Consider the following 144179-nt stretch of genomic DNA (forward strand, 5'->3'; position numbering starts at 1 on the left):
AGTACAAATTTTAACTCATTAATATGGGCCGCCAAATATAGTGTCATTTGGCGGCGCATAATTTTCGGTTTCAGATTGTGTTGAAATTCCTAAGATCGCCCTAAAAGTGAACAATGAGCAAGACTCCCTGAAGTGTCGTGCCATTAGAGTTCGTCAAGATGACGAAAATGATATTTTATTGATTTTAATGTTCTTTTTAACCGTTTTGAATTTCTATCATATTATTATTGTTGTTAAAGCATGACTTAGCATGGTATAAATAGTTTTAAGGCCTATTATTTCTATCACATTGTAATTATGTATAACGCATATAATTTTGAAACTAATATCACTTCACTAAGTATAAATTTTAAATCATTAATATACGCCGCCAAATATAGTATCATTTGGTGGCACATGATTTTCGGTTACAAATTGTGCTGAAATTCCTAAGATCACACTAAAAGAGAACAAGGAACAAGACTCCTTGAAGGTGTCGTGCCATTAGAGTTCGTGTAGATGGCGAAAATGATATTTTATTCATTTTAATGTTCTTTTTAAACATTTTGAATTTCTATCATATTATTATTTTTGTCAAGCATGACTTAGCATGATATAAATAGTTTTTAGGCCTATTATTTCTCTCACATCATAATTATGTATTACGCATATAATTTTGAAACTAATGTCACTTCACTAAGTAAAAATTTAAACTCATTAATATGCACCGCCAAATATAGTATTATTTGGCAGCGCATGATTTTCTGTTTCAGATTGTGGTGAAATTCCTAAGATCACCCCAAAAAAGAACATAGAGCAAGCCTCCCTGAAGGTGTCTTGCCATTAGCGCTCGTCTAGATGACGAAAATGATATTTTATTCATTTTAAAACATTTTGAATCTATCATATTATTACTTTTGTTAAAACATGACTTAGCATGGTATAAATAGTTTTAAGGCCTATTATTTCTCTCACATTGTATTTATGTATACGAATATAATTTTGAAACTAATATCACTTCTTTAAGTACAAATTTTAACTCAATAATATGCGCCGCCAAATGTAGTATCATTTGGCGGCACATGATCTTTAGTTTCAAATTGTGTTGAAATTCCTAAGATTATTCTAAAAGAGAATGTAACAACCCGACTGTTTCCTAAACTTTTCCGTTAAATACTTAAAGACCGTTAGTTAAATTCTATGAATTTATATGCCAGAACTTTTTCTTAGAAAATACTATTTTTAATATGTGCTACATATTACATGATTCCATACTTTGGTTTAGAAGTATGCGAGAAACTTAGAAAACTCAAGAAAAACATACGGTTAGTGAAAACCGGAAAATCGTCTTTAAGACAACGAAACGATTGATAATTTACTTTTAATAATTATTTTATATAATTATTATGCGTTAAAGATACTTTTAAATTATTAGAAGTTTTATAAATTTAAAACGCGTAGAATTAGCTAAAACTCTCGGTTAACGTTCCAGCTTTCGGTTTCGGTTAACGACGCTTAGCAACGAAATTAATAATTATTAATTAAAATAACTATTCTATATGATTTAATAAAATTAGAATTCTTTCATGATTAATAAATTTAATTTAACTTAAAATCCGAAAGAATTAAGGTTTAATGATTCGGTTCGCATTTTCGGTTAACGGCACTAAACGAAATTTCATGGAAATAACATTACTATGCTATTAGTTATTAATAAATATTATTTTAAATATTTATTGGAAGCTATTAATATATTAAGGATTTGTATTCTTAAATTTTGTACGAGTTATTCCTGCAGACTGGTAGAAATCGTTATCGCGTACCGTTAAAATCACCGGGACTTGCAGAGTTGCGTGTAATCTTCTAGTGGCCAATATAGGAGAAAACAAACTTCCTAGAGTCCCCATTTTGGCTCCCAAAACCATCAACCACCCTTAGGGGGTGTTGTGTAACTTTTCATTAATCAAATATTAGGTTTAGTGTGTAATATTCACAAGCTACTTCCCAAAGATTTTATCTGCTCTCTATCCCTCTCCCTCACATCGACATCTCAGCCCCCAAACCCCTAACCCTAGTCGACATCTTCAAGCTTCAAGAACTCCTTCGACTGTTGCTTGCTCACTTAATTGCTTACGTATTCGCGATCCTCTCTTCAAGCTCTACGCATCTATATCGCTAATTTCTTGATCTAGGGTATAATTTTTCAAACCCTAATCTTTAATCTCTGATTTTTGTATGTATTATATAGTGTATTCATGTCTAGTGCTCAATTGAATACGATTAGAGTTGTCGTTAGTCGTTAATTTGCTCGATTGTTGTCGTTGCTATGAATCACGAATTTGTATATTATTAATATGATTAAATTGGTTTATAAACTGATCTTTTATTGCATTTAGATGAATAGAGCTCAAAAAATTAATAAGTTTGGACTTTGATTTCACATGATTTCGTTATCGTATACTCAAGATATGCTAGATTGAAGTTTTGATTAGGTTTTGCTTGTATTACGAATTTTTTGGATTATGTGCTTTGTGAATTAGCTATTGAATTGTGTACAATTGTAATCCTTGTGAAAAATCATGCATTTTGGACTTAAGATTTGCGTCAAAAGCTTTTGTAATGCTCTCGGTGTGTCAAAACAAAGATTCGTGCTTTATAGTGTGCTGAAATTGTTTTCGAATGCAAACGAAATGACCTAGAGTGAACTAGAAATTTATTGACTTTGAACTTCTGGAATATGATATTTTATATGTTCCTAAGTATATTTCATTTGCATGCTAACTTCTGAAAACGTGATTTGCCATGAGTTATAAGCTTGACCAAATGATGTGTCTGTTTGTTGACTAAAACTGAATGGTCTGTAAAGATAGGCTGATTTGTACAAATTGGCTAAATGAATGTCTTTGATTATTTTATCACTGAAACTTTGGGGTGTTTTGAGTCATCTCCAATTGTCCGTTCTTCAAAAGCTATTTTCAATATTATATGAGAAATGTTTTAAAACTGTTGCGCATGCTGAAACTGATTTGATAAACTGTAACTACACCCTTTCTGAAACCTGACTTGTAGACATCGTATGAGGGCCATGTTAGACTTTTTAAAATTTATTTTGAGTCTAGTTGTGATCTGGAGTTTTTCATGTTTTCATGAATTATGTGCTAAGAGTTGTACTCGTTGTTTCTATGATGTGCGTATTTTCAAGGACATGCGATAAACTGCAAACGTGCAAATTGTTGAACTATGAACCGTAACATGTTACTTAACTTAGAAATGACATGTTGACCATGATTGCATGACCTACTGAGATGTTTGACTTTAGTTGACCACTTTGACCGAATTGACTTTTGGTTTGACTTTGGTTGACTTGCTTGGACTAGTTGACTTTTATTTTTTATTGAGTTAGTCTGAGCACTAGGACTATGCGTACACTATGAGTTGACATAGTGTGACCTATGTATTTACTTAAGATGACCTATTTGACTAGGTTGCATTTATCGGTCATGCTTGTCCGACTACTGTACGGTTTTACTAAGAGTTTTTTCAGTGCTTTGCTAAGGTGAGTCTACAGTCCCTACTACATTTTACATTAATGAGATAACATGCTTTTTACAAATGTTTTACATATTAGGCACAAGTAACTTAAACGATATACATATGAGTTCAGATCAAAAATCCCTTAGCTTGATTACATTAATTACTTTATGTAAGCTCGACTTATAGGGACGGTACCGTTAGGTTTGACAAATCTCGCCTCAACGTACGGGGTGCTTATTTTGTTGTAACTTGTACACTTGATCAGTGTATGCTTAGAAAGGGTAAAAGGAAGACGTGTAGCGCTTTAGCTATCCGCAGGGTTAAAGCCTTATAATCAAGTGCTCATGATAAATGTATACTTTTACGATCCTTTATTTCAGAAATCTCGCGGCCTAACTTACGATGAATGATGCGTAAACTTGATGTTTAAGAACTAGAAACTAGACATGGTAATGTCTACAAGAATTTGAAACAAAAACTTTTTGATGTCACACACAGTTGAAACATGACATCGCCGATTACCAACAGTTTAACACTTGACATTTGCTGTATGCAAACTTTCGACATTAAACCTTGGTGGTTTAAACTGATAAATGTTTACTGATTTCTGAATACTGATTTTCGGATACCAATTATTGATAAACGATTTTGAGAACTGATTTTCAACAAATGATTTTTGAAAACTGTTTTATGAAACATACGATGAACTAATTTCTTAATTCTGTAGATTCACTCAACTTTATGTTGACCCGTTTTGCATGTTTTATCTCAGGTATTAGTTGCTTTCGCTGTAGAACATTGCTGTTACGTAGAAGTCAAGACGAGCACTGGGACCAGAGTTAACATTCTGTTAATGGATTTTGACGGGGTGTTATAGTTGGTATCAGAGCTTTAGCTATAGGGAACTAGGATGCATTAGTGTGTCTAACCGTAGGACGCATTAGTGGGTCTAGTCTATAGTCATGTACTTAGAACGACTATTATACGCTATGCTTACACTGTTTACTGTACTATGCTACACGTAGCGCTACATATTATATCACATGCATATACACATATATACCCATATGATATGGACTTGGACTAAATACTATATCACGAATCGCATACGTACACACGACGTGAGACTTAATTGAATTAAGTTGACTATGCTATCTTGAACTTATGGAGTAATGTCGAATGGAAATATGAGATAGCGTAATGTAATGACCGAGATTACATTACGGTAACTCATATAGAAGTTTCGACATCGCAAAATAAGGAATTGGAAGCGATTCAAGTAGGTTACTTGGATTAATACAGTCAGAACATAAACCGTATAATCTCAAATATGAGTAGAAATTTACATTATGCATATTAATTGTTATTATAACCTATAAGGAGCGTGAAATCATGTCACAACTCATCACAACTCGACACAGTCCATCACCACCGATCACTACTCGGCACTACAAAGACACTGCTTAGACATACTTGTCATCTCATACCACTACTCCTTACTGTTTATCGTTGCTAACTACTACTCAAAGCAGCCCCTTACTGCTGGCCACGATAGATCACTACTCCTTACTAATTGTCATTACCAGTCACTACTTAGTGCTACCCATTACTGCTTACCACTACTGAGTACTACTCATCACTACTAGCACCTCCACCATTTACTACTAGCTACTATGCATAACGACTCATTTCTGATATATCTTTAGAGGATGAATTCCTTGTAACAGCCTACGCAATCCGTAGTAGATATTGTTTACTTGACGTCCGACTTGCCTATCATTCAGCCACCCGCGGCTTCATGATTTTTCTATCCAATAAGTGTAACAACCCAAACCAATAACCAACCGAATACGCGAAACAAATTTTTTTTTTTATCAGTAGAGTGCGCCACGCGCACCCCTTGGGGTGCGCAGCGCGCACAGGCCCACATTCAGTTCTGTCCGGTTTTGTCAATTTTCAATTAAAGATCTCCCACTTCCTGACATATTTAGACGAAACGCTTTTCACAACATTTTATAATGGTTAAAACTCACACGATTCAATAATAAAATGAGTTTTACAAAACGGGGCCCACATCGGCCGTTTTACGAGTTTCATACAAAAGTTCGAGTTTCGACCACACTAGTTTAAATTCCAAACGACACTAAGAGCATGGTGTTTGGGGTTAAACTACCCACATATCGGTCAAACTCCAAAAGCTATCACATCCAAAAGCGTCCCCTATCAAACAACAAGCGGAAAATCTCTAATCCAACCGTACGCCCTTACCCTTATCAACGCCCGACCCTATAAAAAGATAAACAACTAGAGGGTAAGCAAAGCTTAGTGAATGCAATAATTATACATATACATATATAACTTACTTACTTGCAAACACTTACAACATATCCGCATACATACTAGCAACATAATTAGCATACCTTTATAATGTATAACGCTAAATCCTCGATAACATAAGCTAGTATAACAATATCATATAGTGCAACAACACAATACGTTACAACACAATACATAAGCATTGATGTTCACAACATCCATTAGTATTCGAATCCCAAGGCTAGCTCAACGAATGGTATCGTCAACATCGAACTTAATTCCCATTCGTCCCAATAAATGTGTTATCGTCAACATCGAACTTAAACCCACATATGAGGTATCGTCAACATCGAACTTAAAACCCTCATCGAATTTCACTACAATAGCGGTATGGCTTCGTCAACATCGAACTTTAAATCCATACATGAGGTATCGTCAACATCGAACTTAAACCCTCATCAAAACGTACCAACAATATACTCTAGGATATGGTATCGTCAACATCGAACTTTAACCCATACCCCACAAGCAAATAAATCATATACATACATATATAATTATTCCACTCACCTCAACGATTTGGTGATGATTTTATACTTCCGAATGCTTCAAAGCCGAGTACCTAATACAATAAGTACTCAATCAACAAACAAACTTGTTGGGCTAAACACCAACAATTCACTCAAGCGCATTTAATGACTTAAATGCATTAAATGCCCCATTTTCACCAAAACCACCCCTTAAGGGTCAAGACCATCGTCAATCACCTAAAAGCTAGTGATTAAGGTCTATCAACACTAACTATAACACAATTAGGGTAATTCATACCCATAATCTCAAACTATGTAAATCATTAACCCTTTTGACTCATTTAAAGTCAACACACCCATTTCGGGTCATCCACTAACCCAACTAACACCCATTTACCAATTAGCTAGGTGTGCTAGTAATTAACTAACTAATTAGGACTCATAACATCAATTAACACTTTGAAGCCCTAAGTTAGTTACCATTGAGTCTTCGTGACACCATCTTACCCAAGAACACCCAAAATCAACAAATATGGGTTTTATGTTCTTCATTTACCCAAATCCTAACCCTACACAAAATCAAAGTAAGGAAATCAAGATTAGAGCTTACCACTACAACCCCAACGTAGCTAGTGAGTAGATAAACGACTTTAATACCCGCACTTTGGCCCGAGAACAACTTTTTCCTCTTGGATTTAAGCTTTCTCACTCAAGAAATCACACTCTCTCTCCAAAATTAAAGTGAAAAAGATAAGGTTGTTGAAAATGGAGTGAATGATACCCCAAGATCTGACCTACTGGCCTCCAATACGTCCACAAGTGAAATTACCAAAATGCCCATCAAAATATCTGAATAAAACAACAGAACCCGGCTACAGTGAGGAGTGCGCCAGGCGCACCCCTAAGTGTGCGCTGAGCGCACCCTGCTCAGTTCGCCCTCTGACCTCTGTTTTAATATACAAGGTCACCCACACTTCATGTACCATAATTACACTGATGTACAATTATAATTAGGGTCTTACAACTCTCCCCCACATGAATCGGAGCGCGTCCTCGCGATCCAAGCCGCATGACAAGAGGGAAGATACACTAACACAAACTCTTCGGGCTCCCAAGTAAATTCGGAACCTTTACTACGACGCCATTGAACTTTAAAATTTCTCACTTCTTTATTTCTCAACCTTTTGACCTTCTCATCGAGTATGGCAATCGGCTCCTCAATATATTCTAACTTATTGTTTAGCTCAATCTCGTCTAACGGTACCCAAGATGAATCATCTGTAAGACACTTGCAGAGATGGGAAACATGAAATGTATTATGGATCCCCGCAAGTTCTTCAGGTAATTTCAACCGATACGCGACTTCACCAACATGAGCTAAAACCTTAAATGGCCCAATAAACCGAGGAGCTAACTTTCCCTGTTTTCGAAACCGAATAACACCTTTCCATGGCGAAACCTTAAGCATCACCATGTCACCTTCTTGAAATTCGATCATTCGTCTACGCTTGTCGGCATACGACTTTTGTCTATCTTGAGCCTTTTTCAAATGATCCCGAATCATATCAATCTTGCTATTTGTTTCTAAGACCAAATCGGTACTCCCGATTTCTTTTTGACCAATCTCACCCCAACAAATCGGAGTTCGACACCTTTGCCCATAAAGCATCTCATAAGGTGGCATCCAGATACTAGTATGATAACTATTATTATACGAGAATTCCACCAAAGGTAAATGCTCATCCAAACTACCACCGAAATCAATAATACATGCCCGTAACATATCCTCCAAAGTTTGATTCGTACATTCTGTTTGACCGTCCGTCTGACGATGATACGCCGTGCTCAATTTCAATTGTGTACCCATATCTTCGTGAAACTTTTCCCAAAACCGAGATGTGAAACGGGTATCTCGATCCGAAATAATAGATATAGGAACCCCATGTCGAGCGACTACCTCTTTGATAAACAATTTAGCCAAAGCCTCCGATGATATCGCTTCCCGAATGGGAAGAAACAAGGCACTTTTCGTCAATCGGTCAACTATCACCCAAATCGAATCAGATTGGGTTCTCGCCGTCTTTGGTAATTTTGTAATGAAATCCATGGTAATGTGATCCCATTTCCATTTCGGAATTTCCAACAGTTGTAACTTACCATACGGCTTTTGGTGTTCGGCTTTAACCTGCAAACACGTGACACATTGCTCAACATACTTTACAACATCACGTTTCATACCCGGCCACCAATAATCTTTCCTTAAGTCAAGATACATTTTCGTCGCACCCGGATGAATGGAATACTTTGACTTATGTGCTTCATCAAGTAGCACTCGTCGATAATCCCCCATCTTAGGCACCCACACTCTTCTTTGAAAAGACAACAGACCACGTGAACCCATAGTAATGAATTCCGATTGCCCCACAATTCTTTCCGCATGCTTGTTGTGAACGTAAGCTTCAATTTGAATCACGCCAAGTTTTTCAAGAAAATCGTTAGTAATAATCATACGTAACAATCTCAATCGTAACGCCGGGTGGTGACTCTTTCGACTTAACGCATCCGCGACCACATTCGCCTTACCCGGATGATAAAGTATTTCACAATCATAATCTTTCACCACATCCATCCATCTACGTTGACGATAATTCAAATCTCTTTGATCAAAAAGATGTTTCAAACTCTTGTGATCCGAATAAATCGTACACTTGACACCATACAAGTAATGGCGCCAAATTTTCAACGCATGAACAACCGCCGCCAACTCAAGATCATGAGTCGGATATCTCATTTCGTGTTCCTTTAATTGTCGAGAGGCATAAGCGATGACTTTACCCCTTTGCATTAGAACACACCCGAGCCCATTTAAAGAAGCATCACAATAAACCGTCAAGTCTTCCACACCTTCCGGCAATACTAACACCGGAGCTTGACATAACTTCTCTTTTAACAATTGAAAAGCAATTCCTTGCTCGTTCTCCCAATTAAATCTTGCGTTCTTTCTTGTCAATTTTGTCAATGGAGAAGCGATCTTAGAAAAGTCTTGGATAAACCGACGATAATAACCGACCAATCCGAAAACTTCGGATTTCCGTAGGCGTAGTCGGTCGTCCCCAACTCTTTACCATCTCAATCTTTCCCGGGTCCACTTGAATACCATTTTCGTTCACAATATGGCCAAGGAATTGAACTTCCCTTAACCAAAATTCACATTTGGAGAATTTAGCATACAACTTCTCCTTCCGCAACGTCCTTAACATACTCCGCATATGATGTTCATGTTCCTTCATACTCTTCGAATAGACAAGTATGTCGTCAATGAACACAATTACCGACTTGTCCAACATACGTTGGCACACTCGGTTCATAAGATCCATGAATGCCGCTGGTGCATTCGTAAGACCAAAAGGCATTACCACAAACACAAAATGTCCATAACGCATTCGAAAAGCCGTTTTCTCGATATCTTCCTCACGGACCCGCATTTGGTGATAGCCAGACCGTAGGTCGATTTTGGAGAAATACGTTGCACCTTGGAGTTGGTCAAATAAATCGTCGATCCTAGGTAAAGGATAACGATTCTTGATCGTCACTTTGTTCAACTCCCGATAATCGATGCACATCCGCATGCTACCATCTTTCTTCTTTACGAATAAAACCGGAGCGCCCCATGGCGAAGCACTCGGTCGAATAAAACCCTTCTCAAGCAACTCTTGGGTTTAATTTAACAACTCTTGCATTTCTGTCGGCGCTAAACGATAAGGAGTTTTAGCAATGGGGGTCGCCCCCGGAACCAACTCGATGCGAAATTCAACTTGTCTTTTCGCCGGAACACCCGGTAACTCATCCGGAAAAATGTCTTCAAATTCACTTACCACCGGAATTTCACGAATGGATGGTGGCTCATCTCGAGTATCAACAACATGGGCTAGAAAAGCCATGCCACCACTAACAAGGAAACGACGGGCCCGTGCAAAAGTGCATATCGGCACAAGTCTTCTTCGTTTATCACCGTGAATAATTAACTCTCGCCCACTTGGGGTTTTTACCCGAATAAACTTATCATGGCATGCAATATCGGCTCTATTATGATCGAGCCAATCCATACCAATGACGATATCAAAATCACCCAAAGTCATCGGAATGAGATCGATTTTAAAATTTTCAGCACCAAACACAACATTACAATTTTTACACACATCAACCACTAGCGCCGTCTTGCCATCCGCTATTTCAACTTCTACCGGACGACTTAACTTAACTAGCGGTTTATTTAACTTAGGCACGAATCTTGGAGAAACAAACGATTAATTGGCACCACTATCAAATAGGATTCGTGCCGGATTAGAGTTAACCATGAAAGTACCTGAAACGACTTCGTTGGATTGCTTGGCCTCCTCATTCGTCATCAAATAGTTGCGACCCCTAGCCGTGCCCGCCGCTTTCTCCAACCGTTTAACATGATCAGTGTTCAAGTCGGGGCACTCCGACCTTCGGTGTCCTTCTTTGTTGCAATTAAAACAAGTGAGCTTGTTTGTTGAAGGAGGCTTTGTACAATCCCGAGCCAAATGACCTCGCACTCCACAATTGTAACAAGTAGGGATAAAGTTCCCGAAACCTCCCTTCTTCACACTATTTACACTTTCGGAACCCTTCTTGTTCTTGTTCTTCTTGTTGGAAAAGTTAGAATGACTAGAACCTTCAAACTTTCTTTTAGAAAAAGTGAAATCGCTTTTTCTTGGAACCTCCGCCTCAAAACCCCGAGCCAATTCAAATAACTCTTCAAAAGACTTAGCCGCTCCACGACTAATCTTACCCTTATACTCATCATTCTTGGTACGGTAGAAATCTTTCATCAGCTTGTGATCGTCACCAACATATTCCGGACAAAAACGAGTCTTTGCCAAGAAGGTAGACTTGAGAGTGACCAAGTCCATTGAACCTTGTTGCAAATTGTGCAACTCGTCCTGGATTCTATCAAGATCAGAAGAAGTTCGGTATTCTTGGAAAAATTCCTTCTTAAACTCCTCCCATGTCAAGCTCATGCATTGCTCTTCACCATATAATTTGATTTTATCGTCCCACCACAACTTGCCTTCTTCGCGCAACATGCTAGACCCATACCTCGTCTTCTTCTCGGGAAGACATTCCGCGGTACGGAAAGCTCCCTCGATATCGGAAATCCAACAAGTGCTTTTCAATGGATCCCTCACCCCATTAAACAACGGAGGTTGAGTATCCTTGAAATATTTGTAGTGGAAGTCCCGCCTTCCACCCCCACCATTACCTTCACCCCCTCGCCTCGAGGATAAATATTTCTAACTTCCAAAGCCTCCTCTATTGCGGCTTTCATTCGTTCATTTATCATTTCGGTCACTTGTCCATCAACCGACTCTTGGAAAACCTTTCGAACATCGTCAAGAAAATCCTTCTTTAGCCTTTTAAAGATGGCCTCGACCTTGGTCGTGAGTTCAACGTCCTCACTCGTACTTTCGTCATTGGTGTCGTGTCCATTTCTCATCTTCATTCTATAAAACAAAGTACATTAAGCAACGAAACGAAAAGGACTTAACACATACGTATATACATATACACCGCACTATCCCATCTTGCTCAACAATTGTCGTACATTGCTTGTTTGACATGATTTGAACCCGTAACAATGGTAGCTAATCATTGTTAAGCGAGCACGTCGCATTAACTTGCTAGTACAACGTCTATCTCGCTTGATGTTTGCTAACACAACACAAAACAAATAGCGCAAGGTTAGTTCACATAAACCTAAACACTAATCAACTCCCAGTCTGACCCGTCTCCTACAAGTCCCGCATAAAGTGCGTACACAATAAGTCTAAGTCTAGGCACCTATCTCAAGTCACCTAAATCCCTTAGACCATGCTCTGATACCACTTGTAACAACCCAAACCAATAACCAACCGAATACGCGAAACAAAAATTTTTTTTTTATCAGTAGAGTGCGCCACGCGCACCCCTTGGGGTGCGCGGCGCGCACAGGCCCACATTCAGTTCTGTCCGGTTTTGTCAATTTTCAATTAAAGATCTCCCGACATATTTAGACGAAACGCTTTTCACAACATGTTATAATGGTTAAAACTCACACGATTCAATAATAAAATGAGTTTTACAAAACGGGGCCCACATCGACCGTTTTACGAGTTTCATACAAAAGTTCGAGTTTCGACCACACTAGTTTAAATTCCAAACGACACTAAGAGCATGGTGTTTGGGGTTAAACTACCCACATCTCGGTCAAACTCCAAAAGCTATCACATCCAAAAGCGTCCCCTATCAAACAACAAGCGGAAAATCTCTAATCCAACTGTACACCCTTACCCTTATCAACGCCCGAGCCTATAAAAAGATAAACAACGAGAGGGTAAGCAAAGCTTAGTGAATGCAATAATTATACATATACATATATAACTTACTTACTTGCAAACACTTACAACATATCTGCATACATACTAGCAACATAATTAGCATACCTTTATAATGTATAACGCTAAATCCTCGATAACATATGCTAGTATAACAATATCATATAGTGCAACAACACAATACGTTACAACACAATACATAAGCATTGATGTTCACAACATCCATTAGTATTCGAATCCCAAGGCTAGCTCAACGAATGGTATCATCAACATCAAACTTAATTCCCATTCGTCCCAATAAATGTGGTATCGTCAACATCGAACTTAAACCCACATATGAGGTATCGTCAACATCGAACTTAAAACCCTCATCGAATTTCACTACAATAGCGGTATGGCTTCGTCAACATCGAACTTTAAATCCATACATGAGGTATCGTCAACATCGAACTTAAACCCTCATCAAAACGTACCAACAATATACTCTAGGATATGGTATCGTCAACATCGAACTTTAACCCATACCCCACAAGCAAATAAATCATATACATACATATATAATTATTCCACTCACCTCAACGATTTGGTGATGATTTTATACTTCCGAATGCTTCAAAGCCGAGTACCTAATACAATAAGTACTCAATCAACAAACAAACTTGTTGGGCTAAACACCAACAATTCACTCAAGCGCATTTAATGACTTAAATGCATTAAATGCCCCATTTTCACCAAAACCACCCCTTAAGGGTCAAGACCATCGTCAATCACCTAAAAGCTAGTGATTAAGGTCTATCAACACTAACTATAACACAATTAGGGTAATTCATACCCATAATCTCAAACTATGTAAATCATTAACCCTTTTGACTCATTTAAAGTAAACACACCCATTTCGGGTCATCCACTAACCCAACTAACACCCATTTACCAATTAGCTAGGTGTGCTAGTAATTAACTAACCAATTAGGACTCATAACATCAATTAACACTTTGAAGCCCTAAGTTAGTTACCATTGAGTCTTCGTGACTCCATCTTACCCAAGAACACCCAAAATCAACAAATATGGGTTTTATGTTCTTCATTTACCCAAACCCTAACCCTACACAAAATCAAAGTAAGAAAATCAAGATTAGAGCTTACCACTACAACCCCAACGTAGCTAGTGAGTAGATAAACGACTTTAATACCCGCACTTTGGCCCGAGAACAACTTTTTCCTCTTGGATTTAAGCTTTCTCACTCAAGAAATCACACTCTCTCTCCAAATTAAGTGAAGAAGATAAGGTTGTTGAAAATGGAGTGAATGATACCCCAAGATCTGACCTACTGGCCTCCAATACGTCCACAAGTGAAATTACCAAAATGCCCATCAAAATATCTGAATAAAACAACAGAACCCGGCTACAGTGAGGAGTGCGCCAGGCGCACCCCTAAGTGTGCGCTGAGCGCACCCTGCTCAGTTCACCCTCTGACCTCTGTTTTAATATACAAGGTCACCCACACTTCATGTACCATAATTACACTGATGTACAATTATTATTAGGGTCTTACAATAAGAGTCTACCGAAAGAGGTATTCACACCCTCCCTCATAAAGGGTATTCCGTTCTTCTCCCCCACCGATGTGGGACAAGTCTGATAACTCACCCTACTATCAACATCAATTTCAATGAAGTTCATCACGAGTTTGTTCTTACTCATCAATCATAATGATTATATCCTACTGACACCGGTGCTAATAGAAACTTTATCACAAGAGAATTCTGTCACAACATTTGGAATCCAATATCTGCCTTAGACAACGTGAACTCTATAGAACAATAAAATGGGAAAAAAATGCATCATGGTTGATGTCATTTTAGTTTAAGGAGGTCCAGTTTTAAGGAGGATGATCGTATACTCTCATCGTAAACGTCTCTCACCCGAAACTCACCCCAAACTTTAATCGGTGATTGCTCCTAATCCTTTACAAATTAGAAGCTAAGACACATACCATTAAGCTCATAACATCTTTCCGGACCAAACAGTACTTTTTTCAATGATTGGCGAGCCATTACTATAAAAATCTACTTGAGTGATGTTTGGATTTAAATTATTTTACTCGGACTATCATATTTCTTTTATTTGACCTTGTGGTTGGAATGGACTGGTTATATGATGACGCAACCGAGGCTATTGCAGTCAGAAGGCTATTCGAATTCCTTTTACCGAAGGTGAATCGATGATGGTGTACGGAGAGAAGATCAGTACACTGTTGTGTTACATGAATTGCTCGAAGGTCCAGAAGTACATGAGATAAGGATGTCTTGCAATACTGGCACATGTGACCAAAGTTGAATCAGCAGTTAAGAGACCCAAAGATGTCCCAACCGTTAGAAATTCTCGTTAAGGTCCTTCTGAAGCATCCCGTTCATATCGAATATAAACGTCACGTACTCATTGGTGTCATTGCGAGGTATTGACCTCTATATGTGACATTTTAAAAAAATCTGCATACGTTTTTATGATACAAACCATAATCTTAATTATAACCAAATGCTTAAACAACATAATAATGATTATCGTTTAGCGATAATCTTAGTCTTACAAACTTTACATTTGATAATAACAATACGGTTTCCAATATATTTCACATTACAAATCTTCCGATATGCAGTTTTATTTTTGACACAAATATGCATACTCCAAATCTTGCTTAAATTCGGCATAATGCAGCGGAAGCTTTTATTTATCACCTGAGAATAAACATGCTTAAAACGTCAACATAAAGTTGGTGAGATATAGGTTTAATGCTAGCAGCGTTATAAATGACCACAAGATTTCATATACATAAACGTTTTAATAAAAATATTCTAAGTGGTTGAGCACTTGATAACCATACTTAACATTTAATCAACGTCGCATATTCCTTTTATTATGAAATCTCACTACACTGTACCAAGTGTAGTCACCGAAACGAAGTACTGTGCAACCGTTGAATACTGGTCGTTCAGTCCGGTTGGGGTTGTCAGGCCCGATAGATCTATCAACAGGATTCGCGTTTACAATACCGCATGTAAATAGTAGTTACCAAGTTACAGGGAAGTATGCCAGTGGTACAACTCAACGTAGAATATATATTTTTAATCACTTGTGTCCATAACGTAAATCATAAAATGCATGTATTCTCATCCCAAAATATTTAGAGTTTAAAAGTGGGACTATATACTCACTTTTTCCTTGAAGATATTTAACACGACTTGGTCTCCGATAGATATCACGAACCTAACCATATATATAATATATCAACATATTTTCTTTTCAAATAATCGTTACATATATACTTATAATACTTTTAATATCTATTAGTCCGTAGTTAGCAGTCTGATGTTAGTGGTCCACAATTAGTTGCTCAATAAAATAAATAAAGACCCCGTCGTATTCGTATTGATCGGAATTAATCTCGACCCATGGTACCGTGTTGTCAAATGACGTGTTGCGTACATAAAGTACCGTGTTGTCAAATGACGTGTTGCGTACAATCAGGAGGCCTTATAATTAATCTTCTCGTGTTGTTTACGGGTGGTCCTGAAATATGTAAAATCAAATCATGAGTAAATATATATAAAATATCATGTTAATTAGCCAAGATATGATTAGTTTGGTTTTAGTCAAAATATTTTCGTAGCTAAACTAGCTTCGGATATTCTTCAATACAACTCCGTTTTTGTTGATTCAACTTGCCACTTCCTTGGATCGAGTCATTATTTATGAATATGAACTGTAAATACCTTCGTTTATATTCAAAATCATAGGTTATAGGTCAAACTTGGGTGAATCTTATGAAAGTGATCATTTCCATCATAAAAACAACATCTAGATGATCATTTTTATAAAAATACTTACACTTTGAGTTATATCATGAGATTTTTATATATTAACATATTCATAAGAAATATCATTTTTCGAGAATATAAACTTCCAATTCATAGTTTAAGATGGTTTTTAATTATCCAACCCAAAACAGCCCCCGGTTGCACTCCGACGACGTAGATTCAGTTTTAAAGTGTTCTTTGTAAAAACAAGTTGTATCTTGTTAAGTTAGCATATCATTATGATATATTACAGGTCTTGAAGTGTTTTAAAAGTCAAGTTAGAAGGATCTATTTAGTTTGCGAACAAGTTTGAAATCATTCAAACTATGTTCTTGTTGTTATAATTTATAACCCAAAATACGATAGCTACATGAATATGAATCGAATAAGATTATGAACAAGGTTACTACCTCAAGTTACTTGAATAAAGCTACTGGAAAATATAGGAAATAATCTTGATCCTAAAGAGTGGTGAAGTTGGATTGAAAGGTTGGAAGTAAACTTGTACACGGAAGGTTATCTTGATATGCTCTTGATCAAACTTTCTTATGATGATTAAAGCTTGTTTTTGAGGCTAGATCTTCATGGTTATTTGCTGAGATATTTAAGGTGTTTAAGGCTTATGAAAGTGTGTGTGTTTAGCTAGGAAATGGAAGTATAAAATTGAACTAGAAATGAAATGGGGAAAGGCCATATTTGGCGTGAAATGGGGGGAGACAAAGACAAATTTTTATGTTGTAATCTTGTGTAAATTTCCATACTAGCATCCAATTAAGGTTACCTCTCTTTGAGGGCAGAATATAGGGCTGATTAGAATGTTGATTTGATGTGTATATACCAATAGTAAATACGTATAGAAGCTGGGTATGATACGGGTACATATACCCTAGATATACTTGTAGAAATCTTGAGGAAACGGAACGAGGATTCAAATATAGCTATCTTTTGTAAATATACTTATATTGTTTTATGTATATAAGCCCTTTAAAAGTGATTAAATACATATTTATACGATACTTGTATAAGCATCATAAGTTATAGGTATATATGTCAAAGAACGTTACATATAGTTATCGTTTTGAAAACTTAAGTTAGTAGTCTCAAAGTATACTTATAACTCATTGTTATTAGTACACAATGATATGTTAAACCATCCTTAGATCATGTTAAATATGTATAAATATATATATATATATGTACACAATCGTATAATTATCGTATGTTATATAGTTCGTGATATCATCGGTCAAATTGGACGGTAAAACGTTGTGTAAAATTCTTTTCAAAAACACAAGACTCAACAATTTGGATTGCTTATCATGTTGGTAATGTTTAATTTATGTAAATATTAATCTCATATGTATAAAATGATCGGAAAAATCCGGGTCGTTACAGTACCTACCCGTTAAATAAATTTCGTCCCGAAATTTTAAAGTTGTACCTATTTTGCGTTCTCGGGAAACAAATGTGGGTACTTTTGTTTCATCTGATCCTCTCGTTCCCAAGTAAACTCGGGACCCTTTTAAGCATTCCAATGAACCTTAATGATTGGTATGTTGCTCTGCTTGAGCTGTTCAACTTCACGGTCCATGATTTCGGCTGGTTCTTCTATGAATTGTAGTTTATCGTCGACTTGGATTTCTTCAAGAGGAATGGTGAGGTCTTCCTTTGCAAGACACTTCTTAAGGTTTGAAACGTGAAACATATTATGTACTCAGGCGAGTTGTTGTGGTAACTCAAGTCGATAAGCTACCGGTCCAATGCATTCGATGATCTTGAACGGGCCTACATACCTTGGGTTCAGTTTACCCCTTTTGCCAAAACGTATTACACCTTTCCAAGGTGACACCTTTAGCATAACCATGTCACCGATCTGAAACTCTAATGGTTTCCTTCGGACATCGGCGTAGCTCTTTTGGCGACTACGGGCTGTTTTTAATCTCTCATTGATTTGTACTATCTTCTCAGTAGTTTCGTGTATGATCTCGGGACCAGTTAATCGTAAATCTCTTAATTCATTCCAATAGATAGGAAATCTACACTTCCTTCCATACAGTGCTTCAAATGGTGCTGCTTTAATGCTCGCATGATAACTATTATTATACGAGAATTCTGCTAATGGTAGATATTTATCCCATCCGTTTTCAAAATCGATGACACATGCCCTGATCATGTCTTCAAGAGTCTGAATTGTTCTTTCACTCTGTCCGTCAGTTTGCGGATGATATGCGGTGCTCATATCAAAACGAGTTCCCAGGGCCTCCTGTAGTGATTGCCAGAACTTTGATGTAAATCTACTATCACGATCGGATATAATGGAAATAGGTATTCCATGCCTTGAAACAATTTCCTTTATGTATAATCGTAATAGTTTCTCCATTCTATCCATTTCTTTTATAGGCAAGAAATGTGCAGATTTGGTGAGACGATCAACTATTACCCAAATGGTGTCATAACCCCATGCAGTCTTGGGTAACTTCGTGATAAAATCCATGGTAATACCGTCCCACTTCCATTCTGGGATTTCTGGTTGTTGAAGTAACCCTGACGGCTTCTGGTGTTCTGCTTAGACTTTGGAACAAGTTAAACATTCCCCGACATATGTTGTAACGTCTGTCTTTAAATTAGGCCACCAATAATGCGTCTTAAGATCTTAATACATCTTTCCAACTCCAGGATGTATCGAGTATCTTGTCTTATGTGCCTCGTTTAATATCAACTTCCTTAATCCACCCAACTTTGGTATCCAAATACGTTTTGCAAAATATCGAATTCCGTCTTCCAGTATAACAAGTTGCTTCTCATACTTCTTCATTATTTTATTTCCTATGTTTTCCTTAGTAAGAGCTTCTCGTTGAGCCTCTTTGATTTGTTAGTTGAGATTCATGCGAATTTTTATGTTCGTCGCTCGTACATGAATTGGCTCTCATTCCTTTCTGCTTAGAGCGTCAGCCACTACATTCGCTTTCCCGGGATGATAGCGAATCTCACAATCATAGTCGTTTATCAGCTCGACCCACCTACGTTGCCTCATGTTCAGCTGTTTTTGATCGAAATTATGTTGAAGGCTTTTATGATCGGTAAACACAGTGCATTTAACCCCATATAAGTAGTGTCTCCATATCTTCAATGCAAACACTACTGCTCCCAGTTCTAGATCATGCGTCGTATAATTTCGCTCGTGAATCTTCAATTGTCGGGATGCGTACGCAATAACTTTCTTTCGTTGCATAAGGACGCAACCAAAACCTTGTAGCGAAGCGTCACAATATATCTCAAAATTATCGTTCCCTTCAGGTAACGATAAAATAGGCGCCGTAGTCAACTTCTTCTTCAGTAATTGAAATGCACTCTCCTACTCAGAAGTCCATTCATACTTCTTCCCTTTTTGCGTTAACGTTGTTAATGGTTTAGCTATTCGGGAAAAATCTTGAAGAAACCTTCTATAATAACAGGCTAAACCCAAAAATTGACGTATTTGTGTTGGTGTCTTAGGAGTCTCCCATTTTTCAATGGCCTCAATTTTAGCTGGATCAACCTGAATTCCTTTGTTACTAACAACGTGGCCAAGAAATTGCACTTCTTTCAACCAAAATGCACACTTAGAAAATTTGGCGTATAACTATTCTTTTCTTAACAATTCTAATACCAACCTTAAATGCTGCTCATGCTCTTGCTCATTTTTGGAATAGATAAGAATATCGTCAATGAAAACGATAACAAACTTATCTAGATACGGACTACAAACTCGATTCATGAGGTCCATGAATACAGCTGGCGCATTCGTCAATCCAAACGGCATGACCAAAAATTCGTAATGACCGTAGCGTGTCCGGAAAGCAGTTTTCGGAATATCTTCTTCTTTGACGCGTAGTTGATGATAGCCCGATCTTAGGTCAATTTTCGAATAAAAACATGATCCTTGCAGTTGATCAAATAAGTCGTCAATTCTCGGTAATGGATACCGATTCTTGATAGTTAACTTATTTAATTCACGGTAATCTATACACATTCGGAAGGATCCATCTTTCTTCTTGACAAATAAAATCGGAGCTCCCCACGGTGAAGTGCTCGGTCGAATGAAACCACGGTCCAGTAATTCTTGTAACTAGCTTTGTAACTCTTTCATCTCAGATGGTGCAAGTCTGTATGGAGCACGAGCCACTGGTGCAGCTCCTGGTACTAGATCTATTTGAAATTCTACAGATCTAAATGGAGGTAATTCCGGCAACTCTTCCGGAAAGACTTCAGGAAAATCTTTTGCTACAGGCACGTTGTTGATGCTCTTCTCTTTTTCCTTTGTTTCGACTTTATTAACATGTGCTAAGATAGCATAGCACCCTTTCTTCAAGCACTTTCGGGCTTTCAAACAGCTAATGAGTTTTAGCTTTGAGTTACTCTTCTCTCCATAAATCATTACTGGTGTTTTATCCTTACGAGGAATGCGAATTTCCTTCTTGGCACACACAACTTCAGCTCCTATTTTGGACATCCAGTCCATGCCGACTATTACATCAAAACTTCCTAATTCTACGGGTATCAAATCAATTTTAAATGTTTCTCCGGCTAAATTTATTTTACAATCACGGCAAATTTTATCTGCTTTAATTAGTTTACCATTAGCTAACTCAATCATGTACTTAGCATCTAGAGGTAATGATGAACAATTCAATTTAGCGTAAAAGTCTCTACACATATAACTTCTATCGGCACCAGTATCAAATATAATAGATGCTGATAAGTTATTAATGGTAAACGTACCCGTAACAAGCTCTGCGTCTTCACACGCCTCTCTAGCATTAATAATAAATGCTTTTTCACGTGCAGATCCGTTATTCTTCTCTGGATTCGGGCACTGGCTCTTATAATGACCCTGTTTCCTACACCCATAACAAGTAACAGTGGCCAAGGCAGTTCTATTTGCATTGGTGGCAGGAGTCTTGGTGCCATTTGTATTTGTAACGGGAACCCTACAATCTTCAGTAAGATGACCCCTTCGATTACAATTGTTGCACAACACATTACAATAACCAGAGTAATGTTTGTGGCATCTGTTACATAAAGGATTTCGTCCCTTGTAACCTGAGCTTAAACCACTACCCGCACCTTGCGTGGTTTCTTGTTTCTTGTTGGATTGTTGATGATTACCTTCTCACTTTCTTTTGTTTTTCGATGTCTTGACATCGGTGTTCTTATCCAGAATAATCTGGTCCTTCAACTCGTTTGCCATGGTGATGGCTTCATGAATAGTCTTGGGTTTCGATGCTGTAACATTTGCCTTGACATTTTTAGGCAAACCATCTTTGTACAGTTCTATCTTCTGTTCTTCGGTTGGTACCAATTCGGGACATAGCAAAGCTAATTCCATGAATCACTGATTGTAGTTGGTGAGTTCAGTACCAACAACTTTCAGGCTTCGTAATTCAGCTTTCAACTTCCTAACCTCGTTCCTTGGACAATACTCGTTGATTAGCATTGTTTTGAATTCTTCCCATGGAGTATCATAAGCTACATCTCCTCCTATAGCCTTCACATAGTTTTTCCACCACGTGAGTGCACTATCTTGTAAGGTGCACGATGCATACTTGGTCATGTCCTTCTCAATACAACCACTGATTTTAAACACAGACTCAATCTTTTCGATCCACCGGGTTAAACCGACCGGTCCTTCTGTTCCACTGAATGATGAGGGCTTGCAACCTTGAAAAGTTTTGTAGGTGCATCCCACACAAGGATTTGGGTTAACAGCAGCACCTCTTGCAGCCTCGACCCATAACATTCTGTCGTTCACTCGCTGATTGATAAGTTCCTCGATTTCTTGTTCCGTCATTCGGTTCAATCGCGCCATATTCTTCAATAAGAATAAAAAAAATAATTATTCACATGGAATATTATAGATGTAGTGTGTATTTACAGTACATCGTAGCTTATTAATAATATGAACCAGTTATTATTATAAAAGCCTTTTCTTCTTATTAGCGTTTTATAATTATATCTAGGGTAGTACCTACCCGTTAAAGTTCATACTTAATAGCTTAGTACAGAAATCAATTACTACCACCCAAATAATACTCAACCATGGAAATATGTTGCATTTCACACTTCACTCCTTTACATATGCTTATCTTACATCAAACATCAAGCAAACCACACTAGTAATATTATACAAAACGTTATATGATCTCATGGTTTAAAACAACAGCGCATCATTTAGCCTATATCCCAAAACGTTTGTGTTCGGGGAATTGCTTAACGCTAATCCTAGCTGTCTCCCTACGTTTTGGCTAAGGGGCTGAAGAACTGGATGCCAGGATAGAAATAATAGGAATAGCGGGAATAGGGGTGGAAGTGTCTGGTTGAGTTGGTGCCACAACATCCTCACTAAACTCGGGATTTGGATTTTCCAATTCAGTAGCCTTTCGTTTCTTTCCTCGTTCGAACTTGTCTTTTGTAATTTCCTGTATTTCTTCCTCCTCAGGATCACTTTCCGGTTCCTCTTCAATTGATTCATCCAGAAATTGTGATTCTTCCCCAAAGGTGTCGTTTTCATCATCGGATAGGTTAATGACTGGAACACTATCTGAGGATTCTGGTTCGGAGTCGCTGGATGTGATAACAAGTTCTAAGCCAGACATCTATCACACAACAACTAGCACGTTAGCACCACATAATATTTACATAATAATTTTTAATCAACAAGGATAAGCAATAGTTTTCGAAATCAAACACGGTCAAAGTCCAGACTCACTAATGCATCCTAACAAACTCGATAAGACACACTAATGCAAATTTTCTGGTTCTCTAAGACCAACGCTCTGATACCACCTGAAGCATCCTGTTCATATCGAATATAAACGTCACATAGTCATTGGTGTCATTGCGAGGTATTGACCTCTATATGTGACATTTTAAAAAAATCTGCATACGTTTTTATGATACAAACCATAATCTTTATTATAACCAAAGGCTTAACCAACATAATAATGATTATCGTTTAGCGATAATCTTAGTCTTACAAACTTTACATTTGATAATAACAATACGGTTTCCAATATATCTCACATTACAAATCTTCCGATATGCAGTTTTATTTTTGACACAAATATGCATACTCCAAATCTTGCTTAAATTCGGCATAATGCAGCGGAAGCTTTTATTTATCACCTGAGAATAAACATGCTTAAAACGTCAACATAAAGTTGGTGAGATATAGGTTTAATGCTAGCAGCGTTATAAATATAAACCACAAGATTTCATATACATAAACGTTTTAATAAAAATATTCTAAGTGGTTGAGCACTTGATAACCATACTTAACATTTAATCAACGTCGCATATTCCCTTTATTATGAAATCTCAATACACTGTACCAAGTGTAGTCACCGAAACGAAGTACTGTGCAACCGTTGAATACTGGTCGTCCAGTACGGTTGGGGTTGTCAGGCCCGATAGATCTATCAACAGGATTCGCGTTTACAATACCGCATGTAAATAGTAGTTACCAAGTTACATGGAAGTATGCCAGTGGTAAAACTCAACGTAGAATATATATTTTTAATCACTTGTGTCCATAACGTAAATCATAGAATGCATGTATTCTCATCCCGGAATATTTAGAGTTTAAAAGTGGGACTATATACTCACTTTTGCCTTGAAGATATTTAACACGACTTAGTCTCCGATAAATATCACGAACATAACCATATATATAATATATCAACATATTTTCTTTTCAAATAATCGTTACATATATACTTATAATACTTTTAATATCTATTAGTCCGTAGTTAGCAGTCTGATGTTAGTGGTCCACAATTATTTGCTCAATAAAATAAATAAAGACCCCATCGTATTCGTATTGATCAGAATTAATCTCGACTCATGGTACCGTGTTGTCAAATGACGTGTTGCGTACATAAAGTACCGTGTTGTCAAATGACGTGTTGCGTACAATCATGAGGTCTTATAATTAATCTTCTCGTGTTGTTTACGGGTGGTCCCGAAATATGTAAAATCAAATCATGAGTAAATATATATAAAATATCATGTTAATTAGCCAAGATATGATTAGTTTGGTTTTAGTCAAAATATTTTCGTAGCTAAACTAGCTTCGGATACCCGATTTTGTTTTAGTCGTAGTTTCTTCAATACAACTCCGTTTTTGTTGATTCAACTTGCCACTTCCTTGGATCGAGTCATTATTTATGAATATGAACTGTAAATACCTTGGTTTATATTCGAAATCACAGGTTATAGGTCAAACTTGGGTGAATCTTATGAAAGTGATCATTTCCATCATAAAAACAACATCTAGATGATCATTTTTATAAAAATACTTACACTTTGAGTTATACCATGAGATTTTTATATATTAACATATTCATAAGAAATATCATTTTTCCAGAATATAAACTTCCAATTCATAGTTTAAGATGGTTTTTAATTATCCAACCCAAAACAGCCCCCGGTTGCACTCCGACGACGTAGATTCGGTTTTAAGGTGTTCTTTGTAAAAACAAGTTGTATCTTGTTAAGTTAGCATATCATTATGATATATTACAGGTCTTGAAGTATTTTAAAAGTCAAGTTAGAAGGATCTATTTAGTTTGCGAACAAGTTTGAAATCATTCAAACTATGTTCTTGTTGTTATAATTTATAACCCAAAATAAGATAGCTGTATGAATATGAATTGAATAAGATTATGAACAAGGTTACTACCTCAAGTTACTTGGATAAAGCTACTGGAAAAGATAGGAAATAATCTTGATCCTAAAGAGTGGTGAAGTTGGATTGAAAGGTTGGAAGTAAACTTGTACACGGAAGGTTATCTTGATATGTTCTTGATCAAACTTTCTTATGATGATTAAAGCTTGTTTTTGAGGCTAGATCTTCATGGTTATTTGCTAAGATATTTAAGGTGTTTAAGGCTTATAAAAGTGTGTGTGTTTAGCTAGGAAATGGAAGTAGAAAATTGAACTAGAAATGAAATGGGGAAAGGCCATATATGGCGTGAAATGGGGGGAGACAAAGACAAATTTTTATGTTGTAATCTTGTGTAAATTTCCATACTAGCATCCAGTTAAGGTTACCTCTCTTTGAGGGCAGAATATAGGGCTGATTAGAATGTTGATTTGATGTGTATATACCAATAGTAAATACGTATAGAAGCTGGGTATGATACAGGTACATATACCCTAGATATACTTGTAGAAATCTTGAGGAAACGGAACGATGATTCAAATATAGCTATCTTTTGTAAATTTACTTATATTGTTTTATGTATATAAGCCCTTTAAAAGTGATTAAATACATATTTATACGATACTTGTATAAGCATTATAAGTTATAGGTATATATGTCAAAGAACGTTACATATAGTTATCGTTTTGAAAACTTAAGTTAGTAGTCTCAAAGTATACTTATAACTCATTGTTATTAGTACACAATGATATGTTAAACCATCCTTAGATCATGTTAAATATGTATAAATACATATATGTACACAATCGTATAATTATCGTATGTTATATAGCTCGTGATATCATCGGTCAAATTGGACGGTCAAACGTTGTGTAAAACTCTTTTCAAAAACACAAGACTCAACAATTTGGATTGCTTATCATGTTGGTAATGTTTAATTTATGTAAATATTAATCTCATATGTATAAAACGATCGGAAAAATCCGGGTCGTTACACCTTTCGAGGGAATTACCATGTCCTCCACCGCATAGAGATGTAGAATATCAGATTGACTTAATGCTGGGAGCGACGCCTGTAGCACGTGCACCATAGGGACTTGCACCTTCTGAGTTGCAAGAGTTATCTAGTCAGTTACAAGAGCCCTTAGACAAGGGATTCATTCGACCGAGTTCTTCACCATGGAGAGCACCTGTGCTATTTGTTAGGAAGAAGGATGGATCTATAAGAATTTGTATTGATTACATAGAACTGAATAAGCTGATTATCAAGAATAGATATCTGTTACCGAGAATCGATGATCTATTTAATCAGTTGTAAGGATCTGGATGTTACTCTAAGATGATCTGAGATCAGGTTACCATCAGATAAGAGTAAAGGAGACAGATATACTGAAGACGGCGTTTAGAACACGCTACGGACAACATGAATTTACAGTAATGCCGTTTGGATTGACGAACGCACCAGCAGTGTCCATGTGTCTCATGAACCATGTGTGTAAGCCATATCTTGACATGTTTGTATTGTTTTCATTGATTATATTCTGATATATTCTAAGAACGAGGAAGAACATGAACAACATCTCCGTTTGTTACTTGAGATGCTCAGGAAAGAGCAGTTGTACACGAAGTTTTCGAAGTGTGACTTCTGGCTTCAAGAAGTTCAATTTTTGGGTCATATCATAGGTGTTAATGGTATTCAAGTTGATCCTGCGAAGATAGAAACTGTCAAGAAACGGGAGACGCCTAAGTCGCCAACACAGATTCGACAATTCTTAGGTTTTGCAGGTTATTATAGAAGATTCATTGAGGAATTTTCTACTATTGCCCGATCGTTAACAGCATTAACTCTCAAGGGTAAGAAGTATGAGTGGACTGAGCAACATGAGTCTGCATTTCAGTTGTTAAAGTAGAAATTGATTGCTGCTCCGATTTTGTCTTTGCCCGAAGGGAATGAGGATTTCGTGATTTACTGTGATGCTTCACGACAGGGTTTTGGTTGTGTGTTGATGCAACGGAAGAAAGTGATTGCCTATGGATCACGACAACTGAAGGTACACGAATAGAATTACATGACACACGATTTGGAACTTGGTGCTGTGGTCTTTGCACTGAAGATGTGGAGACACTACTTGTATGGTACTAAGTTTACGATTTTCACCGATCGCAGGAGCTTGCAACATATTTTCGATCAGAAACAGCTCAACATGAGACAGAGACGTTGGGTAGAACTGCTGAACGACTACGATTGTGAGATTCGCTATCATCTTGGCATGGCTAAAGTTGTTGCAGATGCCTTGAATAGGAAAGAGAAGGCTAAACCTCTCCGAGTTAGAGCGTTGAACATGACTTTCCGAACGAACCTTACTTCTCAATTCGCGATGCACAACTTAATAAGTTTATGTGTTGTGAACATATAAACGTATAAGTTTAGATATATATATGTGTGCATGTTATCATTTATATAATAATAAATGTGACTAAATTAATAGTTTGTTATAAGATCATCCTTATATTTACTCTTAACAACTTTGTGTTAAGAGACATGATACTAGCTTTATAAAATCACAAATACATATGATATTCACTTATATTGTGCCACTATGATAATATATATATATATATATGTATATATATATATGTATATATATATATATATATATATATATATATATATATATATATATATATATATATATATATATATATATATATATATATATTTATATTATCACAATAATATTTAGTTTTAAAATCTTATTACACATATATCCTTTGAATATCTATTTTTTTAAAGCAACACAAGAATAATACAATCGGGTCATATAGACAAACTTAGTTTCATGTCAAATTCCTAAACAAACATAAATATTTCCATGTTATTCTTTTCTTTATATATATGTACATGAAACTTATTAGACGCAATTTTATGTGTGTCCATTCAACTAAAAAGTGTTAATTAAATCCAAACATATATTTTCTTGTAACAAATCTAACAAAGATAGCACTTATACATTAGCTTAGTAATATGATCCTTGCAATACTTATATATGTTTATGAAGGAAGCTCGTGAAATAGTTAAATACTTAGAAGACTAACTAGACACATAATGAACCACATATCACAGATTCTAGAATGAAAATGTTAAGAGCGTGCTATTTAGAAACCGTTAAAATGGAGGATAATAGATGAGGATATAGCAGATAGGATTAGTACAAGGAATAATAAGAGAATATCCAAAGCGGAGATCGAAGATCAATGCGGAAAGAAAATCCTAACCCAAAGTCTACCCAAATCTCACAGGCCAACCTTATAAACTACAGTTTCGACCTAAAGCTCGGATACCATTTTGTAACACCCCTAACTTACAGCTCTAAAAATGATATAAAAAGGAACATATAGACAAAAGGGCGTTAACCATCAAAGTCAAACCGTAATCAAAGTCAAAGTTAACCGATATTAAACTACAAGTACTAAAGTTTGAAAAACTCAAAGGCAAATGTGCTAAGTCCACTTCAAGTCTACACTCTTCGCTCCCAACGTCCCTTGATCACCTATCATATAAGAAAGAAAAATGGGATACGACTGAGTCAAAGCCCAGTGAACGAATATAACAAACGAAGTAGCATAGTATGACATGCAAAATTTATTTTAACAAAAGCTTATTTTTAACATAGACTTATTTCAACATAACTTATTTTAAAACAAATCATTTTTCTAAGCAAAGTACGAATATGTATCAATTTATAATACCAAAGATTTCAATATATCAAAGTACGCTACAAAACACAAATTTCATAAAATAATGCACTAAGAGTCAAAACAAATATGTAACAAAGTATCAAAATAAAATCATAGGGTAGCTACTCCACTAATTATTCATATCGGTGACGTTTCGTATGACACTGTGATAAACGTCCACCATCAATACAAAATAGCTAGGATCGATCCATACGCCACTTATCAAGATCAAATAACAAAGAGCTCGTACCAACCACCGGGTAATCAAAAGGAGACGCCATAGATATAACAAAATACACCGCTACAGTCGATGCAACATTATCGGTGTCACAATAATACGCCCACGAGACCTTCATAGATAGGTTACTCTTAGGCACATTTTAATAAAACGTATTAATTGACATAGGATTACAAATTCCAAAAAATTTCACAAATGAGTAAAGGACTTTAAAATATGCTTAATAAGAATTAATAAAATGCGCATAAATATTTTACGCTTGACCAACACTTAAAATGTTATATAAAATAATATGTCATTCTAATTTAAAATCACGTGTCACTCCAACCATTCGGTCTAACATTTATCACGAGTCACTTTACATAATATTTTAGCTCTTTTACAAATTAACTACTTAAACGGAACTTAAAGGGACATGTAAAGCCACATGGAATGAGAGACACTCGATACGAATCACCGTACCACTCGCGACACAAACACACGTTCTTTATCGGACATTTTCGGGACATTTCGGGACTTTTTCGGGCTGAAATAGCAGCAGTTACGGGCTGATTTCAAGGCTGTTTCGGGACAGATTTTGCTTTTTCGAACCAATTTGGTTGAGTATTTCGAGACACGGTTTTTACACAATTTACAAAGACCAAACTATTATGATTCCTCAATTAACAAACATAATTACTAAACTCGTTAGTACATCAAAAATGAGGAAAATCATAACACAATTTATAGACTAACAAATATAAAAAATTTTCAAATAAGCATGTCATACAATAATATTTATACGTGATTCAAACAAAGATTTGAGAGGAGAAAATATACCGAAATGATCCTAGTACCACCTAAAATATCCGTACCTTATCTCGATTAACGAAATTCCAAAGATGAAAGAAAACACCACCAAAAGAACGCGATCACTGAATCAAATCTAACAAATACACAAGTATGAGCACAAAATACATTCTAGTACAGAGTATGTAATATATTTTATTTTATAATTTTATAATACTATATTATATAATATATAGTATGATTTTCATGTGTATAATTAATATAATTTCAAAGATGTACTTGATTAAAATCCCATCATTTTTGTTGTAATTTGACTACCAAAACTATTAAATTTTAAACCAAGTTTGTACATGATTTTTATGCGGTGTGATCCAATTTTTTTAACCAAGTTTGTACATGATTTTTATGTGGTTTGATTCTGATTTTTAAAGCTTATATAATGATAATATAATCGTAGGAATTTTGAACAAAAGATAGAAACATTACCTTAACACTACACCAAAAACTACCTTCTTATTCCACCAAAATGGATCGAACACTTAGGAATTGAAAAGTAATAGTGTGCAGAATTTATTAGGCTAGAAATAGATGAGATAATGAGAGAAAACTTAAGAAATTCCAATGCAAATGTAACCTTAAGTGTGCGGAAAGTTTCATATTAAAAGATCATTAGTTTATACATAAATGGTGATTAAATTTGCAAGTTAATGGGTGACGAATCACTTATTATTAGTAGGTTATAATGATGTGATATCCAAAGGTTTTTTATGCATCTAGACAATATATGATACAAAGTTAATTCTAAATATCTAGTAGTTTAGAGATTTAAACTTATGATAAAAGAATTAAATGTTGAAATATCTATAATCTAATTAAAGTGAATTAGCTTATAAGTACATAGCTTAAGAATTTATTAAACAAGTGACACATAATTAATATTTAGTTATGCTAACTTTATTGTTAAATAATTTTTAGGATAAAGTTAATCATAAACTTATAATACAACTCTTGACTTATAAATAGTTATCCTTTCATAACATACGTTTTAAAAAATTTCAGAGTTATGGTGTTAAATTTTCCGAGATATTACATTCAGACTCGTTATTACCATGTCCATTTATTATAACAATGTTCAGTGTGAATGACATGTGTAGTTAAATATTGTCATGCTAGTTAGAACAATTGCATGACTTATTATTTATGATCTTATGTGCGCACTGTATGTTTAAACACCAACCGAGGTGGCAAGGTTGGAAGCCCACCGAGGCGGCAAGGTAGGTTTTGTGTGAGGTTGATCGTGGTAGCCTGGTCAGATCCTGATGTTACTGTCTGTTCAGTATAGCATAGAAGGACGCATGTGTTTCGTCAGGACGGTTATGCAGTGGATTCAGTAATGCGGACTATCGGTAGATTGTAGCCTGATCAGCTAAGTCGTGTGCTCGTACAAGCCGTTGATCCTCATATGGTCATTTGTGTCTGTTGTATGCTAGATCATGACGTCAGTAGAGTTGGGACCCTTGCATGTTCAGTTTGCTTATGCTTAGTCTGCTAGATAGTATACATTCACTTAGCAGTTGTGCTAATCCCCACATTTACACCCATTGCAGGCTGAGGTACTGCTGGTCAGACAAGTGTTGCAGTTGGGTTAGAAGGCATGTATGACTGAGAGCTTAACTCTGATGTTTTCTTACTTCGTTTTAAAACTGGTTGTGACCAGGGTTTTGTAATGTTTTATGTAACACCGTCTTTGTGTAGCGTTGTAATGTGTGTTAACAATGTTATTTTATAAATTGTGTTCTTGTAAATATTAACCAGGGCTATTTTAGTAATTATCTTTAATTTCGCTGTGAATAAAAAAATCAGGGTGTTACATTAGTGCTAATCTGTCAAAATTGACAAGTCTTTTTTGTGTGTACCCAGCACGTGTGCTGACTAAGAAGACCCATCACAAAAACTTGAGTTGGCTAAGAAGACATAGCACGAAAACCAATTAATACCCAGCACAAAACTTGTGTTGACTAAGGACGTTGCACTAAAAACACTTAGTCAAATATCAAAATTTCGAGTTGACAAAGGCATAAGACTTAGGGTCGGAAAATCAATTTTGTGTCATCACGGTGTACACTTCATACCTTTTTATTCATTTCCATGTGAAGATCAAATCCCTTAGTTATACCAAATTATCAACACAAACTTCATGCAACACATAATATTCAAAGGAACATTTATGAATTGCATTTGTAAAAATGAGTAAATTGGATAGGATTGGTATGTGAAAAATAGTGAAATTATGTACCTATTTCTATTTATAGTTGACAAACTTAGTATTTATTTCCTAACCATCATATGTTTTCAGCAATCATCATGTATATTCACCAATGATTATGTCTTTTCATTTCTATTAGTTATAAAGTCAACCAAATTTTTTAATGGCACCTTTAATTTAAGAAGTCAAGATTAGTGAAATTATGTACATCAACGTTTGGGAGTGTAGAGTTAAAAATGGTCTTATGAACCGGCACACTTTCACTCTTGTCATACAATTTGAAAATAATGCTCATTATAACAAGCTGCAATCATAATGTAACTCAAAAAGAAACTAATTAACCTTGTCATGATCAACTGACACTCATCATATGATCATCATAAATAATCAAGTAGCAATCAAATAGATAGAGTAATAGTGAAAGATCTACTAATATCTTTATCTACCGCGCCATATTTGTTCGTTCAACAACCGCTGATGGTTCAACTGCACTGCAACTTCTACAAGGAGTTATAATCATCATAAGTTTCGCAAACCCTCCATTGTTATTCTCCTTATTACTTCCATGTTTCCCAACTTCATTATTCATTTTCGTTGCTACTTCATTATGCACATGTTTTCTTCCTTTAATATTTCGAGGCTCCAAAACATCTTTCATAGTTACATTACCATGTACTTGTGACGATTGCTGACTCAGCTGCAAATCGAACAAATCAGCAGATTGAGATTGGGATTGCGCGGAGCAGCTAAACTCAAAGTTTATGTCGTTTTCAGAAAGTTTTGTGGTCTTTCGTTTGTGGTGTGGTTTGTTAGATTTGGTTTGTTGGGATTTAGCGTCTTGAATGCAAACTAGACCGGTTAATGATAGTGAATCAGATGAGCTCATATGATCTGTTGCAACATTTGATGAAGGCATCTTGATCACCATAGTTAATTTAGACGATATAATTAATTAATTGGTATATATTATGTGAGGGTTAATTATAAGTGTTGTGTTGTTTGTATTTATAAGCTCAAAATAATGTCATTTTGCACCGGCTAGCTAATTAATACTTAATTTTTGTTTGTTTTATTTACAGCCCAATTTTGTAAATAACCTTGAAAACGTCGAATCTACTTTAAAAGAATTTAAGTAGTGAACTAGTGATGTAATGTATCACGACTGTTGCCATCACTAAAAAAAAGTTTCTTTTTTTTATATTATTATTGACACCTTAGAATGTGAATAATTTGTTTTGTTTTTACGCTTAAAAATGTCACAAAATCTTTTGACATTTAAAAGCGTCAAAAACGAAAACCTAATGATACTTTAAAGTGTTAAAAAGTTAAAAAAAAATTGACACCATATTTTTCACTTCAAATTTTTTACGCCATATGTTTTCACGCTTCCAACTTTGTGACACTTATAAGTGTCACGTCAAGTTATTTATGTGTTAAAGCGTCAAAAATAATCAAAGCGTCGGAAATGTCAAGTTATTTATGGGTTCCTCAATGCATTGGGGAACACGAGTACAATAGTGTTTCAACACTTGGGCGGCTACATTAACAATGGGACGTTGCTTAAGGTATATTTGATGGTGATGCATTTCACCATCACAAGATATATTAGTGTTTGACATTATGTTACAAGAGGTTTTAAGTTTAAACCTCACTAGCATTGCATCTTACAATGGTCAGAGAAATAGTCGGTAACTAATTACGAAGTGAGATAACCCTGTTAAATCACTTACATCTAAGTAAAAATACTCGTACACCTCAGATATACTGGACACGGAAAAAACTCAATCGTTTAACTCGTTACCCGTTTGATGTTGATGTGTTTGTTTGGGTGAGTCTTACAAAGAAGTTTGTGTTGTTTTGTTACCACAAGTATTTGAAGAGAATTTTGTTGATAATTCATTATTTGGTTGGCCCGCAGGCCGTCCTATCACATCATCCTAATACATTGGGATTTTGTTATTTGTGGTCCATGTCAAAATATTGTAGTATTATTAAGTGTAATTAAGAATTAAGGTTATCCATTTTTCATGAGTGATCATTAACTCGTTAATTACAATTATTTAAGTTGGATATGTAAGCTAAAGATATAAGTTAAAATACTATAGAGATTTAGGGGTGTGTGTTTACGTCTTTGGAGACAGCTAAAGATATAAGTTAAAATACTATAGAGATTTAGGGGTGTTTGTTTACGTCTTTGGAGACAGTATATATCGCGTTAACAAAATCCGAGTAAATAGATTAAAGTGTGCGAAAAAAGGCAAAAATGATTGTATGTGTATGTAGTGGCGATTTCAGGATGAGAACTCAATGGGGTCCTGAAATTTTTTTTAGTACTAATTATATTTTAATTTTAATGTTATTTTAGTGGTTATTTACTTTCAAAAATACTACAAGTTCGAAAAATATATTAGGTCCGAGTAGTTAAATATAGTGGTGTCCTATACATTTTAAGAGAAAAACTATAAATTCAAAAAAGATATGGGGTCCTCCACTTAAATTTAGTGGTGTCCTATACAATTTACAGGATATTTTCTACAAATAATTTTTAAACTAGCGGTGTCTCGTGACCCCACGGGACACTATATAAACTCGTCACTGTGTGTATGTTTGTACAATTCTTGGCAACCCTTGTTGACGAAACAAGGATATTGAGGTCTGATCACTGAATGGGTAATATAACAGGATATGATAATGAATGTATGCTTGTTGGCGATTCCCCGAAGGTAGTACGAAGGTATCGTACTTTACGCCATCAAGATACGAAGGTAACTCATTGAGAGTATTGTATGTGAGTAATTATGACTTAGAGTGAATACCTTCTTCCGAGATCATGTTCTCCTCTTTATAGGGTTAGGCAATAGCTCTCTCACCAGCTTTCTAGGTGGATTCAGTCTTCGAGGCGATCTCTGATGAGACAAAGGGGACTTTCCCTTCGGCCGACTGCAACTCATGCTGGCTCAAGAAAGCTACCCTGGAACATTCCTCTTTTGTCAATTGGATGTTAGTGGAAGCGAGTTTAGTCAACCCGCTTACTTCTCTCCTTCAGTCTAGGTAATCTTGTGACTTTAGGAGAAGTCCTTGTCCATTGGTAACCGTGATCTCTTCGTCACCACGTTCCTTCGTTACTATTGCTTCGTATAACGGAAGTGGTTTCGTACCAACTCTGAATATTGGGATTCTACTTTGGTAGCATTCTTCTTTTATCATTTGGGCGCCTTTATTTGAGTTTGAGTGTAACGACCTTGGATTCTCCAACGTTTATTTATTAATAATTATTATTATTAATACTTGTGATTAAACGAATGTATGTTGTTACATTTACATGTTGCCATGATTGCCCGTACTTGACTTTAAATGCCCGAAACGTCTTTGTGACATACGTACATTACACGAATAATATTTTCAAGTATTATTTACATTCATGATTAAGTTTTAATAATCATTTTTGATTAACTAAGGTTATTAGTTGATTACTTGGGCCTTTACTAGTGTTAGTGGACTTTTACTTGAATTATCACTTATTTGGACTTGGGCTCACTTTGATGGACTTAATTAGCCCACCCTACTTCTCATATGGACTTATTTAGCCCATCATCACATGTAAGTATCATTTAGGTTGCAACTAGATGATTTAATTTCAAAGAGAATCTTGTTACTTGTTCTTCCCATGTAAGCACCCATATTATCCAACTTTTATGACACATACATGCAAGAACCAAGTGAGTAATTTTCTTTCCCCTCCCCCTTGTGCTAACCGTCGGCTAGGAAGCTCCAAAGGGAGTGTTTGCTTTCAAATTTTGTTTACTTGTTCACTTGTATCTTCATTCACTCTTCACACACTTCATCTCACTTCAAACTTTTTCTCTCTTTTCTCTCTAAAATTGTAAGTAACAAAACTTAATCTCCTTCCTTTTTCTCTTGCAAAACCGAAACCAAGACACCCTTTATCATCATCATTCTTTGTTGTTTGTTGTTACTTGGTTCATGTTGTTGTTTGTTACTTAATTACTTGTTGTTGTTATTTACTTATTGTTGTTACATACTAATTACTAAGAAGCAAACTTTCTAGTTTGATTCTTCTTTTATCTTGTATTTACAAGAATACTCAAGAACTAACTTACTAGTTATGTTCTACCTTTATTGTTTTAAAAAGAAAGAAAGTTCATGTGTTGTAACTCATATTTGAAGTTCATGTAAGTAAACTTTAAAGTTTACTTTCTAAAGATCAAGACTTAGGCTTGAATCTTTAAAGTATGAACAACCCATGAACTAGTTACTAGTTACTTGCTTACTTAGCTTATTTACTTCATTTACTTGCACTTTAATTTCATGATTTATGTTCTTGTTGGTCAAGTGTTACTAGTTAACATTGATCTCATTAATCTTGAACTAAAAGTTAACTTTAATAGTTCAAGAACATGTAAGTAAGATTTCTTTAATTATAACTTTGTACACTTATGTTAGATCTATACTTTTGAGTCTTGGATCTTCAAGATCAAACTAAGAACTATGTTCTACATCTTAAGATCTTGATTTCATAAGTTCACTTTCAAGTTTGTAACTTATTATTAGTTTTAAAGTTCATGTATGTGTTAGATCTAAGACTTTGATGTAACTTTGGTTCATAAAAACACTTGCAACACTTAAGTGAGTTGTGCTTCATGTCTTAGACTTACACTTGGGTTATGATGGTCAAAACTTGGTGAAAATGATGCAAACACATCAACGAGTTGTACACTTGAAGCTATATGCATCAAGGATGAGAACCATGATAAGCATCGAGTACCAAGAACCACCGGAACCTACTGACCCTACTGTTCTACTATTTTTGTGTCTGACCCGTACGACCTGGGCTACTGTAATTATGATTTTCAGATAGCTCTGTTCGAGTAGATAACTTTTCATATAGGACTCGTCTTAATCCGAGTTACGGTTTAGGATTTATGGCCCTCCGATCGTCACTATGTCCATTTAAAGTTGTGCTGAAAATTCTGACCTACTCGCACTTAGACCGTCGCCACGGTCAAACGAAGACGAGTTTGCTTCTGTAATTTTTACCACACTTAAAGGACTCATATACAGATCCATGGCCACTGGTCTCACCTTATTTCAGTAGGTGTAGAGGCCGTGGTGACTGACCGAACTCATCCTTTGTTTTAAACTACTTTCATAAACGAAACCTACTTTACACCTTTTGTTTGATGATGAATGATGATGACCCTTAAGACCTTATTTACATACTTTTAAACCTATTCGGACGATTTACTGACTTAGTACTATTTGACTTAGGTTGAGGACCCGTTTGGACAACCTTCATTACTTGTTTACTTTCCGAGTCATACTTTACCGCTACTTTATCATTGTGAGTTATAGCATTCCCTTTTTACTTTAACTTATTTTGGGAACTGAGAATGCATGCGGATTTTATGTTTTACATACTAGGCACGAGTACTTAAACTTATATATGTGTGGGTTATACAACGGCATAAACATTCCCTTTAGCTCGGTAACGTTTAGTCATTGGTTTTTGAACCGGTGAACGCGAATCTTAGATATGGATCCATAGGGTTTGACATCCCCACTCGGGCTAGTCGCGCTAGCATTTAACGAGTGTTTAATACTTCGTAAACATACGCACTTGCCAAGTGTACTTTCAGAGGGTATAAATGTTAAGTTAGTTACCAAGTGCCCACGGTTAACATATACTTTATCATACTGTTTTGAAACGCTCTTTGTAGCACTGAAATCTCGTGGCCTACCTTACATACTGTTATACTTAAACTATAGCTCACTAACCTTTGTGTTGACATTTTTAAGCATGTTTTTCTCAGGTGCTTAAGGTTATTTGCTTCCGCTGTCGTGCTAGTCATGCCGTAGACACCCGCTGCTCTAGTGTTATCACCGCATGAACTGTTTATCTTGCATTCAAACTTTAATACTTTTGAACTATGTTTTGTAACGACCTAAGGGTCACATACATTTATTCATGCTTGCTATTCGTAGAAGCATACTGTTGGTGTAAACCTTTTGATGTCGATTATGACGTCATCTTTCTATCGTGAATGCAACTTCTTTTATTACAGCATATAGTACTTAACCTTGTAATGATCCTGTTGTTGATGATTCGTACACGATGGTTTTGTACGGGGCATCACATTTGGTATCAGAGCATTGGTTGTAGGGAATTAGGTTGCATTAGTGAGTCTAAGACCGACCCGATTAGGATTCACTAATAGGACTAATCTATAACTTGCTAGTTTACTTGTTTCCGCTGACTTACTGCATGCTGCTGCTTACTTTTACTGCTATATGCCATATGCTACTACATGATTTCACTACTGTATGATATTACTTGCTTTCGATTGCATGCTACCTCTGTACGATTCATTATTTTTGTCATGCTACTTATTGTTATACATGATTTAAACTATTGGCCTAATACATGCTTGCTTTATGACTTACTGACATGGAAAAATTTATTTTTCCTTGTTCATATGTCGGATATTCCACCTGCTATCGTTTTGGGCAGTTCAGACTCGTCAGCCACCCCACCTGCTGCTGCTGCCGACACACCGATCCCGCTACCCACGAGTGACCCCGGCGCTTCATCTTTCGGGACTAGCAGCCAGGTGCCTACCTCAGTGGATACTTCTAGCGGAGCCCAGGACCTTTCGGAGATTCCAGCTCCATCTGCCCCCGGACCTTCAGGATCACAGCCCCGCTCCGGCGAGATTGTGATTCCCGCGGAGTCCGGGGAAGGTCCTTTCTATAACTGGTATCGCCATTGGTGCCGACGCGCCCCAGATGGATGTCTCATTCCGATCGGACCCGCTCGTTACCAACAGATGATGGCCGCTCAAGGACGGCCAGTTCAGCCACCCGTACAGCCACCACATGATTCGGATGACCCGTCTCCACTGATGCTTCATCCGACGACACCTCCTCAGACGACTCCAGTGATGATGAGGACCCTGCTGATGTACCTATACAGGCACCCTCCACCCCGCCGAAGAAGCGGTACCGTTTTGATAGCACCGTCATTCCAAGGGTGAATGGAGGTCGTGCTTTCACTGACGCATTCGGTCGGTGTCGTAGGGTTATTGCTCGTAAGCGGCTTGTGCCGTACCCTGCCGACCCACAAGTGCGTAAGGCACCCCGTTACGTACTGACTATTTCCGGAGCCGGAACATCTGCACCCCGTTATGTAATGTCTGCACCACCGGCACCACCTGCACCACCAGCACCACCCGCCCCACCAGCTCCCACTATCGAGGAATTGACAAGGGAGGTGGAAACCCTCCGTGCTCGAGTAGCTGAGCTAGAGGACCAGATGTCCCATGTTATGTACATCCTTCACCCACCTTCACCGTAGGGTTTTTGTATTTAGATTTCATTATGTAATCTAGTTGTAGTTTTATGTTTCACTTATGTATTGTACGGACTTATTCAGATGTATGAAACTTATTATTATTAATGGAACTTTGCGTTATTTAATTCTTGCACGATGTTCTATTTACATTACTGTACGATGATTCTGTGATATTTGTACCTAGATGCGTTATTTAATAACATGTGATGTTTTGATCCCATGTTGGTTACTATATACTGTATTATTACTATTTGAATGCTGGATTTTGACTTGAGTCAAAATTTTTGTTTAGAACACCATGGCTAACGGTCGATCCACACCTACTGCTGCTCAAATTGAAGAGATGATCCAAGAACGTGTAGCTGCAGCCATTGCGGAAATGCAACCCCAAGCTCCACCGCCACCGCCACCACCACCGGTTATTCAACCCATTCGAAATGGGTGTACTTACAAGGAATTCCAGAGCTGTAAACCACACAACTTCAGTGGAACTAAAGGACCGGTTGGTCTCGCCAGATGGTTCGAGAAACTTGAATCAGTATTCCGAGTTAGCAACTGTTTGGAGGACAGCAAAACCCAATTTGCTTCTTGCACGCTATCTGACGGCGCGCTCACGTGGTGGAACACAATGGCACATGCACAAGGCATTGATGAGGCGTATGCTACGCCATGGGAAGAATTTAAGTGTGCCATGATTGAGGAGTATTGTCCGAGAACCGAAATCCAAAAGATGGAAATGGAATTCATGCAGTTAAAGGCCGTTGGGAACAACCTTGATGGTTACAACAGGAGATTTTTGGAGTTAGCCCTGATGTGTCCGACAATGGTCACCCCAAAATTCAAGCGAATGGAAAGGTACTTCTGGGGACTCCCTAAGAGCATTAAGGGAAACGTCACCTCGTCCAAGCCACCAAATGTTCCCGAAGCGATGCGCATGGCGCATACTTTAATGAATCAAATAACCATCGATGAACCGGAGAAAACTAAGTCTGAAGCGGGTACTAGTGAGAAGCGCAAATGGGATAACAACAGGGGACGGACCTATGAACAGAACCCGGCAAAATGACATGAGGGTTTTAGGGGAAACAACAACGGTGGAAACCCCAATCCGAACACCAACATGAACCCGAACTACAAGGGAACCCTACCTCAATGCAAGAGGTGTTACAAACACCACACTGGGTATTGCAATGTTGTCTGCGAGAAGTGCCAACGGTCTGGGCATGTTGGAAAAGACTGCAAGGTCACCACTTTGAATGGGAAGCCGAACCCCACAGGGCCAAGGAAGTGTTATGAATGCGGGCAGACAGGCCATTTCAGAAATGCGTGTCCAAATAAGCGAAAAGATGGCGGACCACCCCGCGCTAGAACTTTCAATGTTAATGCAAGGGACGCACGCGAAAACCCCGACTTGGTGACAGGTATTTTCAAAATCAACAATCTTTTAACTTCTGTCTTGTTTGATACTGGTGCGGATAGAAGTTATGTATGTAGACATTTTTGCGATAAGATTAATTGGTCATTAGTCCCGTTAAAAGAGAGTATGCTTATCGAGGTCGCCAATGGAAAACTTGAGAAAGTTGACCATATCAGTCGAGGAGCTATTATCAACATAGCTGGTGCAGATTTCGAAATTGATTTGATACCCATCAAATTGGGAAGTTTTGACGTGATCGTCGGTATGGATTGGTTGAGTAAGATAAGGGACGATATTATCTGTGGAGATAAAGCTCTTCGTATACCACAAGGAGACGGTGAGCCACTGATCATCCACGGAGAGAGATGTACCTCGAAGTTGAACCTCATTAGTTGCGTGAAAGCGCAAAAGATTATGAAGAAGGGACGTCTTGCTGTCCTAGCGCATGTGAAAATAGTAGAAACTGAGGTGAAAAGCGTGAACGACGTTCGAATTGTGAACGAATTTTCCGATGTCTTCCCAGAGGAATTGCCTGGATTGCCGCCGCAGAGAGCAGTAGAGTTTCAAATTGATTTAGTACCAGGAGCTGCACCTGTAGCCCGCACACCTTATAGACTCGCACCTTCCGAGATGCAAGAATTACAGAGTCAACTACAAGAGTTGTTAGATCGAAGATTTATCCAACCAAGTTTCTAGCCTTGGGGCGCACCTGTGTTGTTTGTGAAGAAGAAGGATGGATCCTTCCGTATGTGTATTGACTACCGTGAACTCAACAAATTGACTATCAAGAATCGGTATCCTCTTCCACGAATTGACGATCTTTTTGGTCAACTACAAGGATCGAGTGTCTACTCAAAGATCGATTTGCAATCTGGTTATCACCAGTTGAGGGTGAAGGAAAGTGACGTAATAAAAACTGCATTCAGGACCCGTTATGGTCATTATGAGTTTCTCGTGATGCCATTCGGTTTGACAAATGCACCTGCCGTGTTCATGGATCTCATGAATCGTGTCTGCAAGTCGTACTTGGATAATTCATTATCGTCTTCATAGATGATATCCTCATCTACTCTAAGAGCGAAGAAGAGCATGAGCAACACCTTCGGCTAGTACTTGAACTCTTGAGGCAAGAGCAACTTTACGCCAAATTCTCCAAGTGTGAATTTTGGTTGAAGGAAGTTCAATTTCTGGGTCATGTTGTGAGCGACCAGGGTATCAAAGTTGACCCCGCCAAGATTGAAGCTATCAGCAAGTGGGAGACCCCCACTACTCCGACTCATATTCACCAATTCCTAGGTCTCGCCGGTTACTACCGAAGGTTCATTGAAGGATTTTCTCTGATTGCGCGTCCTTTGACCGCGTTGACTCACAAGGGCAAGAAGTTCATTTGGGAACCCGCACACGAATCAGCATTTCAAACTTTGAAGAAGAAGTTAACCACCGCACCTATCCTATCACTTCCTGAGGGCAGTGACGACTTTGTTGTTTATTGTGATGCATCGAAGAGTGGTTTTGGTTGTGTACTGATGCAACGATCAAAAGTTATTGCCTATGCCTCCCGCTAATTGAAGATTCACGAGCAGAACTACACTACTCACGATCTTGAACTTGGAGCCGTTGTCTTTGCGCTTAAATTGTGGAGACACTATTTGTATGGAACTAAGAGCACTATCTTCACCGATCACAAGAGTCTCTAGCACATCTTTGATCAGAAGCAACTGAATATGAGACAGCGTCAATGGATCGAGACGCTCAACGACTACGATTGTGAACTTCGTTATCATCCTGGTAAGGCCAATGTTGTAGGTGACGCTTTGAGACGAAAGGAGAGGATGGCACCTCTTCGTGTTAGGGCTCTGAACATCACCATTCATTCAAACCTCAACAGCCAGATCAGAGTAGCCCAAGATGAGCCTCTCAAGGAGGAGAATATATCTCACGAACATTTGAACATACTTGTCTCTCGATTCGAGTTTAGGGAGTCTGGACTCCGATGTTATGCCGGAAGAATTTGGGTACCTTATTATGGAGATCTACGGAACCTTATACTTGATGAAGCCCACAAGTCGAGATATTCGATTCATCTCGGAGTGGGCAAGATGTACCACGATCTTAAAGAACAGTATTGGTGGCTGAATCTTAAGAAAGACGTTGCGACTTATGTTGGTAAGTGTTTGACTTGCTCGAAGGTTAAAGCCAAGCATCAGAGACCTTCTGGCTTACTTCAGCAACCGGAAATCCCACAATGGAAGTGGGAAAGGATCACAATGGATTTCATTACTAAGCTACCAAAGACGGTGGGCGGATACGATACTATTTGGGTTATTGTTGACCGCCTTACCAAATCTGCACACTTCCTAGCGATGAAGGAGACGGATACAATGGAGAGACTTGCTCAACTATACATCAAGGAGGTTGTATCTCGTCATGGTGTACCTTTATCGATCATCTTCGATCGCGATCCCCATTTTGCTTCCAGATTTTGGCGTTCTTTGCAAGAAGCCATGGGAACTCGTCTTGACATGAGTACTGCTTATCACCCACAGACCGACGGGCAAAGTGAACGAACGATTCAGACCTTGGAGGACATGTTGCGTGCATGTGTCATTGATTTTGGAAAGGCCTGGGAAAGGCATTTGCCGTTAGCCGAATTCTCGTATAACAACAGTTATCACTCGAGCATTAATGCTGCACCTTTTAAAGCATTGTATGGCCGTAAATGCCGATCTCCTATTTGTTGGGCCGAAGTAGGCGAAAAGCAAATCACTGGACCCAAGGTAGTCCACGAAACCACGGAGAAGATTGCTCAGATTCAAGCTAGACTTAAGACTGCCCGCGATCGTCAAAAGAGTTATGCTGATCTTAAACGTAAGGACTTTGAATTCAACGTTGGTGACCGTGTAATGTTGAAGGTTTCACCTTGGAAGGGTGTGATTCACTTTGGAAAAGGCGGAAAGTTAAACCCGCGATACATTGGTCCATTCAAAATTTTGGAACGTGTTGGACCTGTTGCTTACCGTTTGGATCTACCAGCACAATTGAGCTCAGTTCATCCTACCTTCCACGTGTCAAACTTGAAGAAGTGTCTTGCTGCACTGGAACTTATCATACCACTGGAAGAACTTACAATTGATGACAAACTCCACTTCGTGGAAGAGCCTGTTGAAATTATTGATCGTGAGATCAAAACTTTGAAACGCAACAAGATTCCGATCGTCCGAGTATGATGGAATGCCAAACGAGGACCTGAGTTTACCTGGGAGTGAGAGGATCAAATGATGCGGAAGTATCCTCACCTTTTCCCGACTCCTCCATCTACCTCAGCCTAAATTTCGGGACGAAATTTTCTTTAACAGGTGGGTAATGTAACGACCTTGGATTTTCCAACGTTTATTTATTAATAATTATTATTATTAATACTTGTGATTAAACGAATGTATGTTATTACATTTACATGTTGCCATGATTGCCCGTACTTGACTTTAAATGCCCGAAACGTCTTTGTGACATACGTACATTACACGAATAATATTTTCAAGTATTATTTACATTCATGATTAAGTTTTATTAATCATTTTTGATTAACTAAGGTTATTAGTTGATTACTTGGGCCTTTACTAGTGTTAGTGGACTTTTACTTGAATTATCACTTATTTGGACTTGGGCTCACTTTGATGGACTTAATTAGCCCACCCTACTTCTCATATGGACTTATTTAGCCCATCATCACATGTAAGTATCATTTAGGTTGCAACTAGATGGTTTAATTTCAAAGAGAATCTTGTTACTTGTTCTTCCCATGTAAGCACCCATATTATCCAACTTTTATGACACATACATGCAAGAACCAAGTGTGTAATTTTCTTTCCCCTCCCCCTTATGCTAACCGTCGGCTAGGAAGCTCCAAAGGGAGTGTTTGCTTTCAAATTTTGTTTACTTGTTCACTTGTATCTTCATTCACTCTTCACACACTTCATCTCACTTCAAACTTTTTCCCTCTTTTCTCTCTAAAATTGTAAGTAACAAAACTTAATCTCCTTCCTTTTTCTCTTGTAAAACCGAAACCAAGAAACCCTTTATCATCATCATTCTTTGTTGTTTGTTGTTACTTGGTTCATGTTGTTGTTTGTTACTTAATTACTTGTTGTTGTTACTTACTTATTGTTGTTACATACTAATTACTAAGAAGCAAACTTTCTAGTTTGATTCTTCTTTTATCTTGTATTTACAAGAACACTCAAGAACTAACTTACTAGTTATGTTCTACCTTTATTGTTTTAAAAAGAAAGAAAGTTCATGTGTTGTAACTCATGCTTGAAGTTCATGTAAGTAAACTTTAAAGTTTACTTTCTAAAGATCAAGACTTAGGCTTGAATCTTTAAAGTATGAACAACCCACGAACTAGTTACTAGTTACTTGCTTACTTAGCTTATTTACTTCATTTACTTGCACTTTAATTTCATGATTTATGTTCTTGTTGGTCAAGTGTTACTAGTTAACATTGATCTCATTAATCTTGAACTAAAAGTTAACTTTAATAGTTCAAGAACATGTAAGTAAGATTTCTTTAATTATAACTTTGTACACTTATGTTAGATCTAGACTTTTGAGTCTTGGATCTTCAAGATCAAACTAAGAACTATGTTCTACATCTTAAGATCTTGATTTCATAAGTTCACTTTCAAGTTTGTAACTTATTATTAGTTTTAAAGTTCATGTATGTGTTAGATCTAAGACTTTGATGTAACTTTGGTTCATCAAAACACTTGCAACACTTAAGTGAGTTGCGCTTCATGTCTTAGACTTACACTTGGGTTATGATGGTCAAAACTTGGTGAAAATGATGCAAACACATCAACGAGTTGTACACTTGAAGCTATATGCATCAAGGATGAGAACCATGATAAGCATCGAGCACCAAGAACCACCGGAACCTACTGACCCTAATGTTCTACTATTTATGTGTCTAACCCGTACGACCTGGGCTACTGTAATTATGATTTTCAGATACCTCTGTTCGAGTAGATAACTTTTCATATAGGACTCGTCTTAATCCGAGTTACGGTTTAGGATTTATGGCCCTCCGATCGTCACTATGTCCATTCAACGTTGTGCTGAAAATTCTGACCTACTCGCACTTAGACCGTCGCCACGGTCAAATAAAGACGAGTTTGCTTCTGTAATTTTTACCACACTTAAAGGACTCATAGACAGATCCATGGCCATGGTCTCACCTTATTTCAGTAGGTGTAGAGGCCGTGGTCACTGACCGAACTCAGCCTTTGTTTTAAACTACTTTCATAAACGAAACCTACTTTACACCTTTTGTTTGATGATGAATGATGATGACCCTTAAGACCTTATTTACATACTTTTAAACCTATTCGGACGATTTACTGACTTAGTACTATTTGACTTAGGTTGAGGACCCGTTTGGACAACCTTCATTACTTGCTTACTTTTCGAGTCATACTTTACCGCTACTTTATCATTGTGAGTTATAGCATTCCCTTTTTACTTTAACTTATTTTGGGAACTAAGAATGCATGCGGATTTTATGTTTTACATACTAGGCACGAGTACTTAAACTTATATATGTGTGGGTTATACAACGGCAGAAACATTCCCTTTAGCTCGGTAACGTTTAGTTATTGGTTTTTGAACCGGTGAACGAGAATCTTAGATATGGATCCATAGGGTTTGACATCCCCACTCGGGCTAGTCGCGCTAGTATTTAACGAGTTTTTAATACTTCGTAAACATACGCACTTGCCAAGTGTACTTTCAGGGGGTATAAACGTTAAGTTAGTTACCAAGTGCCCACAGTTAACATATACTTTATCATACTGTTTTGAAACGCTCTTTGTAGCACTGAAATCTCGTGACCTACCTTACATACTGTTATACTTAAACTATAGCTCACCAACCTTTGTGTTGACATTTTTAAGCATGTTTTTCTCAGGTGCTTAAGGTTATTTGCTTCCGCTGTCGTGCTAGTCTTGCCGTAGACACCTGCTGCTCTAGTGTTATCACCGCATGAACTGTTTATCTTGCATTCAAACTTTAATACTTTTGAACTATGTTTTGTAACGACCTAAGGGTCACATACATTTATTCATGCTTGCTATTCGTAGAAGCATACTGTTGGTGTAAAACTTTTAATGTCGATTATGACGTCATCTTTCTATCGTGAATGCAACTTCTTTTATTACAGCATATAGTACTTAACCTTGTAATGATCCTGTTGTTGATGATTCGTACATGATGGTTTTGTACAGGGCATCACATTTGGTATCAGAGCATTGGTTGTAGGGAATTAGGTTGCATTAGTGAGTCTAAGACCGACCCGATTAGGATTCACTAATAGGACTAATCTACAACTTGCTAGTTTACTTATTTTCGCTGACTTACTGCATGCTGCTGCTTACTTTTACTGCTATATGCCATATGCTACTACATGATTTCACTACTGTATGATATTACTTGCTTTCGATTGCATGCTACCTCTGTACGATTCGTTATTATTGCCATGCTACTTATTGTTATACATGATTTAAACTGTTGGCCTAATACATGCTTGCTTTATGACTTACTGACATGGAAAAATTTATTTTTCCTTGTTCAGATGTCGGATATTCCACCTGCTATCATTTTGGGCAGTTTAGACTCGTCAGCCACCCCACCTGCTGCTGCTGCCGACACACCGATCTCGCTGAAATGTCCCGTTCTTATTGATTAAAAACGTTCCATATTAATTGATTTCGTTGCGAGGTTTTGATCTCTATATGAGAAGTTTTTCAAAGACTGCATTCATTTTAAAACAAACCATAACCTTTATTTCATCAATAAAGGTTTAAAAAGCTTTACGTAGATTATCAAATAATGATAATCTAAAATATCCTGTTTACACACGACCATTACATAATGGTTTACAATACAAATATGTTACAACAAAATAAGTTTCTTGAATGCAGTTTTTACACAATATCATACAAGCATGGACTCCAAATCTCGTCCTTATTTAAGTATGCGACAGCAGAAGCTCTTAATAATCACCTGAGAATAAACATGCTTAAAACGTCAACAAAAATGTTGGTGAGTTATAGGTTTAACCTATATATATCAAATCATAATAATAGACCACAAGATTTCATATTTCAATACACATCCCATACATAGAGATAAAAATCATTCATATGGTGAACACCTGGTAACCGACATTAACAAGATGCATATATAAGAATATCCCCATCATTCCGGGACACCCTTCGGATATGATATAAATTTCGAAGTACTAAAGCATCCGGTACTTTGGATGGGGCTTGTTGGGCCCGATAGATCTATCTTTAGGATTCGCGTCAATTAGGGTGTCTGTTCCCTAATTCTTAGATTACCAGACTTAATAACAAGGGGCATATTCGATTTCGATAATTCAACCATAGAATGTAGTTTCACGTACTTGTGTCTATTTTGTAAATCATTTATAAAACCTGCATGTATTCTCATCCCAAAAATATTAGATTTTAAAAGTGGGACTATAACTCACTTTCACAGATTTTTACTTCGTCGGGAAGTAAGACTTGGCCACTGTTGATTCACGAACCTATAACAATATATACATATATATTAAAGTATGTTCAAAATATATTTACAACACTTTTAATATATTTTGATGTTTTAAGTTTATTAAGTCAGCTGTCCTCGTTAGTAACCTATAACTAGTTGTCCACAGTTAGATGTACAGAAATAAATCGATAAATATTAACTTGAATCATTCCACGACCCAGTGTATACGTATCTCAGTATTGATCACAACTCAAACTATATATATTTTGGAATCAACCTCAACCCTGTATAGCTAACTCCAACATTCACATATAGAGTGTCTATGGTTGTTCCGAAATATATATAGATGTGTCGACATGATAGGTCGAAACATTGTATACGTGTCTATGGTATCTCAAGATTACATAATATACAATACAAGTTGATTAAGTTATGGTTGGAATAGATTTGTTACCAATTTTCACGTAGCTAAAATGAGAAAAATTATCCAATCTTGTTTTACCCATAACTTCTTCATTTTAAATCCGTTTTGAGTGAATCAAATTGCTATGGTTTCATATTGAACTCTATTTTATGAATCTAAACAGAAAAGTATAGGTTTATAGTTGGAAAAATAAGTTACAAGTCGTTTTTGTAAAGGTAGTCATTTCAGTCGAAAGAACGACGTCTAGATGACCATTTTAGAAAACATACTTCCACTTTGAGTTTAACCATAATTTTTGGATATAGTTTCATGTTCATAATAAAAATTATTTTCTCAGAATTACAACTTTTAAATCAAAGTTTATCATAGTTTTTAATTAACTAACCCAAAACAGCCCGCGGTGTTACTACGACGGCGTAAATCCGGTTTTACGGTGTTTTTCGTGTTTCCAGGTTTTAAATCATTAAGTTAGCATATCATATAGATATAGAACATGTGTTTAGTTAATTTTAAAAGTCAAGTTAGAAGGATTAACTTTTGTTTGCGAACAAGTTTAGAATTAACTAAACTATGTTCTAGTGATTACGAGTTTAAACCTTCGAATAAGATAGTTTTATATATATGAATCGAATGATGTTATGAACATCATTACTACCTTAAGTTCCTTGGATAAACCTACTGGAAAAGAGAAAAATGGATCTAGCTTCAACGGATCCTTGGATGGCTCGAAGTTCTTGAAGCAGAATCATGACACGAAAACAAGTTCAAGTAAGATCATCACTTGAAATAAGATTGTTATAGTTATAGAAATTGAACCAAAGTTTGAATATGATTATTACCTTGTATTAGAATGATAACCTACTGTAAGAAACAAAGATTTCTTGAGGTTGGATGATCACCTTACAAGATTGGAAGTGAGCTAGCAAACTTGAAAGTATTCTTGATTTTATGTAACTAGAACTTGTAGAATATATGAAGAACACTTAGAACTTGAAGATAGAACTTGAGAGAGATCAATTAGATGAATAAAATTGAAGAATGAAAGTGTTTGTAGGTGTTTTTGGTCGTTGGTGTATGGATTAGATATAAAGGATATGTAATTTTGTTTTCATGTAAATAAGTCATGAATGATTACTCATATTTTTGTAATTTTATGAGATATTTCATGCTAGTTGCCAAATGATGTTTCCCACATGTGTTAGGTGACTCACATGGGCTGCTAAGATCTAATCATTGGAGTGTATATACCAATAGTACATACATCTAAAAGTTGTGTATTGTACGAGTACGAATACGGGTGCATACGAGTAGAATTGTTGATGAAACTGAACGAGGATGTAATTGTAAGCATTTTTGTTAAGTAGAAGTATTTTGATAAGTGTATTGAAGTCTTTCAAAAGTGTATAAATACATATTAAAACACTACATGTATATACATTTTAACTGAGTCGTTAAGTCATCGTTAATCGTTACATGTAAGTGTTGTTTTGAAACCTTTAGGTTAACGATCTTGTTAAATGTTGTTAACCCAATGTTTATAATATCAAATGAGATTTTAAATTATTATATTATCATGATATTATCATGTATGAATATCTCTTAATATGATATATATACATTAAATGTCTTTACAACGATAATCGTTACATATATGTCTCGTTTAAAAATTATTAAGTTAGTAGTCTTGTTTTTACATATGTAGTTCATTGTTAATATACTTAATGATATGTTTACTTATCATAGTATCATGTTAACTATATATATATATATATCCATATATATGTCATCATATAGTTTTTACAAGTTTTAACGTTCGTGAATCACCGGTCAACTTGGGTGGTCAATTGTCTATATGAAACATATTTCAATTAATCAAGTCTTAACAAGTTTGATTGCTTAACATGTTGGAAACATTTAATCATGTAAATATCAATCTCAATTAATATATATAAACATGGAAAAGTTCGGGTCACTACAGTACCTACCCGTTAAATAAATTTCGTCTCGAAATTTTAAGCTGTTGAAGGTGTTGACGAATCTTCTGGAAATAGATGCGGGTATTTCTTCTTCATCTGATCTTCACGCTCCCAGGTGAACTTGGGTCCTCTACGAGCATTCCATCGAACCTTAACAATTGGTATCTTGTTTTGATTAAGTCTTTTAACCTCACGATCCATTATTTCGACGGGTTCTTCGATGAATTGAAGTTTTTCGTTGATTTGGATTTCATCTAACGAAATAGTGAGATCTTCTTTAGCAAAACATTTCTTCAAATTCGAGACGTGGAAAGTGTTATGTACAGCCGTGAGTTGTTGAGGTAACTCAAGTCGGTAAGCTACTGGTCCGACACGATCAATAATCTTGAATGGTCCAATATACCTTGGATTTAATTTCCCTCGTTTACCAAATCGAACAACGCCTTTCCAAGGTGCTACTTTAAGCATGACCATCTCTCCAATTTCAAATTCTATATCTTTTCTTTTAATGTCAGCGTAGCTCTTTTGTCGACTTTGGGCGGTTTTCAATCGTTGTTGAATTTGGATGATCTTCTCGGTAGTTTCTTGTATAATCTCCGGACCCGTAATTTGTCTATCCCCCACTTCACTCCAACAAATCGGAGACCTGCACTTTCTACCATAAAGTGCTTCAAACGGCACCATCTCAATGCTTGAATGGTAGCTGTTGTTGTAGGAAAATTCTGCTAACGGTAGATGTCGATCCCAACTGTTTCCGAAATCAATAACACATGCTCGTAGCATGTCTTCAAGCATTTGTATCGTCCTTTCGCTCTGCCCATCAGTTTGTGGATGATAGGCAGTACTCATGTCTAGACGAGTTCCTAATGCTTGCTGTAATGTCTGCCAGAATCTTGAAATAAATCTGCCATCCCTATCAGAGATAATAGAGATTGGTATTCCATGTCTGGAGATGACTTTCTTCAAATACAGTCGTGCTAACTTCTCCATCTTGTCATCTTCTCTTATTGGCAGGAAATGTGCTGATTTGGTGAGACGATCAACTATTACCCAAATAGTATCAAAACCACTTGCAGTCCTTGGCAATTTAGTGATGAAATCCATGGTAATGTTTTCCCATTTCCATTCCGGGATTTTGGGTTGTTGAAGTAGACCTGATGGTTTCTGATGCTCAGCTTTGACCTTAGAACACGTCAAACATTCTCCTACGTATTTAGCAACATCGGCTTTCATACCCGGCCACCAAAAATGTTTCTTGAGATCCTTGTACATCTTCCCCGTTCCAGGATGTATTGAGTATCTGGTTTTATGAGCTTCTCTAAGTACCATTTCTCTCATATCTCCAAATTTTGGTACCCAAATCCTTTCAGCCCTATACCGGGTTCCGTCTTCCCGAATATTAAGATGCTTCTCCGATCCTTTGGGTATTTCATCCTTTAAATTTCCCTCTTTTAAAACTCCTTGTTGCGCCTCCTTTATTTGAGTAGTAAGGTTATTATGAATCATTATATTCATAGATTTTACTCGAATGGGTTCTCTGTCCTTCCTGCTCAAGGCATCGGCTACCACATTTGCCTTCCCCGGGTGGTAACGAATCTCAAAGTCGTAATCATTCAATAATTCAATCCACCTACGCTGCCTCATATTCAGTTGTTTCTGATTAAATATGTGTTGAAGACTTTTGTGGTCGGTATATATAATACTTTTGACCCCATATAAGTAGTGCCTCCAAGTCTTTAATGCAAAAACAACCGCGCCTAATTCCAAATCATGCGTCGTATAATTTTGTTCATGAATCTTCAATTGTCTAGACGCATAAGCAATCACCTTCGTTCGTTGCATTAATACACAACCGAGACCTTGCTTTGATGCGTCACAATAAATCACAAAATCATCATTCCCTTCAGGCAATGACAATATAGGTGCCGTAGTTAGCTTTTTCTTCAATAACTGAAACGCTTTCTCTTGTTCATCATTCCATTCAAATTTCTTCCCTTTATGCGTTAATGCAGTCAAGGGTTTTGCTATTCTGGAAAAGTCTTGGATGAACCTTCTGTAGTAACCAGCTAGTCCTAAAAACTGGCGTATGTGTTTCGGAGTTTTCGGGGTTTCCCACTTTTCAACAGTTTCTATCTTTGCCGGATCCACCTTAATACCTTCTTTGTTCACTATGTGACCGAGGAATTGAACTTCTTCCAACCAAAATGCACACTTTGAAAACTTAGCGTACAATTCTTCCTTCCTCAATACTTCTAACACCTTTCTCAAATGTTCACCGTGTTCTTGGTCATTCTTTGAGTAAATAAGTATGTCATCAATGAAAACAATGACAAACTTGTCAAGGTATGGTCCACACACTCGGTTCATAAGGTCCATGAACACAGCTGGTGCATTAGTTAAACCAAACGGCATGACCATAAACTCGTAATGACCGTAACGTGTTCTGAAAGCAGTCTTTGGAATATCATCTTCTTTCACCCGCATTTGATGATACCCGGAACGTAAGTCAATCTTTGAATAAACAGACGAGCCTTGTAGTTGATCAAATAAGTCGTCGATTCTTGGTAGTGGGTAGCGGTTCTTGATGGTAAGTTTGTTCAACTCTCGGTAGTCGATACACAACCTGAATGTACCATCTTTCTTCTTGACAAACAAAACAGGAGCTCCCCACGGTGATGTGCTTGGTCGAATGAAACCACGCTCTAAAAGTTCTTGTAATTGGCTTTGCAGTTCTTTCATCTCGCTGGGTGCGAGTCTGTAAGGAGCATGAGCTATTGGTGCAGCTCCTTGTACAAGATCTATTTGAAATTCAACGGATCGATGTGGGGGTAATCCTGGTAATTCTTTCGAAAATACATCAGGAAATTCTTTTGCAATGGGAACATCATTGATGCTCTTTTCTTCAGTTTGTACTTTCTCGACGTGTGCTAGAACAGCATAGCAACCTTTTCTTATTAGTTTTTGTGCCTTCAAATTACTAATAAGATGTAGCTTCGTGTTGCCCTTTTCTCCGTACACCATTAAGGGTTTTCCTTTTTCTCGTATAATGCGAATTGCATTTTTGTAACAAACGATCTCTGCTTTCACTTCTTTCAACCAGTCCATACCGATTATCACATCAAAACTCCCTAACTCTACTGCTATCAAATCAATCTTAAATGTTTCGCTAACCAGTTTAATTTCTCGATTCCGACATATATTATCTGCTGAAATTAATTTACCATTTGCTAATTTGAGTAAAAATTTACTATCCAAAGGCGCCAATGGACAACTTAATTTAGCACAAAAATCTCTACTCATATAGCTTCTATCCGCACCCGAATCAAATAAAACGTAAGCAGATTTATTGTCAATAAGAAACGTACCCGTAACAAGCTCCGGGTCTTCCTGTGCCTCTGCCGCATTAATATTGAAAACTCTTCAGCGGCCTTGTCCATTCGTGTTCTCCTGGTTCGGGCAATTTCTAATAATGTGGCCCGGTTTTCCACATTTATAACAAACTACATTGGCATAATTTGCTCCGACACTACTTGCTCCGCCATTACTCGTTCCGACACCATTTGTTCCTTTCGTTCTGTTAACCCCTAGTCCTTAGACCTCACACTTCGCCGCGCTATGACCATTTCTTTTACACTTGTTGCAAAATTTGGTGCAGAACCCCGAGTGATACTTTTCACACCTTTGGCATAGCTGCTTCTGATTGTTGTTGTTGTTGCGGTTATTATTGTTGTTGGGATGATTGTTGTAGTTGCTGTTGTTGTTGTTGTTGTTGTTGTTGTTGTTGGGCCGTTTGTTGTAGTTACGATTGATGTTGCGATTGTTGGGATAATTGTTGCGATTATTGTTGTAATTGCTGTTGTTGTTGTATTGGTGATTCTTATCACCGTTTTCCTCCCACTTTCTTTTGACTTGCTTCACATTGGCCTCTTCAGCAGTCTGTTCTTTAATTCTTTCTTCAATCTGGTTCACTAGTTTGTGAGCCATTCTACATGCCTGTTGTATGGAGGCGGGCTTGTGTGAACTTATATCTTCTTGGATTCTTTCCGGTAATCCTTTCACAAACGCGTCGATCTTCTCTTCCTCATCTTCGAAAGCTCCCGGACACAATAGGCACAATTCTGTGAATCGTCTTTCGTACGTGGTAATATTAAATCCTTGAGTTCGTAACCCTCTAAGTTCTATCTTGAGCTTATTGACCTCGGTTCTGGGACGGTACTTCTCGTTCATCAAGTGCTTGAATGCTGACCACGGTAGTGCGTACGCATCATCTTGTCCCACTTGCTCTAGATAGGTATTCCACCATGTTAACGCAGAACCTGTGAAGGTATGCGTAGCGTACTTCACTTTATCCTCTTCAGTACACTTACTTATGGCAAACACCGATTCGACCTTCTCGGTCCACCGTTTCAATCCGATCGGTCCTTCGGTTCCATCAAATTCTAAAGGTTTGCAGGAAGTGAATTCTTTGTAGGTGCATCCTACACGATTTCCTGTACTGCTAGATCTAAGGTTATTGTTGGTATGTAGCGCAGCCTGTACTGCGGCTATGTTTGAAGCTAGAAAAGTACGGAATTCCTCTTCATTCATATTCACGGTGTGTCGAGTAGTCGGTGCCATTTCCTTCAAAATAGTCAAATGGAACAAGTTAATCATACAGAATATTAAGAGTAGTTAATAGTATTTCGTAGCATAATATGAACTCATTTATAAAAGCTTTTTCTTCATATTAGCGTTTTATAAGTTTAAATTCGGGTAGTACCTAACCGTTAAGTTCATACTTAGTAGCTAATATACAATTCAACTACTACAATTCTATATGAAAAACTGATTATAATAATATTTCGCGTTCAAACTTTTACACAATATTTTACAAACTTACAATACCGCTTATTTTACATATAGCATGAAATATAACACACAATAAATTTGATACAAGATGGTTGTGAAGATAATTCCAGCTAGTACACAAGTCGTTCAGCAAAGGCAATAAAGACACGTAATTCATACGTCCAGAAACAAGTCATGCATTCTGGTTTTACTAGGATTACTTCCCATCCTTGGTCTTGTGGAACATAACCGTTATGGCCGTTGATAAGACAGCGTGTTGTAACGTCATCAAAGGGACGAGGGTTACGTAATGTCCAACAGTCCCGTAACAATCTAAAAACCTCATTTCTTACCCCAATTACCAACTCCGTCACTTGTGGGAACGTTTTGTTTAATAGTTGTAGCCCGATGTTCTTGTTCTCACTTTGGTGAGAAGCGAACATTACTAATCCGTAAGCGTAACATGCTTCTTTATGTTGCATGTTAGCCGCTTTTTCTAAATCACGAAGTCCAATATTCGGATATATTGAGTAAAAATAATTTCTTAACCCATTGCGTAAAATAGCATTTGGGTTCCCCGCAATATATGCGTCAAAGTAAACACATCGTAACTTATGGATTTCCCAATGTGATATCCCCCATCTTTCGAACGAAAGCCTTTTATAAACCAAGGCATTCTTGGAACGTTCTCCGAATGTCTTACAAACTGATCTCGCCTTAAATAGTTGTGCCGAAGAATTCTGACCGACTCTAGACAAGATTTCATCAATCATGTCTCCGGGTAGGTCTCTTAAAATATTGGGTTGTCTATCCATTTTGTGTTTTTATACTGTAAAATAGACAAGAGTTAGATTCATAAAAAAAATACTTATTAATACAAGCAATTTTTACATATATCATAAAGCATAAGCACACTATAATACATATATTACACCACACGAATACAACTATCTTATTCCGACTCGCTTGTTTCTTCTTCTTCGGTTTTGGTTCGTTTTGCCAAGTTTCTAGGGATATATGATGTTCCCCTAATACGAGCCGTAATTTTCCACATTGGTTTAGAAAAACCTGGTGGTTTAGAGGTTCCTGGGTCATTGTTACAACTTAAGGACTTCGGGGGTTGACGATACATATAAAGTTCATCGGGGTTGGAATTAGATTTCTCTATTTTTATGCTCTTTCCCTTATTATTTTCTTTTGCCTTTTTAAATTCAGTTGGGGTAATTTCTATAACATCATCGGAATTCTCGTCGGAATCCGATTCATCGGAGAATTGGTAATCCTCCCAATATTTTGCTTCCTTGGCGGAAACACCATTGACCATAATTAACCTTGGTCGGTTGGTTGAGGATTTTCTTTTACTTAACCGTTTTATTATTTCCCCCACGGGTTCTATTTCTTCATCTGGTTCCGATTCTTCTTCCGGTTCCGATTCTTCTTCCGGTTCCGACTCTTCTTCCGGTTCATCTTCGGGAACTTGTGAATCAGTTCACGAATCATTCCAATTTACATTTGACTCTTCATTATTATTAGGTGAGTCAATGGGACTTGTTCTAGAGGTAGACATCTATCACATAATATCAAACGCGTTAAGAGATTAATATATCACATAATATTCACATGTTAAAAATATATAGTTTCCAACAAAATTTGTTAAGCAATCATTTTTCAAGTAAACACGGTCGAAGTCCAGACTCACTAATGCATCCTAACAAACTCAATAAGACACACTAATGCAAAATTTTGGTTCTCTAAGACCAACGCTCGGATACCAACTGAAATGTCCCGTTCTTATTGATTAAAAACGTTCCATATTAATTGATTTCGTTGCGAGGTTTTGACCTCTATATGAGAAGTTTTTCAAAGACTGCATTCATTTTAAAACAAACCATAACCTTTATTTCATCAATAAAGGTTTAAAAAGCTTTACGTAGATTATCAAATAATGATAATCTAAAATATCCTGTTTACACACGACCATTACATAATGGTTTACAATACAAATATGTTACAACAAAATAAGTTTCTTGAATGCAGTTTTTACACAATATCATACAAGCATGGACTCCAAATTTCGTCCTTATTTAAGTATGCGACAGCGAAAGCTCTTAATAATCACCTGAGAATAAACACGCTTAAAACGTCAACAAAAATGTTGGTGAGTTATAGGTTTAACCTATATATATCAAATCATAATAATAGACCACAAGATTTCATATTTCAATACACATCCCATACATAGAGATAAAAATCATTCATATGGTGAACACCTGGTAACCGACATTAACAAGATGCATATATAAGAATATCCCCATCATTCCGGGACACCCTTCGGATATGATATAAATTTCGAAGTACTAAAGCATCCGGTACTTTGGATGGGGCTTGTTGGGCCCGATAGATCTACCTTTAGGATTCGCGTCAATTAGGGTGTCTGTTCCCTAATTCTTAGATTACCAGACTTAATAACAAGGGGCATATTCGATTTCGATAATTCAACCATAGAATGTAGTTTCACGTACTTGTGTCTATTTTGTAAATCATTTATAAAACCTGCATGTATTCTCATCCCAAAAATATTAGATTTTAAAAGTGGGACTATAACTCACTTTCACAGATTTTTACTTCGTCGGGAAGTAAGACTTGGCCACTGTTGATTCACGAACCTATAACAATATATACATATATATTAAAGTATGTTCAAAATATATTTACAACACTTTTAATATATTTTGATGTTTTAAGTTTATTAAGTCAGCTGTCCTCGTTAGTAACCTATAACTAGTTGTCCACAGTTAGATGTACAGAAATAAATCGATAAATATTATCTTGAATCAATCCACGACCCAGTGTATACGTATCTCATTATTGATCACAACTCAAACTATATATATTTTGGAATCAACCTCAACCCTGTATAGCTAACTCCAACATTCACATATAGAGTGTCTATGGTTGTTCCGAAATATATATAGATGTGTCGACATGATAGGTCGAAACATTGTATACGTGTCTATGGTATCTCAAGATTACATAATATACAATACAAGTTGATTAAGTTATGGTTGGAATAGATTTGTTACCAATTTTCACGTAGCTAAAATGAGAAAAATTATCCAATCTTGTTTTACCCATAACTTCTTCATTTTAAATCCGTTTTGAGTGAATCAAATTGCTATGATTTCATATTAAACTCTATTTTATGAATCTAAACAGAAAAGTATAGGTTTATAGTCGGAAAAATAAGTTACAAGTCGTTTTTGTAAAGGTAGTCATTTCAGTCGAAAGAACGACGTCTAGATGACCATTTTAGAAAACATACTTCCACTTTGAGTTTAACCATAATTTTTGGATATAGTTTCATGTTCATAATAAAAATCATTTTCTCAGAATTACAACTTTTAAATCAAAGTTTATCATAGTTTTTAATTAACTAACCCAAAACAGCCCGCGGTGTTACTACGACGGCGTAAATCCGGTTTTACGGTGTTTTTCGTGTTTCCAGGTTTTAAATCATTAAGTTAGCATATCATATAGATATAGAACATGTGTTTAGTTAATTTTAAAAGTCAAGTTAGAAGGATTAACTTTTGTTTGCGAACAAGTTTAGAATTAACTAAACTATGTTCTAGTGATTACGAGTTTAAACCTTCGAATAAGATAGTTTTATATATTTGAATTGAATGATGTTATGAACATCATTACTACCTTAAGTTCCTTGGATAAACCTACTGGAAAAGGGAAAAATGGATCTAGCTTCAACGGATCCTTGGATGGCTCGAAGTTCTTGAAGCAGAATCATGACACGAAAACAAGTTCAAGTAAGATCATCACTTGAAATAAGATTGTTATAGTTATAGAAATTGAACCAAAGTTTGAATATGATTATTACCTTGTATTAGAATGATAACCTACTGTAAGAAACAAAGATTTCTTGAGGTTGGATGATCACCTTACAAGATTGGAAGTGAGCTAGCAAACTTGAAAGTATTCTTGATTTTATGTAACTAGAACTTGTAGAATATATGAAGAACACTTAGAACTTGAAGATAGAACTTGAGAGAGATCAATTAGATGAAGAAAATTGAAGAATGAAAGTGTTTGTAGGTGTTTTTGGTCGTTGGTGTATGGATTAGATATAAAGGATATGTAATTTTGTTTTCATGTAAATAAGTCATGAATGATTACTCATATTTTTGTAATTTTATGAGATATTTCATGCTAGTTGCCAAATGATGGTTCCCACATGTGTTAGGTGACTCACATGGGCTGCTAAGAGCTGATCATTGGAGTGTATATACCAATATTACATACATCTAAAAGTTGTGTATTGTACGAGTACGAATACGGGTGCATACGAGTAGAATTGTTGATGAAACTGAACGAGGATGTAATTGTAAGCATTTTTGTTAAGTAGAAGTATTTTGATAAGTGTATTGAAGTCTTTCAAAAGTGTATAAATACATATTAAAACACTACATGTATATACATTTTAACTGAGTCGTTAAGTCATCGTTAATCGTTACATGTAAGTGTTGTTTTGAAACCTTTAGGTTAACGATCTTGTTAAATGTTGTTAACCCAATGTTTATAATATCAAATGAGATTTTAAATTATTATATTATCATGATATTATCATGTATGAATATCTCTTAATATGATATATATACATTAAATGTCTTTACAACGATAATCGTTACATATATGTCTCGTTTAAAAATCATTAAGTTAGTAGTCTTGTTTTTACATATGTAGTTCATTGTTAATATACTTAATGATATGTTTACTTATCATAGTATCATGTTAACTATATATATATCCATATATATGTCATCATATAGTTTTTACAAGTTTTAACGTTCGTGAATCACCGGTCAACTTGGGTGGTCAATTGTCTATATGAAACATATTTCAATTAATCAAGTCTTAACAAGTTTGATTGCTTAACATGTTGGAAACATTTAATCATGTAAATATCAATCTCAATTAATATATATAAACATGGAAAAGTTCGGGTCACTACACTCGCTACCCACGAGTGACCCAGTGGATACTTCTAGCGGAGCCCAGGACCCTCCGGGACTAGCAGCCAGGCGCCTGCCCCAGTGGATACTTCTAGCGGAGCCCAGGACCCTTCGGAGATTCCAGCTCCATCTTCCCCCGGACCTTCAGGATCACAGCCCCGCTCCGGCGAGATTGTGATTCCCGTGGAGTAGGGCTTCGGTCTATTTCTCTTTCATTTTTTCCTTTCTTTTTTCTTTTGCTTCTCTTCATCATCCGATCATCTTCTTTAATTCTCAAAAAGGTATTCCTCCCAACTTGCTATCTTTTTCTGTTATTTTTTCATGGCTAAAGTAGGGCTTCGATCTATTTCTAGTGTTGTGACCCCCAAACGCTGTGAACGCCTCTGTAAAACCCTAGGTCTTAAAGGAGACGACATAATTTTGCCGAAATTCGGAAAGTTCATGTTGGACTTTCCGGCGGATTACATCGGAATGTACACGCAATCATTTACAGAATGCAACCTTAGGATCCCCATTTCATCATTTTTCCTTAGCGTTCTTGATTACGTTAAAGTCCATGTTTCGATTGTTCACCCTCTTGCCATCAAAAAGATCCTGGCTTTTGAATATATGTGCAAAGCATATGGCGGCCAGCCTTCTGTTGACTTATTTCGCTGTTTCTTTCAAACTGGTGATGCTGGGAATTGGGTTACAATTGCCAAGCGTCGTAAAAAGAGGGGTAGTGTGATTGATACTCCCATGTGTTTTGCTTCTTCCATTCCTGATGTAAGGTATTGGAAAATTTCCTTTGTCTATATCAAGAAATCTTTTTTCTTTTCGGACAAATTTCCCAATGCCGTTGATAGCAGGTGGGCCACTGTTCCCAAGCAATATAGTGATCCTATTCCTGAGGATGCTAAAAATGATCCTCTCTACGGTAGGATTTGTCGTCAAGCTATAATACCTTCAACTCTTTCGGATTCCCTCCTTTTTAAGCTCGGCATGGCACCTTCATGGGAAAGAGGAGAAGCTATTCCTGTGTACTTTTGTGGGGAAAGGGGTAGGTTTTGCATGCCCATAGGTCTTATTTTTGTTTGACCCTTTTGTTTTATTTTTCTGACCTTGCTTGCTTTTGTAGAGATGTCGTTACGAAATGTTATCAAGTCCTTTGGGGTGAAACAGATGACTGAAGCTGTCCGTGCTAGCACTGTGGTTAAGGAGCTTGGTTCTCCTTCTTGTTCTGGTTTTATGGAGGTGGACAGTAAACCGGAGAAAGTGGCTGAGTCTAGTGCTCCCAAGGTTCAACACAGCGCTAAGGTTTCTTTGGAGCACGAGCCTATTGATGTTGATGCGGAGCCTGACGTGTCCAAGAGTATTCCTGTTAGGGTGTCTAGGCGTCAGAAGGCTGCCAGGAAAATGAAAGAGGTTGTTTCTGGTTCTCCCTTGAAGAAAGCTAAATTTGCTCTTCGAGATGAAGATACTGATGACGAAGCTCAAGTTGAAGGTTTTGGCGACAATGTTCTCTTGGGTACGCATTTTATTAGTGTTTTTTATTTGAACTATGCTTTGTTCTCAAATATATCTTTGTGTCTCTGTAGGTGATATTCCTGATATCCCTTCTTTGGAAGCTTGTTTCGATGTGTTTGATGAAATGATTCCTTCTGAGTTCGAAGACGCCTTCGTGGATACCTCTAAGCTCATTGATGTTTATACCACTCATTGCTATCGTTCTGCTATTTATAACCACCTCGTCCTGTCCCGTTTGAAGCAGAAATCTGGCGATGTTGTGTGCCTAGAGAAGGAGGTGGAAGAGCTTAGGGATGTCAATGCATCTTCCAAAGAGTCTGTGAAGAAGCTCCAGGAGCAATTTTTATTGAACATATCTTGGGAAGAGGAAGTGAAATCAGCCAAGAGTGAGATTCTGAGCATGCAGGAGAAACAGAAGCTTGATGAAAAGAGGATTGCTGACTTGGAAGAAGAGAACAAGGCTCTCCGTCAGGAAGCGAAAGCGTTGGCAGATCAGAAGAAGAGGTTTGATGGTTTAAAAGCGAATTATTCTGATGTGATTACCCAGGTCATTCCACATGTCTGCAGGCAGGTTATTCGCAACAAAGAGTTGAGCACGTTTGTTAGTGATGTTGTTCTTGCTAGCAAACTTGAGGAGAGGTGTAAATTGTTGACCGAGTTATCCAAACAGGCAAACTTGAGCTTAGCAGCTATCCGGAGTATACCGATTAGGCTTCAGCCCTTGTTGATGATGCATGTGCTCATTTTGCCGATGCTGAGCTCAACTATGTCGCCTCTGTTGCTGCTCACTCTGATGCTAAGCCTGTGGAGCTCCTTGCCTTGGTTGCGGAGCAATGATCTTTGTGGTTGGTTTATTTTATGATCCTCTTTTGCTGTAGTGACCTGTGTGCTAATTACCTTATGTCTAATGTACTTTTATCAGGCCTGCGTGCCTGCTGATTTGGGGCTTTGTTGCCTATAAACAATTTGTATTCAGTATTTTGTGGGTTGTCATGCCCATCTATGTGTCATTACTCTATTTAACTTTTAAGCAGGTTATGCCTTTGGGTTTTTTGGCAGCCTTTCGGTCATCTAGGTGTGACCCTTTAGTGCCGAAATATGTGCACTTATTTCCTTGTAAAATATATTCCCTAATACCTTTTTGTGTATTGCTTGAGTGTAGAGAATACTTTGCAACAGCTTCGACATACCTCTTGGGTTACCTCTGGCATATTGCTAGAGTTTGGCAAGTATTCCTTTTGTGAATATTTTGCAATAGCTTCGGTATACCTCTTGGGTTACCTCTTGCATATTGCTTAAGTTTGACTAGTATTCCTCTTGGGAATACTCTGCAATAGCTTCGGTATCCCTCTGGGATTACCTCTTGCATATTGCTAGAGTTTGGCAAGTATTCCTTTAGGGAATATTTTAAAATAGCTTCGGTATACCTCTTGGGTTACCTCTTGCATATTGCTTAAGTTTGAAAAGTATTCCTCTTGGGAATTCTCTGCAATAGCTTCGGTATACCTCTTGGGTTACCTCTTGCATATTGCAAAAGTTTGACAAATATTCCTCTTGGGAATACTCTGCAACAGCTTCAGTATCCCTCTGGGATTACCTCTTGCATATTGCTAGAGTTTGACATGTATTCCTCTCGGGAATACTCTGCAATAGCTTCGGTATCCCTCTAGGATTACCTCTTGCATATTGCTAGAGTTTGACAAGTATTCCTCTTGGGAATACTCTGCAATAGCTTCGGTATCCCTCTGGGATTACCTCTTGCATTTTGCTAGAGTTTGACAAGTATTCCTCTTGGGAATACTCTGCAATAGCTTCGGTATCCCTCTTGGGTTACCTCTTGCATATTGCTTAAGTATGGCAAGAATTACAATATTAAGCTTGGTGTTTTCAAAAAATAGTAGGATTGCATTCAAATTTCTTGTGGTAGGAAACGTGTAAGTTTCAACTACCCATTACAAATTTTCCTACTTTCATACAACTAAAATCTAGAAATAAAACTTTCGAAGGTTTACTCCGTTCTAGGTTCTGGGGACCTGTTTTCCCTTCGTGGTTTCAAGTTTGTATGAACCATTCCCAAAAGCTTCGGAGATTATGTATGGGCCTTCCCAATTTGGACCAATCTTCCCTTCGTATTATACTTTGCTAGTGCTGTTGAGCCTTAGGACATAGTCCCCGACCTTGTATACCGATGGTTCGCTTGTTGTAATACTTCTCAATCGTTTTCTTGTATGCTGCTTCCCGAATCAACGCAGCTTCCCTTCTTTCCTCCATGAGGTCAAGGTTAAGACGGAGGTTCTCCTCGTTCTCTTTAAGGTTAAAGGTTCTGTTGGTTAATACCTATATCTCCGCGGGCAGTACCCCCTCAGTGCAGTAAACCAAACTGTAGGGGGTTTCTCCGTTACTCCTTTTTGGGGTGGTTCGGTGAGTCCATAGAACTAGGGGGAGTTCTTCCATCCATCATTGGTGGCATTTACCCAATCGCTTCTCGAGACCTTTTAAGATATCCCTGTTGGTTACTTCAACCTGTTCATTCCCTTGTGGATGGTAGACGGAAGTGAAGGTTTGCTTTATCTGCAGTTTCTCGCAGAACCCCGGGAAGATACCTTCAGCGAATTGTTTACCATTATCCGAAATGATTTCTTGGGGTATCCCAAACCGACACACGATGTGTTCCCAGACGAATTTTTCTATATGTTTCCCCGTCGTGGTGCTTAGCGGTTTTGCTTATGTCCACTTTGTGAAGTAGTCTATCGCAACTACCAACCATTTGTAGCCTCCTGGGGCCTCGGTGAGTGGACCTACTAGATCTATGCCCCATTTTGAGAAAGGTCATGCTGATAGCACCGATATCATCTCTTGCTTTGGCAATTTTTGAACTTTAGCGTGGATCTGACATGGCTCATAGGTTCGTAAGAGCGTGACTGTATCTTCGTGCATGGTTGGCCAGTAATACCCCATACTTAGTATATTTGCCACGATTGACCTTGGTCTGGAATGATGTCCACATATACCTTCATGCATTTCTCTGATGATCATCGAAGCTTGGTTTGGTCCGACACATCGAAGCCATGTGGTAAGGAAATATTTTCTATACAGGGCTCCGTTCATCATTTTGTATGACGGTGCTTTGATCCAGATCTTTCGTGCTTCCTTTTTATCTTCGGGTAAAGTTCTGAGTTCCAAGTATTCCCTTATTAGCTTCATCCATGTGTTTTCTTCTTCAGTGATTAAGTCGTGGACTTCCTGAGCTTCGATGGACCTTTTTCTAACACTTCGACCAATACTTCTTTCGCCAGGTGCGTGAAGGTGATAGAAGCTAATTTGCTCAGGGCATCTGCTTTCTTGTTTTGACTCCTTCTCACATGTTCGATTGTGAAGCTTCTGAAGCTTTGCACTAGTTCCCTGACCTTTGACAGGTAGAGTTGTATGGTAGGTTATCTTGCTTCGAAGATACCTAAAACCTGGTTAGCAACAAGTTGGGAATCTACAAAGGCTTGCAAATACTCAATTTTCATTTCTTTCGCTATTCTGAGCCCGGCGAGAAGAGCTTCATATTCTGCTTCGTTGTTGGTTGTGTTGAATTCAAAGCGTAGCGCATAAGTAAACTCTTGCCCCTCTGGGTTAATTAACATAAGCCCTGCCCCTGAGCCATCAGAGCTAGAAGCTCCGTCGGTGAACAATTTCCATTCCTTCGTTTCAACAGGTGGAGTGATAATTTGTGCGAAGGTAGAGTCACTCCCTTCATCTGTCTCCGTTGTTTCTGCCATGAAGTCTGCTAACACTTGGGCTTTAATTGAATGACGAGCTTGGAATTCGATGTCATGTTCCCCGAGCTCTATGGCCCATTTGACCATTCTACCCGACTTTTCTGGCTTCATGAGGACCTGCCTAATTTGCTTGTTAGTTAACACAATGATAGGATGAGCTTGAAAGTACCTTCGTAGTTGTAACGACCCGACTTTTTCGACTTACTTTTGTGCTTTGTGCTTTCACCAAACTGCGTATATGTGCTTACTGAGCTAATTTATGCTCTGGGATCTTATTTAATGATTAATTACTTTCATTAATACCTTACAACGTGCTATTAAATGTGTAATCACTTAACTTGATCCCTGAAAGCATTTACGACCGTTGGTGTCACTTGACGTTTGAAACGAGCTATGTATTTTGGTACACGTTTAACTTTGGTCATAATCGGAATATTACGACTACGAAACACTAATTGTTATTTTATAATAACAATTACTTGGGTTTTTGGATGCTTAATTACGCTTAATTATTTACTAGAGCACACTAGTTAGTCTTGTTGGACTTTCTACGTTGTTGGACTTTAACCCACCCTACACTAGCTAGTGGACTATTTAATTAGTCCAATTATAATAAGTTAGTGACCCATATTAATGAAAGACAAATGCCCATTTATTAGAGGGAACATACTAGCATTTTTGTTAAGCATTATCCTTAATGTTGCATGGGATCCTAACATAAGCACCAACTTTAGACAACCATTAACCAAAAAGTAAACAGTTGTCCCCCCTTGTCTCCCCCCCAATCCCACGGTCATACCACCCCTCCCACCTCCTCACCACCTATAAATACAAGCCTTATTTCACCCATTCTACACTTGATCTCATTTGCAATTTACACACACTTACTCTCTAATTCTTTCTCTAGTCTTTCTCACTCTAAAAAGTGTAAGTTTTAAATTTTCTTCTTCTTCTTTTCTTCTTCATAAAGTCGACATCATCATCATCATCATCATCATTTTATGGATCTAGCTTTTAGCTTTTGATCTTGTTATATCTTGTAGATTCAAACTTGGGTTTGGATCCGTCAAGAACATGGAAGATTCAAGCTTTCTAGCTTTGAATCTTCACTTATTTTGTAGATCTAAATCTTTTTAGCTTAATCTTGTTATTTTGTTATAAAGATTCAAACTTGTGTTTGTAATCTTCATGTATCTTAAAGATCTAAGCTTTATGCTTTAAGATCTTCAAGAACACTAAAGATCCAAGCTTTTTAGCTTAGGGTTTCATTATTATGTTAAAGATCTTAGCTTTTTAGCTTATGGTCTCATTACTTTCATTATTTTGTTAAAGATCTTAGCTTTCTAGCTTATGGTCTCATTAATCTTGTAAAGATCCAAGCTTTCTAGCTTAGGGTTTTCTTAATACTTGAGATCTAAGTTATTATTGTAGATCTCACTTACTTGGAACCTTTTTGTGTTTGTTGTGATGATAAAGATCAAGTCTTCATCATCACATATGATATAGATGCATGAACTTGTGTAAAATGGACAAAGGTTGAAGCTTTATTGGATTCATGCAATAAAGAGGCAATCTTGATGTTCAAAACTTGTAGAATGATAGATTTTACTTTTAGTTGTGTGTTGATGGTTGAACCTTGGTCAAATTGATGCTAAAACATCAAAGAGTTGTACACTTGAAGCTTACAAGCATCAAGGATGAGAATCGTGATGAGCATCAAGCACCAAGAACCTCACCGGAGCACTTGTTTGCTGTTTTTCGGGATCTGATTAGATTCTTGGGCTTCTAGAAAATTAATTTTCAGATAGTTCGTTTCGAGTAGATGACTTTTCGTTTAGGCCTCGACTTAATCCGATATACGGTTTAGGATTTATGGCCTTCCGAAAGTCACTACGCCCTTGTAACGTTGTGCTAAAATTTCTGACCTACTCCCATTTAAACCATCGCCACGGTCAAACGAAGACGAGTTAGGTTCTGAAAATTGATCAACGGTTAGAGGACTCATATATGGAGCCATAGCCACTGACTACGAGTCTTTTCAATTTGTATAGAGGTCGTAACAGCTGTCCGAAGTCAGCCTTTTGTTTCGATCTCTATTCTTGTTAAACTTACCTTAGTATTGATGAATGATGATGATAATGATGATGTCGATGATGACACTGAAACTTAATTTATTCACTTTTAACCTTTTGGGACAACATACAGACCTAGTGACCTTTGACTTAGGTTGACGACCTTTCGGACTGACTTACTACCTGCATACGTTTCGTATCGACTTTTACTGCTTATTCACTGTGAGTTATAGCTTCCCTCTTTACTTATACTATTTTTGGGATTGAGAATACATGCGCTTTTTATGTTTTACTTACTTGACACGAGTAATTAAACTTTACATATGTGTGGGTTATATAACGGCATAAAGATTCCCCTTAGCACGGTTACGTTTAATCATTGGTTTTGAACCAGTGAACGTTAATATTAGATATGGATCCATAGGGTTTGACATCCCCACTCGGGCTAGTCGCGCTAGAATTTAATGGGTGTTTGATACTTCGAGGACATACGCACTCGCCAAGTGTACTTTTAGGGGGTATTACTATTACGTTAAGCTAGTTACCGGATGCCCACGGATAAGCATATACTTTATCATACTGTTTTGAAACGGTGGTTGAAGCACTGAAATCTCGTGGTCTACATTACTTTAATGATTACAAACTATAGCTCACCAACATTCGTGTTGACTTTTAAGGGTGTATTTCTCAGGTGCTTAGACGATGTTGCTTCTACTGTTAGACTTGCTATCTTGGTGTTATAAACTTGCTGTTATGGACCTGCTGTGTTAGATTTCCGCTGCATTACTTAGAGATGTCTCAATCATGGAACTTTTATCTTGCATTCGTAACTTATGTTATTTTCAAATAATGACTTTGTAACGACCTTTATGTCACGTTATCTTTTGTAAACGCTATCTTTTTATGAATGCAAAACTGGTTTTCAAACAGTATGTAGTATTTGACCGTGTAAAGATCCTGTTGTTGACGAATCGTACACGATGGTTTTGACCGGGGCGTCACATTTGGTATCAGAGCATTGGTTGTAGGGAATTGGGTTGCATTAGTGAGCCTAGACCAGGCCGAGTAGGATTCACTAATAGGACTAATCTACAACTTTCTTGTTTACCTATTTCTGCGAAACTGTTGCATGCTACTATGTTGTATTACTGCATGTTACTGCTTACTACTACTGCATGCTACTGCTTACTTTTACTGCTATATGAACTTGTTGCATGCGACTGCCTACTTTCACTGCTATGTGAACTTACTGTATGCTGCTGCATATTATCGCTACTGCATGCTACTATCTGCTTTTTGCATGATACTTCTGTTGATACTGCTATTACTGCCATGCTACGTACTGTTGTAGACGCTCTAGGCTGCTGTAGTTACTATGCCTGATTACGTGCTTGCTACCGATCTGCTTTTCGCTGTACCGACTTGGAGAACTTATCCTTCCCAGTTCAGATGTTTTTCTGAACTACTTTCCCACTCGTCTAACCCTAAGAACTAGTAATGTAATCCACCTGTTACTACCGTTCCACCGTACCAGAAATCGAAACATTACTTCACGCAATCTAGAAGGAGTACCCCTCGGATTACACACCCACTAAAGTTGATCCTCGGAGGAGGAGATATGTGAGGACTTGTCGGAGTAACCGCACCCCGAGCTCACCCTAATTAGCCACGTACAACGTATGAACATTAGAAGGATGTTCAGTTTCTGCAAGTTGAGTCGTATCCCGTACGCTTTCATGACCGTCACTTATCTCTTTCATTCTTCACCACTACTCGACGATCTAATGACACTTCTTGACTTAGGTCCCCAACACTCTTAGGCATTGGAGAAGTTGGGAGGACATCTCCTTTCAAAAGGTCAGAGTGTCTTCTACTGATGCTCAGCCATATCCAAAGACTTGGGAGTCGCCTCAAGACATATCGTATTACTACTTGCTACACGTACAACTCGACGCGAGACCCAGATTGAATTTCTAGAAAGGAACCTAACGACATTACCTGAACCCGAACATTTTGAAGAAATTTCGGGACATTTAGGCATTGATACATGACCTACAGAACCTACGCACCTACACCAAGAAACCGTGAGATTTACTACGTAGAATCTGTTTTGAGATAGCATAGATAACGCACCGTTAGGAGAAATTGAGTAGAACTTGAAGTGATCACGTTACATTGACCATATGGAGTGATATTGGAATGAACGTACGATTTAGTACAATATAATGACGCCAGGCCAGCGTGATTATATTGAAGTAAATCATGCAAAAGTCCCAATGTTACTATATAAGGAATTTGGAGCGATTCAAAGGAAATTTTGGTAGGAACCAGTTGAGTATACGCGTTATGGTCTGGAAAGGATAACCACGTAGCCCAGATACTGTACAAGGAGGGCCTTGGTTGCAGAATTGATAACCCGAAAGTTTGTTATAGAAATAGACACCCTGGACACTTAAGAAAAAAGTTCTCAAACAGGAAAAACTTTGGACTTACTTGCGGTAGAGCAATCGTTATCTCAGCTATGGAGACTCGCATGGATCCTGATTTTAGTTAGGGTATGTTTCATCACAACATTTTATTGTCTCAAAATTGTTTAAATATGATAGCGATAGAAACCTTATGTCTAAGAACCTTAGTGTTATGACTAATAAGCCATTGACGACCATGAGGGTTAAGTATTCTATAGGACAAGCTAATGGTAAGCTGGCATGGATAAAGGAATAATTTAAGGTAGTACCTCAAAATTAACAGGTGGGTCATTTGGAGATGACCTCATGCCAACAAAACTTGGAAGTTTTAATGTAGTAGTTGGAAAGGATTAGTTACCTACGCACAAGCAGATGTTATTTGAGAAGATTGATAGAATTTTTCACGGCAGTACGATAAGATTTGGTTGGAATGAACCTTAAGATTAACCTAACACTCATCAAGTTAGGAAGCTTGATGTAAAAGTTGGAATGGACTTTAATATTAACCTAATACTCATCAAGTTAGGAAGCTTTGATGAAATAGTTAGAACGGACTGGCTCTCAAGGATGAAAGCGAAAGTTATTTATAGTGAGAAGGCCATTCGTATACCTCGCAAAAATGGTGAGTCGTTAATAGTTTACGGGGAGAGAAGTAGCCCGAAGTTGAACCCTATTAGTTGCATGACAACAACCCGAAATCCCATAATGGAAATGGGAAGGAATAACAATGGATTTCATCACGAAGCTACCGAAAACGGTGGGCAGTTAAGACGCGATCTGGGTTATTTTTGACCGTCTCACCAAATCTACTTACTTTCTAGCCATGAAAGAAACCGATACAATGGACAAACCTGTACAACGATACAAAAAGGAAATTGTATCCCGTCACTTCAGCGATTCAAATTCTATATTAAAGACTACCCAAGAGTCTTATTTGATACTCATTCTTACAAAACACTGAATCCTAACTTATTCCGAGATATTTCTTATTTAATGATAATCCCGCCGTCATCCTTCTTACTTCGATATTAGTCATATCAGTTCGAAATTTCCTCATCCTCATAATCTCCCTTTCGTATCTCACTTATAAGCAACAACTTTACTCTTAAGAATTTTTGGTCGAAAGACTTACGCCCTACCAATAGTCATCAACCACATTTAAACTCAATGGTTTTTATTACCTCAAAGATCACCCAAAATTTTCAAAATCTTTTACTCAATCCTCATCAATCTTTTTCCAACTTGTAACCTCCGAAATATGAAAATTTTGTTTGCCAAAATTTTTCACACACTATTTTACGGTACGATCCCCTCAAAGTTTTGTAAAAGTAAATTTATTTTATTTGCCATTCGTGCAAATTTTTGAAATCGTATATGTTATATATAATGAAGTAAATAATTACTTATTTTTGACTAGTACATGTGAAATTTTACTTTCACTTTTACAAATCAAATCTTTTATTCAAAAGATATTTTACTTTGAATGGTACGTGATGTACATAACCCTAGTTTACTAAGAACTTCGTTTCTTTTCTTATATTGTCACTTAAACAATTTCTATAAAATTTTTGTTGCTTATTATATAAACTTTTTCGTTGCTTATTCGTATCCAAGTCATCATGAAGACTTTACAACCGTCGGAACCGAGAGATTCATGTGTGTGTATGTGATGAAGGCACTCACTACCACGTCATGCAGAGCCTTTAGGCATCCACTAACACTTAAACCATTCAAATTATGGCATTACCCCAGGGACCCTATTTGCCACACCTGTTGGAGCGATGCTCTTTCTTACATAACTCTAAGTCCTGACTTATTCCAAGAGATTCTCATCTAGCGATATTAACACCATCAGTATTCCGACTTTAGTATTAGTCATAACCTGTTTGGCATTTTGCAAAGTCAAGAAGTGATTAACCTCTCATCCTCATGCTCTATCATTCATACCTCACTTTTTAGTAACGGCTTCACACGTGAACATTTTTGGCCCAAAGACTTGTGTCCTGATAATTATCAAAACTACATTTAATTCATTACCAAGTAACATGTCACCTGATGATTCAAAGATTTTTCAGTTGATCTTTTTCAACTCGTAACCTCTGAAATACGAAAAACTACGTTTATCAAAGTTTTTACACGTTGATATTTACACGTTGTTTATTTACGCGGTCCTCACGAGATTTATGGACAAATGAAAGTAATAAAATTTTTCTGTCACTTATGCGATTTGTAAAATCATATATGTATGTATATAATTAAGTTAATAAACTTACCTTTATTTATTTGGGGCTAGTACATACTAAGTTATACCTTCAAATTATCTAAAAATTGCTCCTTTATTGAGCTGTTTAACTTAAGTCAAATAGTTTTGTGCAAAATGGTACACGTTATACATACTTCTAAATTTACTAGGAACTACGTTCCGTTTATGTTGTCACATCAAACGTTTAAAGGTTTTTCAAAACTTTCTTGGTTGAATTTATTAAAGGTTTTCGTATTGGACTACACCGTGTGTGGATCACACTTCTTCTTGCCCTCCGTTAGGGATAAAGTTTATTATTAAGAACTTTATTAAACACTCTTGAGGCACTTTGGATGGCGGATTTATAAAATTTGTTAGGAAGTCTTTGCGCTCGTAAAATGTTCCTTTTTAAGGTTAGACTTGGCAAAAACGCGAGACGATAAATCAGTTTTCTGGGAAACACTCAGTGGTCACCCTATCATAGAAAAGGCACTAGACGGGTTTCTACTCTCAATATGTCACAGCTAATCGCAACACCCTCGTAAACGTCATCTCTAGGATTCAATATGATGAGGTACAAGGAAATCATTTTTGGAGATTCTTTTCACTTAGAGTAAACCATTCTTTATGACCAAGGGTTCACGTATCTTCTCATTCGCGCATCCCCTTAAGTATAAGGATAAATTCAGAACGAACCGCTCAAAGAATTCACTCTCGTTCAATAGATCACACTCATCATGTGATTCTCTTTCGGAAATGTAATGTAAAATACTTTAGGAATCTATGAATCTTGTTATCCTCTTGGAAGGGGACAGCTTAAAACATCTACAACACTGATGTGGTTACTCTACACATTCCTTCCTTCGTTGGTTGCAACTATATGTTGTTCTAGTTAATGTTAACCCTAACTTCAACATGTAACTGAAAGGATAAAGTTACATTATAGAACTGTGCTTTCATTCCATTCAAGGATTAGATTGAAATGTCCCGTTCTTATTGATTAAAAACGTTCCATATTAATTGATTTCGTTGCGAGGTTTTGACCTCTATATGAGACGTTTTTCAAAGACTGCATTCATTTTAAAACAAACCATAACCTTTATTTCATCAATAAAGGTTAAAAAAGCTTTACGTAGATTATCAAATAATGATAATCTAAAATATCCTGTTTACACACGACCATTACATAATGGTTTACAATACAAATATGTTACAACAAAATAAGTTTCTTGAATGCAGTTTTTACACAATATCATACAAGCATGGACTCCAAATCTCGTCCTTATTTAAGTATGCGACAGCGGAAGCTCTTAATAATCACCTGAGAATAAACATGCTTAAAACGTCAACAAAAATGTTGGTGAGTTATAGGTTTAACCTATATATATCAAATCATAATAATAGACCACAAGATTTCATATTTCAATACACATCCCATACATAGAGATAAAAATCATTCATATGGTGAACACCCGGTAACCGACATTAACAAGATGCATATATAAGAATATCCCCATCATTCCGGGACACCCTTCGGATATGATATAAATTTCGAAGTACTAAAGCATCCGGTACTTTGGATGGGGTTTGTTAGGCCCAATAGATCTATCTTTAGGATTCGCGTCAATTAGGGTGTCTGTTCCCTAATTCTTAGATTACCAGACTTAATAAAAAGGGGCATATTCGATTTCGATAATTCAACCATAGAATGTAGTTTCACGTACTTGTGTCTATTTTGTAAATCATTTATAAAACCTGCATGTATTCTCATCCCAAAAATATTAGATTTTAAAAGTGGGACTATAACTCACTTTCACAGATTTTTACTTCGTCGGGAAGTAAGACTTGGCCACTAGTTGATTCACGAACCTATAACAATATATACATATATATCAAAGTATGTTCAAAATATATTTACAACACTTTTAATATATTTTGATGTTTTAAGTTTATTAAGTCAGCTGTCCTCGTTAGTAACCTACAACTAGTTGTCCACAGTTAGATGTACAGAAATAAATCGATAAATATTATCTTGAATCAATCCACGACCCAGTATATACGTATCTCAGTATTGATCACAACTCAAACTATATATATTTTGGAATCAACCTCAACCCTGTATAGCTAACTCCAACATTCACATATAGAGTGTCTATGGTTGTTCCGAAATATATATAGATGTGTCGACATGATAGGTCGAAACATTGTATACGTGTCTATGGTATCTCAAGATTACATAATATACAATACAAGTTGATTAAGTTATGGTTGGAATAGATTTGTTACCGATTTTCACGTAGCTAAAATGAGAAAAATTATCCAATCTTGTTTTACCCATAACTTCTTCATTTTAAATCCGTTTTGAGTGAATCAAATTGCTATGGTTTCATATTGAACTCTATTTTATGAATATAAACAGAAAAAGTATAGGTTTATAGTCGGAAAAATAAGTTACAAGTCATTTTTTTAAAGGTAGTCATTTCAGTCGAAAGAACGACGTCTAGATGACCATTTTAGAAAACATACTTCCACTTTGAGTTTAACCTTAATTTTTGGATATAGTTTCATGTTCATAATAAAAATCATTTTCTCAGAATAACAACTGTTAAATCAAAGTTTATCATAGTTTTTAATTAACTAACCCAAAACAGCCCGTGGTGTTACTATGACGGCGTAAATCCGGTTTTACGGTGTTTTTCGTGTTTCCAGGTTTTAAATCATTAAGTTAGCATATCATATAGATATAGAACATGTTTTTAGTTGATTTTAAAAGTCAAGTTAGAAGGATTAACTTTTATTTGCGAACAAGTTTAGAATTAACTAAACTATGTTCTAGTGATTACAAGTTTAAACCTTCGAATAAGATAGCTTTATATGTATGAATCGAATGATGTTATGAACATCATTACTACCTTAAGTTCCTTGGATAAACCTACTGGAAAATAGAAAAGTGGATCTAGCTTCAATGGATCCTTGGATGGCTCGAAGTTCTTGAAGCAGAATCATGACACGAAAACAAGTTCAAGTAAGATCATCACTTGAAATAAGATTGTTATAGTTATAGAAATTGAACCAAAGTTTGAATATGATTATTACCTTGTATTAGAATGATAACCTATTGTAAGAAACAAAGATTTCTTGAGGTTGGATGATCACCTTACAAGATTGGAAGTGAGCTAGCAAACTTGAAAGTATTCTTGATTTTATGAAACTAGAACTTTTGGAATTTATGAAGAACACTTAGAACTTGAAGATAGAACTTGAGAGAGATCAATTAGATGAAGAAAATTGAAGAATGAAAGTGTTTGTAGGTGTTTTTGGTCGTTGGTGTATGGATTAGATATAAAGGATATGTAATTTTGTTTTCATGTAAATAAGTCATGAATGATTACTCATATTTTTGTAATTTTATGCGATATTTCATGCTAGTTGCCAAATGATGGTTCCCACATGTGTTAGGTGACTCACATGGGCTGCTAAGAGCTGATCATTGGAGTGTATATACCAATAGTACATACATCTAAATGCTGTGTATTGTACGAGTACGAATACGGATGCATACGAGTAGAATTGTTGATGAAACTGAACGAGGATGTAATTGTAAGCATTTTTGTTAAGTAGAAGTATTTTGATAAGTGTCTTGAAGTCTTTCAAAAGTGTATGAATACATATTAAAACACTACATGTATATTCATTTTAACTGAGTCGTTAAGTCATCGTTAGTCGTTACATGTAAGTGTTGTTTTGAAACCTTTAGGTTAACGATCTTGTTAAATGTTGTTAACCCAATGTTTATAATATAAAATGAGATTTTAAATTATTATATTATCATGATATTATCATGTATGAATATCTCTTAATATGATATATATACATTAAATGTCTTTACAACGATAATCGTTACATATATGTCTCGTTTAAAAAATCATTAAGTTAGTAGTCTTGTTTTTACATATGTAGTTCATTGTTAATATACTTAATGATATGTTTACTTATCATAGTATCATGTTAACTATATATATATATCCATATATATGTCATCATATAGTTTTTACAAGTTTTAACGTTCGTGAATCACCAGTCAACTTGGGTGGTCAATTGTCTATATGAAACATATTTCAATTAATCAAGTCTTAACAAGTTTGATTGCTTAACATGTTGGAAACATTTAATCATGTAAATATCAATCTCAATTAATATATATAAACATGGAAAAGTTCGGGTCACTACAGTACCTACCCATTAAATAAATTTCGTCCCGAAATTTTAAGCTGTTGAAGGTGTTGACGAATCTTCTGGAAATAGATGTGGGTATTTCTTCTTCATCTGATCTTCACGCTCCCAGGTGAACTCGGGTCCTCTACGAGAATTCCATCGAACCTTAACAATTGGTATCTTGTTTTGCTTAAGTCTTTTAACCTCACGATCCATTATTTCGACGGGTTCTTCGATGAATTGAAGTTTTTCGTTGATTTGGATTTCATCTAACGGAATAGTGAGATCTTCTTTAGCAAAACATTTCTTCAAATTCGAGACGTGGAAAGTGTTATGTACAGCCGCGAGTTGTTGAGGTAACTCAAGTCGGTAAGCTACTGGTCCAACACGATCAATAATCTTGAATGGTCCAATATACCTTGGATTTAATTTCCCTCTTTTACCAAATCGAACAACGCCTTTCCAAGGTGCAACTTTAAGCATGACCATCTCTCCAATTTCAAATTCTATATCTTTTCTTTTAATGTCAGCGTAGCTCTTTTGTCGACTTTGGACGGTTTTCAACCGTTGTTGAATTTGGATGATCTTCTCGGTAGTTTCTTGTATAATCTCCGGACCCGTAATTTGTCTATCCCCCACTTCACTCCAACAAATCGGAGACCTGCACTTTCTACCATAAAGTGCTTCAAACGGCGCCATCTCAATGCTTGAATGGTAGCTGTTATTGTAGGAAAATTCTGCTAAAGGTAGATGTCGATCCCAACTGTTTCCGAAATCAATAACACATGCTCGTAGCATGTCTTCAAGCGTTTGTATCGTCCTTTTGCTCTGCCCATTAGTTTGTGGATGATAGGCAGTACTCATGTCTAGACGAGTTCCTAATGCTTGCTGTAATGTCTGCCAGAATCTTGAAATAAATCTACCATCCCTATCAGAGATAATAGAGATTGGTATTCCATGTCTGGAGATGACTTCCTTCAAATACAGTCGTGCTAACTTCTCCATCTTGTCATCTTCTCTTATTGGTAGGAAGTGTGCTGATTTGGTGAGACGATCAACTATTACCCAAATAGTATCAAAACCACTTGCAGTCCTTAGTAATTTAGTGATGAAATCCATGGTAATGTTTTCCCATTTCCATTCTGGGATTTCGGGTTATTGAAGTAGACCTGATGGTTTCTGATGCTCAGCTTTGACCTTAGAACACGTCAAACATTCTCCTACATATTTAGCAACATCGGCTTTCATACCCGGCCACCAAAAAAGTTTCTTGAGATCCTTGTACATCTTCCCCGTTCCAGGATGTATTGAGTATCTGGTTTTATGAGCTTCTCTAAGTACCATTTCTCTCATATCTCCAAATTTTGGTACCCAAATTCTTTCAGCCCTATACCGGGTTCCGTCTTCCCGAATATTAAGATGCTTCTCCGATCCTTTGGGTATTTCATCCTTTAACTTTCCCTCTTTCAAAACTCCTTGTTGCGCCTCCTTTATTTGAGTAGTAAGGTTAGTGTGAATCATTATATTCATAGATTTTACTCGAATGGGTTCTCTGTCCTTTCTGCTCAAGGCGTCGGCTACCACATTTGCCTTCCCCGGGTGGTAACGAATCTTAAAGTCGTAATCATTCAATAATTCAATCCACCTACGCTGCCTCATATTCCGTTGTTTCTGATTAAATATGTGTTGAAGACTTTTGTGGTCGGTATATATAATACTTTTGACCCCATATAAGTAGTGCCTCCAAGTCTTTAATGCAAAAACAACCGCGCCTAATTCCAAATCATGCGTCGTATAATTTTGTTCGTGAATCTTCAATTGTCTAGACGCATAAGCAATCACCTTCGTTCGTTGCATTAATACACAACCGAGACCTTGCTTTGATGCGTCACAATAAATCACAAAATCATCATTCCCTTCAGGCAATGACAATATAGGTGCCGTAGTTAGCTTTTTCTTCAATAACTGAAATGCTTTCTCTTGTTCATCATTCCATTCAAATTTCTTCCCTTTATGCGTTAATGCAGTCAAGGGTTTGCTATTCTGGAAAAGTCTTTGATGAACCTTCTGTAGTAACCAGCTAGACCTAAAAATTGGCGTATGTGTTTCGGAGTTTTCGGGGTTTCCCACTTTTCAACAGTTTCTATCTTTACCGGATCCACCTTAATACCTTCTTTGTTCACTATGTGACCGAGGAATTAAACTTCTTCCAACCAAAATGCACACTTTGAAAACTTAGCGTACAATTCTTCCTTCCTCAATACTTCTAACACCTTTCTCAAATGTTCACCGTGTTCTTGGTCATTCTTTGAGTAAATAAGTATGTCATCAATGAAAACAATGACAAACTTGTCAAGGTATGGTCCACACACTCGGTTCATAAGGTCCATGAACACAGCTGGTGCATTAGTTAAACCAAACGGCATGACCATAAACTCGTAATGACCGTAACGTGTTCTGAAAGCAGTCTTTGGAATATCATATTCTTTCACCCGCATTTGATGATACCCGGAACGTAAGTCAATCTTTGAATAAACAGACGAGCCTTGTAGTTGATCAAATAAGTCGTCGATTCTCGGTAGTGGGTAGCGGTTCTTGATGGTAAGTTTGTTCAACTCTCGGTAGTCGATACACAACCTGAATGTACCATCTTTCTTCTTGACAAACAAAACAGGAGCTCCCCACGGTGATGTGCTTGGTCGAATGAAACCACGCTCTAAAAGTTCTTGTAATTGGCTTTGCAGTTCTTTCATCTCACTGGGTGCGAGTCTGTAAGGAGCACGAGCTATTGGTGCAGCTCCTGGTACAAGATCTATTTGAAATTCCACGGATCGATGTGGGGGTAATCCCGGTAATTCTTTCGGAAATACATCGGGAAATTCTTTTGCAATGGGAACATCATTGATGCTCTTTTCTTCAGTTTGTACTTTCTCGACGTGTGCTAGAACAGCATAGCAACCTTTTCTTATTAGTTTTTGTGCCTTCAAATTACTAATAAGATGTAGCTTCGTGTTGCCCTTTTCTCCGTACACCATTAAGGGTTTTCCTTTTTCTCGTATAATGCGAATTGCATTTTTGTAACAAACGATCTCTGCTTTCACTTCTTTCAACCAGTCCATACCGATTATCACATCAAAACTCCCTAACTCTACTGCTATCAAATCAATCTTAAATGTTTCGCTAACCAGTTTAATTTCTCGATTCCGACATATATTATCTGCTGAAATTAATTTACCATTTGCTAATTCGAGTAAAAATTTACTATCCAAAGGCGTCAATGGACAACTTAATTTAGCACAAAAATCTCTACTCATATAGCTTCTATTCGCACCCGAATCAAATAAAACGTAAGCAGATTTATTGTAAATAAGAAACGTACCCGTAACAAGCTCCGGGTCTTCCTGTGCCTCTGCCACATTAATATTGAAAACTCTTCCGCGGCCTTGTCCATTCGTGTTCTCCTGGTTCGGGCAATTTCTAATAATGTGTCCCGGTTTTCCACATTTATAACAAACTACATTGGCATAACTTGCTCCGACACTACTTCCTCCGCCATTACTCGTTCCAACACCATTTGTTCCTTTCGTTCTATTAACCCCTGGTCCGTAGACCTCACACTTCGCCGCGCTATGACCATTTCTTTTACACTTGTTGCAAAATTTGGTGCAGAACACCGAGTGATACTTTTCACACCTTTGGCATAGCTGCTTCTGATTGTTGTTGTTGTTGCGGTTATTATTGTTGTTGGGATGATTGTTGTAGTTGCTGTTGTTGTTGTTGTTGTTGTTGTTGTTGTTGGGCCGTTGGTTGTAGTTGCGATTGATGTTGCGATTGTTGGGATAATTGTTGCGATTATGGTTGTAATTGCTGTTGTTGTTGTATTGGTGATTCTTATCACCGTTTTCTTCCCACTTTCTTTTGACTTGCTTCACATTGGCCTCTTCAGCAGTCTGTTCTTTAATTCTTTCTTCAATCTGGTTCACTAGTTTGTGAGCCATTCTACATGCCTGTTGTATGGAGGCGAGCTCGTGTGAACTTATATCTTCTTGGATTCTTTCCGGTAATCCTTTCACAAACGCGTCGATCTTCTCTTCCTCATCTTCGAATGCTCCCGGACACAATAGGCACAATTCTGTGAATCGTCTTTCGTACGTGGTAATATCAAATTCTTGGGTTCGTAACCCTCTAAGTTCTGTCTTGAGCTTATTGACCTCGGTTCTGGGACGGTACTTCTCGTTCATCAAGTGCTTGAATGCTGACCACGGTAGTGCGTACGCATCGTCTTGTCCCACTTGCTCTAGATAGGTATTCCACCATGTTAACGCAGAACCTGTGAAGGTATGCGTAGCGTACTTCACTTTGTCCTCTTCAGTACACTTACTTATGGCAAACACCGATTCGACCTTCTCGGTCCACCGTTTCAATCCGATCGGTCCTTCGGTTCCATCAAATTCCAAAGGTTTGCAGGCAGTGAATTCTTTGTAGGTGCATCCTACACGATTTCCTGTACTGCTAGATCCAAGGTTATTGTTGGTATGTAGCGCAGCCTGTACTGCGGCTATGTTTGAAGCTAGAAAAGTACTGATTTCCTCTTCATTCATATTCACGGTGTGTCGAGTAGTCGGTGCCATTTCCTTCAAAATAGTCAAATGGAACAAGTTAATCATACAGAATATTAAGAGTAGTTAATAGTATTTCGTAGCATAATATGAACTCATTTATAAAAGCTTTTTCTTCATATTAGCGTTTTATAAGTTTAAATTCGGGTAGTACCTACCCGTTAAGTTCATACTTAGTAGCTAATATACAATTCAACTACTACAATTCTATATGAAAAACTGATTATAATAATATTTCGCGTTCAAACTTTTACACAATATTTTACAAACTTACAATACCGCTTATTTTACATATAGCATGAAATATAGCACACAATAAATTTGATACACGATGGTTGTGAAGATAATTCTAGCTAGTACACAAGTCGTTCAGCAAAGGCAATAAAGACACGTAATTCATACGTCCAGAAACAAGTCATGCATTCTGGTTTTACTAGGATTACTTCCCATCCTTGGTCTTGTGGAACATAACCGTTATGGCCATTGATAAGACAGCGTGTTGTAACGTCGTCAAAGGGACGAGGGTTACGTAATGTCCAACGGTCTCGTAACAATCTAAAAACCTCATTTCTTACCCCAATTACCGAATCCGTTACTTGTGGGAACGTTTTGTTTAATAGTTGTAGCCCGATGTTCTTGTTCTCACTTTGGTGAGAAGCGAACATTACTAATCCGTAAACATAACATGCTTCTTTATGTTGCATGTTAGCCGCTTTTTCTAAATCACGAATTCCAATATTCGGATATATTGAGTCAAAATAATTTCTTAACCCATTGCGTAAAATAGCATTTGGGTTCCCCGCAATATATGCGTCAAAGTAAACACATCGTAACTTATGGATTTCCCAATGTGATATCCCCCATCTTTCGAACGAAAGCCTTTTATAAACCAAGGCATTCTTGGAACGTTCTTCGAATGTCTTACAAACTGATCTCGCCTTAAATAGTTGTGCCGAAGAATTCTGACCGACTCTAGACAGGATTTCATCAATCATGTCTCCGGGTAGGTCTCTTAAAATATTGGGTTGTCTATCCATTTTGTGTTTTTAAACTGTAAAATAGACAAGAGTTAGATTCATAAAAAAAATACTTATTAATACAAGCAATTTTTACATATATCATAAAGCATAAGCACACTATATTACATATATTACACCACACGAATACAACTATCTTATTCCGACTCGCTTGTTTCTTCTTCTTCGGTTTTGGTTCGTTTTGCCAAGTTTCTAGGGATATATGATGTTCCCCTAATACGAGCCGTCGTTTTCCACATTGGTTTAGAAAAACCTGGTGGTTTAGAGGTTCCCGGGTCATTGTTACAACTTAAGGACTTCGGGGGTTGACGATACATATAAAGTTCATCGGGGTTGGAATTAGATTTCTCTATTTTTATGCCCTTTCCCTTATTATTTTCTTTCGCCTTTTTAAATTCAGTTGGGGTAATTTCTATAACATCATCGGAATTCTCGTCGGAATCCGATTCATCGGAGAATTGGTAATCCTCCCAATATTTTGCTTCCTTGGCGGAAACACCATTGACCATAATTAACCTTGGTCGGTTGGTTGAGGATTTTCTTTTACTTAACAGTTTTATTATTTCCCCCACCGGTTCTATTTCTTCATCCGGTTCCGATTCTTCTTCCGGTTCCGATTCTTCTTCCGGTTCCGACTCTTCTTCCGATTCCTCTTCGGGAACTTGTGAATTAGTCCACGAATCATTCCAATTTACATTTGACTCTTCATTATTATTAGATGAGTCAATGGGACTTGTTCTAGAGGTAGACATCTATCACATAATATCAAACGCGTTAAGAGATTAATATATCACATAATATTCACATGTTAAAAATATATAGTTTCCAACAAAATTTGTTAAGCAATCATTTTTCAAGTAAACACGGTCGAAGTCCAGACTCACTAATGCATCCTAACAAACTCGATAAGACACACTAATGCAAAATTCTGGTTCTCTAAGACCAACGCTCGGATACCAACTGAAATGTCCCGTTCTTATTGATTAAAAACGTTCCATATTAATTGATTTCGTTGCGAGGTTTTGACCTCTATATGAGACGTTTTTCAAAGACTGCATTCATTTTAAAACAAACCATAACCTTTATTTCATCAATAAAGGTTTAAAAAGCTTTACGTAGATTATCAAATAATGATAATCTAAAATATCCTGTTTACACACGACCATTACATAATGGTTTACAATACAAATATGTTACAACAAAATAAGTTTCTTGAATGCAGTTTTTACACAATATCATACAAGCATGGACTCCAAATCTCGTCCGTATTTAAGTATGCGACAGCGGAAGCTCTTAATAATCACCTGAGAATAAACATGCTTAAAACGTCAACAAAATGTTGGTGAGTTATAGGTTTAACCTATATATATCAAATCATAATAATAGACCACAAGATTTCATATTTCAATACACATCCCATACATAGAGATAAAAATCATTCATATGGTGAACACCTGGTAACCGACATTAACAAGATGCATGTATTAGAATATCCCCATCATTCCGGGACACCCTTCGGATATGATATAAATTTCGAAGTACTAAAGCATCCGGTACTTTGGATGGGGTTTGTTAGGCCCAATAGATCTATCTTTAGGATTCGCGTCAATTAGGGTGTCTGTTCCCTAATTCTTAGATTACCAGACTTAATAAAAAGGGGCATATTCGATTTCGATAATTCAACCATAGAATGTAGTTTCACGTACTTGTGTCTATTTTGTAAATCATTTATAAAACCTGCATGTATTCTCATCCCAAAAATATTAGATTTTAAAAGTGGGACTATAACTCACTTTCACAGATTTTTACTTCGTCGGGAAGTAAGACTTGGCCACTAGTTGATCCACGAACCTATAACAATATATACATATATATCAAAGTATGTTCAAAATATATTTACAACACTTTTAATATATTTTGATGTTTTAAGTTTATTAAGTCAGCTGTCCTCGTTAGTAACCTACAACTAGTTGTCCACAGTTAGATGTACAGAAATAAATCGATAAATATTATCTTGAATCAATCCACGACCCAGTGTATACGTATCTCAGTATTGATCACAACTGAAACTATATATATTTTGGAATCAACCTCAACCCTGTATAGCTAACTCCAACATTCACATATAGAGTGTCTATGGTTGTTCCGAAATATATATAGATGTGTCGACATGATAGGTCGAAACATTGTATACGTGTCTATGGTATCTCAAGATTACATAATATACAATACAAGTTGATTAAGTTATGGTTGGAATAGATTTGTTACCAATTTTCACGTAGCTAAAATGAGAAAAATTATCCAATCTTGTTTTACCCATAACTTCTTCATTTTAAATCCGTTTTGAGTGAATCAAATTGCTATGGTTTCATATTGAACTCTATTTTATGAATATAAACAGAAAAAGTATAGGTTTATTGTCGGAAAAATAAGTTACAAGTCATTTTTGTAAAGGTAGTCATTTCAGTCGAAAGAACGACGTCTAGATGACCATTTTAGAAAACATACTTCCACTTTGAGTTTAACCATAATTTTTTGATATAGTTTCATGTTCATAATAAAAATCATTTTCTCAGAATAACAACTTTTAAATCAAAGTTTATCATAGTTTTTAATTAACTAACCCAAAACAGCCCGTGGTGTTACTACGACGGCGTAAATCCGGTTTTACGGTGTTTTTCGTGTTTCCAGGTTTTAAATCATTAAGTTAGCATATCATATAGATATATAACATGTGTTTAGTTGATTTTAAAAGTCAAGTTAGAAGGATTAACTTTTATTTGCGAACAAGTTTAGAATTAACTAAACTATGTTCTAGTGATTACAAGTTTAAACCTTCGAATAAGATAGCTTTATATGTATGAATCGAATGATGTTATGAACATCATTACTACCTTAAGTTCCTTGGATAAACCTACTGGAAAAGAAAAAAGTGGATCTAGCTTCAATGGATCCTTGGATGGCTCGAAGTTCTTGAAGCAGAATCATGACACGAAAACAAGTTCAAGTAAGATCATCACTTGAAATAAGATTGTTATAGTTATAGAAATTGAACCAAAGTTTGAATATGATTATTACCTTGTATTAGAATGATAACCTACTGTAAGAAACAAAGATTTCTTGAGGTTGGATGATCACCTTACAAGATTGGAAGTGAGCTAGCAAACTTGAAAGTATTCTTGATTTTATGAAACTAGAACTTTTAGAATTTATGAAGAACACTTAGAACTTGAAGATAGAACTTGAGAGAGATCAATTAGATGAAGAAAATTGAAGAATGAAAGTGTTTGTAGGTGTTTTTGGTCGTTGGTGTATGGATTAGATATAAAGGATATGTAATTTTGTTTTCATGTAAATAAGTCATGAATGATTACTCATATTTTTGTAATTTTATGAGATATTTCATGCTAGTTGCCAAATGATGGTTCCCACATGTGTTAGGTGACTCACATGGGCTGCTAAGAGCTGATCATTGGAGTGTATATACCAATAGTACATACATCTAAAAGCTGTGTATTGTACGAGTATGAATACGGATGCATACGAGTAGAATTGTTGATGAAACTGAACGAGGATGTAATTGTAAGCATTTTTGTTAAGTAGAAGTATTTTGATAAGTGTATTGAAGTCTTTCAAAAGTGTATGAATACATATTAAAACACTACATGTATATTCATTTTAACTGAGTCGTTAAGTCATCGTTAGTCGTTACATGTAAGTGTTGTTTTGAAACCTTTAGGTTAACGATCTTGTTAAATGTTGTTAACCCAATGTTTATAATATCAAATGAGATTTTAAATTATTATATTATCATGATATTATCATGTATGAATATCTCTTAATATGATATATATATACATTAAATGTCTTTACAACGATAATCGTTACATATATGTCTCGTTTAAAAAATCATTAAGTTAGTAGTCTTGTTTTTACATATGTTGTTCATTGTTAATATACTTAATGATATTTTTACTTATCATAGTATCATGTTAACTATATATATATCCATATATATGTCATCATATAGTTTTTACAAGTTTTAACGTTCGTGAATCACCAGTCAACTTGGGTGGTCAATTGTCTATATGAAACATATTTCAATTAATCAAGTCTTAACAAGTTTGATTGCTTAACATGTTGGAAACATTTAATCATGTAAATATCAATCTCAATTAATATATATAAACATGGAAAAGTTCGGGTCACTACATAGATCACATGCAATATGGAAAACTGGGTGATATCTTTCATTGTTCGTTCAGACCGCCCTGAAGACACTATAAATAAATATGGCTGGCATTGCATGTAAGTCTGATTTGTCACTTTCGGCAAAAATTTCAATTCATTAAATCGAACAAACGTTTCTTAAATATCGGGTTCTTTATACCTATGGTCTCCATCCGAAATTAAGGGATTAGTAAAATCCATGGCTAACACTATCCAGACATCAAATCGCATGGTTATGATCACCATATTTTCCATTCTACCTGTCAGCTTTGTATTGTGACATAAGCGCTTAATGTTTTAGATAATTTTAGTAACATTCATGATGTATTCCATGCATCCAGCTTACTGAAGATTCCTGTAGGGCTAAAAACATCATCTTTCCTTTTGTGGGTATATATTTCGAATGACATGTTCGTGTTAGCAAGAAACGAAATAAATTTGATGATCTCTTAGGACAAGAGACTTATTTAATGGCATATACCTATTCTTACTTTTGTACACCCAAGTACCTTTCAAGGTAAATAACTCACTTCTGAGCCCACGAGACTCTCGGAACTTTGATACGCTCCTTCTTATTCAAAAACGGTACCATTGTTGGTCACTCCTAAAAATTTCGGGACGAAATTTTCATTAACAGGTGGGTAATGTAACGACCCAACTTTTTCGACTTTCTTTTGTGCTTTGTGCTTTCACAAAATTGAGTATATGTGCGTACTGAGCTAGTTTATGCCCTGAGATCTTATTTAATGATTAATTACTTTCATTAATACCTTACAACGTGCTATTAAGTGTGTAATCACTTAACTTGATCCCCGAAAGCTTTTACGACCGTTGGTGTCACTTGACGTTTGAAACGAGCTATGTATTTCGGTACACGTTTAAATTTGGTCATAATCGGAATATTACGACTACGAAACACTAATTGTTATTTTATAATAACAATTACTTGGGTTTTTGGATGCTTAATTACGCTTAGTAATTTACTAGAGCACACTAGTTAGTCTTGTTGGACTTTCTACCTTGTTGGACTTTAGCCAACCCTACACTAGCTAGTGGACTATTTAATTAGCCCAATTATAATAAGTTAGTGACCCATATTAATGAAAGACAAATGCCCATTTATTAGAGGGAACATACTAGCATTTTTGTTAAGCATTATCCTTAATGTTGCATGGGATCCTAACATAAGCACCAACTTTAGACAACCATTAATCAAAAAGCAAAAAATTTGTCCCCCCTTGTCTCCCCCCAATCCCACGACCATACCATCCCTCCCACCTCCTCACCACCTATAAATACAAGCCTTATTTCACCCATTCTACACTTAATCTCATTTGCAATTTACACACACTTACTCTCTAATTCTCTCTCTAGTCTTTCTCACTCTAAAAAGTGTAAGTTTTAAATTTTCTTCTTCTTCTTTTCTTCTTCATAAAGTCGACAACATCATCATCATTTTATGGATCTAGCTTTTAGCTTTTGATCTTGTTATATCTTGTAGATTCAAACTTGGGTTTGGAACCTTCAAGAACATGGAAGATTCAAGCTTTATAGCTTTGAACCTTCACTTATTTTGTAGATCTAAATCTTTTTAGCTTTAATCTTGTTATTTTGTTATAAAGATTCAAACTTGTGTTTGTAATCTTCATGTATCTTAAACATCCAAGCTTTATGCTTCAATATCTTCAAGAACACTAAAGATCCAAGATTTTTAGCTTAGGGTTTCATTATTATGTTAAAGATCTTAGCTTTTTAGCTTATGGTCTCATTACTTTCATTATTTTGTTAAAGATCTTAGCTTTCTAGCTTATGGTCTCATTAATCTTGTAAAGATCCAAGCTTTCTAGCTTAGAATTTTCTTAATACTTGAGATCTAAGTTATTATTGTAGATCTCACTTACTTGGAACCTTTTTGTGTTTGTTGTGATGATAAAGATCAAGTCTTCATCATCACATATGATATAGATGCATGAACTTGTGTAAAATGGACAAAGGTTGAAGCTTTATTGGATTCATGCAATAAAGAGGCAATCTTGATGTTCAGAACTTGTAGAATGATAGATTTTACTTTTAGTTGTGTGTTGATGGTTGAACCTTGGTTAAAGTGATGCTAAAACATCAAAGAGTTGTACACTTGAAGCTTACAAGCATCAAGGATGAGAACCGTGATGAGCATCAAGCACCAAGAACCTCACTGGAGCACTTGTTTGCTGTTTTTTGGGGTCTGATCAGACTCTTGGGCTTCTGAAAAATTAATTTTCAGATAGTTCGTTTCGAGTAGATGACTTTTCGTTTAGGCCTCGACTTAATCCGATATGCGGTTTAGGATTTATGGCCTTCCGAAAGTCACTACGCCCTTGTAACGTTGTGTTGAAATTTCTGACCTACTCGTACTTAAACCGTCGCCACGGTCAACGAAGACAAGTTAGCTTCTGAAAATTGGTCAACAGTTAGAGGACTCACATACGGAGCCATAGCCACTGACTACGCGTCTTTTTGATTTGTATAGAGGTCGTAACAGCTGTCCAAAGTCAGCCTTTTATTTCGATCTCTATTCTTGTTAAACTTACCTTAGTATTGATGAATGATGATGATAATGATGATGTCGATGATGACACTTAAATTTAATTTATTCAATTTTAACCTTTTGGGACAACATACTGACCTAGTGACCTTTGACTTAGGTTGACGACCTTTTGGACCGACTTACTACCTGCATACATTTCGTATCGACTTTTACTGCTTATTCACTGTGAGTTATAGCTTCTCTCTTTACTTATACTATTTTTTGGACTGAGAATACATGCACTTTTTATGTTTTACTTACTTGATACGAGTACTTAAACTTTACATATGTGTGGGTTATATAACGGCATAAAGATTCCCCTTAGCACAGTAACGTTTAATCATTGGTTTTGAACCGGTGAACGTGAATATTAGATATGGATCCATAGGGTTTGACATCCCCACTCGGTGTAGTGACCCGAACTTTTCCATGTTTATATATATATTAAATGAAATTGTTATTTACATGATTAAGTGTTTCTAATATGTTAAGCAATCAAACTTGTTAAGACTTGATTAATTGAAATAGGTTTCATATAGACAATTGACCACCCAAGTTGACCGGTGATTCACGAACGTTAAAACTTGTAAAAAAATATACGATGACATATATATGGTTATATATATAGTTAACATGATTTTATTATAAGTATGTATCTCATTAAGTATTTTAACAATGAGTTATATACATAAAAATGAGACTATTAATTTAAGAAATTCGAAAACGATATATATAACGATTATCGTTATAACAACGTCTTACTAGGTACATATGAATCATATTAAGATATTGATACACTTGGTTAATTATGTTAAATGATAAGTAAATATATTATTAAGTGTATTAACAATGAAATGCATATGTAAAAATAAGACTACTAACTTAATGATTTCGAAACGAGACATATATGTAACGATTATCGTTGTAACGACATTTAACTGTATATATATCATACTAAGATATATTATATATCATAATATCATGATAATATAACAATTTAACATCTCATTTGTTATAATAAACAATGGGTTAACAACATTCAACAAGATCGTTAACCTAAAGGTTTCAAAACAACATTTACATGTAACGACTAACGATGACTTAACGACTCAGTTAAAATGTATATACATGTAGTGTTTTAATATGTATTCATACACTTTTGAAAGACTTGAAGACACTTATCAAAATACTTCTACTTAACAAAAATGCTTACAATTACATCCTCGTTCAGTTTCATCAACAATTCTACTCGTATGCACCCGTATTCGTACTCGTACAATACACAGCTTTTAGATGTATGTACTATTGGTATATACACTCCAATGATCAGCTCTTAGCAGCCCATGTGAGTCACCTAACACATGTGGGAACCATCATTTGGAAACTAGCATGAAATATCTCATAAAATTACAAAAATATGAGTAATCATTCATGACTTATTTACATGAAAATAAAATTACATATCCTTTATATCTAATCCATACACCAACGACCAAAAACACCTACAAACACTTTCATTCTTCAATTTTCTTCATCTAATTGATCTCTCTCAAGTTCTATCTTCAAGTTCTAAGTGTTCTTCATAAATTCCAAAAGTTCTAGTTTCATAAAATCAAGAATACTTCCAAGATTGCAAGTTTACTTCCAAGTTTTCTAAATCCATTCCAAGTAATCATCCAAGATCAAGAAACCTTTGTTACTTATAGTAGGTTATATTTCTAATACAAGGTAATAATCATATTCAAACTTTAATTCAATTTCTATAACTATAACAATCTTATTTCGAGTGGAAATCTTACTTGAAATTGTTTTTGTGTCATGATTCTGCTTCAAGAACTTTCAAGCCATCCAAGGATCCTTTGAAGCTAGATCTATTTTCTCATTTCCAGTAGGTTTATCCAAGGAACTTGAGGTAGTAATGATGTTCATAACATCATTCTATTCATACATATAAAGCTATCTTATTCGAAGGTTTAAACTTGTAATCACTAGAACATAGTTTAGTTAATACTAAACTTGTTCGCAAATAAAAGTTAATCCTTCTAACTTGACTTTTAAAATCAACTAAACACATTTTCTATATCTATATGATATGCTAACTTAATGATTTAAAACCTGGAAACACGAAAAACACTGTAAAACCGGATTTACGCCGTCGTAGTAACACAGCGGGCTGTTTTGGGTTAGTTAATTAAAAACTATGATAAACTTTGATTTAAAAGTTGTTATTCTGGGAAAATGATTTTTATTATGAACATGAAACTATATCCAAAAATTATGGTTAAACTCAAAGTGGAAGTATGTTTTCTAAAATGGTCATCTAGACGTCGTTCTTTCAACTGAAATGACTACCTTTACAAAAATGACTTGTAACTTATTTTTCTGACTATAAACCTATACTTTTTCTGTTTAGATTCATAAAATAGAGTTCAATATGAAACCATAGCAATTTGATTCACTCAAAACGGATTTAAAATGAAGAAGTTATGGGTAAAACAAGATTGGATAATTTTTCTCATTTTAGCTACGTGAAAATTGGTAACAAATCTATTCCAACCATAACTTAATCAACTTGTATTGTATATTATGTAATCTTGAGATACCATAGACACGTGTACAATGTTTCGACCTATCATGTCGACACATCTATATATATTTCGGAACAACCATAGACACTCTATATGTGAATGTTGGAGTTAGCTATACAGGGTTGAGGTTGATTCCAAAATATATATAGTTTGAGTTGTGATCAATACTGAGATACGTATACACTGGGTCGTGGATTGATTCAAGATAATATTTATCGATTTATTTCTGTACATCTAACTGTGGACAACTAGTTGTAGGTTACTAACGAGGACAGCTGACTTAATAAACTTAAAACATCAAAATATATTAAAAGTGTTGTAAATATATTTTGAACATACTTTGATATATATGTATATATTGTTATAGGTTCGTGAATCAACCAGTGGCCAAGTCTTACTTCCCGATGAAGTAAAAATCTGTGAAAGTGAGTTATAGTCCCACTTTTAAAATCTAATATTTTGGGATGAGAATACATGCAGTTTTATAAATGTTTTACGAAATAGACACAAGTAAATGAAACTACATTATATGGGCGAATGATCGAAGCCGAATATGCCCCTTTTGCTTGGTAACCTAAGAATTAGTAAACCGATCTACTAATTGACACGAATCCTAAAGATAGATCTATTGGGCCTAACGAACCCCATCCAAAGTACCGGATGCTTTAGTACTTCGATGTTGTTTTTATCATGTCCGAAGGATTTCCCGGAATGATAGGGGATATTCTTATATATGCATCTTGTTAATGTCGGTTACCAGGTGTTCACCATATGAATGATTTTTATCTCTATGTATGGGATGTGTATTGAAATATGAAATCTTGTGGTCTATTGTTACGATTTGATATATATAGGTTAAACCTATAACTCACCAACATTTTTGTTGACGTTTAAAGCATGTTTATTCTCAGGTGAATACTAAGAGCTTCCGCTGTTGCATACTAAAATAAGGACAAGATTTGGAGTCCATGTTTGTATGATATTGTGTAAAAACTGCATTCAAGAAACTGATTTCATTGTAACATATTTGTATTATAAACCATTATGTAATGGTCGTGTGTAAACAGGATATTTTAGATTATCATTATTTGATAATCTACGTAAAGCTTTTAAACCTTTATTGATGAAATAAAGGTTATGGTTTGTTTTAAAATGAATGCAGTCTTTGAAAAACGTCTCATATAGAGGTCAAAACCTCGCAACGAAATCAATTAATATGGAACGTTTTTAATCAATAAGAACGGGACATTTCAGTTGGTATCCGAGCGTTGGTCTTAGAGAACCAAAAAATTTGCATTAGTGTGTCTTATCGAGTTTGTTAGGATGCATTAGTGAGTCTGGACTTCGACCGTGTTTTCTTTAAAAATGATTGCTTAATATTTTTGTTGGAAACTATATATTATTAACATGTATATATTATGTGATATATTAATCTCTTAACATGTTTGATATTGTGTGATAGATGTCTACCTCTAGCACAAATCCCATTGACTCACCTAATAATAACGAAGAGTTGAATATATATTGGACTAATTCACAAGTTCCCGAAGAGGAACCGAAAGAAGAATCAGAACCGGAAGAAGAATCAGAACCGAAAGAGGAGGAACCGGAGGAGGAAATAGAACCGGTGGGGGAAATAATAAAACGGTTAAGCAAAAGAAAATCCTCAACCAACCGACCAAGGTTAATTATGGTCAATGGTGTTTCCGCCAAGGAAGCAAAATATTGGGAGGATTACCAATTCTCCGATGAATCGGATTCCGACGAGAATTCCGATGATGTTATAGAAATTACCCCAACTGAATTTAAAAAGGCAAAAGAAAATAATAAGGGAAAGGGCATAAAAATAGAGAAATCTAATTCCAACCCCGATGAACTTTATATGTATCGTCAACCCCCGAAGTCCTTAAGTTGTAACAATGACCCGGGAACCTCTAAACCACCAGGTTTTTCTAAACCATTGTGGAAAATGACAGTTAGTATTAGGGGAACATCATATATCCCTAGAAACTTGGCAAAACGAACCAAAACCGAAGAAGAAGAAACGAGCGAGTCGGAATAAGATAGTTGTATTCGTGTGGTGTAATATATGTAATATAGTGTGCTTATGCTTTATGATATATGTAAAAATTGCTTGTATTAATAAGTATTTTTTTTATGAATCTAACTCTTGTCTATTTTACAGTATAAAAACACAAAATGGATAGACAACCCAATATTTTAAGAGACCTACCCTGAGACATGATTGATGAAATCTTGTCTAGAGTCGGTCAGAATTCTTCGGCACAACTATTTACGGCGAAATCAGTTTGTAAGACATTCGAAGAACGTTCCAAGAATGTCTTGGTTTATAAGAGACTTTCGTTTGAAAGATGGGGGATATCACATTGGGAAACCCATAAGTTACGATGTGTTTACTTTGACGCATATATTGCGGGGAACCCAAATGCTATTTTACGCAACGGGTTAAGAAATTATTTTGACTCAATGTATCCGAATATAGGACTTCATGATTTAGAAAAAGTGGCTAACATGCAACATAAAGAAGCATGCTATGCTTACGGGTTAGTAATGTTCGCTTCTCACCAAAGTGAGAAAAAGAACATCGGGCTACAACTATTAAACAAAACGTTCCCACAAGTGACGGAGTCGGTAATTGGGGTAAGAAATGAGGTTTTTAGGTTATTACGAGACTGTTGGTCATTACGTAACCCTCGTCCCTTTGACGATGTTACAACACGCTGTCTTATTAACAGCCATAACGGTTATGTTCCACAAGACCAAGGATGGGAAGTAGTCCTAGTAAAACCAGAATGCATGACTTGTTTCTGGACGTATGAATTACGTGCCTTTATTGCCTTTGCTGAACGACTTGTGTACTAGCTAGAATTATCTTCACAACTATCTTGTATCAAAGTTATTGTGTGCTATATTTCATGCTTTATGTAAAATAAGCGGTATTGTAAGTTTGTAAAATATTGTATAAAAGTTTGAACGCGAAATATTATTATTATCAGTTTTTCATATAGAATTGTAGTAGTTGAATTGTATATTAGCTACTAAGTATGAACTTAACGGGTAGGTACTACCCGAATTTAAACTTATAAAACGCTAATATGAAGAAAAAGCTTTTATAAATGAGTTCATATTATGCTACGAAATACTATTAACTACTCTTAATATTCAGTATGATTAACTTGTTCCATTTGACTATTGTAACATCCCGCCTTTTTCCGTTTTCTTTTCCGTTATACTAATTTAAACTCCGTTATATGTTTATAACATCTCCCGTTAATACGCGTTTTAAAATATTCCGTTTAGGTATTTTCCGCACCCGACTACAAACTCGAGGGACTAAAATTGACACGGGGCAAACTAGTTGACTAGGTCACCTAGTCCACCCCAATCACCACCATTCAACCATCTCTCTCTCTCTCTCTCTCTCTCTTTCTCTCTAGCAAGAACACACCCAATTTCCAAATTCATTCAATCATCATCTAAATTCGATCTAGGAGGCTTACAACAAAATAAATTACATATTCGTGATCCTCTCTTCATCCTCTTCATTTTGGTACCAACTTCATCTCGTTTGGGTACCATTTCTAAAACACTAGTTTTCTTTAAATTTGTGTTCTTGACTTAAAAGTATGTTAATTAGTGTCTATGGCTCATTGTGATGTCGTGTATGTAATTTGTATGCTCGATTTGTTGTTTTTGGTGTAACTAGTCCATTATGAAAATTACTTGCTAAATCCATGATTTTGGATGATCAAATGTTATTAGATTGTTAATGTGCATGTTTTGAAAGTGTTACTAGTATCATTAGCTTCATTTTGATGTATAGATTGATTAAAGAAACTTCATAAACGCGATTATTGATTTTGTGAACTTTTGGTTAGGGTTGACAACTCTTAAAACGAACTTTTGATGCGTTGAATGCTTGTTAATGTTATTGATAAGTGTTTAGTTGTATTACATGTTTCATTACCTTCAAAACGGCATATCATATGTATAAATTGGATTCCCGAAACTTAAATTGCAATTGATAAACTTGAAACTTGAAAATAAACCTCTATTGATCACTTGGCGGGATTTCGGTTATAGTATATGATGTTTTTGCTTGATGAAAAGTGCTTAGTTGCGTTCCTTGTCGAAAGAGCTTTCCGATGATATAAAATACATGTTCTAATTATTTGCGGATCATAAAAGGTGATTGTTTGTGTTTTGGTTCGTTCATTTGAGGAATACAGCAAACAGGGCCTGGAAACTGATCAGGACGCCGTCCAGATACTGGGGACGCCGTCCCGCCTTTTGAACCTAGACGCCGTCTAGGATATCAGGACGCTGTCCCACCCTTCATTGTGGGACGCCGTCTAGCCATTTGGGACGCCGTCCCATTGTACTAAAATTGGCTGTTTGCTTTGGTCATTTGACATAAAAATGTTTGCTATGCTACGGACCTCCGATTAACATGAAACTTGGCCAACATGCTCATATATGATTATATAACTTAGAAAAATTGTCGGATACCCAACCCGACCCCGTTGACTTTTCCGTTGACTCTGACCCGACCAAGTTGACTTTTAATCAAACTTAACCAAATAATTGTGCAATCGTTCTAACATGTTTTTATACTTGTACCTTGCATGAAACATGACAATTTGATTCACATGCTATTATGATCGAGTCTTAACGAGCCATAAGACTAATTGAACATCTTTGACCAATCGTGACTATCGTTATTGATACAACCTATTTGTTTAGGTCAAGACTAGCATTGTTCTTTGCACACATTTACTTGTTGAAGTACTTTACTACTCGTGCATTCAAGGTGAGATCATAGTCCCACTCTTACTCTTTTTGAACTTACATTTGGGATGAGAAAACATAAACATTTCTTTTACTAAGTGAACACAAGTACAGGAAAACAAACATTCTACATACGAGTTTAGAACAAAATCCTCAATTCGATTATCATTAGTTACACTTGCCGGGTGTAAGCGAGAACTTATGTTGTATGGATCCATATGGGTTTGACAAACCCTCATTCAAACGGTTCGCTACCGTTTACGAATGAAATATATTTTCGAGAAACAGTGTATGTTCTAGCACTAAGTGATGGGGTTCAATGGAAGGAAATGTTAAGCATTGATAATTGGGTGCTCGTGAAACAAACTTTTGGAATGTATTACTATTATTTCATTGATGCAAATCTTGTGGTTCACTTGTACTTACTTACTTAAACCTATGATTTCACCAACGTTTTCGTTGACAGATTTCTATGTTTTTCTCAGGTCCTTGAACGATACATGATACATGCTTCCGCTCATTATTTTGATACTTGCATTGTATGTCGAGTATATATGCATACATGGAGCGTCTTTTGGATACTTTTAAATTGTGTCGCATAAGTTTCAATTGTACTTAAAACTTTGTATCGTAACTTGTGGTGGAACTATTCTTGTAAACTTGAACAACCTTTACATTTGAAATGAATGCGACATATCTTTTGGTCAAACGTTGTTTTAAAGACTTATGACCACGTAACGGGACCTAAGTAGACGGCGCCATCAATGACGATTTGGTCGGGTCGCTACAGATGGTATCAGAGCGTTGGTTGTAGGGATTTAGAGTTCATTGGTGTCAACCTCGAGTCATAGGGTACATTGGTGAGTCTAGACTACAACCGGCATATAGACTTGAAGTAGGAATTACTTGACTACTTGTGCATTTATACTCGAACGCTTCTACTCATATCTACTCTTAGTTCATCTTAATCTCACGTTGTTTAATTTGATTGACGCGCCACCTTGACTATATGAAATGATGTCGAATGCACATATGAATCAGGGTAATATAATTTCCGGGATTATATTACGGTGACTCATATGAACGTTCCGACATTATGACATAAAGAATTTAAGGCGAGTCGAGGAAAAACTTCTCTTTATCTTTATTCTATATCACGGTTAGTATTATTGAGAATACTAATCAATGATATTCTTGTGTCTTGAAGGAACAATGGCTCCTCGTCGTGTACGCCGCAATGAAACTCCCGAACAAGCTCTCGAACGGATGATAGCTACCGCCGTAGATGCGGCCATGGCCGGTCACTCATCCAACAACAATAATAATAACAACCACAACAACAACAACAACAACAACAATGGAGCCGGAAACTCAAACGAGGGATGCTCCTATAAAGCTTTCATGGGGTGCAAACCTCACACTTTTGATGGAACCGGGGGACCTGTCGTGCTCACCCGATGGTTTGAGCAAACGGAAGCCGTCTTTAGCATAAGCGGTTGTCGGGACCAAGACAAGGTCAAATACTCCACTCACACTTTCTCCGGAATTGCTCTAACATGGTGGAACACCTATGTTCAATCGGTGGGTACCGATGAAGCTCATGCCCTCTCTTGGGCCGATCTAAAGGAAAAGATGATTGTTGAATATTTTCCGCGCGAAGAAACCCGAAAGCTTGAGGAAGAACTAAGAGCTTTGAAAGCGGTCGGAAACGATCTTAAAGCTTATAATCAACGCGTCGCCGAACTATCCTTGATGTGTCCTAATCTTGTTAACCCCGAATCTCAAAGGATTGAGCTCTACATGCTCGGTCTTCCAAAAAGCATCAAACAAGGGGTGATGTCATCCAAACCCACTACTCATCAAGCCGCTATGAACATGGCTCGCCAACTAATTGAAACGGTTGACGAAATCGTAGTTCCGGCACCTAAGGCCGAGGATAAGTCGGGCGGCAACAAAAGAAAGTGGGAACCCTCCCAATCAAGTAACAACAACTTTGCTAAGAAGCCTTACACCTCCGACGGCAAGAGGGGTTATGCCGGGAACCTACCTCTTTGCAACAAATGCAACAAACATCACTTTGGTGAATGTGGCAAGTTAATTTGCCACCGGTGCCAAGGAGTTGGTCATAAGGCCAACGATTGTAAAAGTGCCACTCCCGTTGCTCGAAAGTGGCCCAATGCACCAAAGACGGGCACTTGTTACGAATGTGGTCAAACAGGTCATTATAGAAATGCATGCCCAAAGAAGAAAGATAACCCCAACACGCGCGGCCGAGCTTTCAACATCAACACCGAGGAAGCCCGGGATGACACTGAACTAGTCATGGGTACGTTTCTTCTCAACAATTCTTATGTCTCTTGCTTATTCGATTCGGGTGCCGATAAATGCTTTGTATCCAAGACTTTGACTCATTCTTTTAGCACTTCACCTCTTCCATTAGATACCACTTATACCATTGAAGTGGCTAACGGGAAACTATTAAGTGCCGACACATATTACCGGGGGTGTACGTTAAACATTTTGGGTAAGGAATTTGAAATTGACTTGATACCCATGGAACTAGGAAGCTTTGATGTAATAATCGGTATGAATTGGTTAGTCAAAACGAAATCTCACATCCTTTGTGATCTTAACGCAATCCGAATTCCTATCGAGAATGGTGAACCTTTGATTGTTTATGGCGATAAGAGCTGCACCAGACTCAACCTCGTTTCGTGTCTTAAAGTTAGAAAACTGCTCCGTAAGGGTTGTTTTGCGATCCTTGCCCACGTTAAGAAAGTCGAGTCCGATGATAAGCATATCGATGATGTGCCAATTGTTAGTGACTATTCCGATGTATTTCCCGATGAATTGCCGGGTCTTCCACCTCATCGACCGGTTGAATTCCAAATTGATCTTATTCCGGGAGCCGCACCCGTAGCACGTGCACCATATAGACTCGCCCCATCCGAAATGCAAGAATTGCAAAGTCAAATCCAAGAACTACTTGATCGTGGTTTTATCCAACCTAGCCATTCACCTTGGGGCGCTCCGATTTTGTTTGTTAAAAAGAAAGACGGATCCCTACGAATGTGCATTGATTATCGTGAACTAAATAAATTGACGGTTAAGAACCGATATCCTCTTCCTCGCATCGATGACCTCTTTGATCAACTACAAGGGTCTTGTGTATATTCGAAAATCGATCTCCGCTCGGGTTATCATCAATTAAGGGTTAAGGGGGAAGATGTCTCCAAAACCGCTTTCCGGACTCGTTACGGTAGTTATGAATTCCTTGTCATGCCATTTGGTCTCACTAACGCACCGGCGGTGTTCATGGATCTTATGAACCGTGTGTGCAAACCGTATCTCGATAAATTCGTTATTGTGTTCATCGATGATATATTGATCTATTCTAAAAATGAAGAAGAGCACGAACAACATCTCCGACTTGTGCTTGAACTCTTGAGACAAGAACGACTTTATGCCAAATTCTCCAAGTGTGAATTTTGGTTGAAGGAAGTTCAATTTCTTGGTCATGTTGTAAGTGATCAAGGTATTAAAGTCGATCCCACGAAGATCGAAGCCATTAGTAAATGGGAGACTCCTACTACTCCTACTCACATTCGTCAATTCTTGGGTCTCGCCGGGTACTATCGTAGATTCATCGAAAATTTCTCTTTGGTTGCACGTCCTCTAACCGCATTAACTCACAAAGGAAAGAAATTCATTTGGGCGACCGAGCAAGAATCCGCGTTTCAAATCTTGAAAACGAAGCTAACCACCGCTCCTATCTTGTCACTTCCCGAAGGCAATGATGACTTTGTTGTATATTGCGATGCCTCAAAACACGGTTTTGGGTGTGTATTGATGCAACGAACGAAAGTCATTGCTTATGCTTCTCGACAACTCAAAATTCATGAACGAAACTATACGACACATGATCTCGAACTCGGAGCCGTTGTCTTTGCACTTAAAATGTGGAGACACTATCTTTATGGAACCAAGAGTACTATCTTCACCGATCACAAAAGCCTTCAACACATTTTCGATCAAAAGCAACTAAACATGAGACAACGAAGGTGGATTGAAACCTTAAACGATTACGATTGCGAGCTTCGTTACCATCCCGGGAAGGCAAATGTAGTAGCCGATGCCTTAAGTCGAAAAGAAAGAGCGGTGCCTCTCCGTGTCCGAGCTTTAAACATCACCATTCACACCAACCTTAACAGCCAAATTCGGGTAGCCCAAGATGAGGCTCTCAAGGATGAAAACATCTCTCTCGAACACTTGAACGTCCTCACCTCTCGATTCGAAGTTAAAGAAACCGGACTCCGATATTTCGCCGGAAGAATTTGGGTGCCTAGTTATGGGGATCTACGAAGCCTTATTTTAGATGAAGCCCATAAGTCACGATACTTGATTCACCCCGGTGCCAATAAGATGTACCACGACCTTAAACAACTATATTGGTGGCCGAACATCAAAAGGGACATAGCTACTTATGTTTCCAAGTGTTTGACATGTTCCAAAGTCAAAGCCGAACACCAAAGACCGTCTGGACTACTTCAACAACCCGAGATCCCGCAATGGAAGTGGGAAAGGATAACGATGGATTTTATCACCAAGCTACCAAAAACGACGGGCGGTTATGATACCATTTGGGTTATTGTTGACCGTCTCACCAAATCCGCACACTTCCTTGCCATGAAAGAAACGGACAAAATGGAGAAACTTGCACAACTTTACATTAAGGAGATCGTAGCCCGACACGGTGTACCATTATCGATTATCTCCGACCGAGATGGTCGTTTCGTTTCTAGATTTTGGCGTACATTGCAAGAAGCGTTGGGAACGCGTTTAGACATGAGCACCGCATATCATCCTCAAACCGATGGACAAAGCGAACGTACAATTCAAACCTTAGAGGACATGTTACGAGCTTGCGTGGTTGATTTCGGAAAAGCTTGGGACAAGCACTTACCTCTCGCCGAGTTCTCTTACAACAATAGTTATCACGCGAGTATTAAAGCCGCACCTTTTGAAGCGCTATATGGCCGCAAATGTCGTTCACCTCTTTGTTGGGCCGAGGTAGGCGACGTGAAAATCACCGGACCCGAACTCATTCACGAAACCACCGAGAAAATCATTCAAATCCGAGATAGGCTTAGGACGGCCCGAAGTCGTCAAAAGAGCTATACCGACAAACGACGCAACGATCTTGAATTTCAAGTCGGTGACCGAGTAATGTTAAAAGTCGCACCTTGGAAGGGTGTAATCCGTTTTGGGAAACGCGTGAAGCTAAATCCGGGGGATATCATGGTCCTTTCGAAATCTTGGAGCGTATTGGAACCGTTGCTTATCGTTTAGATCTTCCGCCTCAATTGAGCTCCGTTCATCCTACTTTCCATGTATCCAACTTGAAAAAGTGTCTTGCCGAACCCGATATCGTCATTCCTCTCGAGGAGCTTACCATTGATGACAAACTTCATTTCGTGGAGGAACCGGTTGAAATTGTGGACACCTCCGTCAAGACATTGAAACAAAGCTGAATCCCGATTGTTAAAGTCCGTTGGAACGCCAAAAGGGGACCCGAGTTTACTTGGGAAAGACAAGATCAAATGCAAAGGAAGTATCCTCATCTATTCGTGAATTCGGAAACGCAAGATCTCGAGGAAGAAACAACGACTACTACGCCTACTTAAATTTCGGGACGAAATTTCTTTTAAGGAGTAGGTAATGTAACATCCCGCCTTTTTCCGTTTTCTTTTCCGTTATACTAATTTAAACTCCGTTATATGTTTATAACATCTCCCGTTAATACGCGTTTTAAAATATTCCGTTTAGGTATTTTCCGCACCCGACTACAAACTCGAGGGACTAAAATTGACACGGGGCAAACTAGTTGACTAGGTCACCTAGTCCACCCCAATCACCACCATTCAACCATCTCTCTCTCTCTCTCTCTTTCTCTCTAGCAAGAACACACCCAATTTCCAAATTCATTCAATCATCATCTAAATTCGATCTAGGAGGCTTACAACAAAATAAATTACATATTCGTGATCCTCTCTTCATCCTCTTCATTTTGGTACCAACTTCATCTCGTTTGGGTAACATTTCTAAAACACTAGTTTTCTTTAAATTTGTGTTCTTGACTTAAAAGTATGTTAATTAGTGTCTATGGCTCATTGTGATGTCGTGTATGTAATTTGTATGCTCGATTTGTTGTTTTTGGTGTAACTAGTCCATTATGAAAATTACTTGCTAAATCCTTGATTTTGGATGATCAAATGTTATTAGATTGTTAATGTGCATGTTTTGAAAGTGTTACTAGTATCATTAGCTTCATTTTGATGTATAGATTGATTAAAGAAACTTCATAAACGCGATTATTGATTTTGTGAACTTTTGGTTAGGGTTGACAACTCTTAAAACGAACTTTTGATGCGTTGAATGCTTGTTAATGTTATTGATAAGTGTTTAGTTGTATTACATGTTTCATTACCTTCAAAACGGCATATCATATGTATAAATTGGATTCCCGAAACTTAAATTGCAATTGATAAACTTGAAACTTGAAAATAAACCTCTATTGATCACTTGGCGGGATTTCGGTTATAGTATATGATGTTTTTGCTTGATGAAAAGTGCTTAGTTGCGTTCCTTGTCGAAAGAGCTTTCCGATGATATAAAATACATGTTCTAATTGTTTGCGGATCATAAAAGGTGATTGTTTGTGTTTTGGTTCGTCCATTTGAGGAATACAGCAAACAGGGCCTGGAAACTGATCAGGACGCCGTCCAGATACTGGGGACGCCGTCCCACCTTTTGAACCTAGACGCCGTCTAGGATATCAGGACGCCGTCCCACCCTTCATTGTGGGACGCCGTCTAGCCATTTGGGACGCCGTCCCATTGTACTAAAACTGGCTGTTTGCTTTGGTCATTTGACATAAAAATGTTTGCTATGCTACGGACCTCCGATTAACATGAAACTTGGCCAACATGCTCATATATGATTATATAACTTAGAAAAATTGTCGGATACCCAACCCGACCCCGTTGACTTTTCCGTTGACTTTGACCCGACCAAGTTGACTTTTAATCAAACTTAACCAAATAATTGTGCAATCGTTCTAACATGTTTTTATACTTGTACCTTGCATGAAACATGACAATTTGATTCACATGCTATTATGATCGAGTCTTAACGAGCCATAGGACTAATTGAACATCTTTGACCAATCGTGACTATCGTTATTGATACAACCTATTTGTTTAGGTCAAGACTAGCATTGTTCTTTGCACACATTTACTTGTTGAAGTACTTTACTACTCGTGCATTCAAGGTGAGATCATAGTCCCACTCTTACTCTTTTTGAACTTACATTTGGGATGAGAAAACATAAACATTTCTTTTACTAAGTGAACACAAGTACAGGAAAACAAACATTCTACATACGAGTTTAGAACAAAATCCTCAATTCGATTATCATTAGTTACACTTGCCGGGTGTAAGAGAGAACTTATGTTGTATGGATCCATATGGGTTTGACAAACCCTCATTCAAACGGTTCGCTACCGTTTACGAATGAAATATATTTTCGAGAAACAGTGTATGTTCTAGCACTAAGTGATGGGGTTCAATGGAAGGAAATGTTAAGCATTGATAATTGGGTGCTCGTGAAACAAACTTTTGGAATGTATTACTATTATTTCATTGATGCAAATCTTGTGGTTCACTTGTACTTACTTACTTAAACCTATGATTTCACCAACGTTTTCGTTGACAGATTTCTATGTTTTTCTCAGGTCCTTGAACGATACATGATACATGCTTCCGCTCATTATTTTGATACTTGCATTGGATGTCGAGTATATATGCATACATGGAGCGTCTTTTGGATACTTTTAAATTGTGTCGCATAAGTTTCAATTGTACTTAAAACTTTGTATCGTAACTTGTGGTGGAACTATTCTTGTAAACTTGAACAACCTTTACATTTGAAATGAATGCGACATATCTTTTGGTCAAACGTTGTTTTAAAGACTTATGACCACGTAACGGGACCTAAGTAGACGGCGCCGTCAATGACGATTTGGTCGGGTCGCTACAACTATTTTGAAGGAAATGGCACCGACTACTCGATACACCGTGAATATGAATGAAGAGGAATTCCGTACTTTTCTAGCTTCAAACATAGCCGCAGTACAGGCTGCGCTACATACCAACAATAACCTTGGATCTAGCAGTACAGGAAATCGTGTAGGATGCACCTACAATGAATTCACTGCCTGCAAACCTTTAGAATTTGATAGAACCGAAGGACCGATCGAATTGAAACGGTGGACCGAGAAGGTCGAATCGGTGTTTGCCATAAGTAAGTGTACTGAAGAGGACAAAGTGAAGTACGCTACGCATACCTTCACAGGTTCTGCGTTAACATGGTGGAATACCTATCTAGAGCAAGTGGGACAAGATGATGCGTACGCACTACCGTGGTCAGCATTCAAGCACTTGATGAACGAGAAGTACCGTCCCAGAACCGAGGTCAATAAGCTCAAGACAGAACTTAGAGGGTTACGAACCCAAGGATTTGATATTACCACGTACGAAAGTCGATTCACAGAATTGTGCCTATTGTGTCCGGGAGCATTCGAAGATGAGGAAGAGAAGATCGACGCGTTTGTGAAAGGATTACCGGAAAGAATCCAAGAAGATATAAGTTCACACGAGCCCGCCTCCATACAACAGGCATGTAGAATGGCTCACAAACTAGTGAACCAGATTGAGGAAAGAATTAAAGAACAGACGGCTGAAGAGGCCAATGTGAAGCAAGTCAAAAGAAAGTGGGAGGAAAACGGTGATAAGAATCACCAATACAACAACAACAACAACAATTACAATAATAATCGCAACAATTATCCCAACAATCGACACATCAATAGCAACTACAACAAACGGCCCAACAACAACAACAACAACAACAACAACAACAGTAACTACAACAATCATCCCAACAACAATAACAACCACAACAACAACAACAATCAGAAGCAGCTATGCCAAAGGTGTGAAAAGTATCACTCGGGGTTCTGCACCAAATTTTGCAACAAGTGTAAAAGAAATGGTCATAGCGCGACGAAGTGTGAGGTCTACGGACCAGGGGTTAACAGAACGAAAGGAACAAATGGTGTCGAAACGAGTAATGGCGGAGCAAGTAGTGTCGGAGCAAGTTATGCCAATGTAGTTGGTTATAAATGTGGAAAACCGGGCCACATTATTAGAAATTGCCCGAACCAGGAGAACACGAATGGATAAGGCCGCGGAAGAGTTTTCAATATTAATGCGACAGAGGCACAGGAAGACCTGGAGCTTGTTACGGGTACGTTTCTTATTGACAATAAATCTGCTTACGTTTTATTTGATTCGGGTGCGGATAGAAGCTATATGAGTAGAGATTTTTGTGCTAAATTAAGTTGTTCATTGACGCCGTTGGATAGTAAATTTTTACTCGAATTAGCAAACGGTAAATTAATTTCAGTAGATAATATATGCAGGAATCGAGAAATTAAACTGGGTAGCGAAATATTTAAGATTGATTTGATACCAGTAGAGTTAGGGAGTTTTGATGTAATAGTTGGCATTGACTGGCTGAAGAAGGTGAAAGCAGAGATCGTATGTTATAAAAATGCAATTCGCATTGTACAAGAAGAAGGAGAACCCTTAATGGTGTACGGAGAAAAGGGCAACATGAAGCTACATCTTATTAGTAATTTGAAGGCACAAAAACTAATAAGAAAAGGTTGCTATGCTGTTCTAGCACACGTCGAGAAAGTACAAACTGAATAAAAGAGTATCAATGATGTTCCCGTCGCAAAAGAATTTCCCGATGTATTTTCGAAAGAATTACCGGGACTACCTCTACATCGATCAGTTGAATTTCAAATAGATCTTGTACCAGGAGCTGCACCAATAGCTCGTGCTCCTTATAGACTCGCACCCAGCCAGATGAAAGAACTGCAAAGCCAACTGCAAGAACTATTAGAACGTGGTTTCATTCGACCAAGCACATCACCATGGGGAGCTCCTGTTTTGTTTGTCAAGAAGAAGGATGGTACATTTAGGTTGTGTATTGACTACAGAGAGTTGAACAAACTTACCATCAAAAACCGTTATCCACTGCCGAGAATTGACGACTTATTTGATCAACTACAAGGCTCGTCGGTTTATTCGAAGATCGATTTACGTTCTGGATATCATCAAATGCGATTAAAGGAGGATGATATTCCAAAAACTGCTTTTAGGACGCGTTATGGTCATTACAAGTTTATGGTTATGCCGTTTGGATTGACTAACGCACCAGCTGTGTTCATGGACCTTATGAACCGAGTGTGTGGGCCATATCTTGACAAGTTTGTCATTGTTTTCATCGATGACATACTTATTTACTCAAAGAATAATCAAGAGCACGAAGAACATTTGAGAAAAGTGCTAGAAGTATTGAGGAAAGAAAAACTGTACGCTAAGTTTTCAAAGTGTGCATTTTGGTTGGAAGAAGTTCAATTCCTCGGTCACATAGTGAACAAAGAAGGTATCCAGGTGGACCCGGCAAAGATCGAAACCGTTGAAAAGTGGGAAACCCCAAAAACTCCGAAGCATATACGTCAATTTTTAGGATTGGCTGGTTACTACAGAAGATTCATCCAAGATTTCTCCAAAATAGCAAAACCCTTGACTGCATTAACGCATAAAGGGAAGAAATTTGAATGGAAGGATGAACAAGAGAAGGCGTTTCAATTATTGAAGAAAAAGCTAACTACGGCACCTATATTGTCATTGCCTGAAGGGAATGATGATTTTGTGATTTATTGTGACGTATCAAAGCAAGGTCTCGGTTGTGTATTAATGCAACGGACGAAGGTGATTGCTTATGCGTCTAGACAATTGAAGATTCACGAGCAAAATTATAAGACGCATGATTTGGAATTAGGCGCGGTTTTTTTTGCATTAAAGACTTGGAGGCACTACTTATATGGGGTCAAAAGTATTATATATACCGACCACAAAAGTCTTCAACACATATTTAATCAGAAACAACTGAATATGAGGCAGCGTAGGTGGATTGAATTGTTGAATGATTACGACTTTGAGATTCGTTACCACCCGGGGAAGGCAAATGTGGTAGCCAACGCCTTGAGCAGAAAGGACAGAGAACCCATTCGAGTAAAATCTATGAATATAATGATTCACACTAACCTTACTACTCAAATAAAGGAGGCGCAACAAGGAGTTTTAAAAGAGGAAAATTTAAAGGATGAAATACCCAAAGGATCGGAGAAGCATCTTAATATTCAGGAAGACGGAACCCAGTATAGGGCTGAAAGAATTTGGGTACCAAAATTTGGAGATATGAGAGAAATGGTACTTAGAGAAGCTCATAAAACTAGATACTCAATACATCCTGGAACGGGGAAGATGTACAAGGATCTTAAGAAACATTTTTGGTGGCCAGGTATGAAAGTCGATATTGCTAAATATGTAGGAGAATGTTTGACGTGTTCTAAGGTCAAAGATGAACATCAGAAACCATCAGGTCTACTACAACAACCTGAAATCCCGGAATGGAAATGGGAAAACATTACCATGGATTTCATTACTAAATTGCCAAGGACTGCAAGTGGTTATGATACTATTTGGGTAATATTTGATCGTCTCACCAAGTCAGCATACTTCCTGCCAATAAGAGAAGATGACAAGATGGAGAAGTTAGCACGAATGTATTTGAAGGAAGTCGTCTTCAGACATGGAATACCAATCTCTATTATCTCTGATAGGGATGGCAAATTTATTTCAAGATTCTGGCAGACATTACAGCAAGCATTAGGAACTCGTCTAGACATGAGTACTGCCTATCATCCACAAACTGATGGGTAAAACAAAAGGATGATACAAACGCTTGAAGACATGCTACGAGCATGTGTTATTGATTTTGGAAACAGTTGGGATCGACATCTACCGTTAGCAGAATTTTCCTACAACAACAGCTACCATTCAAGCATTGAGATGGCGCCATTTGAAGCACTTTATGGTAGAAAGTGCAGGTCTCCAATTTGTTGGAGGGAAGTGGGGGATAGACAGATTACGGGTCCGGAGATAATACAAGAAACTACCGAGAAAATCATCCAAATTCAACAAAGATTGAAAACCGCCCAGAGTTTACAAAAGAGCTACGCGGACAGTAAAAGAAAAGATATAGAGTTTGAAATTGGAGAAATGGTCATGCTTAAGGTTTCACCTTGGAAAGGCGTTGTTCGATTTGGTAAACGGGGGAAACTAAATCCAAGGTACATTGGACCATTCAAGATTATAGATCGTGTCGGACCAGTAGCTTACCAACTGGAGCTACCTCAACAACTCGCGGTTGTACATAACACTTTCCACGTCTCAAATTTGAAGAAATGTTTTGCTAAAGAAGATCTCACTATTCCGTTGGACGAAATCCAAATCAATGAAAAACTTCAATTCATTGAAGAACCCGTCGAAATAATGGATCGTGAGGTTAAGAGACTTAAACAAAACAAGATATTGATTGTTAAGGTTCGATGGAATGCTCGTAGAGGACCCGAGTTCACCTGGGAGCGTAAAGATCAGATGAAGAAGAAATACCCACATTTATTTCCAGAAGATACGTCAACACCTCCAACTGCTTAAAATTTCGAGACGAAATTTATTTAACGGGTAGGTACTGTAGTGACCCGAACTTTTCCATGTTTATACATATATTAAATGAAATTGTTATTTACATGATTAAGTGTTTCCAATATGTTAAGCAATCAAACTTGTTAAGACTTGATTAATTAAAATAGGTTTCATATAGACAATTGACCACCCAAGTTGACCGGTGATTCACGAACGTTAAAACTTATAAAAAAATATACGATGACATATATATGGTTATATATATAGTTAACATGATTTTATTATAAGTATGTATCTCATTAAGTATTTTAACAATGAGTTATATACATAAAAATGAGACTATTAATTTAAGAAACTCGAAAACGATACATATAACGATTATCGTTATAACAACGTCTTACTAGGTACATATGAATCATATTAAGATATTGATACACTTGGTTAATTATGTTAAATGATAAGTAAATATATTATTAAGTGTATTAACAATGAAATACATATGTAAAAATAAGACTACTAACTTAATGATTTCAAAACGAGACATATATGTAACGATTATCGTTGTAACGACATTTAACTGTATATATATCATACTAAGATATATTATATATCATAATATCATGATAATATAACAATTTAACATCTCATTTGTTATAATAAACAATGGTTTAACAACATTCAACAAGATCGTTAACCTAAAGGTTTCAAAACAACATTTACATGTAACGACTAACGATGACTTAACGACTCAGTTAAAATGTATATACATGTAGTGTTTTAATATGTATTCATACACTTTTGAAAGACTTCATGACACTTATAAAAATACTTCTACTTAACAAAAATGCTTACAATTACATCCTCTTTCAGTTTCATCAACAATTCTACTCGTATGCACCCGTATTCGTACTCGTACAATACACAGCTTTTAGATGTATGTACTATTGGTATATACACTCCAATGATCAGCTCTTAGCAGCCCATGTGAGTCACCTAACACATGTAGGAACCATCATTTGGCAACTAGCATGAAATATCTCATAAAATTACAAAAATATGAGTAATCATTCATGACTTATTTACATGAAAACAAAATTACATATCCTTTATATCTAATCCATACACCAACGACCAAAAACACCTACAAACACTTTAATTCTTCAATTTTCTTCATCTAATTGATCTCTCTCAAGTTCTATCTTCAAGTTCTAAGTGTTCTTCATAAATTCCAAAAGTTCTAGTTTCATAAAATCAAGAATACTTCCAAGATGCAAGTTTACTTCCAAGTTTTCTAAATCCATTCCAAGTAATCATCCAAGATCAAGAAACCTTTGTTACTTATAGTAGTTTATCTTTCTAATACAATGTAATAATCATATTCAAACTTTAATTCAATTTCTATAACTATAACAATCTTATTTCGAGTGGAAATCTTACTTGAAATTGTTTTCGTGTCATGATTCTGCTTCAAGAACTTTCAAGCCATCCAAGGATCCTTTGAAGCTAGATCTATTTTTCTCATTTCCAGTAGGTTTATCCAAGGAACTTGAGGTAGTAATGATGTTCATAACATCATTCTATTCATACATATAAAGCTATCTTATTCGAAGGTTTAAACTTGTAATCACTAGAACATAGTTTAGTTAATTCTAAACTTGTTCGCAAATAAAAGTTAATCCTTCTAACTTGACTTTTAAAATCAACTAAACACATGTTCTATATCTATATGATATGCTAACTTAATGATTTAAAACCTGGAAACACGAAAAACACCGTAAAACCGGATTTACACCGTCGTAGTAACACCGCGGGCTGTTTTGGGTTAGTTAATTAAAAACTATGATAAACTTTGATTTAAAAGTTGTTATTCTGGGAAAATGATTTTTATTATGAACATGAAACTATATCCAAAAATTATGGTTAAACTCAAAGTGGAAGTATGTTTTCTAAAATGGTCATCTAGACGTCGTTCTTTCGACTGAAATGACTACCTTTACAAAAATGACTTGTAACTTATTTTTCCGACTATAAACCTATACTTTTTCTGTTTAGACTCATAAAATAGAGTTCAATATGAAACCATAGCAATTTGATTCACTCAAAACGGATTTAAAATGAAGAAGTTATGGGTAAAACAAGATTGGATAATTTTTCTCATTTTAGCTACGTGAAAATTGGTAACAAATCTATTCCAACCATAACTTAATCAACTTGTATTGTATATTATGTAATCTTGAGATACCATAGACACGTATACAATGTTTCAACCTATCATGTCGACACATCTATATATATTTCGGAACAACCATAGACACTCTATATGTGAATGTTGGAGTTAGCTATTCAGGGTTGAGGTTGATTCCAAAATATATATAGTTTGAGTTGTGATCAATACTGAGATACGTATACACTAGGTCGTGGATTGATTCAAGATAATATTTATCGATTTATTTCTGTACATCTAACTGTGGACAACTAGTTGTAGGTTACTAACGAGGACAGCTGACTTAATAAACTTAAAACATCAAAATATATTAAAAGTGTTGTAAATATATTTTGAACATACTTTGATATATATGTATATATTGTTATAGGTTCGTGAATCAACCAGTGGCCAAGTCTTACTTCCCGACGAAGTAAAAATCTGTGAAAGTGAGTTATAGTCCCACTTTTAAAATCTAATATTTTGGGATGAGAATACATGCAGTTTTATAAATGTTTTACGAAATAGACACAAGTAAATGAAACTACATTATATGGGTGAATGATCGAAGCTGAATATGCCCTTTTGCTTGGTAACCTAAGAATTAGTAAACCGATCTACTAATTGACGCGAATCCTAAAGATAGATCTATTGGGCCTAACGAACCCCATCCAAAGTACCGGATGCTTTAGTACTTCGATGTTATTTTTATCATGTCCGAAGGATTTCCCGGAATGATAGGGGATATTCTTATATATGCATCTTGTTAATGTCATTTACCAGGTGTTCACCATATGAATGATTTTTATCTCTATGTATGGGATGTGTATTGAAATATGAAATCTTGTGGTCTATTGTTACGGTTTGATATATATTGGTTAAACCTATAACTCACCAACATTTTTGTTGACGTTTAAAGCATATTTATTCTCAGGTGAATACTAAGAGCTTCCGCTGTTGAATACTAAAATAAGGACAAGATTTGGAGTCCATGTTTGTATGATATTGTTTAAAAACTGCATTCAAGAAACTGATTTCATTGTAACATATTTGTATTGTAAACCATTATGTAATGGTCGTGTGTAAACGGGATATTTTAGATTATCATTATTTGATAATCTAAGTAAAGCTTTTAAACCTTTATTGATGAAATAAAGGTTATGGTTTGTTTTAAAATGAATGCTGTAAAAACCCGTCCTTATCCATCTGAACAAAATCTTCAACATTTGGTCCCATTGCGATGATCGACTCCAAGTAATGTCCTTATTATGAGCTAATGCACAGCGGAAGACTTAATTCGTACCTGAGAATAACATGTTTTAAAACGTCAACATAAAGTTGGTGAGATATATAGGTTTGATGCTAGCAGAGTTATAACTATGGACCACAAGATTTCATATATAAACATTTAATAAAGATATTCTAAGTAGTTGAGCACTTGGTAACCATACTTAACATTTAATTACGTCGCATATTCCCTTTATTATGAAATCTTACTACACTGTACCAAGTGTAGTCACAAAACGAAGTACTGTGCAACCGTTGAATACTGGTCGTCCAGTCCGGTTGGGGTTGTCAGGCCCGATAGATCTATCAACAGGATTCGCGTTTACAATACCGCTGTAAATATTAGCTACCAAGCTACAGGGAAGTATGCCAGTGGTACAACTCAACGTAGAATTTATTTTTGATCACTTGTGTCCATACGTAAATCATTTATAAAAACAGCGCATGTATTCTCAGCCCAAAATATTTAAAGTTTAAAAGGGACTATATACTCACCACACTGTATTTTGTAGTAAAAATACATATAACATCATTGAACACGTATAAGGTTGGCCTCGGATTCACGAACCTATATCAAGTATATATATATTAACATATAGATATGAAAACCATTAAGTTTATATATTTTGTAATGTACTAAGATTAATATCTTTGTATATAATTATAAATAATATTGCATTAGTTAATATTTTAAAAGCATAATATGGTGTAATATTCGTATACTTATGAAATATATTTTTATATATATATACATATATCTTTTGTTTAAAAAAAATATACCAATTATAATAATACTAAATTAATGACTAATGATAATAATAATAATGATAATAAATATAAAATAATGTAATTTATAATAATAGTAATGATAAAAATAATTACAATAATGTCAATAATAATAAATAAAATAATAAAATGGTAATAATACTAAAAAAAAAATAATAGTAATAATTATAATGTTAATATTAATAATAATTGAACTATTATACCTAATAGATGTGAGTTTTGGCCCAAATATTCGGCCCAACAGGAATTTGGTCCATCATGAAGTTCTAGCCCATCATAAGACCCAACAGTGGATTTGTTTAAAAAAAATTGTTTTCGCAGCAGCTAAGGATCGAACACCCAACCTCTCGTTCACCCATCCTTCCATTTAACCAGCTAGGCCGGCCCGTTTTTCTAATTATAAACAGATTCCTATTTATTTAAACCATGTTTTCTGTTTCTCTTTTTCTTCTTCGTTTGGTCACTTCATCAGACTCCCTCTTAAATCGACCCAAGACAAAACTAATCGGTCATCTATCTACTCAATTAGTTTAAGGACTTTAAATATATAAAAATGATTAGATTAGTGGATTAAATCGTTTAAACATCAAAAAAAAAAATAACCGAAAGAGAGTTGTTGCTGTTCGAAATACCCATGAAGAACACAAAAATCAAATTTAAGATTTAGCTCGTTTTAAGTTCTGATCTTTACACAAAAAAGATTATAAATCACTAATGGAAACTTTTAAAATCATTAACTAAACTTAAATCACAACATAGAACCCAAATTTTACTGATGAACAAACTTTGACTTTTTAATTCAAACACATCGACTCAGCAATTCGTTTTCGATTCAATGAATTAGGGGTTGGAACTTTCCAGATAGTTTTAGTAGAAGATTTTGAACAATATAGCGTTTATGGTTTTTGAATTTTAATAGCGAATCGAGTTATGCCATAAAAGTTGCCAAGACAGAACCGTAGGAACCCTTTTTTTTTCTTCAAATTTCTGTTTTAATTTTCCCAAATAAAATCACATAGCTGTATTGTATAACTGTTAGTGATGCTATAATATCAGATTTCTTCTTTCAACAACTTGAAGGGATCGATTATATATAAATCAGTTTATGCCGACAGGCTAAATCAATCAGAATATATACAAAATAAAAATAATAGAATCAGACAAAGGAGAAGGAATAATATTAGGTAACATAATTTGGATTGTATTGACAATGATTCAACGATTAAAACATTGATTGCCAATTAGATACAGTTTGATAATAACAGATTTGGATTCATATACATTTTAATACGTATTTATCTATATATCTATATATATATTTATATATAACCGTATTATATGCTTAAGTATGTATTTTAAGAACTGAATTTGATTATATCTGTTTATATATCTAGCATATAACTGTATTTATTTAATTGTATTTATATATATATAAATATCAGTTTTATTTAATATTGCAATATTAGTTAATAATAGCAATCTATTAATAATGTAAATTTTGATAACAATACTAATACTAAAAAAAATAATGATATTAATATTACTAATAATACATTTAATATTATAAATAATAATAATAATAATAGTTTAAAATGATACAATAGTGATAATATTATTATTGATGATACTGATAAATGATAATTATAAATTTTATAACAATAATATTATTAGTAATAATACTAGTTATAATAATACTAATTTTATTAGTGATAATAATAATATTAGTAATAATAATGTTGTATAAATCAAATTCACATCTACAAATTATATATTTAAAATAATATTAATAATACCAGTATTGATATTAACATTGAAAGTAATAACAAAAATTATTATAATAACTATATTTATACCCATATTATATATATATATGTATTATACTTATGTAATATTTAATACTCTGCTAACGTTTATATGTCATAAAAATAAATTTCCTAGTATGTTAATCATACCGTTTAATGTTTTGTTAATATTTCACAAATTAACAACCATATATATTCATTCATATCTATTTACACATAATTGTTCGTGAATCGTCAGGCATGGTTAAAGGGTAATTAATTATCCAAATATAGATTTCAAACTTTCTAGACTCAACATTAAGGTTTTTGCTTATCGTGTCGGAAACATATAGAGTTTAAGGTTTAAATTTGGTCGGAAATTTCCGGGTCGTTACAAATGCAGTCTTTGAAAAACGTCTCATATAGAGGTCAAAACCTCGCAACGAAATCAATTAATATGGAACGTTTTTAATCAATAAGAACGGGACATTTCACTCGGGCTAGTCGCGCTAGCATTTAATGGGTGTTTGATACTTCGAGGACATACGCACTCGCCAAGTGTACTTTTAGGGGGTATTACTATTACGTTAAGTTAGTTACCGGGTGCCCACGGATAAGCATATACTTTATCATACTATTTTGAAACGCTGGTTGAAGCATTGAAATCTCGTGGTCTACATTACTTTACTGATTACAAACTATAGCTCACCAACATTCGTGTTGACTTTTAAGCGTGTTTTTCTCAAGTGCTTAGACGATGTTGCTTCCACTGTTAGCCTTGCTGTCTTGGTGTTATAAACTTGCTGTTATGGACCTGCTGTGTTAGATTTCCGCTGCATTACTTAGAGATGTCTCAATCATGGAACTTTTATCTTGCATTCGTAACTTATGTTATTTTCAAATAATGACTTTGTAACGACCTTTGTGTCACGTTATCTTTTGTAAACGCTATCTTTTTATGAATGCAAAACTGGTTTTCAAACAGCATATAGTATTTGACTGTGTAAAGATCCTTTCTTAGTGATATAATATCCTAGGAACCTTCCTTCTTCTACCCCGAAAGAGCATTTCTTGGGGTTTAGCTTCATGTTGAATGTCCGAAGAGTGTCGAAGGTTTCTTGAATGTCTTTCAACAAAGTGCTTTCTTCGAAGCTTTTGATCACCATATCGTCAACATAAGTCTCCAAGTTTCTCCCCAATTGCTTATGAAAAACTTTATCTACCAGCCTTTGGTATGTAGCTCCGGCGTTCTTTAGTCCGAAGGGCATCTTCTTATAACAGTAGATCCCCTTACTTGTGAAGAATGATGTCTTTTCTTCGTCTTCATCGGCCATTTGAATCTGATGATAACCCTTATAGGCGTCAAGAAAAAACTTATATTTGTACCCGGTTAGGGATTCTACCTTCCAATCAATCTCCAGCAGAGGATAGCAATCCTTTGGGCAAGCTTTGTTGATATTTATAAAATCGACACACATTCTCCATCCTCCATCAGATTTCTTTACCATGACGAGGTTTGCAACCCAAGTGGGGTATTTTTGCTTCTCGAATTATGCCATCTTGGAGTAGTTCTTCAACCTCTTTGCAAGCAGCCTCATCTCTCTTGTTGGCGACGTTTCTTTTCTTCTGATGTATCGGCTCCAGGTGCTTGTATTCGTTGAGCTTATGCTCTGTGGGGAAGGTCGTTCCATCGATACTGAGTGTTCGAGGGATGCCGGTCATATCTCCGTATTCCCAAGCGAAGATATCAATATTGGCTTTTAGTAACTTGCGAAGCTTTTTCTTCATTTTCGTAGGTAGTGAACCTCCGATAGTTACTTCTTGCTCAGGGAACGGAGGGTTGATGGAGATTTTCTCTTCACTCGAACCTTCCTCTCTAGTTTCAAGGATACATTCCCCTGGCCTTTCCTTCGTTTCCCTGATAGCCATGATTACCTTTTCTTGATCATAGGTTGAAGCTAGGGTACCAATCCATTCGGGCTTATAGAACTTTACTAATTGGTGTATAGTAGATGCAATTATTCCCATCTTCATCATGGCTACTCTCCCTAGCATAATGTTATGCTGTGAGGTGGACCGGACTACTACAAAGTCTAATGTTTCGGTCCTGGACAACGGTGGTTCTCCAATGGTGAAATCGAGGTCTATATATCCGATAGGCCAGCATCTTTCCCCGGAGAATCCGACTAGAGGTACTCTTGGTGGACTTAGGCGGGCTTTAATGGCAGGGCTAAGCTGATCAAAGCAATGCTCATACATGATGTGGCATGCACTGCCGCCATCCAAGTAAACTCGGTGTACTTCTCTCTCGAAGATTCGTCCGTTGATTGTAACATGTTTATCGGAGGGAGTGATGGTATCGAGTGCTGGGAAGGAGATCTCTTCCCAGTCTATCACTCCGCTTTTTCTTCCCCTCTTGTAGGTCCTTAGTTTCTCGACGGCGAAGCATTCTGCGACCGTCAGTATGGCGTTGTCTGCATTTGGTTTCTTTTCTTTGGGCTTAGGTTCTTGCTTCGGTACCTTCGGGTTTCGTATGCCCTTTACTATATGCATTAATTTTCCAGATCTGACTGCCTCCTCTATAGCCTACCTCAACTGTATGCAGTCGTCCGTTTCGTGCTCGAAGTCATTATGAAAGTCACAAAATTTGCTTGTATCTCTCATCTTTCCTTTGCTATTCAGCTTCGGTGGAGCTTTAAAGGCTTGGGCAGCCCTTTCAGTAGCTAGGATTTCTTTAGGTGACTTTATCAACGTTTCGAGGATCCCGGGGGTGTTTTGTGATGCCCCGTACAAAACCATCGTATACGAATCATCAACAACAGGATCATTACAAGGTCAAGTACTACATGCGTTTTCAAAAAAGAGTTTGCATTCAATAATAAAGTGATGTCTAAACCAACATCGAATGTTTTACAATCCAAAAGCAGGCTTCACTAAGTAGAAGCAAATAATAAGTGTATGTGACCACAATGGTCGTTACAAGTCATAGTTCAAAAGTACGAAAGTTTGAATGCAAAATAAAGTAGTTCATGCGTTGTCAACTCTAAGCAGCGGGTGTCTACAGCACAACAAGTACACAGCGGAAGTAAACCTTACGCACCTGAGAAAAACATGCTTAAAATGTCAACACAACGGTTGGTGAGCTATAGTTTAAGTATAACAGTAATGTAAGTAGGCCACGAGATTTTAGTGCTACAACGAGCGTTTCAAAAGTATGTAAAAGTATATGCTTAACCGTGGGCACTTGGTAACTAACTTAACGTTTATACCCCCTGAAAGTACACTTGGCAAGTGCGTATGATTACGAAGTATTAATCACTCGTTAAATGCTAGCGCGACTAGCCCGAGTGGGGATGTCAAACCCTATGGATCCATATCTAAGATTCGCGTTCACGGTTCAAAAACCAATGATTAAACGTTACCGAGCTTAAGGGAATGTTTATGCCGTTGTATAACCCACACATATATAAGTTTTAAGTACTCGTGCCTAGTATGTAAAACATAAAATGTGCATGTATTCTCAGTCACAAAATAGTTAAAGTAAAAAGGGATGCTATAACTCACAATGATAATGTAGTCGTAAAGTCGGTTCGGAAAAAGTGTGCAAGTAATCGGTCCGAAGGTCCTCAATGTAGTGACCCGAACTTTTCCATGTTTATATATATTAATTGAGATTTATATTTACATGATTAAATGTTTCCAACATGTTAAGCAATCAAACTTGTTAAGACTTGATTAATTGAAATATGCTTCATATAGACAATTGACCACCCAAGTTGGCCGGCGATTCACGAACGTTAAAACTTGTAAAAACGACATGACGATATATATATGGATATACATATGGTTAACATGAGATTATGATAAGTAAGTATCTCCATAAGTATATTAACAATGAGTTATATACATATAAACAAGACTACTAACTTAAGGATTTCGAAACGAGACATATATGTAACGATTATCGTTGTAACGACAGTTAAATGTATATATATCATATTAAGATATATTAATATATCATAATATCATGATAATATAATAATTTAACATCTCATTAGATATAATAAACAATGGGTTAACAACATTAATTGAGATCGTTAACTTAAAGGTTTCAAAACAACACTTACATGTAACGACTAACGATGACTTAACGACTCAGTTAAAATGTATATACATGTAGTGTATTTAGATGTATTAAAATACTTTTGGAAGACTTCAAAACATATATCAAAACACTCATACTTAACGAAAATGGTTACAGTTACTTTCCCATTCTTTTCTTTCATCAAGAATTCTAGTCGTATTTTTACCCGTATTATACACAGCTTCAAAACGTAGTTACTATGGGTATATACCAATAGGAACTAGCATGGGATTCCACTCTTGATTATGTCATGTATGACTAATCAATTTTAACTTCTACCATGAGCTAGTCAACTAACTAGAACTCCTTTTAACCCCACTCACCACTCACCAATTACCACTCATCATTCACTCCATTTCACTTCCAATTCTCTTTCTAATTCTCTCTCAACACACCCACACTATTATGAACGTATTTTTCCAGTAGTTAATCATCATCTTCATCAAAAATCACTTCAAGAATCAAGCTATAATCATCATAGGAAGAACACTTCAAGAACACTTCAAAAATCCCTTCAAGTTTACTAATTTACTTCCAAGCTTTCTAATCCATTCCAAGTAATCATCTAAGATCAAGAAACCTTTGTTATATACAGTAGGTTATCTTTCTTATTCAAGGTAATATTCATATTCAAACTTTGATTCAATTTCTATAACTATAAACTATCTTAATTCGAGTAAAAATCTTACTTGAACTTGTTTTTGTGTCATGATCCTACTTCAAGAACTTTCAAGCCATCCAAGATCCTTTGAAGCTAGATCATTTATTGTCACTTCCAGTAGTTTTACCTACTAAACTTGAGGTAGTAATGATGTTCATAACATCATTCGATTCATATATATAAAACTATCTTATTCGAAGGTTTAAACTCGTAATCACTAGAACATAGTTTAGTTAATTCTAAACTTGTTCGCAAACAAAAGTTAATCCTTCTAACTTGACTTTTAAAATCAACTAAACACATGTTCTATATCTATATGATATGCTAACTTAATGATTTAAAACCTGGAAACACGAAAAACACCGTAAAACCGGATTTACGCCGTCGTAGTAACACCGCGGGCTGTTTTGGGTTAGTTAATTAAAAACTATGATAAACTTTGATTTAAAAGTTGTTATTCTGAGAAAATGATTTTTATTATGAATATGAAACTATATCTAAAAAAATTATGGTTAAACTCAAAGTGGAAGTATGTTTTCTAAAATGGTCATCTAGACGTCGTTCTTTCGACTGAAATGACTACCTTTACAAAAACGACTTGTAACTTATTTTTCCGACAATAAACCAATACTTTTTCTGTTTATATTCATAAAATAGAGTTCAATATGAAACCATAGCAATTTGATTCACTCAAAACGGATTTAAAATGAAGAAGTTATGGGTAAAACAAGATTGGATAATTTTTCTCATTTTAGCTACGTGAAAATTGGTAACAAATCTATTCCAACCATAACTTAATCAACTTGTATTGTATATTATGTAATCTTGAGATACCATAGACACGTATACAATGTTTCGACCTATCATGTCGACACATCTATATATATTTCGGAACAACCATAGACACTCTATATGTGAATGTTGGAGTTAGCTATACAGGGTTGAGGTTGATTCCAAAATATATATAGTTTGAGTTGTGATCAATACTGAGATATGTATACACTGGGTCGTGGATTGATTCAAGATAATATTTATCGATTTATTTCTGTACATCTAACTGTGGACAACTAGTTGTACGTTACTAACGAGGACAGCTGACTTAATAAACTTAAAACATCAAAATATATTAAAAGTGTTGCAAATATATTTTGAACATACTTTGATATATATGTATATATTGTTATAGGTTCGTGAATCAACCAGTGGCCAAGTCTTACTTCCCGACGAAGTAAAAATATGTGAAAGTGAGTTATAGTCCCACTTTTAAAATCTAATAATTTTGGGATGAGAATACATGCAGGTTTTATAAATGATTTACAAAATAGACACAAGTACGTGAAACTACATTCTATGGTTGAATTATCGAAATCGAATATGCCCCTTTTTATTAAGTCTGGTAATCTAAGAATTAGGGAACAGACACCCTAATTGACGCGAATCCTAAAGATAGATCTATTGGGCTTAACAAACCCCATCCAAAGTACCGGATGCTTTAGTACTTTGAAATTTATATCATATCCGAAGGGTGTCCCGGAATGATGGGGATATTCTTATATATGCATCTTGTTAATGTCGGTTACCAGGTGTTCACCATATGAATGATTTTTATCTCTATGTATGGGATGTGTATTGAAATATGAAATCTTGTGGTCTATTGTTACGATTTGATATATATAGGTTAAACCTATAACTCACCAACATTTTTGTTGACGTTTTAAGCATGTTTATTCTCAGGTGATTATTAAGAGCTTCCGCTATCGCATACTTAAATAAGGACGAGATTTGGAGTCCATGCTTGTATGATATTGTGTAAAAACTGCATTCAAGAAACTTATTTTGTTGTAACATATTTGTATTGTAAACCATTATGTAATGGTCGTGTGTAAACAGGATATTTTAGATTATCATTATTTGATAATCTACGTAAAAGCTTTTTAAACCTTTATTGATGAAATAAATGTTATGGTTTGTTTTAAAATGAATGCAGTCTTTGAAAAACGTCTCATATAGAGGTCAAAACCTCGCAACGAAATCAATTAATATGGAACGTTTTTAATCAATAAGAACGGGACATTTCAGTTGGTATCAGAGCGTTGGTCTTAGAGAACCAGAATTTTGCATTAGTGTGTCTTATCGAGTTTGTTAGGATGCATTAGTGAGTCTGGACTTCGACCGTGTTTACTTGAAAAATGATTGCTTAACAAATTTTGTTGGAAACTATATATTTTTAACATGTGAATATTATGTGATATATTAATCTCTTAACGCGTTTGATATTATGTGATAGATGTCTACCTCTAGAACAAGTCTCATTGACTAACCTAATAATAATGAAGAGTCAAATGTAAATTGGAATGATTCGTGGACTGATTCACAAGTTCCCGAAGAGGAACCGGAAGAAGAGTCGGAACCGGAAGAAGAATCAGAACCGGAAGAGGAGGAACCGGATGAAGAAATAGAACCGGTGGGGGAAATAATAAAACGGTTAAGTAAAAGAAAATCCTCAACCAACCGACCAAGGTTAATTATGGTCAATGGTGAAGGTATTTCGTATGCCCGAGAGACATATTAAATTAATGTGGCTGACGTGTTATGATCCAAGTCGGGTCATACCCAATAACAAACTTACCGACACCTTATTTGTATTTGATTTTAACGATTGGTTCATTGATCAAATACGCGACACTTGAACTTTAAGAAAAATGGTTTTCTTAAATATTACTTGATGTGTATATATATATATATATATAAATTATGGAATAATTTATATAATATGGATTTAATTATTTATAGGTTAAATAATTAATTATGTTATGTTGCATTTTATAAATTGGTTTTATAAAATAAAGTATACATAACAAATGGTATGGAATTTTATTAGTTTTATAAATAATGTAACATAATTTATAAAATGCAAGTTTGTAAAATTTGTTTTATAAAATTTAATTTTACTAAACAAATTTATAAAAGATGCAAGTTTATAAAATATGTCAAGTATTATTTTATAAAATGATGGGAGTGGCCTTGGAATTGTATGTAGCATGCTAAAGATTCCATCTTGGTCAAAGACAATTCCCATTCCATATACATGCATGCTCCTTGACCAAAGAGAGAGAGACATAACATTTACACATCAAAACAACTTGAAAATTCTGCTCAAAATGGGAGCTGTTGGCCGTGGCCTTTAAGGGTGCCAAAGGGATTCATTTTCAAGTTTTTCAAGCTCATTTCAAGTGTAAAATAAATCCTAACCAAAAGCTAGGGTGTTGGTGCACAAGTTTGGGGTATAACAACTTGAGGTTTCATTGTTTTGGAGCTCCATTCATCATCATCATCTTCATCACTTATCAACAAGCTTGGAGTAGGTATAATCTCTTATCTTGCTTGTAGTTTGTAAGCATGTTACACAACTTGATCCTAATTGGGATTTAACTTTAAATTGGTTAAAGTTTAACAAGTCTAAAATTGATAATTAACATGCTTCCGCTTTCTTAATTCTTAAAATGGTTTAAGTATATTATGAACTTGTTAAATCCCAACAAATGGTGTTTCCGCCAAGGAAGCAAAATATTGGGAGGATTACCAATTCTCCGATGAATCGGATTCCGACGAGAATTCCGATGATGTTATAGAAATTACCCCAACTGAATTTAAAAAGGCAAAAGAAAATAATAAGGGAAAGGGCATAAAAATAGAGAAATCTAATTCCAACCCCGATGAACTTTATATGTATCGTCAACCCCCGAAGTCCTTAAGTTGTAACAATAACCCGGGAACCTCTAAACCACCAGGTTTTTCTAAACCAATGTGGAAAATTACGGCTCGTATTAGGGGAACATCATATATCCCTAGAAACTTGGCAAAACGAACCAAAACCGAAGAAGAAGAAACAAGCGAGTCGGAATAAGATAGTTGTATTCGTGTGGTGTAATATATGTAATATAGTGTGCTTATGCTTTATGATATATGTAAAAATTGCTTGTATTAATAAGTATTTTTTTTATGAATCTAACTCTTGTCTATTTTACAGTATAAAAACACAAAATGGATAGACAACCCAATATTTTAAGAGACCTACCCGGAGACATGATTGATGAAATCTTGTCTAGAGTCGGTCAGAATTCTTCGGCACAACTATTTAAGGCGAGATCAGCTTGTAAGACATTCGAAGAACGTTCCAAGAATGCCTTGGTTTATAAAAGGCTTTCGTTCGAAAGATGGGGGATATCACATTGGGAAATCCATAAGTTACGATGTGTTTACTTTGACGCATATATTGCGGGGAACCCAAATGCTATTTTACGCAATGGGTTAAGAAATTATTTTGACTCAATATATCCGAATATTGGACTTCATGATTTAGAAAAAGCGGCTAACATGCAACATAAAGAAGCATGTTATGCTTACGGATTAGTAATGTTCGCTTCTCACCAAAGTGAGAACAAGAGCATCGGCCTACAACTATTAAACAAAACGTTCCCACAAGTGACGGAGTCGGTAATTGGGGTAAGAAATGAGGTTTTTAGATTGTTACGGGACTGTTGGACATTACGTAACCCTCGTCCCTTTGACGACGTTACAACACGCTGTCTTATCAACGGCCATAACGGTTATGTTCCACAAGACCAAGGATGGGAAGTAGTCCTAGTAAAACCAGAATGCATGACTTGTTTCTGGACGTATGAATTACGTGTCTTTATTGCCTTTGCTGAACGACTTGTGTACTAGCTAGAATTATCTTTACAACTATCTTGTATCAAAGTTATTGTGTGCTATATTTCATACTTTATGTAAAATAAGCGGTATTGTAAGTTTGTAAAATATTGTATAAAAGTTTGAACGCGAAATATTATTATAATCAGTTTTTCATATAGAATTGTAGTAGTTGAATTGTATATTAGCTACTAAGTATGAACTTAACGGGTAGGTACTACCCGAATTTAAACTTATAAAACGCTAATATGAAGAAAAAGCTTTTATAAATGAGTTCATATTATGCTACGAAATACTATCAACTACTCTTAATATTCTGTATGATTAACTTGTTCCATTTGACTATTTTGAAGGAAATGGCACCGACTACTCGACACACCGTGAATATGAATGAAGAGGAATTCCGTACTTTTCTAGCTTCAAACATAGCCGCAGTACAGGCTGCGCTACATACCAACAATAACCTTGGATCTAGCAGTACAGGAAATCGTGTAGGATGCACCTACAAAGAATTCACTGCCTGTAAACCTTTGGAATTTGATGGAACCGAAGGACCGATCGGATTGAAACGGTGGACCGAGAAGGTCGAATCGGTGTTTGCCATAAGTAAGTGTACTGAAGAGGACAAAGTGAAGTACGCTACGCATACCTTCACAGGTTCTGCGTTAACATGGTGGAATACCTATCTAGAGCAAGTGGGACAAGACGATGCGTACGCACTACCGTGGTTAGCATTCAAGCACTTGATGAACGAGAAGTATCGTCCCAGAACCGAGGTCAATAAGCTCAAGACAGAACTTAGAGGGTTACGAACCCAAGGATTTGATATTACCACGTATGAAAGACGATTCACAGAATTGTGCCTATTGTGTCCGGGAGCATTCGAAGATGAGGAAGAGAAGATCGACGCGTTTGTGAAAGGATTACCGGAAAGAATCCAAGAAGATATAAGTTCACACGAGCCCGCCTCCATACAACAGGCATGTAGAATGGCTCACAAACTAGTGAACCAGATTGAAGAAAGAATTAAAGAACAGACTGCTGAAGAGGCCAATGTGAAGCAAGTCAAAAGAAAGTGGGAGGAAAACGGTGATAAGAATCACCAATACAACAACAACAGCAATTACAACAATAATCGCAACAATTATCCCAACAATCGCAACATCAATCGCAACTACAACAAACGGCCCAACAACAACAACAACAACAACAACAACAACAGCAGCAACTACAACAATCATCCCAACAACAATAATAACCGCAACAACAACAACAATCAGAAGCAGCTATGCCAAAGGTGTGAAAAGTATCACTCGGGGTTCTGCACCAAATTTTGCAACAAGTGTAAAAGAAATGGTCATAGCGCGGCGAAGTGTGAGGTCTACGGACCAGGGGTTAATAGAACGAAAGGAACAAATGGTGTTGGAACGAGTAATGGCGGAGCAAGTAGTGTCGGAGCAAGTTATGCCAATGTAGTTTGTTATAAATGTGGAAAACCGGGCCACATTATTAGAAATTGCCCGAACCAGGAGAACACGAATGGACAAGGCCGCGGAAGAGTTTTCAATATTAATGCGGCAGAGGCACAGGAAGACCCGGAGCTTGTTACGGGTACGTTTCTTATTGACAATAAATCTGCTTACGTTTTATTTGATTCGGGTGCGGATAGAAGCTATATGAGTAGAGATTTTTGTGCTAAATTAAGTTGTCCATTGACGCCTTTGGATAGTAAATTTTTACTCGAATTAGCAAATGGTAAATTAATTTCAGCAGATAATATATGTCGGAATCGAGAAATTAAATTGGTTAGCGAAACATTTAAGATTGACTTGATACCAGTAGAGTTAGGGAGTTTTGATGTGATAATCGGTATGGACTGGTTGAAAGAAGTGAAAGCAGAGATTGTTTGTTACAAAAATGCAATTCGCATTATACGAGAAAAAGGAAAACCCTTAATGGTGTACGGAGAAAAGGGCAACACGAAGCTACATCTTATTAGTAATTTGAAGGCACAAAAACTAATAAGAAAAGGTTGCTATGCTGTTCTAGCACACGTCGAGAAAGTACAAACTGAAGAAAAGAGCATCAATGATGTTCCCATTGCAAAAGAATTTCCCGATGTATTTCCGAAAGAATTACCGGGATTACCCCCACATCGATCCGTTGAATTTCAAATAGATCTTGTACCAGGAGCTGCACCAATAGCTCGTGCTCCTTACAGACTCGCACCCAGCGAGATGAAAGAACTGCAAAGCCAATTACAAGAACTTTTAGAGCGTGGTTTCATTCGACTAAGCACATCACCGTGGGGAGCTCCTGTTTTGTTTGTCAAGAAAAAAGATGGTACATTCAGGTTGTGTATCGACTACCGAGAGTTGAACAAACTTACCATCAAGAACCGCTACCCACTACCGAGAATCGACGACTTATTTGATCAACTACAAGGCTCGTCTGTTTATTCAAAGATTGACTTACGTTCCGGGTATCATCAAATGCGGGTGAAAGAAGATGATATTCCAAAGACTGCTTTCAGAACACGTTACGGTCATTACGACTTTATGGTCATGCCGTTTGGTTTAACTAATGCACCAGCTGTGTTCATGGACCTTATGAACCGAGTGTGTGGACCATACCTTGACAAGTTTGTCATTGTTTTCATTGATGACATACTTATTTACTCAAAGAATGACCAAGAACACGGTGAACATTTGAGAAAGGTGTTAGAAGTATTGTGGAAGGAAGAATTGTACGCTAAGTTTTCAAAGTGTGCATTTTGGTTGGAAGAAGTTCAATTCCTCGGTCACATAGTGAACAAAGAAGGTATTAAGGTGGATCCGGCAAAGATAGAAACTGTTGAAAAGTGGGAGACCCCGAAAACTCCGAAACACATACGCCAGTTTTTAGGACTAGCTGGTTACTACAGAAGGTTCATCCAAGACTTTTCCAGAATAGCAAAACCCTTGACTGCATTAACGCATAAAGGGAAGAAATTTGAATGGAAGGATGAACAAGAGAAAGCGTTTCAGTTATTGAAGAAAAAGCTAACTACGGCACCTATATTGTCATTGCCTGAAGGGAATGATGATTTTGTGATTTATTGTGACGCATCAAAGCAAGGTCTCGGTTGTGTATTAATGCAACGAACGAAGGTGATTGCTTATGCCTCTAGACAATTGAAGATTCATGAACAAAATTATACGACGCATGATTTGGAATTAGGCGCGGTTGTTTTTGCATTAAAGACTTGGAGGCACTACTTATATGGGGTCAAAAGTATTATATATACCGACCACAAAAGTCTTCAACACATATTTAATCAGAAACAACTAAATATGAGGCAGCGTAGGTGGATTGAATTATTGAATGATTACGACTTTGAGATTCGTTACCACCCGGGGAAGGCAAATGTGGTAGCCTATGCCTTGAGCAGGAAGGACAGAGAACCCATTCGAGTAAAATCTATGAATATAATGATTCATAATAACCTTACTACTCAAATAAAGGAGGCGCAACAAGGAGTTTTAAAGAGGGAAATTTAAAGGATGAAATACCCAAAGGATCGGAGAAGCATCTTAACATTCGGGAAGACGGAACCCAGTATAGGGCTGAAAGGATTTGGGTACCAAAATTTGGAGATATGAGAGAAATGGTACTTAGAGAAGCTCATAAAACCAGATACTCAATACATCCTGGAACGGGGAAGATGTACAAGGATCTCAAGAAACATTTTTGGTGGCCGGGTATGAAAGCCGATGTTGCTAAATACGTAGGAGAATGTTTGACGTGTTCTAAGGTCAAAGCTGAGCATCAGAAACCATCAGGTCTACTTCAACAACCCGAAATCCCGGAATGGAAATGGGAAAACATTACCATGGATTTCATCACTAAATTGCCAAGGACTGCAAGTGGTTTTGATACTATTTGGGTAATAGTTGATCGTCTCACCAAATCAGCACACTTCCTGCCAATAAGAGAAGATGACAAGATGGAGAAGTTAGCACGACTGTATTTGAAGGAAGTCGTCTCCAGACATGGAATACCAATCTCTATTATCTCTGATAGGGATGGCAGATTTATTTCAAGATTCTGGCAGACATTACAGCAAGCATTAGGAACTCGTCTAGACATGAGTACTGCCTATCATCCACAAACTGATGGGCAAAGTGAAAGGACGATACAAATGCTTGAAGACATGCTACGAGCATGTGTTATTGATTTCGGAAACAGTGGAAGTATGTTTTCTAAAATGGTCATCTAGACGTCGTTCTTTCGACTGAAATGACTACCTTTACAAAAACGACTTGTAACTTATTTTTCCGACAATAAACCAATACTTTTTCTGTTTATATTCATAAAATAGAGTTCAATATGAAACCATAGCAATTTGATTCACTCAAAACGGATTTAAAATGAAGAAGTTATGGGTAAAACAAGATTGGATAATTTTTCTCATTTTAGCTACGTGAAAATTGGTAACAAATCTATTCCAACCATAACTTAATCAACTTGTATTGTATATTATGTAATCTTGAGATATCATAGACACGTATACAATGTTTCGACCTATCATGTCGACACATCTATATATATTTCGGAACAACCATAGACACTCTATATGTGAATGTTGGAGTTAGCTATACAGGGTTGAGGTTGATTCCAAAATATATATAGTTTGAGTTGTGATCAATACTGAGATATGTATACACTGGGTCGTGGATTGATTCAAGATAATATTTATCGATTTATTTCTGTACATCTAACTGTGGACAACTAGTTGTACGTTACTAACGAGGACAGCTGACTTAATAAACTTAAAACATCAAAATATATTAAAAGTGTTGCAAATATATTTTGAACATACTTTGATATATATGTATATATTGTTATAGGTTCGTGAATCAACCAGTGGCCAAGTCTTACTTCCCGACGAAGTAAAAATATGTGAAAGTGAGTTATAGTCCCACTTTTAAAATCTAATAATTTTGGGATGAGAATACATGCAGGTTTTATAAATGATTTACAAAATAGACACAAGTACGTGAAACTACATTCTATGGTTGAATTATCGAAATCGAATATGCCCCTTTTTATTAAGTCTGGTAATCTAAGAATTAGGGAACAGACACCCTAATTGACGCGAATCCTAAAGATAGATCTATTGGGCTTAACAAACCCCATCCAAAGTACCGGATGCTTTAGTACTTTGAAATTTATATCATATCCGAAGGGTGTCCCGGAATGATGGGGATATTCTTATATATGCATCTTGTTAATGTCGGTTACCAGGTGTTCACCATATGAATGATTTTTATCTCTATGTATGGGATGTGTATTGAAATATGAAATCTTGTGGTCTATTGTTACGATTTGATATATATAGGTTAAACCTATAACTCACCAACATTTTTGTTGACGTTTTAAGCATGTTTATTCTCAGGTGATTATTAAGAGCTTCCGCTATCGCATACTTAAATAAGGACGAGATTTGGAGTCCATGCTTGTATGATATTGTGTAAAAACTGCATTCAAGAAACTTATTTTGTTGTAACATATTTGTATTGTAAACCATTATGTAATGGTCGTGTGTAAACAGGATATTTTAGATTATCATTATTTGATAATCTACGTAAAAGCTTTTTAAACCTTTATTGATGAAATAAATGTTATGGTTTGTTTTAAAATGAATGCAGTCTTTGAAAAACGTCTCATATAGAGGTCAAAACCTCGCAACGAAATCAATTAATATGGAACGTTTTTAATCAATAAGAACGGGACATTTCAGTTGGTATCAGAGCGTTGGTCTTAGAGAACCAGAATTTTGCATTAGTGTGTCTTATCGAGTTTGTTAGGATGCATTAGTGAGTCTGGACTTCGACCGTGTTTACTTGAAAAATGATTGCTTAACAAATTTTGTTGGAAACTATATATTTTTAACATGTGAATATTATGTGATATATTAATCTCTTAACGCGTTTGATATTATGTGATAGATGTCTACCTCTAGAACAAGTCTCATTGACTAACCTAATAATAATGAAGAGTCAAATGTAAATTGGAATGATTCGTGGACTGATTCACAAGTTCCCGAAGAGGAACCGGAAGAAGAGTCGGAACCGGAAGAAGAATCAGAACCGGAAGAGGAGGAACCGGATGAAGAAATAGAACCGGTGGGGGAAATAATAAAACGGTTAAGTAAAAGAAAATCCTCAACCAACCGACCAAGGTTAATTATGGTCAATGGTGAAGGTATTTCGTATGCCCGAGAGACATATTAAATTAATGTGGCTGACGTGTTATGATCCAAGTCGGGTCATACCCAATAACAAACTTACCGACACCTTATTTGTATTTGATTTTAACGATTGGTTCATTGATCAAATACGCGACACTTGAACTTTAAGAAAAATGGTTTTCTTAAATATTACTTGATGTGTATATATATATATATATATAAATTATGGAATAATTTATATAATATGGATTTAATTATTTATAGGTTAAATAATTAATTATGTTATGTTGCATTTTATAAATTGGTTTTATAAAATAAAGTATACATAACAAATGGTATGGAATTTTATTAGTTTTATAAATAATGTAACATAATTTATAAAATGCAAGTTTGTAAAATTTGTTTTATAAAATTTAATTTTACTAAACAAATTTATAAAAGATGCAAGTTTATAAAATATGTCAAGTATTATTTTATAAAATGATGGGAGTGGCCTTGGAATTGTATGTAGCATGCTAAAGATTCCATCTTGGTCAAAGACAATTCCCATTCCATATACATGCATGCTCCTTGACCAAAGAGAGAGAGACATAACATTTACACATCAAAACAACTTGAAAATTCTGCTCAAAATGGGAGCTGTTGGCCGTGGCCTTTAAGGGTGCCAAAGGGATTCATTTTCAAGTTTTTCAAGCTCATTTCAAGTGTAAAATAAATCCTAACCAAAAGCTAGGGTGTTGGTGCACAAGTTTGGGGTATAACAACTTGAGGTTTCATTGTTTTGGAGCTCCATTCATCATCATCATCTTCATCACTTATCAACAAGCTTGGAGTAGGTATAATCTCTTATCTTGCTTGTAGTTTGTAAGCATGTTACACAACTTGATCCTAATTGGGATTTAACTTTAAATTGGTTAAAGTTTAACAAGTCTAAAATTGATAATTAACATGCTTCCGCTTTCTTAATTCTCAAAATGGTTTAAGTATATTATGAACTTGTTAAATCCCAACAATGGTATCTAGAGCCGAAGTTGTTGAAATATGCTTCGAGATGATTTATTAAACCCACTATATTTTGCATTTTATGTACATGCATGAAAGAAAAATGCAAAAATTAATGGATTTGGGTGGGTTGGTCTTTTGGCCGAATTTATGGGTGTTCCAAAATGGTTTTGGGTTTGCCATTTGGTTAATATTTGGTGATATTTTGATGTTCACAATCATAGCCAAGACCTTGTGGTTGAATGAATGTTTGTTTGGTTGATTTATGATTCTTTTGGTATGTATTATCATTCATTCAAAAGGCATGTAATAATTATTCATTTGGTTGTAATATTTATTATTTTGGTTATGTAATTTATTTTATATTTGGTATGTAAAATAGATTAGGTTGTATTTCATTTTTTAGACAAAATGTATTAGGATATATTTTGTAAAATGATGAAGAATGATGAAGACTTGAAGAACACATGAAGAAGCATTTGGATGCAAGATTAAGTGGGAGGTTAAAACCTCCTACTTTGTGTTATAACCCCTTTACCGGTGGCATTTGTTTTCGGCTAAACAAATGTCTACCAAAAATGGCTTGATTGTGAACATATGATTTTGCATGCATGGTTGTTTTGTATGATTATGTGGATTGTATGTTTGTATGCTACAAGTTAATCACACAAGTTAACAACAAACTAAAATGGCAATTTAAATTGGTAAAATTGACATTATTAACGACATGCAAAACGTCAAATTTAAATGGTTAAATTAAAAACGGCTAAAAGGACATTAATAAACGGTTATTAAGGACATGATAAGGATCATACATATAAAATGGTTTATATTAAGTAATTGGCTTAATTACAAGACATGAAAATGGTTTTTCATAAGTACCATGCACTAAATGCATGTTGGTGTATGGTATAAAAGTTTTCTCAAACTAGAATTAACAAAAACTCAAAATCCCTTTCATTAACAAGGTAAACAAGTTAAACGCCATCCTATTGTGTGACACTTAAAAGTATTAGGGAACTCATGATGGGATAAAGGTCACCTAACCATTATGAGCAAACTAATGTGATTAAGGTAAATTTCGCATGCTTGTGGGATAAAGGTCACCTAACCACATGTATGTTAAATTTACAAGTCTATACAAGTAGGACGACTTGATTTGGGAATCATGAACTTAGGGTCACCGAAGCATGAAGAACAAATAGACGTTGATGGGATAAATATGCCATGCAAAAGGATTGCATGATCCCATACTCTAGAAGTTGCAAATGGATTGCAATTGTCATTTATTGACTACCTAGCTAAATCAAATTGCGGGATAAAGGTCACCTAACCGAAATTTGGTTTACCGTTGGATTCTAGAATTTAATAATTCAATTTGATTTAAAGGGTATTGAATGTTAAATTAAAATCGATACTTAAACGAACTTTGTTAATTTTGTAGATGGCCGCCAATAACAACAACAACATTCAAAACGCACCACTTAACCTAAACCACCTATCATTAAGGTCTCTCTTAGAGAAAGACAAACTCAACCATACAAACTTTATGGATTGGTTCCGCAATCTTCGGATTGTCCTCAAACAAGAGGATAAAATGTATGTGCTTGAGGACCCCATTCCCGATCAACCGGATGAGAATGATGTGGAGGCAATGGCCTCTTACGATAAGTATTGCCACGACTCCCTTCAAGTCTCATGCTTAATGCTTGGGACTATGATACCCGAACTCCAAAAGGATTTCGAGCATCATAGCGCATACGACATGATAACGCAATTGAAGGAGATGTTCCTCCAACAAGCGCGTGTCGAGCGTTTCGAAACGGTTCGGGCGCTACATGCTTGTCGTATGGACGATACCCAATCGGTTTCATCTTATGTACTTAAGATGAAAAGCCTTATCGATCGTGCTAACCGTCTTAACCTAAACATATCAAATGAGTTAGCCACCGATCTTATCCTTAACTCCCTATCAAAAAGGTTTGATCAATTTGTAATTAATTACAATATGAATGGGATGGATAAGAGCATAGGTGAGCTTCACGGTATGCTTAGAACAGCGGAAACTAGCATGGGTAAAAGGGCTTTACCCGTGTTAGCAATCGATCAAGGTGGGTCAAAAGGTAACACCTCTAAGCCAAAGGTGGGCAAGAGAAAAGGACCCGCCCATCAAGGCAAAGGGAAAGGGAAGATGGTTACCCCAACCATCAACAAGGCTAAGAAGAAAAAGGTAGCCGAGAAGGCAAACCCCAAAGAAGACCCATGTTTCGGTTGCGGTGAGATGGGTCATTGGAAACGAAACTGTCCGGTCTATCTTAAGGAGTTGAAGGACAAGAGGGATGCAGGGCAAACCTCAGGTAATATGTATATGGTATATATAGAGCTTAGTATTACTTCTTCTAATACATGGGTATTAGACACGGGATGTGGAACTCATATTTGCAATTCTTTGCAGGGGTTCAAAAGAAGTGAACATAAAGCGGGAACATCAAGTCTCTATATGGGCAATGGTGCAAAGGTGCATGTTAAAGCTCAAGGAGATTTTATTTTGAAGCTTCCAAGCGGATTGGAACTTATTTTAGAAAATGTTTTGTATGCTCCGGATTTGTGTAGAAACATTATTTCTATTTCTCGCTTAAAACAATGTGGTTACGTTGTTAATTTTATTGATGATGATATTCATGTTTCTAAAGATAATGTATTCTATTTCAAGGCTTCGCCTTCAAATGGAATTTATGAATTGGTTCATGATGACACATCATCGAGCTCTATATACCATACTAGCACCAAGAAAATCAAAAGGGATTTGAGTGATTCCTACTTATGGCATTGTCGCCTTGGTCACATAAACAAGAACCGAATGCATACACTTCAAAAGAATGGACTCTTGAAATCAAATGAGATGGACTCATTTGATGTATGTGAATCTTGTTTACAAGGCAAGATGACTAAAGCACCTTTCAAAGGAACTTATGAAAGGGCTAAAGATTTATTGGGATTAATACATTCGGATGTATGTGGGCCCTTTAAACCCATAGCTAGGAATGGTGAAAGATACTTCGTTACTTTCATTGATGACTTCAGTCGTTTTGGATATGTCTACTTGTTAAGACATAAGGACGAAACTTTTGAAGCATTCAAAGAATATCAAAACGAAGTACAAAATCAACTCAATAGGAAAATTAAGGTACTTCGTACCGATAGAGGAGGTGAATACCTAAGCGATGCATTCCAAGATCATCTTAGGAGTTGTGGGATTATCTCACAACTTACTCCACCCGGAACACCCCAACTTAATGGAGTTTCCGAAAGGAGGAACCGAACCCTAATGGATATGGTTCGATCTATGATGGCAAGAAGCTCGTTGCCTCTATCATTTTGGGGTTATTGTCTAAGCTCCGCGGCTCGTATTTTAAATATGGCCCCAACCAAGAAAGTGGAACGAACTCCTCACGAGATGTGGTTTGGTAAACCTCCATCTCTATCATACTTAAAGGTATGGGGATGTGAAGCTTATCCTAAGCGTTACGTCCCTAATAAGTTGAATGCTCGATCCACGAAGTGTATCTTCATAGGATATCCCAAGGATGATATGGGATACTATTTCTATGATCCATCCGAGCAGAATGTATTTGTTGCTCGGAAGGCGGAATTCCTTGAAACTAAGTTCCTAATGGAAGGAAACAGTGAAAGGAAGATAGATCTTGAAGAGGTCCAAGATCAAGTAGATGATACACAATTGGTTGACACTAGCACTCAACATGAAAATGTTGATAGTGATCAAATGGATGATCAAAATACACAAGGCATTCGTAGATCTGGTAGGATTAGCAATCCTCCTGAGAGATATGGGTTTCTCATAGATGGTTGCTATACGATTGATTTGGATGAACCAACAAACTACCAAGATGCTTTATCAAGGATTGATAAAGATAAATGGCAGGAAGCCATGAACGCTGAGATGCAATCCATGTATGAAAACCAAGTATGGGAACTTGTTGAGCAACCTCCTAGCTCTAAGCTAGTTGATTGCAAATGGCTTTTCAAAATGAAAACCGACATACATGGAAACTTGGATACATATAAAGCTAGACTTGTTGCAAAAGGTTTCACTCAAACTCAAGGGGTTGATTATGATGAAACTTTCTCGCCTGTTGCAATGCTAAAGTCTATTAGGATATTATTTGCCATTGCTACTCACTACGACTATGATATATGGCAAATGGATGTCAAAACCGCTTTCCTAAATGGATATCTTATGGAAGATGTCTATATGGTCCAGCCTGAAGGTTTTGTTGATCCAAAATATCCTAAAAGTGTATGCAAGTTAAAGAAGTCAATCTACGGATTGAAACAAGCATCTAGAATGTGGAATCATCGTTTTAATGAGGAAGCCGAGAAATTTGGCTTCATTAAAAATGGTGATGAAGCTTGTGTATATAAGAAAGCTAGTGGGAGCACTATCATGTTCCTTGTACTATATGTGGATGATATATTATTATTTGGAAATGATATTACCACAATGCAAGGAGTCAAAACTTGGCTAAAGAGTTGCTTCTCCATTAAGGATCTTGGAGATGCACAATACATATTGGGGATAGGGATCTATAGGAATAGATCCAAGAGATTGATAGGTTTAAGTCAAAGTACATACATTGATAAAATCTTGAAAAGGTTCAAGATGGAAAACTCTAAGAAAGGTTTGGTACCTATTCAAAGAGGAACCGTTCTCAGTTCATCTCAGTGTCCTACCACGAAAGATGAACAAGATAGAATGAAGAAAGTCCCATACGCATCTGCAATTGGGTCTATCATGTATGCGATGATATGTACTAGACCGGATGTGTCATGCGCTCTAAGCTTGACAAGTAGATACCAGAATAACCCAGGAAACAGTCATTGGATTGCTGTTAAAAGTATACTGAAATACCTTAGGAGGACTAAGGATATGTTTCTAATATACGGGTCTGGTGAGGAGGAACTCGCCGTAAAAGGTTACGTGGACGCGAGTTTCCAAACTGATCGAGATGACTCTCGATCACAATCCGGTTATGTCTTCATGTTAAATGGTGGTGCGGTCTCTTGGAAGAGTTCGAAACAGGAGGTTGTTGCGTTATCCACTACAGAGTCGGAGTACATTGCCGCCTCACTGGCAGCTCAGGAAGCTGCATGGATGAAGAAATTCATCGACGACTTAGGAGTGGTCCCTTCCATTCAGGACCCTCTTGAGATCTTTTGTGACAACGAGGGTGCGATTGCTCAAATCAAGGAACCTCGTGCTCATCAAAAGACTCATCACATTGAGCGGAGATTCAACTACATCAGGGATGAGGTTGAAAAGGGAAAGATATGTATTCACAAAGTTCACACAGATCATAATGTTGCGGATCCACTCACGAAACTTTTACATGGGCCAAAACATGAGGGACATGTTTGTGCGTTAGGGCTTCGATATTCTAGTGATTGGAATTGATCTACTTTATGTATTGTAACGGAACGAATTAGTTCAAACTCATTAATATAATTATGGTATTAATTTAATTATGAGTCGTGTTCCAATTTAGCATATTTCATCCATGAATAAACTATTATTCTAAATTCCGTAGTTGATCACATTTATGGGAACAAGTGTGAGGTTTAGACTATTATGAACTCGGATTGGTATACATTCATAGGTTGAATGTGGGGCAAGGTTGCAACCAAGGTTCATAGATATTTGTGGGAAACAAATATTGGAAGACCCGCTCTCAAGAATTACTGTATAGAGCCTTTGTGGTCGATCACATGTAATCTTGAGTAAAGGCGAATATCATTGTATCCTCTGACCTGAGATACATATTGGGTTCGGATATTCACCAAGTACTGTGCCTTGATTCTTTCCTTCGCTATTCTGAAACATGGTAGTACATAAGGAAGAACTCAGGTATATTACAAAGTGTATATCTAGGACGTATGTAGTCAAGATGGAATTTGTCCCTCTTATTCGTTGAGAGTCAGATGTCTAAGGCCTGAAAAGTTAAATCTATAAGAGAGTGATCACTCTGTATCTCTTGGATTTAACATGACATCAAGGACGAAAGGAAATAATGAAAGATTCACCTAATCATATTCGAGATGGGAACTCGAAAGGGATGATGTTATTGAATGGCACAAAGTCATAACATATTAGGGGTGATGGACGGTGTGTTAGGCTGTATCCATCACTTGCATTAATTTCTTATGTTTCTCGTGCAAGTGGGAGATTGAAGGTATTTCGTATGCCCGAGAGACATATTAAATTAATGTGGCTGACGTGTTATGATCCAAGTCGGGTCATACCCAATAACAAACTTACCGACACCTTATTTGTATTTGATTTTAACGATTGGTTCATTGATCAAATACGCGACACTTGAACTTTAAGAAAAATGGTTTTCTTAAATATTACTTGATGTGTATATATATATATATATATAAATTATGGAATAATTTATATAATATGGATTTAATTATTTATAGGTTAAATAATTAATTATGTTATGTTGCATTTTATAAATTGGTTTTATAAAATAAAGTATACATAACAAATGGTATGGAATTTTATTAGTTTTATAAATAATGTAACATAATTTATAAAATGCAAGTTTGTAAAATTTGTTTTATAAAATTTAATTTTACTAAACAAATTTATAAAAGATGCAAGTTTATAAAATATGTCAAGTATTATTTTATAAAATGATGGGAGTGGCCTTGGAATTGTATGTAGCATGCTAAAGATTCCATCTTGGTCAAAGACAATTCCCATTCCATATACATGCATGCTCCTTGACCAAAGAGAGAGAGACATAACATTTACACATCAAAACAACTTGAAAATTCTGCTCAAAATGGGAGCTGTTGGCCGTGGCCTTTAAGGGTGCCAAAGGGATTCATTTTCAAGTTTTTCAAGCTCATTTCAAGTGTAAAATAAATCCTAACCAAAAGCTAGGGTGTTGGTGCACAAGTTTGGGGTATAACAACTTGAGGTTTCATTGTTTTGGAGCTCCATTCATCATCATCATCTTCATCACTTATCAACAAGCTTGGAGTAGGTATAATCTCTTATCTTGCTTGTAGTTTGTAAGCATGTTACACAACTTGATCCTAATTGGGATTTAACTTTAAATTGGTTAAAGTTTAACAAGTCTAAAATTGATAATTAACATGCTTCCGCTTTCTTAATTCTTAAAATGGTTTAAGTATATTATGAACTTGTTAAATCCCAACAAATGGTGTTTCCGCCAAGGAAGCAAAATATTGGGAGGATTACCAATTCTCCGATGAATCGGATTCCGACGAGAATTCCGATGATGTTATAGAAATTACCCCAACTGAATTTAAAAAGGCAAAAGAAAATAATAAGGGAAAGGGCATAAAAATAGAGAAATCTAATTCCAACCCCGATGAACTTTATATGTATCGTCAACCCCCGAAGTCCTTAAGTTGTAACAATAACCCGGGAACCTCTAAACCACCAGGTTTTTCTAAACCAATGTGGAAAATTACGGCTCGTATTAGGGGAACATCATATATCCCTAGAAACTTGGCAAAACGAACCAAAACCGAAGAAGAAGAAACAAGCGAGTCGGAATAAGATAGTTGTATTCGTGTGGTGTAATATATGTAATATAGTGTGCTTATGCTTTATGATATATGTAAAAATTGCTTGTATTAATAAGTATTTTTTTTATGAATCTAACTCTTGTCTATTTTACAGTATAAAAACACAAAATGGATAGACAACCCAATATTTTAAGAGACCTACCCGGAGACATGATTGATGAAATCTTGTCTAGAGTCGGTCAGAATTCTTCGGCACAACTATTTAAGGCGAGATCAGCTTGTAAGACATTCGAAGAACGTTCCAAGAATGCCTTGGTTTATAAAAGGCTTTCGTTCGAAAGATGGGGGATATCACATTGGGAAATCCATAAGTTACGATGTGTTTACTTTGACGCATATATTGCGGGGAACCCAAATGCTATTTTACGCAATGGGTTAAGAAATTATTTTGACTCAATATATCCGAATATTGGACTTCGTGATTTAGAAAAAGCGGCTAACATGCAACATAAAGAAGCATGTTATGCTTACGGATTAGTAATGTTCGCTTCTCACCAAAGTGAGAACAAGAGCATCGGCCTACAACTATTAAACAAAACGTTCCCACAAGTGACGGAGTCGGTAATTGGGGTAAGAAATGAGGTTTTTAGATTGTTACGGGACTGTTGGACATTACGTAACCCTCGTCCCTTTGACGACGTTACAACACGCTGTCTTATCAACGGCCATAACGGTTATGTTCCACAAGACCAAGGATGGGAAGTAGTCCTAGTAAAACCAGAATGCATGACTTGTTTCTGGACGTATGAATTACGTGTCTTTATTGCCTTTGCTGAACGACTTGTGTACTAGCTAGAATTATCTTTACAACTATCTTGTATCAAAGTTATTGTGTGCTATATTTCATACTTTATGTAAAATAAGCGGTATTGTAAGTTTGTAAAATATTGTATAAAAGTTTGAACGCGAAATATTATTATAATCAGTTTTTCATATAGAATTGTAGTAGTTGAATTGTATATTAGCTACTAAGTATGAACTTAACGGGTAGGTACTACCCGAATTTAAACTTATAAAACGCTAATATGAAGAAAAAGCTTTTATAAATGAGTTCATATTATGCTACGAAATACTATCAACTACTCTTAATATTCTGTATGATTAACTTGTTCCATTTGACTATTTTGAAGGAAATGGCACCGACTACTCGACACACCGTGAATATGAATGAAGAGGAATTCCGTACTTTTCTAGCTTCAAACATAGCCGCAGTACAGGCTGCGCTACATACCAACAATAACCTTGGATCTAGCAGTACAGGAAATCGTGTAGGATGCACCTACAAAGAATTCACTGCCTGTAAACCTTTGGAATTTGATGGAACCGAAGGACCGATCGGATTGAAACGGTGGACCGAGAAGGTCGAATCGGTGTTTGCCATAAGTAAGTGTACTGAAGAGGACAAAGTGAAGTACGCTACGCATACCTTCACAGGTTCTGCGTTAACATGGTGGAATACCTATCTAGAGCAAGTGGGACAAGACGATGCGTACGCACTACCGTGGTTAGCATTCAAGCACTTGATGAACGAGAAGTATCGTCCCAGAACCGAGGTCAATAAGCTCAAGACAGAACTTAGAGGGTTACGAACCCAAGGATTTGATATTACCACGTATGAAAGACGATTCACAGAATTGTGCCTATTGTGTCCGGGAGCATTCGAAGATGAGGAAGAGAAGATCGACGCGTTTGTGAAAGGATTACCGGAAAGAATCCAAGAAGATATAAGTTCACACGAGCCCGCCTCCATACAACAGGCATGTAGAATGGCTCACAAACTAGTGAACCAGATTGAAGAAAGAATTAAAGAACAGACTGCTGAAGAGGCCAATGTGAAGCAAGTCAAAAGAAAGTGGGAGGAAAACGGTGATAAGAATCACCAATACAACAACAACAGCAATTACAACAATAATCGCAACAATTATCCCAACAATCGCAACATCAATCGCAACTACAACAAACGGCCCAACAACAACAACAACAACAACAACAGCAGCAACTACAACAATCATCCCAACAACAATAATAACCGCAACAACAACAACAATCAGAAGCAGCTATGCCAAAGGTGTGAAAAGTATCACTCGGGGTTCTGCACCAAATTTTGCAACAAGTGTAAAAGAAATGGTCATAGCGCGGCGAAGTGTGAGGTCTACGGACCAGGGGTTAATAGAACGAAAGGAACAAATGGTGTTGGAACGAGTAATGGCGGAGCAAGTAGTGTCGGAGCAAGTTATGCCAATGTAGTTTGTTATAAATGTGGAAAACCGGGCCACATTATTAGAAATTGCCCGAACCAGGAGAACACGAATGGACAAGGCCGCGGAAGAGTTTTCAATATTAATGCGGCAGAGGCACAGGAAGACCCGGAGCTTGTTACGGGTACGTTTCTTATTGACAATAAATCTGCTTACGTTTTATTTGATTCGGGTGCGGATAGAAGCTATATGAGTAGAGATTTTTGTGCTAAATTAAGTTGTCCATTGACGCCTTTGGATAGTAAATTTTTACTCGAATTAGCAAATGGTAAATTAATTTCAGCAGATAATATATGTCGGAATCGAGAAATTAAATTGGTTAGCGAAACATTTAAGATTGACTTGATACCAGTAGAGTTAGGGAGTTTTGATGTGATAATCGGTATGGACTGGTTGAAAGAAGTGAAAGCAGAGATTGTTTGTTACAAAAATGCAATTCGCATTATACGAGAAAAAGGAAAACCCTTAATGGTGTACGGAGAAAAGGGCAACACGAAGCTACATCTTATTAGTAATTTGAAGGCACAAAAACTAATAAGAAAAGGTTGCTATGCTGTTCTAGCACACGTCGAGAAAGTACAAACTGAAGAAAAGAGCATCAATGATGTTCCCATTGCAAAAGAATTTCCCGATGTATTTCCGAAAGAATTACCGGGATTACCCCCACATCGATCCGTTGAATTTCAAATAGATCTTGTACCAGGAGCTGCACCAATAGCTCGTGCTCCTTACAGACTCGCACCCAGCGAGATGAAAGAACTGCAAAGCCAATTACAAGAACTTTTAGAGCGTGGTTTCATTCGACTAAGCACATCACCGTGGGGAGCTCCTGTTTTGTTTGTCAAGAAAAAAGATGGTACATTCAGGTTGTGTATCGACTACCGAGAGTTGAACAAACTTACCATCAAGAACCGCTACCCACTACCGAGAATCGACGACTTATTTGATCAACTACAAGGCTCGTCTGTTTATTCAAAGATTGACTTACGTTCCGGGTATCATCAAATGCGGGTGAAAGAAGATGATATTCCAAAGACTGCTTTCAGAACACGTTACGGTCATTACGACTTTATGGTCATGCCGTTTGGTTTAACTAATGCACCAGCTGTGTTCATGGACCTTATGAACCGAGTGTGTGGACCATACCTTGACAAGTTTGTCATTGTTTTCATTGATGACATACTTATTTACTCAAAGAATGACCAAGAACACGGTGAACATTTGAGAAAGGTGTTAGAAGTATTGTGGAAGGAAGAATTGTACGCTAAGTTTTCAAAGTGTGCATTTTGGTTGGAAGAAGTTCAATTCCTCGGTCACATAGTGAACAAAGAAGGTATTAAGGTGGATCCGGCAAAGATAGAAACTGTTGAAAAGTGGGAGACCCCGAAAACTCCGAAACACATACGCCAGTTTTTAGGACTAGCTGGTTACTACAGAAGGTTCATCCAAGACTTTTCCAGAATAGCAAAACCCTTGACTGCATTAACGCATAAAGGGAAGAAATTTGAATGGAAGGATGAACAAGAGAAAGCGTTTCAGTTATTGAAGAAAAAGCTAACTACGGCACCTATATTGTCATTGCCTGAAGGGAATGATGATTTTGTGATTTATTGTGACGCATCAAAGCAAGGTCTCGGTTTTGTATTAATGCAACGAACGAAGGTGATTGCTTATGCCTCTAGACAATTGAAGATTCATGAACAAAATTATACGACGCATG

Source organism: Rutidosis leptorrhynchoides, chromosome 11 (genome assembly GCF_046630445.1).
Source record: "Rutidosis leptorrhynchoides isolate AG116_Rl617_1_P2 chromosome 11, CSIRO_AGI_Rlap_v1, whole genome shotgun sequence".
In the NCBI taxonomy this organism is placed as follows: Eukaryota; Viridiplantae; Streptophyta; class Magnoliopsida; order Asterales; family Asteraceae; genus Rutidosis; species Rutidosis leptorrhynchoides.